At 40.1% G+C, this 123,609-nt stretch overlaps 4 protein-coding genes across 7 annotated transcripts; 2 read left to right on the forward strand and 2 right to left on the reverse strand.

Annotated features, from left to right (window-relative positions):
* Window positions 1–21,448: 21,448 nt before the first annotated feature.
* Window positions 21,449–34,643, reverse strand: dhrs7cb (dehydrogenase/reductase (SDR family) member 7Cb). The gene is made up of 7 exons (XM_033984828.2): window positions 34,487–34,643; window positions 31,824–31,977; window positions 30,003–30,115; window positions 26,378–26,588; window positions 25,828–25,920; window positions 24,992–25,150; window positions 21,449–23,383 (listed from the first exon to the last, which is right to left on the reverse strand). Exons 2-7 carry the CDS (start codon window positions 31,972–31,974, stop codon window positions 23,175–23,177), a joined length of 936 nt encoding a protein of 311 aa, XP_033840719.1. The 5' UTR covers window positions 31,975–31,977; window positions 34,487–34,643; the 3' UTR covers window positions 21,449–23,174.
* A 3,386-nt stretch (window positions 34,644–38,029) lies between these two features.
* Window positions 38,030–90,428, forward strand: mprip (myosin phosphatase Rho interacting protein). Of its 4 annotated transcripts, XM_033985411.2 has the most exons (25): window positions 38,046–38,938; window positions 51,791–51,868; window positions 52,581–52,646; window positions 60,373–60,524; window positions 61,156–61,240; window positions 61,643–61,796; window positions 63,453–63,882; window positions 67,930–68,056; window positions 69,422–69,514; window positions 70,699–70,755; window positions 71,002–71,070; window positions 71,145–71,234; window positions 71,312–71,421; window positions 72,572–73,106; window positions 73,308–73,445; window positions 74,864–77,347; window positions 80,106–80,253; window positions 80,966–81,083; window positions 82,889–83,048; window positions 83,535–83,645; window positions 84,666–84,752; window positions 84,834–84,996; window positions 86,410–86,495; window positions 88,079–88,142; window positions 89,216–90,428. In XM_033985411.2, exons 1-24 carry the CDS (start codon window positions 38,816–38,818, stop codon window positions 88,109–88,111), a joined length of 5,697 nt encoding a protein of 1,898 aa, XP_033841302.1. In that variant the 5' UTR covers window positions 38,046–38,815; the 3' UTR covers window positions 88,112–88,142; window positions 89,216–90,428. The 4 variants fall into 4 exon arrangements, with proteins under 4 accessions (XP_033841301.1, XP_033841302.1, XP_033841303.1 ...); XM_033985410.2 differs by lacking the exon at window positions 88,079–88,142 and having other exon boundaries at window positions 38,030–38,938; XM_033985412.2 differs by lacking the exon at window positions 88,079–88,142 and having other exon boundaries at window positions 74,864–74,923.
* A 1,499-nt stretch (window positions 90,429–91,927) lies between these two features.
* si:dkey-94l16.4 (uncharacterized) lies at window positions 91,928–101,681 on the forward strand. The gene is made up of 6 exons (XM_033985415.2): window positions 91,928–92,139; window positions 93,273–95,938; window positions 97,100–97,193; window positions 97,297–97,346; window positions 97,427–97,496; window positions 98,464–101,681. The coding sequence occupies exons 2-5, from the start codon at window positions 93,278–93,280 to the stop codon at window positions 97,472–97,474; spliced, it is 2,853 nt and encodes a 950-aa protein (XP_033841306.2). The 5' UTR covers window positions 91,928–92,139; window positions 93,273–93,277; the 3' UTR covers window positions 97,475–97,496; window positions 98,464–101,681.
* Window positions 101,682–105,857: 4,176 nt separating this feature from the next.
* bsk146 (brain specific kinase 146) lies at window positions 105,858–120,212 on the reverse strand. Its single transcript, XM_033985414.2, has 5 exons — window positions 119,932–120,212; window positions 110,711–110,968; window positions 108,641–108,843; window positions 107,585–107,776; window positions 105,858–107,274 (listed from the first exon to the last, which is right to left on the reverse strand). Exons 2-5 carry the CDS (start codon window positions 110,898–110,900, stop codon window positions 106,549–106,551), a joined length of 1,311 nt encoding a protein of 436 aa, XP_033841305.1. The 5' UTR covers window positions 110,901–110,968; window positions 119,932–120,212; the 3' UTR covers window positions 105,858–106,548.
* Between the last annotated feature and the right edge of the window lie 3,397 nt (window positions 120,213–123,609).

Below are 123,609 nucleotides of genomic sequence, written 5' to 3' on the forward strand. Positions count from 1 at the left end.
AAACATCTTGATTCTATAGATGCCATTTAACTTTTAATACTTTTGTAGAGTAACCCCCCCAAAAAAACAAAAGCCTTACTTCTACATAAAAACATAACAAATTCTGAAAAATATTGAGGGTATACAGAGAAAGTTTCCAAATTGTATCCTGTTTTTGTTTGTTTGTTTTTTTGGTGCAGATTTATGCACGAATACTATTTTTTGAACAAAGGGACATTTTATGTATTTATTTATTTATTTATTTATTTATTTATTTATTTATTTATTTATTTAGACATTTAATTACTTATTTATTTAATATAGACACATAGCATTACATTGGATGAACCAGATACATTGTTTGTGTCAATTTCCAGTTTAATGAGGTTTTCACCCAATAATCTAAAAGGCTTTAAGATATAAGACATAAAACATATTCAACTATTCACATATTATGAATATTTTTGCAGATAAATACAGCAATTTAGATTTTCTTCCACATAAAATGCCTTATTTCTACATGAAAACATTCAGTGATGAAAAACATTTAAACTGCGAAAGTTTCCAATTGATATCACTAAAATCCTATTTCTTTTTAAAATTTTGTGCAGATTTCATTCAGAAAAACATGAAACTGAAGAAAACTGAACAATAATAATAGAAATAATATATTTTAACAATGAACATACATTGATCAAAACTACATAGCTTACTTGTAAACTTAGCCTAATGTGCCCAATAACTTCATCTTATACAAATAATGGAATATATAATGCAGAAATGTCATAAATGTTTTGATTTGACAGCTGCATTTTTTTCCAGCATTGAGACAATACCAAAATACTATGGCCTTATGGATAATATATGAGCTTTAGCTGTGAAGTGAATCAGCAGCAGCTCTGTCCATGGTCCTGAAGTACTTCTCTGCCAAATGTATGTAGTTATAACTATAAATTCATTATAGAAGGACCTTTCATTCTCATTAAAATGCATTTGACAGGCTTTCATATAGTTTCAATCGCATTACACCAGTGAAGTAGAAGTTTATGAAGAAAAATATAGGAAGTATCAGGATACCATTCACACAGAAAAGAATTGAATTTATAAGTTGAGAGACATTATGCACAAATGTCTATGTAGAAACTGGGGTTGAGATGGGATTAGTGTCATTCATCTGTCGGACCTGAAATCACACCACATACTATTTTTTTATTTACTTACGCACTTATTTACTTAATTACTGACATAGCCGTCACAGTGGATGAACCAGATATGTTGTTTGTATCTACTTCCAAACAAAATAACATAGAAAGACAGTTAAGATTTCCAAAAATGATCCGAAAATATCTAGCCATATTTTTTTACTGCGTTCTGTGAGAGTGTAAAGAATGAGAGGCCCGTATGTGTGTGAGAGAGTGGCCCCGGGGCCCTCTGTAGCTTTAATGAGAAGGGGCCCCCATATACTGACCTCTAATGTCAAAGGTGTGTGCACTTTAATGAGGGAAGTCCACTGAGCTTTTCAATAATGCAAAATGGAACCGCACTAACATGTGCGCTAGGAAAATCCAATTTAAATTTCTTTCATCGAAGTAGCATAACCGGAGAACGCAGATTATACTGTGAAAAGTGTTGGGAGGCGTTCAACTGCACTGGGTAAGAAACTGACAAGATGAAAATGATGTGTTTGCACTGGCTTATGTTGATATTGTTTTGGGTAACTACATTAAAAGGGGAAAAAAAATATCTAGATCTCCCTTGTGAAGAGAAAATTACTTGTGTTCTATGCTTTAAAAAAATAAAATAAAATAAAGAGCATATATTGTGCTATTTTCTTATCTATGTTATAATGTTGTTTCCTCATCACAAACAGACCTGGAGTTTTGTTTCATTCACACATTTTTAAATGACAGACCCTGCATATTTAGGCTGAGTTCTTCTCTCAAATGGAAAACACTCTGTTCCACCTTGTGATGTCATCATGTGGTGATACAGGAAGTGCTCCACTGTGTTTTAAACTCCACACACCTTCCCTAGAATCGTTTGGAGAATTTTAGCCCTGGAAATCCCAAGCACTGCTAAACAAAAGCTAAAAAGTAGCTGTTAACTTGAAAACTACCACTTCATGACATCACAAGGTGCAACAGAGCATTTTGAGCTTTGGCGATGTAGACAGACTAATAATAAAGTGTTACTCAAACATGTGTGAATGAAACAAAAGACAACTCCAGGTCTGTTTTTGAGGAGGTAACAGCATCATAACATGGCTTAAAGTCCATTTTGTGTAATATAGGACCTTATAAGTAATTTTTGGTGTTAAAAAGTTTCCATGGAGATATACACTTTTAAAGGTACAGTATGTTACTTTTCGTGTGTGTATATGTGTGTGTGTGTGTGTGTGTGTGCGTGTAGGGGTGTGTGTGTGTGTGTGTGTGTGTCGGGGGAGGGGGTGAAACAACAAGCATTATTGCTGTGACTGGGCTTGCCTCTCCATAGATCTGACATATAACTAACCTGGTGGTGTCATCTGCACATCTCCATGGAGACAGATACATTTAGTGCCATACTGTGCTACATCACAAGCAATTCAGTAACATCTCCATAGAGACAAGTAGGTGACAGACCATCGACCATAAGAGTTGCATTAAGGGACATTTTGTTATGCCTTGCCGCTCTACTCTACACAGTATGGCTTTATAGGAAACTGTGTTAGCATGTGTTAGCTAGCATGTGTGAACACTATAACCCTAATCCGTGCTAATACCCTGCTGTTAGCATCAACACATCTCCATCGAGAGAAGAGAGAGCGAGGCTAATCACACACACCTTTGACCCGGGACAGACTGGATTAGCACAGTTACACCGCACAGGACAGGAGAGGATGAATGAGTGACTGTGACTGTGTGACTGGTGCTGGGGAGAAGGAGAAGACAGGAAGCCACAGTTTCATCTACTGGAGGTTAATCTCATGTTTTAAAACTTCAAATAACAATAAGGAGTGTAACTTGCCTGAGACGTTATGGTTTTGCCTAGAATATTCCACAGTATAGCATTAACCCTATCTATCTCAATGGAGCCCATTCACAGTAAGAATGCAATTTTTTTAGCAATACAATCAACAAAATTGGATAAGATATACGTTTAATGACATACTATGGAACATTGCAGACAAAGCATTGACAGGAATAGCTTATCCTTGCATGTAAGACGGGTTGACAGGTTTTATTGTTCATGTTTCTGTCTCGGGTTGTTTTGTTGTGTTATATTGTAAACAGCACTTTGGCCAACTCTGTTCTTTTAAAAACACCACATAAATAACTTTGCATTGGAAGTAATTTATGAAAAAAACATTGTCTAAGGATTATTTGACAGACATATTAAATTGCAGGAAACAGGCAAATTTAAGAAAAGTAAAAATTCAAAAAGTGTGAATTATTTTTGGTAAATTTACCACAAATTATCAGTGTGTCATTTTTTCCTATTCATCCTCAAATAAATAAAATTGTGTTTGAGCTCAAACCATAGAAACCAGGGAAGCACAAAGTGCTCCCTTTAAAGGTGCTGTATGTAACTTCTGGTGGAGGGAGCCTCCATGGAAATGTTATTTCTTTGCTTGAAATGGTCCACATTATGGCATTAAACTTACCTCTCTACGTGGAAGTGACACCACCAGGAAGAGTTACAGGTCAGATCTGTGAAGAGATGTTTCTACTCTCAGTATGAATGCATCTTTAACAGTGTTTGTTTTTGACAATAAATGACATGAGATTGAATAAATGCAGAGTATAAGTTTAATGTCATACTGTAAAAGATTTGAGGCAAAACAATGACATGTCTATGGAGCTCACAGGTGACAGACCCCTACATAAAAGTTACATAATCTTTATGTTGTGCCCAGCCGCTACTTTACTGCCTGTTAGCTGTTAGCCACATTAGCACGTACACAGGCTAGTGCGTGCGTGTTAGTTTGTGGATCACCTGCTCTGGCCTGCCCTGCTTTACAGACACAGCTGTCAGTATTGTTGTACCGGGATTATGGTCCAGGACTCAAGAGCCATCCCGGAACAAATCCCCAACATGGATACTCTCAGAGGGATTAAAACAAACTACAACCGTACAGCACTAATCTGCTCCTGCTCTACCTGCTAACAGTTAACCTCTGCGCACTGGACACCACTGTGATACGTCTATGTGCAGTGTTCATTTGACAAGAAATTTAAATTTACTTTTAGTCTTTAGGCTAAAGTTTTAGCGAAGATTTTGTGAAATAATTATTTTTGGTGGGAACCACAGGATTTCATCTCTGCTCTTTGCGGATGATGTTGTCCTGATGGCTTCTTCGAGCCAGGACCTGCAGCAGGCACTGGGGTGGTTTGCAGCCGAGTGTGAAGTGGCTGGGATGAGAATCAGCTCCTCCAAATCCGAGGCCATGGTTCTCGACCGGAAAAAGGTGGTTTGCTCTCTCCGGGTGGGTGGTGAGTCTCTGCCCCAAGTGGAGGAGTTCAAGTATCTCGGGGTCTTGTTCACGAGTGAGGGAAGGATGGAGCGTGAGATTGACAGGCGGATCGATGCAGCGTCTGCAGTGATGCGGTCACTGTATCGGTCCATTGTGGTGAAGAAGGAGCTGAGCCCAAAGGCGAAGCTCTCGATTTACCGGTCAATCTACGTTCCTACCCTCACCTATGGTCATGAGCGCTGGGTAATGACCGAAAGGACAAGATCGCGGATACAAGCGGCTGAAATGGGCTTCCTCCGCAGAGTGGCTGGGTGCACCCTTAGGGATAGGGTGAGGAGCTCAGTCACACGGGAGGAGCTCGGAGTAGAGCCGCTGTTCCTACACGTTGAGAGGAGCCAGCTTAGGTGGCTCAGGTATCTGTTCAGGATGCCTCCTGGACGCCTCGCTAGGGAGGTGTTCTGGGCATGTCCCACCGGGAGGAGGCCCAGGGGAAGACTCAGGACACGCTGGAGGGACTATGTCTCTCGTCTGGCCTGGGAACGCCTTGGGATCCCACCGGAGGAGCTGGAGGACGTGTCTGGGGTGAGGGAAGTTTGGGAGTCCCTGCTTAGACTGCTGCCCCCGCGACCTGGCCCCGGATAAGCGGAAGAAAATGGATGGAATTATTTTTGGTTGTAGTCTAGTTTTAGTCAACAAAAAAGTCTATGCTACTGAATCCATAGTTTTAAATTTTAAACATGCATTTGGTCCACTTGGAATAAGGATTTCACATTTTATAGCTAAAAATAAGTTATAAAATCTATTTGAAAAATGCACTTAATGAACTACACCTGTTTCCTGTGGGGCACTGGAGCTCCCTCTGCTGTCAGCAACAGGAACTCCAGGTGGTTTTACCTATGACACAGCAAAATGGGCAAAATGCAGACTGAGCATTTTTGAGTTCACATGGACAGCATTGGATGAAAGGATTAAGGAGTGATTAAAGTGTGAATGAAGCAAATTACAACTAGTATGTTTTTGATGAGGGGACGACAGTATAACATGGTTTGAACCTCAAAAAAATACATTTTACATAATATGTGTTCTTTAAAGAGGGGGTATTGTACTTCTATCAGGTAACATATTTAGATCACCATATTAACATGTCCAATAAGTTTCACTTTTGTTTTTGATGCTCTGAGTCTCCCCTCTTTTTGCGTTCTTGGACAGTGACTTTGTTTATGGTCTGGTTTGGGGCTCTGGGATTGAAAAGTGGAAGTTGGACCTAGTCATTAATTTATGCTTTTATTATTTGACAAAAACAGCAGAACCATTAGCCTCCTCAGCCTCTCCATGATGATCACAACTACTGCTACTTACTCAATTCTTTGTGGTCACTATAAGTCTATTTGGAAAACCTTTTGTGTGGATCAGTAAATGAAATATTAATTCCTAGTGGTGTGTTTATATTGTATCTTATGATCTTAGTACTAGGGATATAGAGATGATTTATTAATTGCAGTAAAATAGTCGGTCATGACGAAGGCTTGCATTTAAAGAAGAAACAGGACCAGTGATCATACAAGATATTTACACATAGAACTTAAACCAAAACTAGACCAGGACTAAACCAGGTCAAAACAATGCAGTCTAAATAGATACTGACCCCCGCAGAGTTACACGAAATCAAGACTACACCAGGACTAAACCAGATCTAAACCAGGACTAAAATAAATTTAAATGCAGCATATGGGCTGCTAGAAGTCAGGAACACTACAAACAGCACTACACCATTTTTTATTTTTTTTTACCAGAACTAAACCAGGACTTAACCCGGTTTAAACTGTGTCTGAATCACCTCTGAAAATACTGACCAATGATAAGTAAGAAAACCCCACAACAGCACAAAACCAGGACTAAAACAGGTCTAAGTAAGGTCTAAGCCAGGTCTTATCCCTAAAACTAAACCTGTCTGCCCTGTGTTTTGTACTGTTTCCCTCTTCCTTCTGTGTCTGAAGTAGAGCTGTGCGGAGATTCGGGCTCCTCCCATGCACACCTGCAACTAACCCATAATCAACCTGCACCTGGGGAGGACAAAGGGACCGAGGGCCTGACACTCAGCGCCAGATCGTCCACGTATCCTCAGCGGAACTGCTCTGCTTGGCTCAGTCTCGTTTTTTGCATTTATGCGTTTTTTCACTCAGTTGGACATCTTTGTTCTCTACCAGATCCCCATCTCTGACCCAGCTCTCCACGACCGGTACGAAACTCTTACCCTCCGTCTCAGTTCATCTCGACCGGTACGGACACCCTCGTCTCTGACCCCGCTGCACACGACCCTGCTCTCAACTGTCTGCTCCGTCGACCTTCATTTGCTTAACCTTATCTGTACATTCTTAAACTTTTCACCCGAGTTCTGAATCTTTGGTCCCCCTGTCAGACGTTACGACAAAACCAGGTCTAAATCAAGTCTAAAACAAGACTAAACTGGGTCTAAAATCACCTTTGATAAACAGATCGCTGGACTAAACCAAGCCTGAACGAGGGCTCAAGCACCTGTGATGTATAACCACCACTGTAGACTGGGGATGCTACAAAGGAGCTGGACGAAACCAGGTCTAATCAAGGATAAACCAGATCTATCCAAGGATTAACCTAGGACTAATCCAGGTCTAAACTAGGACTAAACTCGATCTAACCCAGGACAAAACAAAAAAATAAATAAAAGGGCTCCAAAAGAAAAGGTCCAAAAGTCTTTCCGATCTTGAGAAAATGGAAAACCAAGTACATTTGATCATTTGTTTGACCCACTTTGTTCCAAATATTTCCAAAAATCCTGTTGAAATCTTCAGTTTTCAGTTTCGCGCGCTTGATCTTTACATAAACCCATTACTGTGGCTCACTACATGGGGGTTACCAAAGCACGCCACTAAAGCTAACATTTTCAAACCCTGCCATCATGATTTGGATAATACTTTCTCTCCTCATATTTCTCTTATATCAAAATAACAGATTAGTCCATTTGAACTTCTCATGTCACAGAGCAGGACTTTAAAGCGGGGGTCCAATCCGCGGTGCATGAGAGGAGGGATTACACGGACATGATTCCTCTGGATTACAGCGCTTTTCCTCATCTCAAACTGGATTAGAGCGATGGGACAAATTTAGAAAACCTTAAATACATGAAGAGAAGGCAAAATAATCCCACTTAGAGAGATAGCCCACGGGTGTATGAGGACACATGGGGCTGAGATATGATTCAAGTAGATTTGTAAAGTCCTTAGATGTCTGATGCAGTAGAAGTTAGTTTCAAGTCAGTACAGGACCTGGAGACACGAGACTCAACACACTGTGGCGGCATGTCCATATGAACACGCTCGACTCGTCATGGTGCCTGGTCTTTTGTCATTCGTACGGATCCTGTACCAGTTGTCGTCAGAAATATTTTTTATCAAAAATTCTGCGTTCCAAAAGTTTCCACCAAAAAAAAGGTCACACACTCTAATATTTCATTGTTCCGCCTTTAGCTTTGATTACTGCATTCACTGTTGCATTGTTTTGATTTCGCTTCTGCAATGTCACAAGATTTATTTCCATCCAGTATTGCATTAATTCTTCACCAAGATGTCGCACTGATGATGGTCGAGTCTGACGCTGCACAAAGCTTCTCCAGCACATCCCAAAGATTCTCAATGGGGTTAAGGTCTGGACTCTGTGGTGGACAATCCATGTGTGAAAATGATGTCTCATGCTCCTGAACCACTCTGTCACAATTTGAGCTCGATGAATCCTGGCATTGTCATCTTGGAATATGCCCGTGCCATCAGGGAAGATAAAAATCCATTGATGGAATAACCTGGTCATTCAGTATATTCAGGTGTCAGCTGACATTATTCTTTGGCCACAGACTGTTGCTGAACCAAGACCTGACCGACTGCAGGAGGCTCTGACCTATTTGCTTAGTTAAATCCAGGTGATGACTTTTTTTTTTTTTTTGGCCAGGCAGTGAATTTATTTTTTAAATGTATTTATCTTTACTTATACAGGGGGACCCAATGAGAGCACTTGGGCTCTCTTTTTCATGGGTGCCCTGTTTAAAATACAACACAAACCGAAAAAACTATCAAAACAAATAAGTCCATAAAAAACATCAATAACAAGTTCAGGTGTGTGTATAAAAGTTTGTTATCAGATTATTAAATTGCAATTGTCTCACCAACGTGTCCAGTTTTGCTTTTCCTTGGAGCATATTCCATTTTTGTGAAGCAAAACAGCTAAAAGCCTCTTTCCCATCTCATTTCTGGTGTGGCTCGTCCTTAGCCTTATGCATCATGTGATCTGGTGTTAAATGTTCCGGTATCAATAATTAACAAGCAGGTGAGGTATTCTGACAGTTTTTGAAGTAATCCCTTATAGATAAACTTAATGCAGTGCTGTTCTCTTCTAACAGACAGTGATGGCCAACCCACTTTTTCATAGAGCGTACAGTGATGAGTTACAAATCCATCACATGTAACAAAACGAAGGGCCGAGTGAAATAGTGGATCCAATGGTTTCAAAGCAGAGGCTGAAGTCTGCCCATACACCACATCCCCATAATCCAGTACGGAAGGTTGCTTGCACTATTTCTTTTCTGTAACTCGTTGGGATACAATATTTGTTTCTGTAATAAAATGATAATTTAGATTTTAAACTATTACATAATTCTGAGATATGTTTTTTAAAGGACAAGTTTTCATCAAGCCAAAATCCAAGATATTTATAAGTGTCAACTCTTTCAATGAATGTACCATTTAGTGTGTAAAGGTTTGTAGCTTGCATGTTACTGAAATGTTTTTTAGAAAAAATCACATACTTACTGGTAGTTTTACTTGCATTCAAAAACAGCTTAAGATTTATGAGGGAGTTTGGATTTCATTAAAATCTTGCTGCCTGATCAGCAGAAGGATGGCATAGCTAACCCACTAGCTGCAGTGTTCCAAATGGGAAGTGAGCATGGGGCAAATCTAGCTCCAATTCACTTTATATCGTAAAACTGTCCTTCCTCTCTCTGTAACTGGTGCTGTCAGGCTCGCCATCTTGATCTTAAAATGTCCGCATTAGGTTTGATTGACAGGTTTAATTGACAGTATTGCTAAGGGCCCGTCCCTGCTAAACCAGCAGTGCAGGCGGGAAGAGGTGTTACCTTCAACAAACTCGCTCCAGATTGGCACTTTGGTTGCAATGATACTCGAGGTCGGAATTCCAAATATGGAACTTGGCTCCAAATTCACCCCTATAACTGTTAGAAAATATTGTCAGTCCCTCTCTGCCTCTCTCTCGCCAACTCCGTCTGTTGTCCAGCCTGGGGCTCTCTGATCAGCAGCTGGAGCAGACATTAGCTCTCAGAAGTGCTATGGTTACTACACTCTGGTCTCTGACAAGAAGGCGCTATGTGAAGACCACAGACCACAGAAAACCACAAGACACTTATTGGTTTATAACTGGACAACACAGGCTAATGACAAATGGTTCTGCACACTATTTTTGATATATTAAAATGGACAAACGTGCTTTCCCTATGGCACTGCAGTTTGACAAAACCGTTTTTACTCTATCGTGCAGACAGCCCATTTGACCCCCGTGGTGTTCCCCAGTCCTAGTCCTTCCCCTCCCCAGACGCTTCATTGTTCCCTCACCATAATCCCATCATGTAAAGAGGTTAACATACAGGCGCTTGCTCTTAGTGAGTGAGGGGTCAAGCAGAGGGGAGGGGGTTAAGCAGGACATATGTTACTCTAACTCAAAGCTAAGGAAGAATGGGTCAGATATTAAGGACGGAAAATACAGTATTAAGGTCTAGAAAACAATCACATTTAAAACATCCCAAATCATATTATAAATTTAATAAAACACATAATTTGGATATACAATATAAATATCATCAGCTATATTGTTGTAATGTACAATCTGTCAGTGTTTGTAACGTAATATATTTTGCACATTATGGGATTAAAATAGAACTAACCCACGACTGAACCTCTATAAGTTTTCTTACCCAGATAAACTAATCCAGACTCAATGCCAGATATTCACAATGAAGCTGTGCACATTTCAGAACCGAGGGCAGGGTCATTCAAGATCATAAAATATATGAAGAATTAAAATAATAAAGAACAAGGAAACACAGTCAGTGAGCTCATGTGAAGTCATCACTTAGTGACCAATTATGCCCACACACATGACGCCATAGAGAAAGAGCCTATCTCCTATTTGAATATCATTCATCGATACAGAAGAAGCATCAGTGTGCTGAAGTCATGAAAGAGACTATAACATCATCATACATCGCCTTGGACTGAATGAACAGCACTTATGTCAGTGCCAAGCAGTGCTTAAAGACGTACGCCTCATACACATCTGCACCATTACATTTTAGTTGTTAAACCTTCACATATAATAAGAGATTGTATTTAGTGTAATGCAGTGAATGAGTATATACTCCAGGCATAACCTTCATAAACTGAATACTTTAAGTACCTTTCCTCTTTATAAATCAGTGCCTTTATCCATTTATTTATCCATTTCCTCATCTCTCCACTCTCTCCGGCCGCTCGCTCGTCTCACAGCTGGATTCTTGTCTCTGATTGGTCAAAAAGTCATCATCTTATCCTATTTGGAAACTTTACCTGGTCCAAAGCAGGTTATAAGTTCAGTGCAGTATCTAGGACTAAACCAGGACTATCAGTGATTCCTGTAGAATTTTTAGCAAATGTCAAATCCTCCAAGACACATAACAGCGCAGTGAAACATTTATATATATATATATATATATATATATATATATATATATATATATATATATATATATATATATATATATATATATATATATATATTTTTTTTTTTTTTTTTTTTTTTTAATAAAGCTAATAACAATAGCTGTTAACAGTACATGCAATTTGGGCTCAACAAGCCCCGTGACAGCTTTTGGAGTTTAAAAGTCTTTTGCATCTCAGAATATATTTTTTATAAATTTGTAATGCGATATAGCTAAACATCTAGATTTTAAAAGTTGTAAGTAAATCCGAGCTTCTTAGTTTGTCGACAGTGCACACGGTCAGTACTGTCCAATTTGCATTTTGGACAAAACCCGTCTAGACACATCAGGTCAGATTTTACCCTAAAAATGTAAATAACTTTAAAATATTCCACTAAGCACCTTTGTGAATCGCTATCAAACAATGGAGAGGACTATCTTAAGCCTGGCTAACCTACTCACTAATCCAAAACACTCCACAGCCGACCAATCAGAACGCAGCATTCACGGGCCTGTCCAGCCTTAACCAATCAGAGCACAGGATGGTACAGGCAGCGCTATAGAGGAGCACTGATGCGAGACCTGTTAGCGCGGACAACACAATAGCTAGGATTTTGAAAACACTATTAAGACCGTGTTTCGGTTCTTGTTGAAAAATCCTCTGGGTTATAGCCGAATGTCAGGTCACAGCTGTCAAAGCATGTATTAAGAATGAAAGAAGGGTTTAAAAGTGAATGAAGCAAAACACGCCTCTAAATAGTTTTTTTATTATTTTATTTTACCTTTATTTTACCAGGAAAAACATTAAGAACAATTGTTATTTATAATGTTTGCTTGGAATGTGAAATGTTTTTGATGAGATTACATTATCGCATGGTTATAATGGACACCACAGTTTCATTATTGTTTATCTCTTACTTTATCTCTGTACAAGATTTTTCCTCACTTACCGTCTGCATTCAGAGCATCCTATTAATCACCGTGGAGTATAGTTGCCATGGTAAAACTAACAAAAACTAGCATGCTAACCGCTTACTTTCTTTTCCCCAGAGAATAAAACACTACATAATCAGCAGCAGACAGTAGACAGCACACAGCGGTCTCATTTTCATCCTTAACAGGGCCAGTCGAGCCAATAAGCAGTTGCTTAGGGCCCCGAGGCCACCAGAGGGCCCCCAAGAGCCCATACATTAATACTGAAAACAATGTAATATATCAGTTTTTATGGCAAACTGGGCTTGTGTGTTTACAGCAGCCTAAATATCCCTCTAAAACAATTACATTTGTTTTATATCTATAGTAGCAAAACATCTACTGCTGCTACATTTGTTTTTTAATCAGGCAGAGGCGAGGGCAGCTACGTGTTTAAATCGATACAAGGATAATATAAATGTAAGCCACTGTCGCCAACTGGAACACATTAAAATCCACCTGAAACAAAGAAAAAATATCTAAAATTTAAAAAATCTTGACCCTCCCCTTATATGTTTGTCTGCTGTTATTATGATTATAGTATTTGTGACGATCTGGATGTTTTCAGTCTGATGCTGGTCATATAAACACAAATACAGTTGGTCAAGGTGATGAGAGCGGAGTCATACCCAGGATACATCCACTGTCAGGGGCCCCAGAGACAAATTCAGTTTAGGGCCCCCTGAAAGCTAGGGCTGTGTCAAAATAAACTTCAGACGCCCTTTCAAAATAAGTCTCTAAAATCAGTCACGCAAACAATGTCCGTCACATCCAGGAGCTCGGGGAATGACTCGGGATGGACTAAGAAAAGTTTATAGCCGTGGGGGATAAACATGATACACATATAATAGACAACAAGAAGCATCGTCCCTCTGATAAACTTTGATATAGTTTTAAGGTGTTAATAATCCGATCAACAATGAGTACAATGTGTAAGTAATATGAAATAGTTTGGTGTTTAAACAAGAGAATATACAGGAGCAGCGCTAATGCCTCTAGTGTAAATAGAAACTTTTACACGTGGGCATATGCAGCTTTTTTACTTAATTATACACAAAAAATGTAAGACAAAATAGGTCTGTGGGGACCTTTGTTACTCGAACACTACATCCTAAACATGCAGTCTTCATCCACCCTGCCTAGTGCACCGGAGAGGGTCAAGGCGCCGCTCCTGCTCTACAAAACTTCCACAAGTATGTCTCTGGAGGTTTATTAAGGGGACGGAAGACGATGGGACAGAAATGGACACTAGGAGGACAGGGGAACATGTCTCAGAGGGGGGCTGTAGACGTTTTTTGGGTGTGATGTAACTCTAACTGTTTCTCTCTCTCCTTGGTGCTTTGAGGCTGCACGGAGCTAACGACCCCGCTCTAATTGCACAAATGTGTCAATACAGTTGCATTAGAGACACACACACCCCTTCTTCCCTTCCTTCCTCACACACACACACACACACACAGACGCACACACACACATGCAGGGCTCATACAAAATGCAGAGGCCCTCACCACCACCACCCTTGGACCCCCGTGCTCTCAGCTTACCTCTGTCACCTTCAAGACACCAGACGCTTTCACAAAAAAAATCAAACCCAGTCTCTCCATCAAAACGTGCTATTTCAAAATGTTATTATTTAGAAACTACTCATTCATAAACTTAAAAAAATACATTGAAACTATATGAGCTGAAAAAATATGAAAGCAAAATTAGAAACGTAATATAAGTCTAATTAAGAAATAAAATAAAACGTTTTGGGAAGAGCCAAGCCAAATGTTTTATCCTTTATATTTTTAACAGAGTATTCCATCAACCAACTGCCTTTTTACCTTTTTTTAAATTTATCAGTGACAAGTTATGACAGTTTTTTTATGTATTAAACAAAAGAAACTATAGTCAAATTCTAGTTAATTCAATCTATACACACAGGAATCAAATAAGGCGCACACGAATCCAGTTACACACATGGATCTAGTTAAGCGTGCGTCTTACCGCAGACAAATCAAATTACAGATGTACAAATATTCTTGCAGCATAATAATAATAATACGTCCGTACACAAATGTGCCGAATAATACAACGTAACAGTCTGGTGGTGCCATGATTCAGATTCCTTCGTTTGGGAATCTTTTTGTCGGACAGCGGAGCACACAGGTTGACTGAAGGAGCATCACCCTCAGAGAAATCTCCCATCCCGACTGCCCCATATGAAAGCAGCATGAGTGTCACAGCACAACAAAACTGTAAACAAAACCGTCCAGCTCTTCATTTGCAGCAGCTGGACAGACAAAAGCCTCTTGCAGGTTAAAGTCTGTGAGAATCTATAACTTATGAGAAAGCCGATCGATGCACCGGAGAGCGTTTAGCACTTCTGGCAGCACACAGTGTCACTGCCAGTGCTGACACATCTCTTTGAATAGAAAACCTTCTTCCTCTTCCTCTTCCTCGAGGCATGAGACAAGCATGTACTTGTCATAGGCCTTTTTCTTTGTTTTCAGGGGAACCAGATGCTGCATGTTAAAATAAAAGTGATTTGACGGTGTGGTGAATGCAAAATGAAATCAAACAGATGGAAAATATATCGCCCAAAGCCATACAGGACAGTCTTATAACAGCACTAAATGTTGTAATGTTGAATGGCTTTATTCATATTTTTTAGTTTGGGGTTTTGGTTCCAATGTATTTCTCTGCCTTGCTTCTTTCTGTGAACAAACAGAAAAAAAGATATCATGCTTATAGATTTGAATGTAAGCTTGTACAAAATGTTAAATAGTAGTTTCTTGTATGATCAAAAAAGGTGTACAGTTGTGTATATAAAAACATATACCTTGGAATATCTGTCAGACCGGCATTTTATAAGGCAATGCTTGGTCTACTGCCGCCGTACATCTGTTCCTTACTGTCACAGAGAAGGGCTGATTCTTATTCTCTTCGTTCTCAAGATCATGTGTTGCTCTCTGCTCCATTTGCTCGCAGTGAACTGGACAAAATGGCTTTTGTCCACTCAGCACCTTCTGCATGGAACATGTTGCAGAAAGACTGAAACTTGACACAGTTGATTTCCTTGAATGCTTTTAAATCTAAACTGAGAGGTCTCGAGGCTGACTCCATAACATGCACTTGTTTTTTTATAATCTCAATCAATCAAACTGTATGTGTATAGCACTTTACAACAGCAAAAACTGAACCAAAGTGCTTTCCAAGTGCATTAAAATGTAAAAACAACAACACCAAAAATTCTATATACAAAACAACTTGTCTTTTTAATTATGTAACTGTATTTTTTATTTGCTGCTGCCGCTTCCCCAGGACTCCCTTGAAAAAGAGGTTTTTAATCTCAATGGGACCTTCCTGGTTAAATAAAAGTTAAATAAATACAAAAAAAAAATGTGGAGATTGTTCCTTTTTCTCAGATTCCATCATATAAAGAAGGTGCTTAGCGGATAATTTTGTGAAGCCAGGTGTGTTGGAGAGGATGTGAGTTTTTCTACTTGTCATGCTCCACCCCTGGCATGTTCAGTAATCACGTCTGTGCATGTTGTAAATAATGGGAGTGCGTAGGATTAGTATTGGTAGGTAGTCATGCACATCTGATTAAAAAAAAAAAAAGTTCCAACTGAGTGCCGGGAACAAAACAGCAGAAAAAAAAAAGAACAGATCCCAATTTTGTATTATTTTAAGAGCACCACAATGTGACTTTTCATTGTGCTTTATCTGCCTCTTTGTGTGTGACAGTGTCCCCGTAGTGGTGCCCATGAAAATCCCATTACCCTGCGGTCTGTGTGTATTGGCGAGTGGTCATGAGGTCAGACAGCAGCTGTAAAGTTTACGACGGACGCACACATCATCAATACTTCATCAGCATGCAGTACACTTCATTTACAAGTGTTAAGAGACAGGTCATGTGATCGGGGACTGGCCATGTGATCACTGCGTATGGCGTCATTTCGGATGGAGGGCAGGGGACTATAAAACTCTATGGGAGATTCAATGTTTTTGAAAGAAATATCTAAATTTACGATCCACAAGTGTTGAGTCTTATCTTTATTTGTTTGGGATTGGCTTCTGAAACTTGTCATATTAATCTTATGGTTTAAAATCTTTTCAATTGACAACAATCACATCTTTGGGGTTCAGTAGTGGCACCAATTTCTGAAGCTATTGTGAAAAAAATATTTAGCTTTTTTATTTATACTGACCATAGACTGTGTAAAGAAGTGAACTAAGTGAGTGTGGCGTCATTCATAGCGTTCGTCTCCAGTCAAATGAAGCTCATCGTGGCTAGCAGTTATAGCGACCAATGTGGAGCCAAGTTGCATATTAGGAATTCCGACTGTGAGTATCATAGCAACCGAAGAGCCAATCCAGAGCGAGGCTGTTGAAGGTAACTCCGCTTGAAGTCACTTTACTGAGATTTATTCTGTTTATATGCTGCACTGTTACTCTTATTGTACATAATAAGAAACAGTGTGTTACATTAGAGTCTATTTTTAGTTTATTTTTAAATTATTTTAAGCTATTATCTATTATCTTGTTATTGCATGTTACCATTTTCCTTCTGTTCTTGAATTGTGCGGTGCAATACTGGAATTTCCCCTCCGTGGGACTAATAAAGGCAGATCTTATCTTATATCTTATCTCCCCACCCGCACATCTGGTTTAGAAGGGAGCGAGCGCTTAGCAACGCTGTCAATCAAACCTGTTGCTAACGCTAGCTGGAGCGACTTCGGGGAAAGAAGGCGCCTGATTTGTCTGTTATTAATGTTCATATATTGAGTTACGGACACAATAGTGAAGTAAAAACACCAGGATCATGTAGAGCGGGTTAATACGAACATTGTAAGACCAAAATGACGAGTCTGACAGCAGCAGTTACAGAGAGAGGAGCCACAGTTATTCAATGTAAAGTGAATTGGGGCCAGAGTCGATGGAGCAGGAAGTGCACCGATATTCACTTCTTATTTGAAACGCAGCGGCTAGCAGGTTAGCTATGTCCATTTATATATACAGTCTATGATACTGACAGAAGGCACTGAACTTTGTGTTTTTGCCCCATGTGGACAGACCCAGTAATTACAGAGATATTAACCATAAACCAGGTCAACAAATCTGCAATCCGACAGTTAAACAACAAATTCCACCATAGAATTCTTTGCCTGGAATGTTCCACAATATCCATCTCCATGGAAACAAGCACAAGACACCACTGGGCCAAGTTACTGGTCAAATCTGTGGAGAGCCGACCCCACTCACAGTAAGAGCGCATGTTTTTCAAGAGATCGTTTAGAAATAAAACATAGAAGACAGATGACCTCAATGCCATACTGTAGGACATCCAAGGCGAGCAGTAACATCTCGATTAAAAGATACAATAGTTCCAACTGAAGTCGTCACATCTGCAGATTACCCGTGCCCCGCTGTGCCCCAGGACTCCGGGCGGTGCTGGGGGGGATAGAGGGGCCTGGAGGAGCAGGTGTGAGAGGAGCACAGGGTCAGGATTAAACACTAGACTCTTCCACACCACATAAATATGAGTGTAATCTGATGGGATTAGGAGACTTCTACAGGACAACAACGCAGATTAGGGAAAGTACTATGGGGTAACAACGTGTAATAAGGGTTTATGATATGTTTACCTTTATCTAGGCCTAGTGGTGGAAGGTAACGAAGTACAAGTAGTAAAATAATGTACTTAAGTAGAATTTCTAGATGTTTGTACTCAAGGGCAGTACAGTAATCAATACATGTAAAGACAATAGCGTGAGTGACCTTCTCGAGATTAAAGTCCGACATGAATGACTTTTGATAATGTTACGTACTTGAAGAAAACAAGACTAAACAACCTTAGAAACATGAACGTCAAAACTAAAACTAGACTCCAACGTCACTCCCTGATGTCGAGCCAAGTCCTTCAGGAGTGATGTCATGTTCCCAAGTCTGTCCTGCAAATCATTTCTTAAATTTAAATCTCTTAAAAACTCATGTCAGAGCTTCTGGATCATTTGCTCCGGCTGCTGTGTAAATCTGCATGTCGTCAGTGTAGAAATGAAACTTTTAAAAAATACTATTACTGAAGTACAAGTACAACGTGAGACAGTTACACTTAGGTTTACAATTTACACAAAAAGTCACTTGTTTCTTCTGTCTTAAAGGGCTCGTACTGAGGTATTTCCTCATCAGAATTGTACCTGAAGTTGTGATTTGTTTCATTCACACAAACTAAATATTTAGGCTGAGTTCTTCTCTCAAACTGAAAACACTCAATTCCACCTTGTGATGTCATACAGGAAGTGCGCCGTTATGTTTTTAAACTCCATAAACCTTCACCAGAATCATTTGGATCCTTTCAGCCCTGGAATTCTCAGTCTCTATTGAACAAATGTAAAAAGTGGATGTTAACTTAAAAACTACCGCTTCATGACATCACAAGGTGGAACAGAGCATTTTGAGCTTTACAGATGTAGACAGACTAATAATAAAGAGTTACTCAAACATGTGTAAATGAAACAAAACACAATTCCAAGTCTGTTTTTGAGGAGGTAACACGATCCAAGTCAATTTATCGTAATATAGGATCTTTAAGTGAACCGTACCGACACGTTTTGAGGAGTTGCTTTACCTGAAAAGTTTCAAAGAGTGGCATTAAATGTGATCTATCTTGCATTATTCAGTAGTAGGCCTCTCCTTGTCGCCATGGAAACAGATATGCTTAATGTTTCTATACTGTGGAACACTGTCAATAACTTCTTCAAGAGAACAAGCAGGTGGCAGACTATGAGAAAAGTGACAAAATCTGGTACAGGAGGATGGGAGGGCATCTGACACACGGGGGATACCGAAGGCTAGGAGGATATTTTTAATAAACCCATGTTGCTATGACAGTATTTCACCACCTTATTGCTAATGGTCAGAAGCGGTAGTTGGGTTTGAGAGGAGCCTACTGACGACAGACCAGTGGCATTAATAATAATTACTGCAGTTTTAACGACCCGCGTGACTATATTTCAAAATAAGAGCAGTCCCCAGTGCATGGTTAGCATTAGCATTAGCCTAACCTCCGCATCACCTCCATAACTCAGCACAACGTCAATAACCTCCCCTTTAAACACGTGTGCTAACCTGCATGTACCAATTATGATTATGAATACTGGGCCCGTGATGGTGATGGCACAAAATGGAGAAAGGGAGGTGTAATTTCCTCAGATTTTTGCAGATTTGGGTTGGGTTAATTAAGCACATCCAATCGACATTATTCTGTAAGCTACATGAATGCGTTTTACCATAGTTGCCAGCAGAGGGTGCAAAACAGCGTACATAACGATAAAACAATGGGCAAGAGATTGTTTTTGTTTCGTTTTTTTTAAGAAAGAGCGAAACATCGACTCATTGATCCACACCACCAGGATCTACAGCACAGACACTGGAATGTCGTTCGGGCTTGAGAAGTGTAGCCGGATGGTGACAAAGAGAGGGAAGGTAGTCCACACAGAAGGGGTCTCACTGCCTGAAGGGACATTAGCAGAGCAAGCAAATGTCAACCTTGATGAGGAAACAAGGAAAGCAGCCACGGCCAAATACCTCAGACGAGTAAGGCAAGTCCTAAGGAGTCAGCTCAAAGTCAAGAACAAGACCCAGGCAGTAAACAGCTACACCCTGACAGTAATCAGGGTGTAGCTGTTGTAGCTGTAATGCAGGAATCATGCACTGACCAAAGGAGGAGATACAGACCACAGACGTTAAGACCCGAAAGCTCCTGACCATGCAAGGAGGGTTCCAGCCCAAATCCAGCACCCTGAGACTGTACATGAGCCGTAAGGAAGGAGGCCGAGGACTAGTGAGTGTGAGAGCCACAGTCCAGGATGAAACATCCAAGATCCCTAAGTACATCAAGGACAAGGCCCCAACAGATGACGTGCTCAGCGAATGTCTCAGACAGTGGAGCGCAGAGGAAGAGGTGCTGGAGGAACTGTCATGGAAGGACAAGCCCCTGCACGGGATGTACCACCGGAACATAACTGAAGTGCCTGATATCAAGAAATCCTACCAATGGCTTGAGAGATCTGGACTGAAGGACAGCACAGAGGCTCATCCTGTCTGCACAGGAGCAGGCCTTGAGCACCAGAGCAACAGAGGCCCAGATCTACCACACCAGACTCAAGACCCAAGGTGTAGGCTGTGCAAAGAGACAATCCAGCACATAACTGCAGGGTGTAAGATGCTGCAGGTAAAGTATACATGGATCGGCATAACCAAGTGGAGCCATAGTGTACAGAAACATCTGTGCAGAAACATCTCCACATCCAGAAAAGTGCAAAAGGTGTATGTGATTTTATGTTTATATATGTACTATATTCTTGTTGTATTTCCTTCCCATCCTCCCTCCTATTACATACCTCTTTTTTGTCTAGATTGTAAATGCCAGATATTTTTGACATGTCTCGTCCCCGTCCCTCTGCTGACCACCCCTACCCCCCCCCCAACACACACACAAACATATCTTACCCCTCCTGTGTGTGTGTGCTCATGTGTGTATGTGTTTCCATGCTCGTGTGTGTGCATGTGTGTTTCTTTGTTCATATGTCCCATGCTCATGTGTGTCTGTGTGTTTCTGTGCAGTGTGTGTGCGTATGAGGACCTATGAAGGCCCGCGAGGGACAGCAGGGGTGATGACCCACAGTAGAGCGGGGCCCATATACCAGCTGACAGGGGCCTATCACAGCATACTGCTCATAATGGTGGAAAATGAGACGTGTGAATGGAGAGTACTAGAATTTTAAGATCACTGGTATTGATTTCAAACTAAATGTGTATAGTATTCTTAAAGTATAAAGTATTAGTATCCCTTTCAAATGTGTGGTTTTCATATGGGAACAGATTTTAGGTGTAAAAAAATCCAGAATTTCCAGAAATTCCAGAATAATGGAATGAAGCAAATAAAAATAAATACATAAAAATTTAATAAAATAAAATAATAATAATAATAATAATAATAATAATAATAATAATAATAATAATAATAATAATAATAATAAAGGGTTACCAATATGATTTAAAGGTTTTGCAGGTAGAATCTCATTTTATGGACAAAAATAGATAATCATATTCAACTATATTTGTAATGTTTTGTAGTTGATACTTTGCACTATGGCAAATGCTAAACATTCCACCATAGACATACATACAGAACACCCCCAGCATGATGTCACTCCAAAGTATCAATGGGGGCACTTTTCCCACTACTCATAATACACTCCACAAGACCATCCCCTCATAGAATATTGTCAATTTAATTTATTTATTTTTATGACAATTCAACAACAACAATGTAACTTAAACTGGGCAAAACTGTAATCACTGAAGAACATATTATACTTTACAACACGTTAAAAAATGTCACAGTGTTTTTGGAGTATCTGTTTGGTGCGACAGTGCTGCCCTCTAGTGGACATCTCATTAAGACACGCATAACCTAACCCATAAGAAAAGTATCAGAAGTGTGGACTTGGGGTTGAACATTTGTAATAAGTTTATCAAAATAATGTCTCAAATAGTATAATATGGTTTATGAATGCAAAACCCTCACAGAGCTCACATTGTTTTTAAGTTAAACCTGACATTCATTTTTTCTACAAACTTTTCAACTATAACACTATATTAAAACATTTTGCATAGCTCTACACTAACTACAAAAAATCTCCTTCTAGTGCTAAAAGATATGAATAGCAATTGAACCAGAATTTGAATGGTTACAAATTGCCAAAGGTGCAGTCTAAGGCACTACAATGTCTAGTCTGCAGAGAACTAAATCTCCTAATCTTTCCTTGCTTCTCCTTCTCATTTATCGTCTAAAAGTTGAGTGATTCATGCAGGTTTGGGTGACATAAACATCATTGGCTGAGGGGTCAGATCCACTGACCCACAGGTTGGCGGTGCGATTCTAGCTTCCATAGATGACTACTGCTGTTGTGTCCTTGGGCAAGACACTAGACCCACCCCAGTGTCTGCATACACCGGTATATGAGTGTGTGTGTGACTGGGTAAGTGGTTCCTTTGAAGTGCTATATAAAAGTCACACACACACTGCTCTGTGCTGACTAATCGGTGATACATTTTGGATTCAGTAGTGTCTTGTAGTAATTTTGGCACAGAAAAAAAAAAAAAAAAAAAGGTTAATGTTCGCTAGTGTGATCTGCAGTTGTCCATATAAGGGGCTGACAGCAGTGATTTGTTGTGATGATCTTTACAGTTATGTATTAGGGCAAAAGAGTAGGTGGGAATCGGCATCTCAAATCTCATTGGTCACCGCAATTTTCCAGCCGGGAAGTTTATTTTATTAAGTCGTTTTAGATCAATATTGCGATTGTAAATTATGATTCATGTACGAGTGTCATATATTATAACTATATAGCAAACAAAAGCAAAGAAGAGGATGTATGTGTAACTGCTAACACATAACATATTTAGATCACCATGTTACCTGTTATTGTTTTGAAAATGCTATATCCACCAAATACAATGTAATAACTTGTTAAATAAGTTTCACTTTCATTTGTAACATTCTGAGTCTCTCTTCCCTTTGCTCTCCTTGCTAAATCACTCCCACTTCAGAGCGCTATCACAACACAGTCAGTGTGCATCCTGCTAATGAAACTACTGCACATTACATCAGGTTTGTGAAGTTATAGTGTGCTGTTATGTGTCATGCTTTTGTATATTTATGAAAAATGCCCGTGTGTGATTATGGATGACATGGGCTTGTGGGCTGAGTCTTGTACAGACTTGTATCGCTAACTGTAAGGAGGGAGACGTCTAAAACCTATTCAGGCATGTTTTTGATGAGGGAACATTAACATCAGAGAAATCTCCAAAAAGTAAATTTTGCGTAATACCCCCTCTGTAATCCTCCAGAAGATCTAACTTGTGCGACCTCCATCTTTTTCCCTATTTTTCCAATTTTCCCTGCTGTACAAGTGTCCGAGCCTCGTAAAACAGGGTCTACGCTACGTTCTCGGCGAGGGCGGAGTCCCGTACCCCTGCAGACAGCACAGAGAAGAGTACGGGGGGCAGCAGAGAGCGCAGGTACAGGGCCAGTCGGGGCAGGGGGTGTGACAGGAGCACCTCCTTCTTCTTCCGGTTCACCGTCAGGAGGACTTCATAGGCGAGCACAGAGGGCCGGACCCCGTGGCTCAGCTGACTGGAGATGTCTGCACAGAAGAATATAGAGAATGTTAAAGAAGTCATACTGTGCAGCTGATGTCATCAACAATGTGCCTGTGGGTGTGACGCTAAACAGAGGCACTGCTCTATCTGAGGCTTTGTTGGAAGATGAGATGATTTGTGATGTAAAATAAGTCTCTCAAACAGCATGACAGTCGCCTAAACGAGACCATGAACGCTCGTATTAATCACAGCCTCCTGAAAATGTGTTGCTTAAATCCATTTTGTATTTTTTCTTGAGTTTTCTGACAATCAAAAAAAAACAACAACAAAAAAAACAAAACATTGACAGTGTTTGCTAATGCATGCATAGTGATACCATGGAAACTGCTGAACATTCTGCCATAGACACACACGCATGATATCACTACAAAGTATCACTCTATAAGCTGTGTTCAGGAATGTGATGCTCTCATAGTTTCAGATGGAGCATATATAACTCTATGGGAGAGTCACTGTTTTTAAATAGCAGTCTCCACATATGTTGAATCTTATTATTTGTTTGGGATTGGCTCAACAAAACTGTCATATTAATTAAGGATTTTCCCTTTTGTTTCTTTACTGAACACTGTGCCAGTTTTGATTTGCTGTAGATGGGCCCTGTAATGTTGTACTGAAAGGCATTTTTGGCTCAACATATAATTATCTCAAGTCTGTGTCTGGTGAGAAATGTTTCTATTTATATTTGCTTATATGAGTCTATGTCCAATCATCTCGCTGCAGTGTGTACCTCCTTCTTAGCTAAAGCAGACCAGGCATAATACTTATCTCCATAGAGAATGTTCCAAAGTATAGTTTTAACTTTATATTTCTATGGAATCATGCATGGTATCAATAGAAAGTTACGCTGTGTTGCTTTATTTAGCGGATCATCTAATTGTGTATATCTATCTTCTTCAACAAACGAGCACAGATGCAGTACATTCAGAACGCTGCTGTTTGGGTCCTGACTAGAACCAGGAAGTACTTCACACATGTGTCCTGTGCTCAGGTCTCTGGCTCCTGTGGGTCAGAGACTTTTAAGCAGCTCTGTGTGAACAAGTCTCTCCATGGCCTAGAACCAAAGTACATCTCCCACATGTTAGTGCCATATGAACCATCTCACACTCTGAGGACTTCAGGGACAGGCCTCCTGCTGGTGCCTGAGTCAGGACTAAACATGGGAAATCCACGTTTCAGTTTTATGAAGCTAAAACCTGGAACAGTCTTCCTGAAGATGTGAGACAGGCCTCTACTTTGACAAGGTTTAAATCCATGCTCAGTACAGTTCTGTTTAGCTGTGCATATGACTGAAAGGTTTTTATTCTGCACTTTTCTCCTTTAATGTTAATTTTATGATGTGTACGAATTGTGCTATACAAATAAACTTGCCTTGCCTGTCTAATATGAGGTAATACTGTATAATCCCACTTTTATTAGCGGCATCATCAAAAGTCGACTTAGAAATGCAGATGACAACATGACAGCACCAGTCTCTTTCATACAGTACCTGTGTGTGATTATGCCTTGTGGTGTCAGTGTGGAAGTATTTGCAGTACTTGTACTTACAGGCCCAGAGGCGGCTGTGTAACAGTATTTGAGGTACTTGTACTCACAGGCCTTGAGGCGGTTGTGCTGTGGGTCGGGCTCAGGGGCAAGGGGCTCGGAGGAGTTGATGAAGGTGTGAGAGATGGTGCTGACAGAGATGCCATACTCCTCCACCTCGGCCCGCAGGCAGTCAAAGAAGGCCTGCGCCGCGTGCTTAGAGGCAGCATCTACAGTCACAAAAGAAATAAGTGTGTTAGAAGAAACATCACAGTTTATGATTATAAACACCATGACCAAACAACAGTGACTAACCCCCCCCCCCCCCCCATTTGTCTCCATGGAAATATTATTGCCTTGAGCAAGTCTTGGTCAGGACTACCTTAGCTGGAGGATTGGGTTAACGGGGGAAACTGGAGTGACTGGAGAGAAACATGCAAACACCACACAAAAAAAGTCACAGGCAACCCCAGAATTGAACCCAGAACCTTCTGGCTGTGAGGCGAGGTGTCATGTTATGTCTCTTATCTATGTGTACAACTACACTTATTGGCATCCTTCCAAATACAGGAACACACAATATCCAATCCAACTTTATTTATAGAGCACTTCAAAAACACAGTCGACCAAAGTGTTTTACACAAGTAAGTCAGACACAACAGCGACCAAATATGTGGCTGTAAACCCCCTGCTCCTGTGTATGACAGGAATGACACTCTCCCACATGACTGTTGTGCCGCTAACTTATGTGTGTCATTTGTGTGTTTCAGCTGTGGCCTGGGGCCCAAACACAGCCCTGAAAACAGTTTTACAGGTCCCCTGGTTTCTTTCACAATAAACACTTAAGCCATGCAAGTCAAGAAAATGCAGTTGTGTGAAGGTTTTTGAAATGATTCAGAAAACTCACATGAACTTCTAAAAGGGACCGCAAGTTTTCCATGGATACTGTTGACCAGCACGATCTGCCCGCCCCTCCTGGACATCATGGAGGGAAGGACGCCTATAGGACATGAGAACTTTTATGAAATACATTCTCTATCGACCCATTCACACATAAACCCCGGGTTGAGAATTTACCTGCATTTGGAGCAAAGGTCAAAATACATTTATTAATGTTTTCTAACCATGATGATGTCATACTCCCAGATGGAGCTAAGAGCCAGATTTTTCATATTAATTACATTGTACTTTGCCATGAAATATCCAAAAAGTAAATTCACAAGTGATGAACCTGCTCATTTCTATTAGTGACTAGACCCAAGAACTCACTGTAGTACAACAAAAATCTGCATTTTAACAATATTCATTTAGCTGGCCTCTTCTATATTAAAAATGGTTGGCCTATAGAATGTTGTCTTGTCATCAAAACCCAGCAACTCAGATGTCATTATGTTCAAGTCGCCTCCAGTTCTGGGATCTAGGATGCGTTTAAGCACGAAGTACTAGTGTTTGTGCACCTTTGGCCAGTGTGCAGGGTCCAAAGTAGTTGATGTCCATGACGTTGCGGTCCACGTCCAGGGAGATGCTCTGCACAGGACCTTTGACCTTGATGCTGCTGTTACAGATGAGCACGTCCACATAGCCATAGCAGTCCACCACCTCAACCACCACCTCCTCCAGGCTGTCCGGGTCACTGAAGTCCACCAGCACCAGCTTAGGAGCAAACGTCTGAGAAGCAGAAAAGCACCATTCTGATCAAATACGTTCTGAACAATCCCATTTCTCTCCTGCTGTAACTTTATTCCAGTACAGTTACTTTTTCAGTTACTTTTTTTGTGTGGTTCAGTTCACAGTTTTGCTTCTTAAGAAAGTCGCCAGCACTTAACCGTTTTTTGTCCAATCCAAACGTAAACACATGGAAAAAATCTCACAAGATCATTTTTCTCTCATGTGCTCAACCTTTTGGCAGTTATGTTTTGCAAGATTATGTGGCACAAGATCTTGTCCCAGCCCTACGATTTTAGTAAAACCGCAATATGAAGATTTCTTATTTTTGAATGCAACTCTATACTCAAACAAAGACACTTTTTCTACCCGCCCTTCCGGTTGGTCAGCTGAAAGAGTGAGTGACAGGCGGATTTAACCAATTTGACCAACATCGCCCGGCATCTTCACTGTTAGCGTCAATACTTCCTGTCCAGTTTGATCTCTATGGGTTTTTCTGGGTCATGCTAAAATGATTAAATAATGAAAGAGGTGAGAGAGGTAAAGAGGTAGAGAGGTAGAGAGGTAGAGAAGTAGAGAGGTAGAGAAGTAGAGAGGTAGAGAGGTAGAGAGGTAGAGAGGTAGAGAAGTAGAGAGGTAGAGAAGTAGAGAGGTAGAGAGGTAGAGAGGTAGAGAAGTAGAGAGGTAGAGAAGTAGAGAGGTAGAGAGGTAGAGAAGTAGAGAGGTAGAGAAGTAGAGAGGTAGAGAAGTAGAGAGGTAGAGAAGTAGAGAAGTAGAGAGGTAGAGAGGTAGAGAGGTAGAGAGGTAGAGAGGTAGAGAGGTAGAGAAGTAGAGAGGTAGAGAAGTAGAGAGGTAGAGAAGTAGAGAGGTAGAGAGGTAGCGAGGTAGAGAGGTAGAGAAGTAGAGAGCGATGAGAGGGATGCTTGTCAATGGTTGTGTCGGTCCCTGCATTGGCTCCCTGTGTGTTTCAGGATCGATTTTAAAGTTCTCTTACTGGTTTTTAAATGTCTTAATGGTCTTGGGCCTTCTTATCTTACAGAACTGCTTTTATCCTATGAACCCTCGCGGCCCCTGCGCTCCTCCGGCAGCAGGCTCCTAGTCATTCCCAAAGTCAGGACACACACGCATGGAGAGGCCTCTTTCCAGTTTTATGGCCCCCGTCTATGGAACAGTCTGCCGGAGGACCTCAGGGCCGCAGAGAACATTCAGGTTTTTAAAAGCAGGCTCAAGACCCATCTTTTTAGCATAGCTTTTGATTAGTATTTATCATTTTAGTTTACTTCTCTATTTATTTAGTCTTATTTAGGCTGGCTAGTGTGTTTATGTTTTACTTATGTTTTATTTACTTGTTTAGTTTTGACTTATTTTATTATTTATTGATTATTTTATTATTTATTGGTTATTTATTTTATTATTTATTGACTTATTTATTAGTTTTGACTTATTTTATTATTTTTAATCATTTTAGATTTGCCAGTGTTTCCTCTGAGGAGCCCTCTGCACCGGGAGCTGTGGTTGGCTGTGGCTGCTGGGCCCCGGCTCGTGGGCCCTGGAGGTTTGGTCTTGACCTCATCTCTTCTCTGGGCCCTGGGCTGGTGTCCTGTGGCTGTGGGTGACCCTGTTCCTGGTGCAGATGGTTCCTCTGGTGGCGCTCTCTCATCTGGTTCATCTTTATCCAGCCTGTTCTACTTAAACATATTTTAAATGAAACTGAGGTATTTTAACATGTGTTGAGGTGGGGGGTGGGAGTGTGTGTTGGGGTGGGGGGTTGTTTGGTTATGATTATTGATGTGTTGGGGTTGGGTTGTTGGGCTGTCGGGTGGCTGGGTGGGTTTGGTGGGTGGGACTGATTTTAATGCTTTGTAAAGCACTTTGTGTTACTTTTTTTTTGTATGAAAAGTGCTATATAAATAAAGTTTGATTTGATTTGAATGCTAATGCTAATGCTAACGGTAATTTTGAGCCATAAAAAATATTAAAACAAAGGCACAAATTGTATTATACATATAAAAATAATAAGGTAAACTTTATATTACGTAATTGGAATTTTAAAAAGTTGTTTATTTTATGTTTTCTAATTTTAATACATTCCCTGGGGGTGTGACGCTAACTGTAAGCACTGCTCTGTCTGAGACATTTCAAGCCCGGTCAAATGTGACGTGTGCAATCAGATCCATTTTTTTTTTTTTTTTTTTCAGTGAAATGTGTGAAACGAAGGAGCGCAGTTATGATTTACAAATAAAATCTAATTTATCTCACCTAATAGATTTTAGTACATTCTCATTGATTCTGTAGAAATCCATGATGTTTTTCAGCCCCTTGTGATGTATTTTTTTCTTCTTTCTTCTTTTTTTCTTATTTCCAGTTCAGACGGACCATGCGTGTTCCCGATTGGCTAATCCACCTGTCAATCATGCTCTTTTGTAAATGAGGAGAGCTTTTTGTGGCAGAACATTCCACCATAGAAATGCATGTATAACACACCCAGAACCGGGGTGACAAAAAGTGAAAGAAGAAAGATGTATAGATATGAGAGAAAGAAGAGTGAAAGAGAAAAAAATTGAAAAAAGGAAGAGGGATAGATAAATAGAAAAAGAGAGAAGGAGAAGAAAAGAGAGGAAAATTATATATAACTTGAATATGACAAAGTAGATAGACAGATAAAGAAATACAACAGAGAAAAAAGATGAAGGGAAAGAGAAGAAAAGTAAAAAAGAGAAGAGAAGAAAGACAGATTGATAGATAGACAGAATAGAGAAAAAGAGTGAAAGTAGAAAAGTGAAAAAGGAAGACAGATAAAAGAGAGAAAGAGGAGTGAAACACTTGAAAAATAAAAAGGAAGAGATAGATAACAGAGGAAGAGTGAAAGAGAAGAAAAGTGAGAAAAAAGGAAGAGAAGACAGATAGGGAGATACAGAGAGAAAGGAGAGCGAAAGAGAAGAAAAGTGAGAAAAAAGAAGAGCGACAACTAGCGGGATAAGAGAAACAAGATAGGAAGACAAGAAAAGTGGGAAAAAGAAAAGAAAATGAGAGATAGATAAAAAGTGAAAAGGAAGAGAAGTGAGAAAAAGAAAGAAAGATACATAGAAAGATAGACAGACAGACAGATAGATAGACAGATAGATAGATAGATAGATAGATAGATAGATAGATAGATAGATAGATAGATAGATAGATAGATAGATAGATAGATAGATAGATAGAAAAGTGACATTACAAACACAGCTCTTGTCATATATGAGATTTGTCCTTCCTTAATCAGTAAAAATAAAAAGTGACACAAATATAAATCTGTTTTATGTTTTGGTTGTGTCGGTTTCTTGCTCCTTCAGATTGTGTGTGTCATTTTTGTGGTGTGTCCTTAGACGTTGTGCGTTGTTTCGTGTTTTGCCCTCAGGAGGGGGGGGCTCTTCTTACCTCTCTCGGGTCGGCGTCTGTGCACAGTGTGTCGTACAGAGACTCCAGTTTGTCCCAGCTGGTCCCACACAGGATCAGACGAGCCCCGCCCCGATGGAACAGACGCGCCAGCTCTGTGGAAGGAGGAGCACCGTTTATATCAGCCATGAGTGTGTCACAGGAGGGAGGGAAGAGATGGAGAGAGAGAAAGAAGAGTGAAAGAGAAGAAATGTGAGGGGAGAGACACAGATACTGAAAGAAGAGTGAAAGAGATGAAAAGGATGAAAAGTGAGAACAAAGGAAGAAACAGATAGATTAATAGAAAGACAGAGAGAGAGAGAAGCCTGAGAGATGAATAGTTAGAAAAAAGGAAGAGAGATAGACAAAAGAGAGAAAGAAGAGTGAAAGAAGAAATTTGACAAAAAGGCAAATAGGTAAGAGAGAACGAGTCAAAGAAAAAAAGTGAAGAAAGAAGAAAGATGTATAGATATGAGAGAAAGAAGAGTGAAAGAGAAGAAATGTGAGGGAAAATGAAGAGACACAGATACAGAAAGAAGAGTGAAAGATGAAAAGGATGAAAAGTGAGAAAAAAAGGAAGAAACAGATAGTTTAAAAGAAAGATGGAGAGAGAGAAGAGTAAGACATGAATAGTTAGAAAAAAGGAAGAGAGATAGACAAAAGAGAGAAAGAAGAGTGAAAGAAGAAATTGGACAAAAAGGCAAATAGATGAGAGAACGAGTCAAAGAAAAAAGTGAACAAAGAAGAAAGATGTATAGATATGAGAGAAAGAAGAGTGAAAGAGAAAAAAATAGAAAAAAGGAAGACAGATAGATAAATAGAAAAAGAGAGAAGGAGAAGAAAAGAGAGGAAAATGATATATAACTTGAATATGACAAGTAGATAGACAGATAAAGAAATACAACAGAGAAAAAAGATGAAGGGAAAGAGAAGGAAAGTAAAAAAAGAGAAGAGAAGAAAGACAGATTGATAGATAGACAGAATAGATAGAAGAGAAAAAGAGTGAAAGTAGAAAAGTGAAAAAGGAAGACAGATAAAAGAGAGAAAGAGGAGTGAAACACTTGAAAAATAAAAAGGAAAAGATAGATAACAGAGGAAGAAAGGAAGAAAAGTAAGAAAAAAGGAAGAGAAGACAGATAGGGAGATACAGAGAGAAAGGAGAGCGAAAGAGAAAAAAGTGAGAAAAAAGAAGAGCGACAACAAGTGAGATAAGAGAAACAAGATAGAAAGACAAGGAAAGTGAGAAAAAGAAAAGAAAATGAGAGATAGATAAAAAGTGAAAAAGAAGACAACAGACAGACAAACAGAGAACAGAGAAAAATAAGAAAAGGAAGACAAAAGGAAGAGAGGGCAGATAGATAGAAAGATAGAGTAAAAAGAGTGAAAGAGAAGAAAAGGGAGAAAAAAGGAAGATAGACAAAAAAGAAAGATGAGTGACAGAGATGGAAAGGAAAAATAGGTAAAGGAGAAACAGGAGAGAAGAAAACTCAGAAAAAGAAAAGACAGACAAAGAAAAGAGAAGAAAAGCAAGAAAAAAGCGAGAAGACAGATAGATAGAGAGGTGGAGAGAGAAAAGAAGAGTGAAAGGGAAGAAAAGAAAATTAGAAAGAAGAGAAGAAAAGTATGAAAAAGGAAGAGAAGACACACTGATAGAGAGGTAGAGAGAGAGAAGAGTGAGAAAAGAAGAAAGAAAGAGAAGAAAGGTGAGAGAAAAAATATATACTGTATATAGAGAGAGACACAGATAAAGAAAAAAACAGAAAGAGAGCAAAAATAAAGAAATGAAAGAGAGAAATAGATGCAGATAAAGAGAAAGATGTTTACCTGAGCCCACTCCGGACACAGCGTCAGTCAGGACCACCACTTTGTTGCGCACTTGAGCGTTGGACATGAACAGCAGGAACTCATTGTACACGTAGTACACACCTGCTGCTACTACTATGAGAACAGGTAAGAGTACTACGAACGGAAGCATGGTCTGAGGATGAGAGGAGAGAGGGAGGGAGGGGGGAGGAGAGAGGACAGGACAGGGAAAGACAAGAGGAGTGGAAGGAAAGAGGATGGATGAGAGGGTTGGGGAGAGAGTGAGAAGAAAGAGAAGCGAGAGCGAGAGGACAGGGGAGAAAGAGAGAGGAGAGAAAGAGAGGAGAAAGTGAGAGAGGGCAGAGAGAGGGAGAGAGAGTTGAAAGAGAAGAACAGAGGGAGAGAGGGGAGAAATAGAGGGGAGGGAGGGCATGAGAGGAAGGAGAGAGAAGAAAGTGAGCAAGGGTGGGGGAACAGAGTGAGGAGCGGGAGAGCAAAGGAGAAAGGAGCAGGAGAGGGAAAAGAGTTAAAGGGGAGAGTGGGGAAAGAGATTGAGGGGGAGGGAGAGAGGTATGAGAGAGAAGAGTGAGAGGAGGGAGTGAGAGAGGAGGGAGTGAGGGAGAGCCAAGAGGGAGGGAAAGCAGAGAGAAGAGAGGAGGGGGAGAGAGGAAAGAGAGAGGAGAGGGAGAGAGCAGAGAGGAGAGGGAACAGGAAAGAGATGAGAGGAAGAGTAAAAGAGAGCGGGGTGGAGAGGGGGGAGAGAGGGATAGATATAAAGAGGAGAGGTGAGATGAGGAGAGGGAGAGAGCAGAGAGTCGGTAAACACAGTCCAAACACAGCCCTACTGACCTGGTTAGAGGAGCAGATCATGTGTAACTCTGCTGAGGTGTGGTGAGTTCACACTATCAATGTCATGTGCTGCACAGTCTTAAAGGGACGGTCCTTTTTTACTCTCAGCTCTGTGCTCGATACTCAAGATCAGCAGTGGTGGAAGAAGTGTTCACTTTTGTTATTTAAGTAAAAGTATCACAGAAAAAGATCTACTTAAGTAAAAGTATTAAAGCGCTGGTTAAAAAGTACTTCATTACGTTCCACCAATGAAGATCAAGTGCAGTTATTTAGGACTTTGGTATGGGGTAAAAACTAAATGGCACCATACACTAAACAAGAATTCTGATTTGCAGGTTCAAATCATTCAAACATAAATGTCAAAATAACACCACAAACTGAAATAATCTACACATTGAAATAATCAGGTCATATTTTCTTTACATTTTAATTGGCTGTTTATTTTATGTTTCCCTATGATCATGATGAGATTTTGTCACACACACACGCACACACGCGCACACACACTCACTTGTCCTTCGGGTGATTTTCCAAATCATCATTTGTTTGTGTTTATTACACTGGATGTGGTCCTGTTGCTGCTTGTTATAATGAGAATACTGCTGGGTTTAGATGACATCATATCATAGGCCTGTAATGGTAATAGTTTGAATCTGTCTGTCTGTTGTTGACCAGTAATTGTTTCACAGTTTGATTGTCTAACTTTCTGTTGGTTAAATCAAGGTTAGGACGTGTTTATCACAAACAACCCATAGTTTATAGCCTTTTTATATTTATTTATATTTTTTTTAATGGTGCATGGAGAGATTTTCAAAAAACACAACTGATGAAACTAAACATAACCTTTTAACAACACAAGCCCAATACCTTTAGACTCGTTAGCAAGACTCGACGACAATCTTGTCTCTATAATAATGATAATAATAATGCTTTTGGAGCCTAACAGAGATCAAAATAATGTCACAAACTGGAATAATCTACACATCAAAACGATCAAGTCATCTTTTTTTTTTACACTTTAATTGTCTGTTTATTTAATGTTTTACACTTAATAAATGTTAGCATTAGCTTTGAGATGCCTCTGAAGTATTCACTGCACCTCAATGTCCAGTGAGTCATCTTCAGGTATTTATTGGTTTTAGTGCGACTTGGCAAAACCCCTATAGTATACAGTGGTGGAAGGTAACAAAGTACACGTAGCAAAGTACTATACTTAAGTAAAGTACAGATACCTAAAAATTCTACTTAAGTACATTTTACATCAGACTCTTTTTACTTTTACTTCACTACATTTCAGAGCTGTACTTTCTACTACACTACATTTTTGAACAGAACTGGATAGTAAAGTATGTTTTTAATTATTTGAGACCTGCTGAAAAGGCAAAAAGACATTTTCAAACAGGCACTTTAATACTTTTACTTATTTCAATTTTTTCATTTGATACTTTTACTTTATTTTTTGCTCCAGTATCTGTACTTTTACTTAAGTAATAAAACAGAGTACATCATCCACTACTGAATAAATGTAAACACGATTATTTCCATGTCTATTACCATGCCTTTAAGCTCATTGTGTTGCCATGTAAGGAATGACTTTACAGAGAACAGCTAAATATACACACTGCACTTAAGAATACCGTCACAAGACACCACCAGGGTCAAGAGGAACACGGCTGCACTTTGACTTTGAACTTGAAAACATGCTAAATCAAACCATCATTTAATTATTATTTTTTTAAATATATATCCTGTTTTAACCTGACCTCTGCCCCTGTTTTGGCCCTTGTTTGCGGTGAGTGAAAGCTGCATCGTGTGTGTTATTGCTGGGGACTTACGGGCGCGTGCAGAGGGGATAATCCTCCCGGAGCACTACGGTACAATCCCCCGGCTGTGGTTAGGTAACAGGGCCAGAGTCCATTCACCAAGTCGTAGGCTGTGTGTCCACTGTCCAGCCGCTCTGACCCACTGAGGAGGAGGAGGAGGAGGAAGAGGAGGGGGGTAACCTGCGACCAGAATAGACAGAGCAGAGTCAGCAGCTAGAGCGCGTGGAGGGTAGTGTCACTGCTATGTACCAGGCTGCCAAGAGGGAGAAGGAGAGCAGGGTGGAGATGTCGTCTGAACAGGAAGATGCATGTGTGGTGGAAACTGGAAAACAATGATAGTTATTGTAACATTCTGGCCAGTTCAGGTCATTCTAAGAAAATTTAATTATTGGTTAAAGGGTTTGTAACACAGGCCTATGCCACACTGCCAAGCCCAGACCCCTCTCTCACTTATAAATACATTTCTACAGAACGAGGACACAAGGACAGCATGATGTCAAGAATTCAGCAACGTGACTGCAGCGGGTTACTTACTGTTTTTAATAAGAGAAGCTTTGCCTTTGCTGGGCGAGTGAATGACCATGAATAATTAAGTTTGTTGAGTTGAGTTTTGCGCCAATGCAGGCTATGCGCAAATGTGTGTGCATATTATACGTATATGAAAACTTTAATCAGCCGTTATTTAGTCATTCATCTGTGTCCATGTATTTATTGAAAGCAAATAACAGGATCATGAAGTAATGCCAGTGTATAGGCGTCTCACATTATGATGATGAGCATAACATTTGTAAGAATAATATTTATAATAAGTACGGCTAAATCAAAGTGTTATGTTGAGAGCATCCTTTTTGTCCTTGCATCCTTGCCTCATTGCGTCCTTCCTTCTTTACATCCTTGTGTCCTTGCTTCTTTGCTTCCTTGGATCCTTTGTCTTTCCGTCCTTGCTTCCTTCCGTGCTTCCTTCCGTTCTTCCTTCCTTGCTTCCTTGCATCCTTGTGTTCTTCCTTCCTTACGTCCTTGCCTTGCTGGCCGTTTAAAGCTGCCACAATCATTTCTGTTCCTAAGCAGACCAATGTCACATGCGTCAGTGACTACAGGCCTACGTTCCTTCATTCCTTCCTTCCTTGCATCCTCGCTTCGTTACTTCCATGCTTTTCTTGCTGGCCTTTTAAAGCTGATTATAAAGCATTTTATTGTCAGAAAATCGGGAAAATCAAATCATTGTCTGTTAGCATGCTATTGATGTTAGCTTTACTGTTTCTCCATTCCACTCCCCTGTTGTGAAAAGTGCTTACAAACTCATCGTGGGGTAAGTGCATAAGGTAAGTGAGGGATAACTTTGGATCACTGCAAACTGTTTAAAACTAGTTCTGCTTTTCATGTTTTTAAGACAGTAAAAATCAGGTACAGTGCCTTAGCATTGTAGTTACTTTTGTATGTTTTTAAAGGTTGTTTTTATGGATGATTTTAATGTATATATAAACATTTGTTCATGAGTGCTTTCTTGTTTCTTACCTGTTGAAACCAATATAATTTCCAAAACAGTGAATAAAGAGAAATGCAAATATGAATTTAAGTAAGAAATCAAATAATATGTAAAGAAGTGCGTTTGTAAATGAGAATTTACAAATTTCTGCATTTTGTATTCCACTGTGGAAATAAAATTAAAATGTTGAGATCCAAAAACATTAATTTTGTCATCTTTTTAACATAAACAACTTGGGTTATTCTTTAAGATGAGTGGAGTAGGATATATATTTACCTTGTTAGACATTTCTGAGGAGATTGCAGCTAGAGCCGGTAAACACACGTCCTACTGCACTGTCTTCAAAAAGTTGTTATAATAACCTAAAATGTGTACAACAAGCCTTTCACTAACTATTGGCAGGCTTCAACTAGCCTTCAACTTTTAATGGTTTAAAGACTTAATTACTGTAGAATAACTATAATGTCACAATAACTTTAGATTAGATAGATCTACCTGCGGCGCCATCTTGACAAACAGGTTTACTGACAAGGGTCATTAGAAGTCATTTACAAATGATTGTAATAGGGCCTGACATGTCATAATAAAGACTTGGCAATAAATCATGAATATGTAATCTTTATTTAATTAGAGCATTTATTAGTGTTAACAGACCGTAAAAATGTCATAGCTTTAAATGTCTTTTTCTTTCATGTGTTGTCACAACTGTTACAATCACATTTTGTTAAATACTTTTTTACCCCGAGCTGAATGGCATAACATTATCGGGACTGTAGAATATCACTGTTAAACCTAATGCCATTACAGTTTTATTTCCAAGTGAACTGATGAATAGATATATTTGCATTTCTTAATAGGCTAATTAAAATAACTGTATGCAAACGCCACTCTAACAACTAAACCGGTGTTGCCAGTGCCTTAACCCGCAGATAGAGAACGCATACAAGTTTTCCTCCTTCTCAATATATAGACAGGCCTCATGTGAAAACTCAGAACCTCCAGAATTCACTCACTGAGCGGCAGAGGCTGCACTAGCACTGATCAATGATTGGCAGGGGTTTATAGTGACCATTCAGATCAGAGAGTCTTTTTAGATTTAAACCAACTGGATTTCAGCACTGAAACTGGCAACACGTGTGAGGCTCGTTCTGCATTCTTGAGAACCAAAACACCAAATTATATGGATTTACGTTAAGACGATGATTAGGCCTGTAACATAAATCACTTGACGAGCATGTCCAAATAATAAATCAGCATTACGATTACAAGATATATTTGATTTAAAACTGTTTACCTCATATCTGAAGACACAATTTGTGAAAGGTTGTGAAAGTCTGTGAAATTTAAAATAAAAATCTTACATATAGTTCCTTCCTTTAAAACAGGGGTGTCGAATTAATTTTCACAGGGGGCCACATCAACAAAATTATTGCTCTCAAAGGACCAGATATAACTGTAAATGTAACTAAATGTAACCAAATGTAATATAAAATAAAGGCAACTGCTTTTTAATCTTGTTAATAATAATAATAATAATAATAATAATAATAATAATAATAATAATAATAATAATAATAATAACATTATTATTATTATTATTATTAACATGATTATATATTTATTACTTATTCAAGTTACAAATATTGCATATGAATTTGCACAGATATGAAAAAATGGCTGTGTAACTGTGTAATTCCTGATAAACTGATATTTTAAGACCTTTTCATACCTTTTAATTTACCTTGTTGCGGGCCACATAAAATGACGAGGCGGGCCACATTTGGCCCATGGGCCTTGAGTTTGACACATGCTTTAAAAGATCAAATAATGGATCTGCGTTAAATAAAAACCTACCACATAGCCTTCATAAAAAAGTATTTAACAACAGCGAAGAGAAAGCATGCATTTGAGCAATATTAACGACACAAATCTTTGAACAAACCCCAGTGGTAGTTGATCCATTGAGGTCGTGTAGCCTAAGCACCCGCGGATGGCGCCACAGAGCCGGGGCAGCTCTCTCTCTCCTCCTCCCTGTGCTCTCCCCGCGGTCCGCTCCCTCCGCTCCGTGTGGAGAGAAGAAAATAAACCCCTCCACCACCAACACCGCCGCCACCGCTGCTGCTCCTGCTCTGCTTACGGGGCTAGTTATGGAAGCACAGCCCAAACACTGACTCCTCTGCGGAACACTGAGCCGAGACTGCCCCCTCCGCCTGCACTGCACACTCCGGGGGGACTATACACGGGACTATTTTGGGATTTCGGGACCATTTGTGCTTTTAAAAACGTTAAGGGGCGTTTTTTTTCTGTCGCTACTCCCGGGCTAGCTAAGCGTGCTAACCGTAGCCTAGCAGCGAGGAGCAGCGCTGGACGGACTTCGCATGGGTTGACCGCGGCGATAAAACGTTGTATCGCGGCTCGTTTGTCCCCCTTTCGCCTGTGTTCGGGCTCGGTTCCCTCACATTTGGGAGTCTGTTACTCGATGGAGGCTTTCCCTTTGGATTTGAAAGCCTTTACAACGTGCACATGCTGTTTTTTTTTGTTTTTACGCCATCACCTTATTGATTTGGGAAGCCCACTGGCGGAGGAGCTAACAGGATATTAGCCACTTTTTCGCTTTGTGGTCGCAGGCCATCATGGAAGGCTGGTCTAATGGCAGCTAATATTTATTGCAAAGTGTTACCGAAATGCAGATGAATTGATGCAAATGAACATTGATTTTCCAGACGATCTTTTGGCCTGAAATGCATTGAGCGGTTGCCAGGTTGGGATAGCAGGAGCAGCGCAGGAAAGCAACGGGGTCGCTTTATCTGTTCCGTGGGTAAAAGTGCTCCTCCGATCGGATCTGAACCGCACAAATGTCTGCCGCCAAGGAGAACCCATGTCGGAAATTCCAGGCGAACTTCTTCAACAAAAGCAAGTGTCAAAACTGCTTCAAACCCCGAGAGCTGCATCTGCTCACGGACCAGGACCTCAACCAGGTATAACCCCACTCCTATTATGTAAATGAGCAGTCAAAACAATGCATCCTTAATGTGCATATCTTATCTTTTTTTGTAGTTTCCTTTCTTACTCGTGGATTTAATGTGGAATATATTGAAATTTATCCTCTTAAAGGGCCCATCCATATAACGTTTTTTCAGGTCTATGTTATAATGTTGTGTCCTCATTAAAAACATACCTGGAGTTGTGTTTTGTTTTATAAGCACGTGGTTAATACACATACCCTGCATATTTAGGTTGTGGTCTTCTCTTAGAAACACTCTTCTCTCAGAAAACACTCTGTTCCACCTTGTGATGTCATGTGGTACTTCTTCACTAGAATCATTTGGATGATTTCAGCTCTGGAATTGCCAATCTTTACTAAACAAAGGGTAAAAGGTAGCTGTTAAATTCCAAACTACCACTTCATGACATCACAAGGTGGAACAGATGATTTTGACCTTTGGGGGTGTAGACAGACTGATAATAATGGGTTTCTCAAACAAGAAAACACAACTCCGGGTATGTTTTTGATGAGGTAGCAACATTATTACATGGCTTAAAGACCATAAAAGTAATTTTTGCTTAATATAGGACCTGCTGGGAAGGGGGCACATCACTTGCTTGACCAGTACTTGGAGATGTTATTACTGTGGCTGAAATGTTCCACAGCATGGCATTAAATATATCTGTAGCATTTATTTAATTATGATTGTTGTTCTTGCTAAATAAATACCTTGGAAAACATACATTCTTATATATTTTTATTATGAGCGGCTTGCATCTCCACAGATTTAGCCTGTAACTTGCCCTGGAGGGGTCATCTATTTGACCAGCGTCATCTGTTTGCCCATAGAGACAAATGACTATGGACAAAGAAGTTTAATGCCGTTCTGTGGAATAAAAAATGAGTTACAGTGCACCATTAACTATTACATAACAAAACTGAGTGCTAGCCATTGGTTGGTATGGTTTGTAAGGCTGTATATCATGATGTGTGTCGAAGTTAAATATTAACTATGGGGTAACACCTGCTTCCTAATAGAAAATGTGTAGGTTTAAGGTGTATGTACAGTCCAATCATTTTGACACTAGAGATGGAGATTAATTTCTGCATTTTGTATTCCAGTAATGACAACCCTCCACTGCAAGATGACTTACACATATATTAAACTAAAGCAGGAATCCCATGCATTTCAGAACATGTCTGCAGAGGTGTAAGTACATGGTTAGCAAGGTTAGGTATTTACTTCTATCCTTTGTTTGCAGACAATACTAGGCTATCTAGAAAATGCAGTCATTGCACTTTACTGCTATGATGGCTATCTCAGTGTTTCGGATTTGCTTGCAGTTAATTTTGTGTTTTAACTATCACAATTTACTATTATATGAGTTTGAAGTGTTTTGAAATATTTTGCATTTGGGATTGTGATTAAGGTAGTCCTCAGATCTTTTTTTTTGTTTTGTTAATGTGATGAAGAGAGAGGGCTGTGCAATGAATGGGACTTTTTATTGTGTTGTGAAGTTGTTTGCTTGGGACAGGGTCTATCAAAAGGACTTTAAACTGAGGTTCATTTCAAAAGTGCATCTTGTCTAACTTGTTGCCTGTTGTTACCTACTTCAATTATTATGGGTCAGGAACATGAGTGATTAATCACAGCTAACCAATTATTGAAATAACCATCAACTAATCGAATAATTCGAATAATCAAATAATTGTGATCTGGTCTAAAGGATCCAAAGTATGCCATGCACTGAGAGGGAAAACTTGAGAGAGGTTTTGACTCAGAAATTTGTAAATCAAGTGTTTTGGATGAAAACTCTTCTGTCTGTAAATACTCCATCAGGAAGTGGCTTCACGTTAGATTTATCTGTTTACATTTTTGTAAAAATCCCAGTCATGAATGTTGAGTTATTATCAAAACAATGAATTAATTGATTAATTGAAAAGATAATCACTAGAGCAGTCAATAATAAAATTTTAAAACATGTTTTGTAAGTTTCACATTTGTTTTTCACACTCCCTGTGCTCCCCGCGTTAAGTACAACCCCCTTCGGAGTGCAATCAGCGTGTGTAATGAAACTGCTGCACTTTGTGTCAGGCTTATCAAGTTGCAGGGTACAATTTTGTATCATGTTTTTGTTTACGAATTGTCGTGTGGGAGCATGGATGACGTAGGCTTGTGGCCTGAGCGTTGGACAGAATCTTACAGCTAACCCTAAGGAGGGTTCAAATAGGGCCCAGGAGAGATCACTGAATTATGCATGGATGACATATAAAGCCTCTTCAGGCATGTTTTTGTTGAGGAAACAAAGTTGTAGCATAGTGGTAAGCTAAAAAAATAATTTTGCATAATACTGCCTCTTTAAAAAGTTGTTCTGAACTAAAGACATGACCTGTGTATTGATTAATCTCAATGATTAGGATCTCGTGCAAAAATAACTAGAACATCTCTGTACACAATTAACACTTTCTTGATAAGTGAGTCAGATTCAACTGTCCAGTCACATCTGAAAGTCCTGCTCTGTACTTCCTCCTTTCTGTTGCTGTACTGATTGATAGTTTGCAGCTGATGTCATCAACATTCTCTGGGGTTGTGATGCTAACTGTAGGCATTCTCTATCTGAGCCTTTGTTAGACTTAATTCTGAGCTTTATTTTAACACAATCTGACCAGAAAGAACTGCCTTGGATGGAATTACGTCAGGTGAGCCGACAAGCTAGCTAGCATCAGTCACTCTCATCTTTTTTGGCTTCGAAAAATGTATTGTGTAAATCCATTTTGTTTTGCATGGTATTTGTAACTACTGAACATTCCGCCATACACACGCATTAAGAGCATCCCCCAGCCGATGCCTCTGCAAAGTATCAATAAATCCCTTTTAAAATCCGAATAAAATTATAAGTAGACTAGTACAGTTTGATTGACTAAGACACCATCAACTGACTAACCGGCTAAGGCCTACAGGCGTACAAAGCCGCTTGTTGTGGTATGGTGCTTTCTGTTCCATCCCCATCAGTTTAGTCTGTGTTGTGTCCTGTAATTGATCCCAGACTGAGCCCCAGAATGAACAGAGGACCAAACAGCAGACGTCAGCAGACCGCTCCCTCTCTCTCTCTCATGCCTCTTTTTCTCTCCTCTCTCACCTCTGTTCTGACTTTGTGTTGAGTTGATTGCGTGTTAACCCTTCCCTGCCCAGATCCCTGAGTCAGGATAGGCTGTGGGCGGTTACATCACTTCCTCTAATCCCACGCTGACCTGGTACACACACTCATTGCTGCTGCCATCTCCGTGACGACACAAGACGCCGAAGTAGCTTATACGACCGGGCTACTACAGACTAGCCTTGTGTCAACTTGAGTAGGACTGCAACAGATGCGCATTACTAGTATTTTATTAGATATTTTGTATAGTAAATCTAATCTAATGTCAATATTTACAAAACATAATAATGTCTGATTCTGTTAAGAACAATCCTAAAAAAAATTAATCCAGATTGTCTTTGCAATTGTTTGAACCTGAACCAAAACATCTTCACATTTCTTCAAAGCCCCAATATGTAACTTTTTAGCCAAAACGTAGACTAAAATAAAAGCATATTTATTCACTTTTCATTGTTTTTTATTGCACAAAACCCACCTAAACAAACAAAAAAAGAAACCATATTAGCTTAAAACTTATCTAGCTCCCGAGTGTCTGTGATTCCATGGAAAACATTTCTATTTCCATGGAATCATAGTTTATGTGTCTCCTCCCAGAAAGCTGTTACTAAAAAATTGAAGCACAGTTTTTCTTGTACATCTCCTATTATAATGTTGTAATTCACTACGTTTACATCTCAAAGATCCCAATAACACATCTGGAGAAGTCTGCACTATTACACGCAGCAGACGTCTAAGTACGTACAGTCTGATTTACATGACGCACAGAGCAGGAGAGGCATTCAACTGCATAAGGTAAGAAACAGCCAGGAAAATATTAGACATGTGTTTGGATGTGCACTCCCTCATTTTAGATCAGTGATGACAAACTACAGCCTCTCCACCGCCTCTCTCACATCTGAAATAGTTTTGGTCCACGACGTTAAAGTGTAAATGAAACTTGCTGGAGTGGTGAGCAGCGAGTTTGTTGTATGTCTGAAAATCAAATGCTCAACGTAAATGATGAGACGTCGCTGATGTATTTCTGCCAAAAGTGTTGTTATATGTAATTATAGCTGGAAAATTTAGTGCTAATGCTAACTTACGACAAGCACCTGAACGCCTCGTAGCCCCCTGCTCGCACCTATTGAGTTCTTTGACTTGCTGTAGACTGGGACAAGAGTGGTCTGACAGGTTTTGGGGCAAAGACGATTTGAATTTGGTTGTTTTGCACACTCGGATTTCTCTGTGCATGTAAACATAGTGACTGTAACCCATTTCATTATCATACTTCAGTGCCCTCCCGATAAGTTTTCCAGACCTTCACCGGTTTGTAGAAATTGTACACTGCCCTATTTGTTCCAACAGTGCCACGATACAAATTATGTATTGGATCCCACAAGAATGTTGAGTCCAGATATAGTGTGTAAATGAATGTTTACTCCACACTGCTGTCATTCTGTCAACCAACAACTGACAATTAGCTTTATTTATCAAGCCATGTTGACAATAAAACTCTGTAACAAGACATAGACTGTATATATATATATAAATGGTCGTAGCTAACCTGCTAGCCGCTTGTTCCAAATAGGAAGCGATCATGGACACGCTTCAGGCTCCATCAATTCTGTCTGTAATTGTTGCAGTGAGCCTCGTCATTTTGGTCTTAAAATGTTCGTATTAACCCGCTCTGTATGATCCTGGTATTACTTTTTGGTATTGTGTTCGTAAATCAAGATATGAATGTTAATAACAGACGAATCAGGCACCTTCTTTTCCCGAAGTCATTCCCGCTAGCGACTGACAGTGTTGCTAAGTGCTTGCTCCACGTGAAACCAGCACTGCAGACAGGAAGGGGGCGTTACCTTTATCCATCTCTTTGGTTACTATGATACTCGCAGTCAGAATTCCATATATGGGACTCTCCTTGATTAGCTTCATTTGACTGGAGCCGAACGCTATGGGTGACGTCACAGTCCTTTAGTCCACTTCTTTATGCAGTCTATGAACGTTACCCAAATCTTAAGCTGTTTTTTTATTGCAGTGTTATTGATACAGGAGCCCAGGATATTTGTCGATATCCAAAACATCAACAGGGCAGATCTAAACTACAGAGTTAAGTTTTTATGTCGAATATTTTGGGAGAAATATGGCACTTTAGAAATTGCAGCCTTTGAGATATGTATCTGTTTAAATAGCGATTTTATTGCGATTAATCTTGGTGTCTTTTTCTGCTGTAAAACCAATCGTTTCACATCCTTTCACTAAATATTTCCTGAAGATGGCCTCTACCCTGCACGCTTGCTTTGAGCAGGTCGACCCTTTGCTGTTGTTAGCCTTACTAGCATAGCATCCCCCGCTTCTTTATCCATCCTGTATCAGTGCCGCGCCAGCTATCCAAACACTCAGCAGGGAGTTCTGTTGCACAAGGAGATTTTGTAAGTTCCATTCTTCAAACCCAGTAGGGCTGCAGTTCTTTAATCGCTTATTCAATTAATTGGTTGCTGTTTTAGTTAACCAATTATTGATTTAGTCGACTCGGGCTGCAAGATTTAATCACAATCGAAATTTGAATGGGCGCAATTGGCAAATCACAAAGTACGACAATTTCCTCCACAAACAACAAAATATTATGCCTTAATCTGCAAAAAAAACTGTTAACCCTGTAGTTAAGCTCTGTATGAACATGCTCTGAAATGCATAGTTCAGTCTTTCTGCTGTTGTAAATATAGTTCCTTATAATTCCAATAAATTATCCAGCTATTGAAAGATGAACATACGAAATGAGTTGGCTGGAGTTTTGATCTTCCTTTTCACTTATGAAGATGCTATATACCAGTACTTGTTCTGCAAGATTCTGATAACTTTGACAGATTTTGCTATTGCCACACCATCCCCCCTTTTAGCTGATAAAAGGCCCTGTATCCAAAAATGTTCCCATGCCTTTGCGCAAAATTTGTCTTGGCCCAGTACAGATATTTTGTAAGCAATGGTTGTCAGTTGCGTGCTGTCTGGATCTGATTAGAAAAGCCCTTTTTTTTATAATTAGGAAGTCTATATTAGCATGCTAGTTGTTGTTGTTAGCTCTAGCGTGATAGCAAAAGTTCACCCTGGTCTCAGAGTTGTGAAAAATGCTTATAAACTCATGCATTCTGAGCATCCTAATTATTCACAGTGATGAGGTAAGTGAGGAACAACTTTGAACTATTTCATTTTAATAGGTTTGCACTGGTTCAGTTTTTCACGTTTTTTTAAGGCGTAAAAATCTGATACAGGGCATGTACAGGATTTATTTAGCCGACTACAGACCTACAAACCAGTCTGCTCTCCACACCACAATACCACCATCATGAGGCCTAAAGCTCTCTTATGTAACTCATTAGAAACAGTGCTAACTTCAGAGCCCCGGTTAACAAGCACAAGGTGAGTGCAGTGTTTTTCCAATGTTCCTCCTTACTGAACTGGCACTGCTTTAAGTAGATAATACTCTTGTGAATGGAAAGCTTGAGTAGCTCTGAGTAATGGTGTTAGAAAGATTGCAGAGAGGTTAAGGGAATTAGGGTTGGGAATAAAACGTTATTAAGAATAGAAAGGGCGAGGAATGCGACTGCACCAACACATGGCCTGCGTGGAATCAACATGGAAGAGTGTCTAGTGTAAACAGTGTGGTTGTTTTGGTGAGTTGTGCGCAGGTATGCCGCTCAGAATAATGGGTGGGATTAGAAGGCTTTGGATGCTTTTCACATAACTTTATGAGTCTGCACGATTTTCTTTATGTCTTAACTGTGATTTATCTCTTTAAAATCAGGATTCAGCTCAAAGCGCACATTTTGCACACCACCAGAAGTATTCACATTTGGGATGAGACTGGAATCTGAACTGCTAAACTAATCCAAGAATCCCATGCATTTCAGAACATGTTTGTTGAACCTTTACTCATATTAAAAAAAGGGTGAAGAGGACATTCTATTATCTAAATGACTGCAGTCTTTGTGATAATTGTGCTCTAATTCAAAAAGCGTAAGTATGTCATAAAAAGTAATGGCTAATGTGTTTAGTTCAGTAACATTCAAAAGGATTTAAGAGAAGGGACGGGCAATACATTGGTTCTAAGTATCGAGTATCGACATTGACTGATAAAAGTGAAAAGTTTAAGTAACGACTACAAATTAACTGCAGATAAATTTGTGGGCCTTACTATGGATTTTAAAAGCTAAATATCAGTATCGGCAAATATCTGTTATCGGCCAATCAGTGCTTAAGAGAAGACGCCAGAGTACTTCCAAATTCAGTAACGTGGTAAAAACAAATACAAAATACATATTTCTGAATTTGATTGTGTCGTGGTGGTATTGACTAATGGCCATAGAAAAGTTTGAGAATCCCTTTTTCCCGTTTTATTAATATATTGCAACCACTATTTTCTTAACAGTATTATACATTTGTGTCATAAATGGCTAATCAATTGCATTATCACTTAGCCTTTAAAAACAGTGGGATATCTTTGGTCATCCTTCCTCAGAATTTGACAGTCTGAGAAATGACTTCCTGACTTTTGCTTTGCTGTGACTATCCCAGGTCACAGTGACGGGGCTTAAGCTGTCACATGTTTGTTTCTGATGGATACATTTTCTTCGGAGGGATCAAAATAGCCAACAACAGTCACTCCGTCATAGCGGTTCCTCTGCAGCTCTGATTGTCCACTTCTTGAGAAATCTGTCTTGAATGTCGCCGGGGCAATCTGTCAGAAGTACAACTCCTGGGGCCTGAAGGCTTATGTAGAAGGTTATGTGTATTTTTAGGTTGCACATAAAGATAAAAATGTTATTGTGATATTGTCCTGTGACGATATTGATTAGCAGGTCCAGTTTGATATCTCTCTGTATTTTTATACAGAGCTATATCAGTCTGATCGCCACTCCTTCTGTCGTGTCTCATGCCAGGCTCAAACACGGCCATCCATCAGGGTTTATTTTATTTTTTCTGTGACACATGTGAAACGAAGGAGCTCACCTGTCATTTGAACATGTATTTCTCTCATCTCTGACTGGTTTTTCCACCTGTCAATCACTCCCATCTGAACTCGAGGAAATTCACTGGTGACCAGACTCACATCTTGCTAAAGTATTGGAGTTTGTGTTCTGGATCCCAGGCAAGTGATGATATACTTTTTTGATGAGATCTTCAATAATTTGAGCACAGAGTTTTATTTAAACACAGCAACACAGACACAGACCAATAGGAGGGGAGGGTGGGGAAAGGCGTCTGAGTTGATTTAACTAAACACATGTAAGTGTGAACTCTCAGAGAATGATTAGTTGGATGAATCATGATAAAATCAAAATCGTAAGTTTGGCAATAAAGAATTTTTGCCTACCCCTCGGGTAAATGTTTATTTTTTATTTTTTTCCTTAAAGGGTATTCTGCAAAATCAAATTTTGGAGCTATGGAGCTTTTTTCTATGATGTTATTACTTCGTTCCCTCATAAAAGACATGCCTGAAGACGTTTTTGATGGCATCCATATATGTTTAAGTAATTTCGCGCTCTCACCAGGGCACTATTCAAACTCTCCTTATTGTTAGCAGTAAGATTTGTCCAGTGCTCAGACCACAGCCCTACATCACCCATGCTCCCACACAACTATTCTCTATAAATATACACAAGCATGATACAAGACTGACAAACCTGATGTGATGTAGTTTCATCAGCAGGTGCATGCTGATTGTGTAGTGATGTCAGTCTGAAGGGAGAGTCACTTTGTGTGGAGAGCAAAAGGAAGAGAGACTTGATAGTGAAACTTCTAAAATAGAATAATATGTTGTTTTAGTGAATATAACATCTTCAAAAACGATAACCAGTAATGTGGCAATCTAAATATGTTGTGTTAGCAATTAATACTCCAAAGAAATACTCCCTCTAATAAACCGCATTGTGTATTGACGTACAATAAAAGGGAGATAATATTGTCATTAGTGTTTATATGACCCCATAAAGCTCTCACTGATGACAGTACAGTAGATGCGCTGACTGTGCGTTCTGCTTTGGGAGTTTCCCTTGTTCCCTTGATCCCCGCAGGCTCAGAAACGTTGTCTCGTCCATTCTAGTTTTTCTGCTCTTACACTGTTTACACAACACACAATGCTGCTGTATATGCTGCAATGGAAATGTTGTTTGTTTGTGTTGCAGTTTGTGGTTTTGCGGTTGTGCAGTGTCCTGTGGTAGTTAAATTGCCTTAATGTTTAATTTGGAATCACTGACGCTCAAGTATTGCTCAGAAATTGAATTGACTGTAAAATGGATGTTTTAATTACCAAAGTGGAGAAATATCACATTAACCAAGCAAGTTCTTCTTCTAGACAGTATTTGCATTTTGTCAAAACAAGAGATTTCTTTCTTGTCCAGAACTGTACTTGTGCTTATCTAAAATACTCACAATTATCAAAGGGTGACTTATTTCAGAAATATTTTATGCAGTGCTTTTATCTTTATGGTTACAGTTTCAGAAAAGGAGATGATTTGCTAGGCCTGTCGCAATAACACATTTTTAAGTATGATATATTTCTACAAGATGTGCGATAATATTTAAACTATATTATGCCACTGATGCAATGCAAGAAAATCCCAGTAAACCATTTTGAAATAGACAGTATCATTAAAAGGACTGAGCTTCAACAAATAAATGGCAGAATGAACCAATAATTATCCATAGAAGTTAGTTGTTCAACCCTGTGTATAGCTGTATAGTTTTGTATTTAACAGCAGTGTGATGACTGTAGCTGTCACAGATGATCAAAATATTCATAAATAAAATATGAAAAAAACTTTGATTGAAACTTCTAGGGCTGTAGACCTTTAGTCATTTAGTCGATTAATCAGTCGATGGAGTCTTAGTCGGCCAATATTTGTCCACTCATTATTTTAGTTTAGTTATAAGGATTTACATTGGACAACAGAAGAAGAATTAAGTGAGTTAGCTAAAGATGTGGTATTTTTTGTATTTAAATTTAAAAAGGCAGAATAAACTTATGTTTCACAGACTGAACCTGTCTTTATACATTCAATACATTACTTCCTAGTACTTTTTTCTGAGTGTTTGTCCACTGATCTGAAGGTTCTTAAACATTGAGCGATCAGATTCACTGTGTGACTTCAGCTTTCACAGATGAACGTTGTGTTCAAGGCGCTTAACCCACCTTGCCCCCATTGTCTATGTACACTGGAGTATATGGGTGTGAATGGGTGAGTGGCTCCTTGATGTAAAGCACTTTGAGTGCTTGAGTTACTATTTTGACTTTTGATTTTAGTTTGGGCAGATACATAGCTATGCAATAGTTTTGAGAGTATTTATCACACTTCCTTTTTATTCGACTAATCGATCCGCAGGACATGTCTTTAGTGGGCCAAGAATCTCTTTCGTCGACTACATCCTACAGACTATTTTTGCACTTTTGTATGTAATTTTTACAGTCATTTCACATTTGTCTCATGCAACTCAATACATTTGGATTGGTTGGATTGACATAATGTCTGAATATTGTTATCAAGATATTCATTTTTGTCAATATCATCCACACCTGACAGTCGCTAATGTTTTTTGAATTTAGTTTTAGGCACCACACTGCATTTTTTTTCTCGCCCTATGTCCTTGAGCGTTAACCGTTGATGCGTTAGATTAATACATGTATGTGTGTCATAGATGCTGCCTGTGTGAAGCTAACCTTTTGAATGTGTCATGCTCCGCGTCCATAGGCACGCCATGCAAGTTGAAACAAGGCACGTATAGAATTGAGAGAGGCGTGCAGTGACTTGGAGCGCGCAGGACCAGTATTAGAAGAAAGAACTGGCTAATGGTTAACAACACTGAGAAGAGAGAGAGGTTTAAAGAGTCACAGCACAGCAGGACAGCACCGTGTTTATGTTTCCACTGTTTTTTCTACTTTTCCTCTCTCTATCACAACTAAGCACAATAAAGGACTTATCTGAAGGACTGGGCTTTAGGGTAAGCTGGGGTCAAAACTAGTGATGCACAATAATCACATTTTTAATTGATACAATAACCGATAATTTGAAGATGTTTGTCATTGAAAACTGATATAAAGTACATTTTAAATTAACATGATTTTTTAATTGTAACATTTTATTATTTTTGTTTGTTTATAAACCTAAATGTGATTAAAGCAGACCATATAATACATAAAAATCCTTATAAATATGACATTTACCAATATAATGTAACAGTGTTGGGTTGTAGCATTGAAGCTCATTATGGAAAAATTACCAGGACAAAGGAAGCCTATAATTTATACAGGCTTACATTAATTCTTCTTGACATATTGTAAATGCAGTTGTTTTTTTTTTTCCTTATTTTCCTTAGCCTTAGAATATGACTTTCCTGAGGCATATTGTTATCTGTGGGTTTTATGCTCTGTGCAACACAGAGGGCAAAGGCCCGTAGCACCGTGGCTGCTCTTTTAACACGGTGGATTCTGAGTGACACAAGCTCAAAGCAGCCACTGTTCATTGAAAACAGACTGTGCACAGGACTGTCTGTGTCTTCCTTTTATTCACTGTCCATATTCACATTGTGTTGTTAGTGGACTGTCACAGTCTTGGCTGCCTCATCTTGGTGGTGAAAACTTTTAGATGACTTCTTAGAATGTCTAATGTGAGAATCTTATATCCTCTCTCCTGTGTCGTAGGACTGGTACAAAGCGGTTTAGCTGAAATATATTTCCTTCAAACATAAAAGAAGCCCGTATATCTAAACATGTGTCCTGCTGTCTACCTCTGACCTGGGGCAGCTGTCTGTGCGTACGGCTGGAGCAGGGGTGGATGAATCCGTGAATTTGGGGCTTCTAATTATAAACTCAAAACGCATATTAATTAAGCATATTCATTACATTTTTATACATTTGAGTTTCTGCCTATAACTCAAACTAACTGATAATGGTGAAACAATTATTACACCATCCAGCCATAGTCTACCACTGGGCCAAGTGTAGAGTAAGTTGTCCAAACTGGGACCCCCTGATCTCCTTTACCCCACACACTCAAACTTCTCCAGACAGATCTTTTGTGACCTGGGCCATGGAGAGACAGTCCCTCTAGTGTACCTCACACTTGAGGGAACTCCCCAAAGAACATCCATAGGGCAGCAACTCAACTCCAAGGTTCTCATAGATATCTTGTTGTTGAGCTTGTAACAGAGATCAGTAAATTAATTAACCAGTTTGATTAATTAGATGTATTAAATGTAGTAATAGGCCTATTCATTAACTAATACCTGCATGTTTATCATTTCATTCATCATTCATTTATTTATTAGAAATGGTCAATCTATTCAATTTGGAACATATTCCGTGATCACATTGTGATGGTAACATTGCTAGTATTGTGTTATGAACCAAACATGTGCCTTAGACTAGACCTAGTTGTTGCACTCCTGAGGTTATACTTGACTGTTGTCAGTGACAAACCCTCTCTCTCTCTGGTCCCACCTGACCTGTTTGTAGTTGTCAGTCTGCACATGGCCCCTCTGCACAGGGCCCTCTACACTGGGGAGAGGGGAGCATGTCATCACAGCAGTTAATGAGCTGTTAAAGGCTGGCACTGGTTTGGACACAAACACACTGAAACATCTGGAGTGGTATCTGTAGCCCTCCCCCACCTTCTAATCACTGCCTCACCCACCTCCTCCTTCTTTTGCAGGCCAAACCCATCTATGGAGGTTGGCTGTGCCTGGCCCCCGAGGGAACAGACTTCGACAACCCTATGCAGCGATCTCGGGTAAGGACATGCACCTTCATAATTCATATGGAGTTAAATACTGTTGTGTGCAAACATGATTTCTAACTTAACGCAAGCGTACACTGATAAAAATGTTGTTTGGGCCAATAGACAGACTTCTGGTTAGTGGGTTTTCATCTCATGGAGCCTCACTTAAACAAATACTGCATCTTTAAGTGAACAGTGTATAGTATGTAACATTTCTGGTGGAAGGGACAGCCCCCGCTTACAGGAATCTGACCAGTAACAGGAATCTGACCAGTAACTTGTCTGGTGGCATCACTTGCTTGTCTCTTTGGAGACTGATAACTTTACTGTGGAACATTCCAAGCATCTCCATGGTGACGAGCAGGTGACCGAGTCTCCACCAGAAAAGTTCCTTAATTACTGAACACTTACTTACTTACTTTAGGAATTCATCATTAAGCAGTATTGCATGAGCATGACTGAACCAAAATAGAACCCAGACACACCGCAAACTGTGAACGTCCGAAAGGCCAGAGTGCGCCTGGTGTTTAATATACTTCAGTGTACAGCTCATCAGTAACATAAGCAGCCTGCAGCAGTGGTCGGGCCAGCTTCCTGTTTTCCTCTCAATCTACTCTTGCGTGCGTTAACTGACATCATTTTATTACTCAGGCACAATGGCTACTCTTAAACATAAGGTGTTTGTTTTGACTCCAGTCTGATCGTTGCCCTTCTATCTTTGCAGAAATGGCAGAGGAGGTTCTTTGTGCTCTACGAACATGGCTGCCTGCGCTTTGCACTGGATGAATCAGTAAGTTTCTGTTTACAGAATTGTTAAAAGGAAAGCAAACGCTAAGCCACAATGGCCCAACTACTGTGACCGGTTTACCACAATTTTGACACATGAATCTATTCATTATGAATTATTTTCAATTGGTCAACCAACCTTTTATGTATAGAGTCCCTTACAACATTCAAGGTGACCAAAGTGCATTCCTATGATATCAAAGCAATAGAAACGATAAAACAACTGCATTACTGAGTGTTAAAAGCCTTATGAAGGTAATATATTTTAAGTCAAATATTTTCACTAAAAGCTGCACAGTTAGCTTGTAAAATTAATATTAAGCAGCCAGTTTAATGCCATTTTCTGTTTTCTCTTTATATTTTTATAAGAACCATGTAGAAACAACTGCCTGTGACTATCCTAGACCCTTGTGTGCTGTTCCTTATGATTCAAAATCATGTACATGCACTTTAAAGGCACTGTTCCTGATTTTTACTGTCTTAAAAACTTGAAAAATGGGACTAGTTAACTTTGACCACTGTAAACTGTTTGAAATGCATATGGCAAGTGAGAAATAATTTTCAACATCCTAATTATTCCCTGCAATGAGTTTATAAGCTCTTTTCACAACTTACAGAAAAAACTCTACTCTGTAATTGTACACGCACTTCCTGGTTAGCGGACAATGAAACGGTTTATAATTAGATGCAGACAGTACACTACTGACTTATATTGACCTTAAGAGCCACTTATATTGTATATCTGTACCGGGGCAAGACAAATGTTGCCCAAATACTACATGCTACAATGCTACATGGCCTGTAGCATAGATACAGAAGTGAAGAAGTTTAAATGTGTCCACAAGTGGTGCTCAGAACGCTGTGAGGAGCTCCAGCTGGTGCCAGTGTACCCGTGCCAGCTGTTTGAAGTGAATCTCTAGTGTTCCCGAGCACAATAGGAGGAAGCCCAGTGCGTGTGAGTGCGTATGTGTGTGTGTACGGGTTTCTGTCACACTGTGGGCACTAAAACCTGTACACAGTCACGTGATGGGGAGCTGACTGCTTTATGGGGACAAAAATCAGGTCCTCAATGATTAAATTGAGGGTTTAGGTTAAAGTTTGGCATGTAGTGACTATAGTTAAGCTTAGGATCAGTCTCCGGGAAATGTGTAAGATGTAACGATAATATTGAAGACTACTTAAGGCCACTGATAATTTAACTTTTTTCTGAAAGAACGTATACTTTTAAAATATCATATGAAATAAAAAAAAAAAATGTATATAGAAACACAACGCAAAATGTGTTGGTATTTATAATAATTTGATCCAATACAGCTCAGATGTTAGTGTACCACAAAAAAAAGCCAGTCGTCCACTGCATGGTTTTGGCCGTTAGATCAAACTTGGAACCGTCTTATAACCAAAGACGAGCTGCGACTGATAACTGGTAATCCTGGTGGTAGAGTGAGCCTTTCTCTTGCTAACTGGTGGTTTTCTTAAACAGACAAGAACCTGATATTCAACAAACTTTGATCATTTGCACCATCGCACAGTGTGTATACGTGCGGTCTTTACATTTAAACTCATCCGGTTGTGCAGTGTGACATCCAACAATCTTACGAAAAAAAATTATGCAGTGGACCTCAGGCTCAAGAAATAATAATTACTTTTATTGATCCATAAAAAAAGTAATTAATTAAATGTTAAGTATTAATTATTGGATATTAATTAGTCAATATAGTAATTAAAAGTAATGTCCCCACAAAGTTTGTAAACATGACCTGTGTGTGCGCGCGTGCACGAGTCTCCATCGGGCTGTGTTTCCAGTGACACCCTCTGCCTCCTTTCCTCTCATTGTGAGGCTGCTTCCAAAACGGGCCGCTCCATTGTGCTGCGGCCTTTTCATGTGCAGCTGAGCCAAGGAGAAGTGGGTCAGGCAAGGAGCCTCCAGGGAGTAACTGCACTCGCCCCACACTCACACTTTGTCATTTCACTGTTTATTAATATTCATGATTTAAACCACCAAAACAAAAATGGCATACCAACATAAAACTAAAGAACGGAATCAGTGAGGGTACAAAAGAACAGCTCAAAAACAAAGAGCGGAGGATTTTACTTCATGTATTAACCGCTAGCACAAAACATATTTAGATCACCAGGTTTGCCTTTTATTCTTTTGAAAATGTTATATTTAGCTAAAACAATATACTAACATGCTGTATAAGTTTCACTCCCGTTTTGATGCTCCAAGTCCCCCCCTCCATTTCCTCTCCATGCTAAGTCACTCCCCTGTCAGAGCGCTATCACAGCTCAATTGACTTGCATTTTGCTAATGAAACTACTGCACATCAGGTTTGTGAAGTTGTTGTATCTAAGGAAAATCGCTGTGCTTGAGCATGGATGGACTTGTGAGTCTTGTACGAGAGGGGTGGGACTGCTAATCATAAAAAGGGTTCGAATAGGGCCCGGGAGAGATGGAAAGAATACACAAACATGCATGGATGATATCTAAGACCTCTACAGGAATGTTTTTAATGAGGGAACGTTATAGCATGGTAGAAAGCTCCAAATGGTCAGATATGTCCTCTTTAAACACCAAAACTAACAGTTGATGCTGCTTCTCAACCCCCTCCTCGCGACTCTCTGGAAGGATAATGGAGAGACCTCTGTTTCATTGTTGGCATGTGAGGGTCTTTTCACATGGTCAGAATCAGTATCACACAGGTCACCAGTGCCGTATTTGCTAGAAGGGACAGGGACAAGTCTGCTCAGAGCCAGACGATGTACTTCAATACTTTTGCCCATATCAGAGAGAGAGACAGTCCCACAGAGCTTGTATCAATGTACCTGTGGCATTCTGACACTTACAACATGGGTCTGACAGGATATTTTTATTGTGTAAATGTGTGGGGTAAATATGTTCACATTACAACTCGGCATGGGACGATATTGAAAGTTGGTGTTGCAATTATCATGGCCAACATAATCACGCTTAACGATTATATCATTATTAAATTTGCTTACAGTTTAGATATGGAACTTATTGATGAGATGAAAATTATAATTATTCAGATCCATAACATTTTTTAACAACTGTTATAGAATTATACATTGTTATAAGTGAAAACAACAGTGATCCAGAAGAGATCATCATGGAGAAGTAGCTTTTTGTGCACATTTTGGTGACGCATATCATTGTAGGACATTTTATATAATTGTGAGAATTACCAACTGATTATTGTCTACACTTTTCATCACGATGAACATATTATTGTTTATTGTCCCATCCCTAATTACAGCAGCATTGGAATACTGGCATTCATCTAGGTCTTTTGCATGGAGACGCAAGCACTCATCCCGTCATTAGTTCCTTTTCTCATTATTCAGGATATAATAACTTGTAATTATGTAATTTTGAAAATACCTGTAGGGCCTAGTTGTACCAAAATGTGTTTATAGCATTGTGGAAAGAATCATCTGAATCACCGTTAAACAATACCAGATACGTAAAACTTTATAAGCTTTAATTTGAAGACAATTTAAGTGTTTAGAATCCTCTTTTCTCCATCCTCTGCTCCATCTTACCCTCTGCTCTGCATCCTCTGCTCCATCTTACCCTCTGCTCTGCATCCTCTGCTCCATCTTACCCTCTGCTCTCCATCCTCTGCTCCATCTTACCCTCTGCTCTGCATCCTCTGCTCCATCTTACCCTCTGCGCTGCATCCTCTGCTCCATCTTACCCTCTGCTCTGCGTCCTCTGCTTCATCTGATTCTCTCCTCTGCATCCTCTGCTCTGTCTGTCCCTCTCCTCTGCTCCGCATGACCTTCTCCTTGGCATCCCTTGGTCCATCTGACCCTCCCCTCTCCTCCCTTTGACCGTCTCTGCATTCTCTGCTCCATCAGACCCTCTCCTCTGGACTCATGTCTGGTTGCTGGTAAATGCTAAATATTGATCTGTGGATTTTAGCTAAACGAAATGACATTTACTTTGCCCAAATATAGAAAGGAAACTGGTAGATTTAAAAGAATGAGCGGCATTTCAAAGTCTGCTCATTTGAGTGCATTTTATCAGCTGATGGAACCAGTTTACAAGGCTGACGTCAAGTCCTTTCTTACCCAAAAGGCAGCGGGATGCTATCTGTCCTCTGTAGAACCTCCTAATGCACAACTATTCAGCAGCAGCAGCAGTGAGGGAAGAGACTATCCACATGCCCTTATTTGGTGAACTGCAGCACCAGAGACCCGGCACCGCACGGACTCCCAGAACCAAGCTCCAAAAAAACCCATGGAGCCAGACATTCCAGAGACAACCAGAGCTCCCGATGCTGGCCACTAATGGATCGTACAATTCAACAGCAGTTCAACAGCACTACAGCAGCCGCCAAGGTTTAAAGCTAGACTAATTAAAAAGACATGGTGAAACAGGAAGTAACAGAAGAGTGATGGAGAGCGAGACCACCATGGAAGTAGCCAAAGGGGCTGTGGCCTTGAGCACACTGACTTCACTTGGAAATGGGACAAAAAAATATGCTGTTTTTTGCCCTGATCAATCATGATTTTCTGTTCAGTTTTGTTTTGTCTAATTTGAAAACATAAAATAATTGCGATATAAATTTCCTGTACATGATCAGTACTTTTAATCACCACTTTTTTAAAGAAACTACATGTACTCTGCCTTTTTTAAAAATGGTACTACAATCACAATTGAACCTGGGTTGCCAGTGCCTTAACCTGCAGATAGAGGACACATACGAGTTTTTCTAATTCTCAGTATATGGACAGGTAGAGCTGCAGCGGCTGCACTGGCACTTAATGCTAGATCAATGATTGACTGCAGGTGCTGGGGCTTAGATAGTGATGATTCAGATCAGAGACAGTTCTTTTAGGATTAAGCCAACTAGATTTCAGCATTGAGACTGGCAATCCAAATGAGACTCATGTGAGGCTCATTCTGCTTTTTGATTGGATAATAGTCTTGAGAACCAAAGCGGCAAATTATAATGTGAACAGCTTGGCCATCATGTCCAATGTTTTTGTAATTGAGAATAAATCAGCATTACAATTGTGATCAGGAAAAGCTTTATATGATTTGAAATTTTAATTCAAAATCTTACATATGGTTCGTTTAACACAAAAAAAATAAATGTCCTCCTCCAAAGTCGTCCATCTGCTCCAAACCACATGCTTTTAGTGACAGAAGATTGGCTGTAGACCTCCTACATTAAAAGACTCAGCTGATCATTTCCAATTACAAATATCTGAATCTCTATTAAAACTTGATTAATTGCACAGACCTACCCCCATAACCACCACTGTCCCACAGCAAACGAAGGTCCTATTTATAGTTCTGGGAATGGTGGAAAACTTGTGTCATCAAGCATTTATCACATTTTGCATCATTCTTTTCAAAGAGGCCAGAGATATTCCATCAAACCCAGGATTCCAGTCATCTAAAATAGTTAATTCCACCACTTTTCTGGGTTAGCTCAGGAGTTAAAAAAATATATAAAGGTTATAGCTCTAGTCTGACCTTACAGAGTCCCCCCTCAATATAAGAATAACTAATTGTATATCTTTTGTTTGTCATATTGCCCAGTTTTACCTAATTGAATAAATACAAGATGCATACATTCAAGGCAAAGCAAGGAGTCATGCAGAGGACGTAGCCCACATCAGAAAAGTTATTTATTTAATTTATTTGATTAGATTTTTATTTTATGCATTTTAGGCTAACAAACAAACTTAAATTCCCCAAACTCAAAGTCCTGTAGTTCAAAATGCTGAATAATGCATGGCATATATAGACTTTTAAGATCTTTTCATTTGTGTGTAGTTGCAGGAAGCCTACTGTTACCATGGAGCTTATAAAACAGCACTTTGTTAGGGCAGACTCGGTTTGCCTGTGCCTTTTAGCTTAAATTCACGCTGCTTTATTTGGTCACATGCTGAAATGTGTCAAACTTTCTACTGTAATAAAAGTAGTGTAAAGATTTGCACATGCGGTGAATGAATACCATGCAGACACTGTACGTTTAATAGGCGCCTTGAGTGGTGTCAGCCCTAGACGGAGCGATCTCTGGAGCTGTGTGAGAAAATAGTCCCTTTTAATAATATCCCAGAGCACAACTATAAATAGCTTGATCGTGGAAAGCACACAATGGGAGGATATGGAACTGTGCTAGGCTTTCAGGGTTAGCCTTGGTCAGAATCTCGCTATTGTTTTGGTGCTAATCACGGTTAATAAGGTAGCAGCAACTAGCCTTTTTTGTAAATGGCACACCCAAAATGCCTGCTTTATGTGGTCTTTTACAAACATGGCAACCAGCTGAGCTCAATAGTACTCAATAAATCAACTTGAGTAACTTTAAATACAATTTAATAATAATAAAGCCTCTCAAAGCACTCATTATTTGCTTAATTAATTAATTCTATTCATTGGCTGACTTGGGGTTAAAAATATCTTTAATAATAATAATCTACTTCTGAGAGTTTACATTTCACTATGGTTGAATCCACCTGTCACTGAGAGTATGACAGAATGTGGGTGGAGAAAAAATACTGTTTGAGCATAGAGCTACATTAAAATACTATATTGTCACAGAGCTCAGATCACAATTATTATTTTTTAATTGTGTATTAATTTTAATTGTGTATTGTGTTTAATAATTTTGTCTATATACCTGTATTCTTAAATTCGTTTACAGAGGTGTATTATAAGGACATTTTTGTATGTATTTTTTTTGATAAGAAATATGTTGTAAAGATGCTACTTTTACAAGGCCACAATTTTGAGACTTGTAACTCCTTCTACCCAGACACTCAAATGCTTCAAACTATGACGGTTGGTTCATTAGAAATAGTGGTTTGCTGTAGTCCTCCTGTGCGGAGTCTGTAAAAGTCCATATTAGGCCCGGTCTGGAGGGGTTCAGACAGGCCTTAGAAGGAGTGGGGAGCACCTGGGTGACATGTGCACTCACTCCTCTCTCTCTCAGTCGCTCTGATCTGACAGGAAGATCCAGCTCTATTGTATGTTAACGGATTAGACCAGCTTCCTAGTACTCCTTATATTTGCGACCTATGTGGAGTGGTGAAGGCATGCAAAAGGAACACAACTTTCCAAACTATTTCAAATTCCCTATTCTGTCATGAAGAGTAACCTTAGTTGATGTGCACCATAGGGGTATAAAACTAGGATTCTGGTCCGTCATATCGACACCATATGAAACATTTACAGAAGACACACTTTGCTTGTGATCAATGGGGGTTGATCGGCAAAACGGTGTCTCGGAAATGCACAAATCACTTCAAATAGAGCTTCAAGAGGGGAAATTTTGAGGGGAAACAACTATAACATGGACATATTATGCAAAATTGACTTTTCAGAGCTTTCAACCACTTTCCTTTCCTTTTTTTCCCCCCTTTTCCCTTCTGCTGCTCTCATATTGTACCAACACTCAGAAACGACCATCTCATGCAGTTGTTTCCACATGGTTCTCACCGATCTCTGCTCAGTTTTACAAAAGTTTACACTTTTTATAATGACATATCTGGGAATAGTGTCAGGCATTTTATTACATGGGTCTTCCATCAAAAGTTTTAGAAAAGGTGTTCTTCTTCCAGATATTGAGACATCTGACCATCTTCTTTTTTTCTTATTATAGACAATATTTGCATTTTGAAATTTTGCATACCTTTTATCTTCAAAATCCGACTCTCTTGTAATGTTTCTGTGTTGTGTTTGTTCCATACAGCCCAGTACACTGCCCCAGGGCACAGTGAATATGAACCAGTGCACAGATGTGATTGACGCAGAGCCCAAGACCGGGCAGAAGAACTCTCTGTGTATCATCACACCTGAGCAGGAGTACTTCATCAGAGGGGAGAACAAGGAGATCATCAACGGGTACACGCAACCACACACATACATACACACACCATGCTTTTGGATCTCAAGTTGTGATTTAGTTTTGTTCTGATTCAGTAGCTTCATCAAATGGTGACTAAATCTAGATTCAATACTCTGTCCAGAATGGAGAGGGTCATATCAAGCTTTGATTTCGTATTACGCCCACCTCTTATAGACATGCACAACACATTAAGGGCAAGGTCTACTTAACTAAACCTTTGTTTTTGTGTTTTGTGATACTTTCACAGAATCTAAAACCTCATCGTGTAATTTTTTAGTAAAAAACTCACTATCAAATAAAAGCTTTTTTAAATTTTTAAATTTTTAAAATTTTTTATTTTTTTTTTTGTCTTACTGGGAGTGGGCTCGCATCCCCACAAACTGGTTCGTGCATCTGTGCCAATGGATAATGCTCAAAAGTATGGTTTTAAATCTTTTGTCATGGAATCAGACAGGTGACATACCCCCTCCTGATGTTGCTTTAAAAATCAAAGTCTGTACAGTGATATTTTTAGTCATTTGAAAGTGATCAAATTAAATTGGATATGACCATGAGACAGTAGTTAATTCCTTTCACTTTTTATACTACTTTATAAAATTGTTTTTTTCTCTTGTTGGATTATTGCAGATGGAGTGAGCAGCTATCGGTGTATCCTCGCACCAACAAACAGAACCAGAAGAAGAAACGCAAGGTGGAGCCTGCAACCTCACAGGTGAGTCTCTTGTCTCTCTCCAGTCTCTCTGGTGTTTTCTCTGGCCCCTGAGGTTTGCCGTGGTGCTGAAATTTGAATGTTACGTGACTGAGGAATGAGGGAGCTGGGCTTCTCAAATATTATCTGGCCACATTAATGTTATATTGCAGTGGTTCATCTTACATATGTATTTGTCAAAGTTGGAAATCATAACTATTTTGTAATGAATTTAATAGCCTATTTACAGTGACTCTGAACAAGTTATGGCTGTAGTAGAAGGCATAAGTCTTCTCTGTGCGTGTGTGTGTGTGCCAATACTTTTAGACAGCCCTCCTCCTCCTTGCTGTTTTGCATACACATTACAAGCAATGTTCCTTCTGTGTGAGAACATTGTTGTAATGTAATTTTGTATGTTGTTTTTAGGAGCCTGGCCCAGCGAAGGTGGCAGTGACGGGCTCAGGGATCCCAGAGACGGAGAAGGGCCCAGACTCCAGCTCCATCATCTGGCAAGAAGAGCTGAGCCAGAGGGAGGCTGATGGAACACCTCTGTGGGCCACTGCTGATCTGCCCCCCACAGGTCTGGAGGAACACAACACAACCACTCCGCTAAGCTCAATACACACAATCTCATAAGAGCAATCCAGCAACAGACATGTGACCCATATGTTGAAGAAGTTGAATAAATGACTGCAATTCACATACATATTCATTTAGCCTGTGAGGAAAATTTTAAATGTAATATTTAGTTTCAATGATGAAACCGCATCCTTAATATTTTCTACAGGAGCTATTTCTGTTTCAGGGCACGTCCAAGCTCTTGGTTTTTTTGCTTAATGTATTCACTTTCATGCATACTTAAAGGACAAGCCATTATGGGGGAAATCTCCGGTCTTAATCTGGCCACTTCCTGGTCCTGACCTTGTTTGGACCAGTAAACAAAATGTATTTTGCAAATCAGCCAAAGAGAGATTTTAAGATGATTCATTCTGGTGGATCTGTTGCTTCCTGTGTGCATGTTACTGCAGGTTGTAACTAATTTGGATATTAGTTGACCAAGACTGTTTTTCTTGTTATTGATGTTCACTAGACTGTGTAAACAATGTCACTACTTGTCTCAGTTAAAACAGACCTATTCTGCAAAATCGACTTTTCAGAGCTTTCAACCATGTTATAGTTGTTTCCCCACACCACTTGTACAATTTGTGCATGTTTGCAGATCAATCCTCGTTTTCACCACCACCGGCATACGCCCACTGCTCAGTACTTGCGTTGTTCTCCAAGTTTATTTTCTTAATCAGTGATGCCTGTAGGATTCAACAGTGTGGCGTAGGCATTTTGGTACAAATGGGGGAAAAATATCTCCCACTTGCTAGCATGATCCGCAGTTATTCATTGGAGGTGCCAACTCTTTGTTACTATCATGTTTACTGTGTCATCAGCTCCCATTAGACACTGCAGTTTTTAATGCGGTGCCACAGTACTTGTTTCTTTTAAAAGTAATTTTAGGTGAATATTGCAGTTTAAAATTAGCAAATTATAACATAATGATTCACAGATGTCATAGATTACAGCTATATAACAGACACAAGCACAATAGGTTGTCTTTAACAGTCAAGTCAGTTCAACTACTAAAAGTTTGTATTAAATTGCTGGAGCTTTAGAGTGTCGCTAACAGAATATTAAACTAATTAACAATAAAATTAACAATGTTACTGGTGCTCTGCCAACTGCTTGTCTCCATATTGCTTTTCTGGAAAGTTACATCATAGCATTAAACTTAAACAATGGATTTTAGCACCTGCAAGTGAATAAATGCAAGAGATAAGGTAAACGTCATACTGTGGAACATTCCAAGTAAAACAATAATCACGTAGACCAGACCAGAAAAGTTCCTTAAAGCCCCACCATATAACTTTTTAGGCTAAAAATAGACTAAAATTATTTTTAAAATTTCGATATTTTTATAGTACTGGAACTCTACAAACCTGACTCTTTTTGGAGGAGGCAGACCTCCCCCTGCTTGTTTCCATGGCATACATGTTCCTTTGGTTATAATATCTCAGAATATGACGTCAAACTAATCTGTGTAGTATATTTTTTACTCTCTAGTACGATGGTGACGTTACACCTCCAGAAATTTACATGGTGCCACTTTAAATGAGGATAATATAAGGAGACTCATTAGAAATTGTGGTCACAGTTTATCTAAAGTCTTTGTCCCTGTTTGCTCCAGGTGCTGTTACTGTATCCTCAGACCTCAGCTCTTTGAACGGTGATGAAGTGGACCGCAGCTCCAGCCACGTCCTCCACGCCTCTGCTCCTCAGTCCTCCAGCGACCCGCTCTCCCCCACGGGCTCCTGCTCCAGCCTGGGAGGGGTACCCCGCTGCCTGTCCCCGGCCCCCAGCGACCCCTTCCCCTCGGGGAGCTCCCTGCTGTCCAACGGCTCCCACATCAGCGGCTCGCTCAGCTCCCTGGACTCAGACGCCAGCGGCAGCACAGTGACCAGCGGGGAGGGCCACAGCCAGGCCTCGCACCGGGGCTATCACCACGACACGCCCAGAGCCCGCAGGCTAGAGGCAGAGGCCCGCAAGGCTGAGAAGAGGAGCCGACACAAGAGCCCTGACAGGAAGGATAGAGAGGCGCTCATCAGCCCCGAGAGGAGGTCTGATATCTCACATACACACTAACAACATATCCAATCAACCAAAACATTGAACATGGCAGCTGAATTGGAGTGGGTGATATATGTAGTCTACTCTCCTTTTATAAAAGGGGCAGAATGTAAGATTCACATGTAGCTTATACTGATAACAGTAAAAAACTGTAATGGTGATTTATTTTGATTTACAAAAACATTGTACATGATGACCAAATTGGTATAATTTGGTGTTTTGGTTCTCAAGATTATTATTCAATCACAAAGGAGAAAGAGGCTCACATGAGTCTCTTATCTGTGTTGCCAGTTTCAATGCTAAAATCCAGTTGGCTTAAACCTAAAAGAACATTCTCTGATCTGAATCGTCACTACGTAAACCCCAACACCTGCAGGCAATCATAAATGTGTGCTAGGGGAGGCTCTGCAGCTCAGTGAGGTTCTGAGCTTTAACATGAGACATGACCTGCCCATACACTGAGAATGAGAAAAAGTGGTATGTGTCCTCTATCTGCAGGTTAAGGCACTGGGAACCCAAGTTCAGTTTGATTGTACCTTTTCTTTTTACCTCTGCATACACTTCCTAGTAATAGAAAAGCAGCTTTCAACAACATACTAGTACTTTTGCTTTTTTACTTTTGGTAATCTTAGCCTAGTAGTAATATAAAGTTTCTGAAATTATTTAATAATGCTTTACGAGGTAACCATACCAGGTTAAATGGTTTTCCTCATCAGAATTGGCTTGATAAAGAAAGTTAAATCCCTGTCTTGGTATGTGGACCACTCTCTCTCACTTTTTGAACTAGAAAGCCTCCAGCAACCCTCTCCTTTTAAAGTCAGGGCCACTATCAGGGCACTATCTCGTGACGTACGCTGCCTCCAAACTGTTTGAACCACTGTGGATGGACCTCCTCTAATAATTTTGGCCTCTTTGGTATCAGTTCCCAGAGCCACTGTAAGCAGAGTCTGTTTAAACACAAACCACTGGAGTTTCCATGGACTAATCTGGCTTTACTGTCGGAGGGCACAGGTCTCCCTCTCCATCGGAGGGTGGAGGGGTTGGGGAGGGGTCATCTCTTTCCCCTCACAGGAAGCTACGGGCCCCCTGTCCACTGCGGGATGGCCCATAAACATGTTACTGCCCCACTGTGGTGCGTTCTTTATGGGCCAACTATGGAGTGGCTACAAGTGCAATGGAAATGAACATTATAGAAGGCAGAATGCTTCAGGATCAACTTGGGGCTTGGGTTATACTTCTACTTTCTACAAATAATATTTTGCAACAACATAAATTCATTCTAACTTTCAGAGTTATACATTAATTAACCTGCAAACAACTGCATGAATAATGAATCTGCTGTGGTGGAGTTATTCATAAAAGAATTATGAGGGCATTGTGAACATGAAATTCCATTGCATTTAGTTCTTCTGCATAATCAAAACATCGATTTAGTAAACTTTTAACCTCAGTTTTAAGGGATATCCATGGACATGGATCATATCGTGGACTACATATTGTATCGTGAGTACTTGGTATTGGCATTTGCACATTTGTCATTACGTTTACAAGCAGGAAACCGAGTACAATTTGAACACTTTGAATTTCTCTCAAATTAGGCCTGTCTTGTCGTGATAAATACTATATCTTATCATTCTACTACTTGAACAGTATATTTTTGGCTTTATCTTGTGCGTGTTCTTTGCAATATTGGGGAGATTTTTTGTTATTTTTGATTTGATAAGATAAGCTGTAATTTGAGCTGTAAAGGGTTGAGTAAGTAACTTCTATGGATAAACATTCTTTAATTCTGCTATTAATTTCTGCTATTTTGACCTCAAGAGCTGCTTATACAATATATCTCTACTAAAGCAACATAAATTTTGCTCAGATGCATGGGGAAAGAATTGGGTACAGGACCTTTAATATCAATATGTCGCTTTCTAATAGAGCTCTTTTAAAAAGCCCTATCTTTTCTATGTGTTGTTGAAGATGCTTTGATCCCCTCTCTGGTCCCATGATGTCTGTGCCGGCTCCTCTCCTCTGTTCCCTTTTAAGGAGCGGGGCTTTGGCTGAACTCTCCCCAAATAAGGCCAGAGTTTGGGCCAGAGTAATGTAATATTTGCCTGCTCTGTGTGCTCCCTCCGCGCACTGCTGCTCTTCTGTGCCCGAACAAAAGGCTTGTGTGGTGGGCCGGTGTTTGGTGTCACTGCAGGGGAACACACACAGCTCTGCAGATGAGCTTAGATTCACTACAGAGAGGGGAGATTTCAAATGAGAAGTGTAGTTTGAGCCAGGAGAGAAGCATGTGGTATCTGGATCAGTGCTGTTGTAATGGAGCAGGGTTTTTGAAAAAGGCATAAATGACTAAATAGAAACTAATGCTAAAATTATTACAGATACTCTTTCATTTTTCAGCAGTATTCTACATTGTACTTCAATGTTTGCTGTTAATTTGAAGTTGTTGTTTTTTTTTCTCCTGTGCTATGATTTCATACCACTTTCTTAATAAGCTTAAAACAAAATAAGCACAGTGAACTCTTTTCTAACTGAATCATATCAAGCATAATGTAGGCAGCAATATATACATAATGCAATGAAACTCTAAAGTGGCTTGGTCCATAACTTACATGACATGATAGATACTAGAACATCTACAACCAGACATGGGATGATATTAAAATTTTGTGTGATGATTATAATGGCCAAAGTAATTGTGATTAATGTTTATACCATGATAATGCTTAAAGTTGTTATAGATATGAATTATTATAGCCTAACAAAGAATATTATGAATAAGCAGGGCCAATATTTGGAGGCCCGGGGCAATAAGCCTCACATGGCGCCCCCCCTCGTACTACAAATTAATTGAAAGTGGGTACAATAAGACCCTGAGACCCTGGGGCCCCGGGCAACAGACCCCTTTGTCCTCCCCCATTGACTCCCTTGTGGATAAGTCTTTTTTTTTTCTTTTTTTTTTTTTTTCCCTGCACATTCTGGTGATATAATGGCGATTATCATGATTATATAAAATATCCCACTAATGATTATTGTGAACTCTTTTTATCACGAAGAACGATATTATTGTTTGTTATTGTTCCCATCCCTATCTACAACTTGGATGTCGTCATATAGGCCTAATGCTACATACAATTACATGAAGTTCCCCAATAGTGCAGAGAAAGGGTACAAGTATTGTTAATCTCATATATTGAAAGATAAGTCGATATAGTAATTGTGGTATCTTCAGTATCAAGATTTTCCTATATGAGAACTGAGTTTGCAATTTTAGCATTGTGACATTATTATGGAACCACAGCAAGCACAAGCATGCACATTTACCTATTGTGCTATCAATACAATTTTGAATTTTAATTAGTCTTTTTTGTATTACTTTTTATGTTAGAGTATATACTAAATATTGCTATTCTTCATATATCAAAAAAGAAAAACAACAGTTGTATTTCACTATTTAACTCCTACAATTTTCTTGTCAAATACTAGTTGTTGGAGAGAAAATATTGTTTTGACAATTTTCTTATCTGATGATCGACCCATTACCAAAATAGCATATTATCACATGAAAGAGATTACGGTTCGTTTATCATATTGCTCCGCCCCAAAATCCTAAGTCACATACAGGGAGTGTGCAGGGTTTACTGTTCACTAGTTATTTATATTTTTCTTTGAACTAGGGTAGTGTGTATTAACCAATGTGTCAGAAAGCAGTTTGCAACATAAATATGCCAGAGTTAGCACAATAGCTATGACTGAGGGACAGACACAATAACTACATCTGTTGTCATAAGTCAGGTAAGAACATTAAACATTCAATTAGACAACAACAGACTCAGGACAAAACATTGCACATTAATCCTAATAAACACAGACATAACATAACGACACATCTGAAATATTACATAGAAAACAGACTATTTACAGTAAAACCAGCAGTCAGTCCTCTGTATGTTGCAGTCTCCTCTAGCTAATAAAGTGTTTGCATCATTGCATGTTTATGAAAAGTGAAATAACAGTACACTTGTCCCTCGGTGTTGTAGTCGCTCCGGTGTGATCGAGAAGCTGGAGGCCCTGGAACTGGAGAACCAGGAGAAGATGGAGGTGGACGAGTGTGGAAGGAGTGAGGAGAGACAGGGCCGCAGCCAGCACAGACGTTTCCATAGAGAGGTACTGACAGCGCTCTGCTCTTCCCCCTCTCTCTTTCACCCCTGCCGCATTCCCTCCATCCTGCTTTTGTTCCCGATGAGGTCAGGGGTCATCTGCATGGGCCATGTTCATATCCAGTTTCCCTTCAGTGGTGGGATTCCCCTTAGGCTCCAAACTTCCTTTTCCCACCCGCTGCTCCACACTGTGCAATAATAATGTTTTATTGTTTTTTTTTAAATAACACAATAAGTTTTCAGTTCACAGTGAACATTAACACTTCAGAGGTCTCTTAAAGGTGCACTATGTAACTTTTCCAGTTGAGTCTGCCACCTGCTTGTCTCCATGATACCTGGAATGTTCCACAGTATTGAATTGAACTTTTTGTTTTGCATTTTGTTCAATTACAGGTATTTGTATTGCTGAAAAATAATAAAATATTAAAACTAGGGGTGGACGATATTCTTTATATCATTATCAGTGATACCATTATTTGATACTGATCTGTTAACAATATTGCTGCCTCATTCTCTTCAGTGTCAGTCCCAGTTTGCCCTCAGTGCATCAGATTTGTCTTTTTGAACAGACTCATGAGGAAATGGAAGTGTTATATGGCTGCATGTTTACACAGAGATGTAATAAATTACTTTATATTCCAGAAAAAAATTTAAATGATAATTTATGATCTTGAATTCAACCTAAGATACATTTGTTGGCTATGAAATGTAAAAGCTTAACCCTATAGCGTCGAATAGCGTCCGCAACCAGTCGTGCTCTCAAGTAAATTCAAACGGCGTCTCAAAGCGGAGGCACGGGGCTATTTAAATATTTTTCCGTCAGTTACGGTAATCTGCCTCTGTTGCTCCGCGAAGGTGACGAATGAGAGCGCGGGTGCTGCGGGGATTTTCCCAGTCATTTATTCGTTGCGTAAAAGAAAACATATGGATGGATGTGTAAAATAGAAGTAGATGTGTGAAAAAATGCAGTAAATTCTGATACTTCCTTTAATATAATTTTTATGGCTAACAAAAATATAAAAGTCTAGGTGACCTATACTGGCCCATAGTGTGCTCAGTCCTTAAAGGGTTAATAGCGATATCGGCAAATATTGATAACGGCTTAAAAAAAAAAAAAAAATCTATGTCTACCCATCTCAATTTAAAGCTTGCATTACTATAAGTGGGGTTGGTAAAATCTCCATGGGAATACATACCCTCCACCAGAAATGTTACATGTTTCACTTTTATGTATGAATCTCACACCCATTTCAGAATGTTTATAAATGCTTTTGGACATGAAATTTTGCCACATGTATATTTTCAAAAAGAATATTGTATTGCTATAAATCATGGTGGTGTGTGAATGAAATTTGTTCTTTGTCAACTCCAGGAGCAAGGGCAGGACCCGGACTTCCCCTCCACTCTGCCTCCACTGAGGAGAGCCAAGTCCCTGGACAGAAGGACTACAGAGTCTGTCATGACTGTAAGACACTGCTCTTCTTCTGACTATCATCAGAACACCCGTGTACAGCAAACAGGCAGAAAATGAAGACACTTTGGGCAAATCGGCTACAACAACCTTAGGATTTAGGATTTTCTTCACATTTTCCATTACAGTCTTAGAAATGAACTGTTCAGACCTTCCTGTACTTAAGGATCAGTTGTAGTGGAGTTACACGTCTACTCCTTCATAAGTCTATCAAAGAATCTGGTGGAGTGGCTGAGTGTGCCCTGTGTAGTGCAGTGTGCCAAAGTCTGTGCTGTTTTGGTCTGATCCTGGGTCTGATCTCAGGTCAGCCGTGTTGTTAAGGCTGGATGTGGTTTGGTAACACACTTAAGATAATTAAAGGTGAACAGAGGTCTCTGTGGCTTTCCACTTACCTCATGTACAATTATGTAATGAGGAATTAGATTTTACTTCATTTGAGTCTTTAACTTGGTCACACAGTAAAATGAAAAAAGTCCTGAGCTAAAGCCTTTTTTAAAAATACATGAAAACTACAGCATTATGATCTGACGGAACACAAATGTTATATCATTGGATACAGGATGAAGCGACTGTGTTTCTTGGTGTGAATGTAGTACACCAGCCCTCCATGCTGCAGGGGACAATAGTTGTGCCCCTCTCCCTCTACTGTGCAGGTTAACTCGTGTTGTGATTGTTTGTTTTGAATGCACTGTTTATTGTGAAGTCACAGTCAGGCACTGAGTGATGTGAGTCTGAGCACCTACAGGACACAAGCGGTACATCTCTGCTCTTCAGGCTGACCTGCCAAAGCCTCAGCTCTTCCTTTCAGCCCTGACCACTCTAAAGGGAGGCCATATGCATGACCTCCTCTTCTGTGGTGGAAGGAGGAGGTAAGGCTTGAGGAGGCAGAAGCGTTGAGATGCACCATGGTCACCACAGTGTGGAGGAGTTGTCTTGACCCTGTGATCCATTACTCCATTATTATTCTCCTCATTCTACAGAGGTCAGGCCAACTCTCTTCAGAGTGGGCATGTTGGCTTTTTCACTGTACTCAGAAGTGGTCAGACCCTCTGCCCAAGCTAACGTGATAAAGAAGAGAACAGCTAACAGCATTCTGTGCTGCATGGCAGTATGAAAACAAAGATAGAATGAACAATTGAAACCTGCATTTCTAACATTGATATAACTGTTTATTGCAGCCTGACCTGCTGAACTTCAAGAAGGGCTGGATGGTGAAACTGGATGAACAAGGCCAGGTACATTTTCAGTTTGACTTTCTTAGTAGTCTTTTTTTTTTTTTTGTCTACAGACCAGATCTGCCCCTTTCACATAAATGATGATAAAGAAAGATTTCAGCATTGTTCTTTGTACATTTTTGTACATGAATTGTGCTTCTGTCCTGTGTCTATGGCATTGCAAATATATACTTTACCATAGTCTTGATTGAAGAACAGTGAAAGGCCTGTGTATCCTGTGGTTTACTCTTACCATGTGCTCTGCAGTGGAAAAAGTACTGGTTTGTGCTGACGGACCACAGCCTGCGCTACTACAAGGACTCCATCGCTGAGGAGGTGAGTGGACCTTCTCACTTTTTGCCTGTATCATATCTCTCAGTCTGACTTCAGGCTTTTGTTGTTGTCACCAGGCTTCTGACCTAGATGGGGAGATTGATCTATCCACTTGCTACAACGTTACAGAATATCAGGCTCAACGCAATTACGGTTTTCAAATTCATGTAAGATTGTAGAGTATCTCAAATTATTCCATTATTTCGTCTTATAAAACTGACATTGCCAATCCTTTCCTGTTTAGACGCAGGAAGGGGTGCACACTCTGTCGGCCATGACGGCAGGTATTCGTAGGAACTGGATCCAGGCGGTCATGAAGAACGTCAGACCCTCCACTGCCCCGGATGTTGCAAGGTTGGTTCCATTATGGGTTAAATGCAAAGGATCATTAAGTATACCTTTACTTAACTAATCTATCTTTAAAGGCGCTATACCTGATTTTTATGGCCTTTAACACATAAACAGAAGTAGTTTATTTGCAGCAGTCCAAAGTTCCTCACTTACATTATGCATTCTAAGCGTCCTAGAACTTTGACATAATGGTAAAGCTAACAACAACTAGCATGCTAACATGTACTTCCTCATTACTGGGGAAAAACGCTAATTAGATGCAGATAGTACACATTCAGTTTATTTTTATTAGATTTTTCATTTACCTTTATTTATACAGGGAGCACTCAATGAGAGTAAGAGACTTTTTGATGAGCTCCCTGTTAAAATACGGACAATACAAACAAAATGAATAACTGCATAGGTCCATTTAAAACAGATGCAGATGTGTTTATAAATGTTTGTCACCAGATTATTAAAGTGCATAAGTGGCATCAATGTATTCAGTCTTGCATGTCCTTAAAATGTATTCAATTTTTGGGAAGCAAAATAACCAAAAGCCTTTTTTTCCCCCCATTTCATTTCTAGCGCAGACAGTTTTTAGAAGTAGACAATCATGGCATCTTGTATTAAAAGTTCTTTTGTCAAAGTTCAACTTATAAAAAACATTTTATCCAATGTTGTTCTCTTCTGACAGATGGCAGTGGCCGAGCTACTTTTTCATAGACTGTTCAGTGATGGATTTTAAATTCATCACCTGTTATGAAATGAAGGGCTGAGTGAAAGAGTGGATCTAAAGGTTTCAAAGTAGAGGCTGTAGTACATCATATCCCGTTTATTCAGTACAGAAAAAGGTTGTTTGAACAATTTAGTTTCTGTATTTAAATGGGATACAAAATTTGTTTTCTATAATAAAATGATCATTTAGATTTTAAACTGTTACATAATTCCGAGATATGCATTTTAAAGGATACGTTTCTGTCAAGCCAAAATCCAAGATATTTATAGGTGGTGACACTGTCAGTAACAGTAAACCATTATAACCATCTCGCTCAAATGTTTTTTTTAGAAAATCATATACTTAGTTTTATTTGCATTCAATGATAATTTTGATTGATTTTTTTTCTCAAGAGCTGCTTATACAATATATCTTGACTGTAGTTGTATGTTCCAGCTCTACTGAGGACCACAGCTCGTTCTCTCCTCTGGAAGGTTTGGTGCGACCAGATGTGACCCAGGACTCCCCTTCCTCTGAGACATCCTCTGTAGACTCCCCATCTGTGGCCAAAAGCAGGGCCAGGGAGCGGAGACGAGAGGGCAGGTCCAAGACGTTTGACTGGGCAGAGTTTAGACCCATCGCCCAGGCTCTAGCTCAGCAGAGGGCTCAGGAAGCCGAGAGTCTACAGGCTGACCTGGGAGAGCTGGAGAAGAGCCGCCGCAGAGAAGAGAGACGCAAGAGGTATGAGTCCATGACCAGCTCTGTAGTGGACTCCGCAGAGGAAGTGAGGACTGAGCCAGGGAGCACAGGGGACAATGGAGGGTCTGGCTCTTTGGAGAGGCAGCAGAGAGTGGAAGAGGTGATCGAACAACACTGGAGACAGGTGGAGAAGACACCCATCAGGGAGGAGAGGAGGGTGCCCCTAGCCCCAGCACAGCAGCACCGGCAGGCCTCGGAGCTGGAGCATTTGCTGGACACCTACAAGCAAGGGGTAAGTTTATAGACAGGCTTTAAGGATGCTATGGGAAATCTTCTGCTTTGCAGTGATATGATTCCATACACAGATTTTAAGGGTTTATTATATTGTTATCAGCCTATTCAAATAGCATAATGATAGAGTGGAACTAGCTGTTTATGCCCATCAGTCGACATGGAACATGTCCAAATAAAAGCTGGTGTTTGGTTTGGTCAGATGGAGGAGCTCAAGGCTCAGCTGGAGAGCTGTCATCAGCAGCTCCTGGAGTCCAACAGGCACAAGGAGCAGCTGGAGCAGCAGCTGAGGAGTGCTCTGGAGAGGGAGCAGGACATCCGCCCAGGCTACATCTCTCCTGTGAGTACACCCACTGTACTGTACCATATCAAACCTCTGCCATACTCTGTCCATCTCATAACATCTGCTGCATGTCATATTTCATGTAAGAAAACGTAAACAAACTGACCCAAAAACCAGCTGACTCTGTGGAGTCTTTGCATGAGTTCAGTGCATGTTTCAAATAATAAAATCCTCATACTAAATTGTCTTTAACTGGTTAATCTTTCTGATCATAAATCTGAACTCATGCTAGCCTTAGCATTTCCATCAAATCTTTATTTGTTATAATTATAAAGAGTATTATTCCCCTTGTTTGAGATGAGAATGTGTCCCTATTTATAATGCAGTAATTTTATGCCTGAACTATTTCATGTTTATCTGATAGTAAGAAATATGCAGATATAGCTGATTAGATATTTCGGTGCCCATCCCACATGTATCTCTTACACCACATTTGCTTCTAAACATGTATGAAGTTTCTTCGCTTGACTTATAATGAAGTGCATGAATATCATACTCTCATCTTTTAACTTCTGTTCAGTCCATCATACCTTCTTAACATACTTTGGCAACCTTTTGACAAAATGCCTTTCTTGTGTAGTGCAGTGTCATTTTATATGTAATACTTTTTATGTTGGTTTATGTATGACCTAAACTTGCATAAAATGAAATGGTAGATTATATTGTCTTGACCGTCACAGCTCAGGGGATGGTCAGGTTGAAGACGTGAAGGAGATATAATAAGTGTTTGTAGAATGTGTTTTCCTTCCATCCTAAAGAACTCATGCAGCTGCAACTAATATTACATGACTTACTCCAATGTATAACCATCTAATGCGCATGCTGTTTGATCCACTAACAACTGGCCATTTAACTCTTTGCTTTCACACCACACCATTAACAGGAGAGAGCAGTGTTTTTAATTGCAGTTCAAATAAGAAATGCGTATACTGGATTATACAAGTAATCAGAAAGCAGGTTTATTTGTGTGTATTTTGGGCTAAGTGCTGGGCAAAGGGCATCCCAAGTCTCAATACGGTACATATTTATTTGTTAATGCATTTGTACCAAAGTACCATGTTGGTTAATGCAATCACAAACTATTGAAATATATAGAAAATAAATAAATAATACAAATAAATATGAAAATCACTTTTGCGCTTCTCCAAACTAGAAGTGCTATGGCTGTCGTCTGATGGATTATCCGACTGATACCATTTTACAAAATACTGCTCTCCCCATTCCAACTTTGTTTTACCACTATGTAATCACTGTTATTTTCAGAGTTTTTATTTAAGATTGTGAATGCTAACAGTAATGTCACCTTTTTTATTAGAAAGTAGCTGTAAATGATTGCTAGTTTAAACAGATAATAATTAGCAAGCTTGTGTCTCCCCTGCTGTGTGTTAACCAACTGTCTGGTCCCCTTTTCCAAGCTGGAGCCCCCTTTGGGTCTGGAGGCCGATGTGACGCCCCAGATGAAGAAGAGCGAGCTGGTTAGTTCTCAGGCACAGAGCTTAACCAGGAAGTACCAGGAGACCAAAGAACTCCTGAAGCTGCAAGAGCTGAAAAAGCGCAGTATGCAGGCACAGCTTGGCCTCACGCTTTCTCACCTGCCCATTAAGGACACTTACTTTTCTGACACTCCTCCCCCTGAACCTGTTTTAAAATCAATTAGTCTCTTGCTACATGATAGCTCCGAGGCCATTCAGGAACTGGAAGACATGATAACTGACAAAACTATCACCACCAAGGAGCTGTCTTCCTTGCTCAAATCGCATAGCTGCAATCGTGACATACCCGACAGACTACAGCTCCAGAAGATTTTGGAAAGCTGGAAATGCCAACAGGAAATCACAAACGAGACTATCAGGAAGAATTTAGCCAAGGCAGGAGAAAGCATCCGACAGTACGAAGCGCGTCTTTTAACCATGGAGGAAGCGGTTGGCAAAGTCCAGAGGCAAAGCTTTGAAGGCCTCAAACACCCTTTCAGTCCTTGCGTTAAGATCGAGAACCACTCTGAAAAAAGTGATATGACCATCGGAATGCTGTCTCAAAAGGTCGAACTGTTGACCTGTGAGAATGGAGCCTTGAAACAGCGATGCCAGGAGATAGTCAACCAGCTGACAGAAGCCGACCGAGAAATCGACCGCCTCAAAGCAGAACTGATCTGCCAGCAAGGCGGCAAGCAGCACCATCTCATCATGGAGGAGCTCAAGATGCTAAAGACAGAGCTAGCGGAGAATCAGGCTAACGCTATTGACAGAGAGTACTATGAGAGGGAGCTCAATGAGAAGTCTCTAAGACTCCATGAAGCTCTTGTTACCCTGGAAGAGCTTGGGACTACCCTCAAAGACACTGAAAAGAAACTCCAGCTGAAGGAGGCTACCTTAAAAGGTCTGGGCTTCACCGCGGACATGGAAGGCGAAGACTTACAACCTGAAAAAGACCAACTCCAAGAGCTCCTAGAAACTTCACATACCAAACTGCAGGAGACCGAAGCGCAGCTAGAGTCTACAGAACAGAGGTGTAAAGAATTTGAGAATAGGAACAAAGAACTTACAAGACTAAACCAGGAGTCAGAGGCTGTTTTAAAGGAGAGACTAACACAGATGGAAGAGGAAATCCAGATGCTACGAGGCAAGTTAGAAACACAGAGTAGATTAGAAAAGCCTGAGTATGTTCAGACAAGAGATGTGCAGGTCGCTGATAAAGAAGAACAAATGGTAGAAGAGTTTGAGAGGAAATCAGAGGCACTTAGGCAAGTTTTAGACATGGTAGATCAGGCAGAAGTTAACGTAGAAAGAATGCTGTTGGATCTGAGAAGCACTTTATTTGAGGCACCACAAGATGGACCGTTGGTGGTTAGCCGAGCAGACTGGAGAGTAGCTGTGGAAGGGGAATTCTGGAGCCAGATGAGTCAAATACACCCAAGTGTAGATAGGTCTCGCATCGAGTTTACAAGTTTGGTCGGAGAAATAATTGCACAAGAACAGGCGAATTTAAAAATACGGAGGATATGTCACCATGCAAAAAGTGATGAGGCCTCAGAAGATTTCGCAGCAATATATAGTTGGTTTGACATTGACACATACAGTTTAATTCTTCAAGAGTTGAGAAATGCTTTGCAAGAAAAGTTGGATTTGTCAGTAGAAATGGTCTCAGGTTTAAAGCAAAAAGATGAGAGGTTTATATCTTTGGCTCAAGATAGCAAAGCCTTAGAGGGGCGACAGAAACACTTGTCGGATTATCTGCATAATGCTTTTAAGGAGGCTAGCTGGGCATATGTGATGATAAGGATGAATGTTGAGCATGCCAGAAAGCAGTCTGAGATGCTGGCAGGTAATCTAGAGTGTACAAACTGTCTAACATTAAAAGAATTGGCAAGTAATCTCCAATCGAAAGTTGATGACCTACAAAGTCAAATATCTGAGGTAGACCTAAAGATACAAATTGAAGGCAAGGCTATAGATTCAGTGGATAAGACAATAGAACTTCAGGACATGTTAGCAAAGCACAAAAAGGAACTGAGGGAGCTTAAAGAATCCTATGAACAGGAAAATCACAACTTACAGCAGGACTTGGCAAAAGTCAGTGAGGCGTTACACCTCCGTTCTGAGGAAAATGTCAAAGAGATTGACTCCCTGACTAACTGCATGGAGAACCTCCAGAAGAAGCACGAAGCCGAACGGAAACACCTCACTGAGAAGTTTAATCAGGAGACCGAGGAGCTTTGGAATTTAGCCAATCAAGCAAATCTGGTTGACAATATAGCTTTTTCTCCCCAAACGCTAAAAGAGCACATCCAAGAGCTGGTCCGCCAAGTGTCAGCTATGAGCGAGGAGAAGAGGCAGCGCGAGGAGCAGGACGACCCCAGTACGCTGCAGCGGAAATACGAGCAGGAGCTGGAGAACCTCAAGGTGGAAGCGCTACTTGTCCTTGCCGTTCCTCGTCTGTGATGCCTTGTGTTCCTTTGTGGCATACCCAAATCCCCATCCCCTCCCCCCATCCCCCGTGTGCCCCCTAACCCGGCTCACACTCCTGTCGCTAGATCCTTCCGTGTTGCATGATAAACTAACTCCCTCAGGTTAACCACTCTCATCGCTGTAGTGTTTGAAGAGGAACCCATTTTAGCATCAGGTGTATAAGATGTATTCAACCTGATGAAGTTATGCTGGAACAAACTTCTCGTTTTCAAGTAAAATGTGTTCCTCTTGTGCTAGTTCAGTGTGATCCCATGTCTAATCCAGATTTCTAGCAGTTTATAATTAAGTAATGTATTATTTTAAAGATTTACCACTGAATTAGTGAGTTATTCAACACCTTTAATTTCAAAACTTTTCTGATGGTTATAGAATTGTGATCAAAGGCATTTGAAAATTAATTTCAAATGCTCAAATTTTTTGGATTGGGGTAAGGTATTAATTATACTACCACCACTACACACTCAATGTGTTATCTGAAGATCCTGGCCAATTACTTGCTATTATACCTGCTGGAAATGATTTTTACTATCTAAATTAAAGAAGCATACATTGATAGCCCATGCTTGTATAGTAAATGCATATTTTGTGAAGTGTGGACTTCATTTTATATATCATCGTCGTTATATCTGAATGCACATATTAAATGGTAAATGGGAATAGTTCATATGCTGTTGCCAAGTTGCGTTCACATTCTTGAATTTGATTGATAATCTCAGATGGAGGACAGGGGCCTGAGTAACTCTATGGGTGATTCACTGTTTTTGAAAGAAATTATTATCCACAAATGTTGAGCCTAGAGAAGACAATGAGCTTTGTGCCAGTAATTACGGAACTATTATCCATGAACCAGGGCAACAAATTCCACTATAGATTTCTGACCTGACTCCCCTCAGCTCAAAGTTAAACTAGGTGTCCTAGAATATTGTGATGTCACGTGAGTATGATGATTTCATACTCCTAGATGGGTGGCAAAAGCTAGATTTTTCATATTGAAAATTGTATTTTGCCTTGAAATATCCAAAAGTTAAATGCACAAGTGCTGAATGTGATAATTTCTCTTACTGACTAGAGATGAACTCACTGCATTACAACAAAGATCTGCATTTTGCCAATATAAATTTTAGCTGCCCCCCATCTGTATTAAACAATATTGGCCTGTAGAAGGCCATGATGTCATTTGAAACCCATCAATAACATGCTTCATTGGAAACTCTTGTCTGAAAAAAATTACATTCCCACAGCAGTTACAGAGCTGTGATGTCAGAGCAGGAAGTTTACATTAGCTGAGTGGGGCCATACTGCGCTCCCAGGCCCTGATCCCTGTAAAAACACTTCCTCCTCCACTTGGTTCCACTGTTACAGAGAGGGCTAGGGCTGGCCTCAGCTTTACACCCAGATTAAGACCAATGAATAGGCCACGGAAGCAGCACCAGCCTCTCTGCTGCTAAGGCTACGCTTGTTCCATTATGACTCTTGGCCCTCTCTCCATGGTGTTACCAGTGATGCAGGGCTGCACGATTTTGGAAAAAAAATCCCATTGCAATTAGAAAATAATCCTACTTTCTGAAACTTGCAAAATTTCAGAGTGCACAATGTAAAGAACTCTAGGAGCGCTATCATTTGAGGGAAAACTATAAAAAAAATAAAATAAAATAAAAAGTAAAAGTTTTTTTTTTTTGTTTTTTTTTTCATTTTGATTTTGTTAATTGCACTGAATCATTATAAGAATGTGTCTTTACTGTGAGGAGGCTTGAATCTCCACAAACCTGACTCTTACTTTCCATGGAAATGTTGTTCCACTGTATGGCAAAAAAAACAAAAAAACTCGCCTGTCTCCATGGAAAATGTTCCCAAGTATGGCTTTAACTTTCTATTTCCATGGAATCAAGCAGATGGTGTGTCGCTTCCAGAAAGTTATATAATAGGACCTGATGTACTGATGAAGATTTTTCTGTTAAAAAAAAAAAAAGTCTCTTCTATAGAACAAAATCTATTTAAATAATTTCAGCTTTTGCGATTTAATAATTGGTCTAACTCTAATTGCCATCTTTTATTTTATTTTAATATATTATGTGGCTGTAGATGGGATATAGGACGCCATAGTATGGAATTGCAATGTGATCCCGGCTTGGGCGAATTGCCAACTGGGGCTTTCTGTTGAATGCAGCTCTAAGCACAAGTACAGACACATGCTGTCTACTTTTCTCCACCAACATGTTTCAGTTTCTGTACATGAGTGACAGTTGGACTCAACCAATTACAGTGAAGTATTGACCTTTAGATGACTCGGTTGCCCCCCTAGAAGCAGTACAAAGTTACCCATGTGACTATATGAATTGTCGTTATTTTTTCTCAAATACAACAGTAGTATTGGCACATTGTTAAATAGTACATTTTATCCAAGAATTTCGATAGTGATTGGCACACAATTGTAGCTAGCATTTAGCTTAAAATGGCATAAATTGGAGTTAGTTTAGGGACCCTTTTGCTTGGGTCAGTGATACTTCTGAGCCAACTCTTTCCTCTGCCCGTTACTGTCTGTCCTGTCCTCCTGCGTGTCCGTCCCTCTTTAACCCTCTTCTACTCACACAGGCTGGACTTGCTCGTGGCTAACCGACTCTAGCTTGCTGTAAATGTAGCTTTGCGTTTGTGTGAATGCCAGTCTTGACAGTGTCCCTTGCTGCCCTCCTAGGCCACGTGTGAGCGGGGGTTTGCTGCCATGGAGGAGTCCCATCAGAAGGTGATCGATGAGCTGCAGAAGAAACACCAGAGGGAGCTAGAGAACCTGCAGGAGGAGAAGGAGAGGCTGCTGGCAGAGGAGACGGCGGCTACTATAGCGGGTAAAGCTAACACACCACCAAAACATAACATTGATTTGGGTTTTGATCACATGCTAAATAACATGACTGATAACTGATATGCAAAATATTGTTAAACATGAACTGCAATAAATAAATAGCGGAATGAATCCTAGTACGTTAGTTTCTATGAGTAACAGACATTAGTTATTCAACCCTCTACAGCTAAAATCTTATTGTAGTACATAAAAATGACAAAACAAACTGCTGCTCTCAGTCCCCCCCCGTGCCCCCGCGCCTTCAGCCACTTCACTGCTGTTTGGCTATTTGTTTGCATACCCAGATTTGCAAACATGAAACTCCGCTCCAAATTTGTCACTGCTTTTTAACTGCTTGCTTTCAATTGGCTTTGTTTGGCTGGAGCTGAAAGCTATGGGTGACGTCACACTCCCTCAGTGCACTTCTATGTACAATCTATGATCCACATTAGTGCAAAGAAAAAGTACCCAGGATATTGACCCTCCAAAAAATAAAAATTACATCTATAATTTAATGAATAGTAAGTCGAGGCAGGACTATTTCTAATGTAGGTTAACAGTAGGAATATGTATTATTACAGTGGTATTGGCAAAGGTACCTTTTGATACTTCATCTGAGCCAATCTATAAACCGCGAGCATAGAGAAGACTGACACAACTAAATGTATCTGACCATGCTATGTTCTTTTAATAATAGTTTTTACTGTGCTCTGCAGCTATTGAAGCGATGAAGAACGCCCACCGGACTGAGCTGGAGAAGGAGCTGGACAAGGCTCGGAAAGCCAACAATAATGCTGAGAACGCAGACATGGAAGAGGTCCGCAGGCAACACGAGTACGTATGCACCACTCAGATGGGAAGTAGTCTTGGGATATGCAGATTATGGAACCGTCATAAATTGGTTGTTGCTTTAGGACTAAGCTCTTCTTGCTTTCTGTTTGAATGCAAGAATATCTGGGATCTTCTATCTGTCAAGTTTTTTGTGACTTTTTTGTGTTCTCTTATACCACATTTAGCCCTCTACATTTAAAATGATAATAAATATACAGTTGAAACCTGAAGTTTACATACACTATATAAAAAGACACATGCTTTTGTCTGATTTGGAATCAGACTAAACTTTTCCTGTTTTAGGTCAGCTAGGATTACCGGAATTATTTTTATTTGCTAAAATTTTACAGTTTGGACATAATGAGCATTGTTACATTTGGATGAAAAAGGACAAAGCTTGCAAGCCTGAGAACACCATCCAAACAGGGGTGGCAGCATCATGCTGTGGGGTTGTTTTGCTGCAGGAGGGACTGGTGCAATTCTCAAAATAGATGGCACCATGAGAAAAGAATATTATGCGGGGATATAATAATAATAACAACAACATTTCAAGACATCCGTAAGGAAGTCATAGCTTGGTTGCACATGTGTCTTTCACATAGACAATGACCTGAGGCATACTCCTAAACTGGTTACAAAGTTGCTTAAGGATAACAAAGTCGATGTTTTGGAGTGGTCATCACAAAGCCCTGATCTCATTCTTATTGAAAATATATGTGCAGACCTGAAAAGGCATGTGCAAGCAAGGCAGGTTACAAACTTTCCTCAGTTACGCCAGTTCTGCCAAAATTCCTGCCAACTATTGTAAGAAGCTTGTGGAAGGATATCAAAAACATCTGGCCCAAGTTATAAAGTTTAAAGGCAAAGGTACCAAATTCTAATAAAATGTATGTAAACTTCTGACTTTGAAGAAAGTAATGAAATATTGTTTAAAAAAATCCTTCTCTCATTATTCTGGAATTTAGAAAATACAAATAATTTTGGTAATCCTAATTGACCTAAAACAGGAAAAGTTTAGTCAGACAGTGAGGGGGTGGGGGGGGGGGGGGGGGGGGGGGGGAAGCAGAAGCATATGTGTCTTTTTATATAGTGTATGTAAACTTCTGGTTTCAACTGTAGGTACATAGTTATGTACAAAGGTACTGTCTGAATTGAAAAGCCTGTTGTGGAGCAGCCCAGATGATAACACATGTGAGTGATGCTCTCCAAAAACATGTCATTTGGCATTCCTGTCCCACACGCGTAACCAGCCTCACAGACCTGCGCCGACATGTCCACACGCCTCACCTGCTGTTTGAGCCCCCAGCTGCACATGTTCATTTAATCTAATATCATCTGGAGCCCGGGGATTTCAACACTTTAGGCTTGTTGGCTCCTTACATAAGGTTATAGCTGCAATATGCACTCGTACATGTTTTAAAACCTGCAAAAAAGCAATATCATAATTCCATTTTCTGTGATGTACTTAGTGAGGACACATCATCTCATAGAGGGCACTCTTGGACTCATTACCAACAGTTTTAGTCATAAGAGCTTTCTAATCACTTGAATGTGAGACTGCTGGGAATACCAGGTGCCACAGTAAGATTGTTGTGTCCTTTGGCTCCAGCTGTGGCTACAGTAGCAGTGTTGGGTAAATGAATAATGCAAGAAATTGTGCATTAAGTTTGGGCATCTGGAGAAGCGCTAAAAAAGACCGATGCATTATTTTAGTTCTTAATTTGTCCACATTATTCCAGTAGTTAAATGCCTGCATAATGCACATAGGACCTTTCAAGAGTGAACTCATAGTGCGATGTGTGTTGCAGAGAGGAGCTGGGGTCGTTCCAGAGGGAGATCGAGGTGCTGTCGGAGCAGTACTCTCAGAAGTGTCTGGAGAATGCTCACCTGGCCCAGGCCCTGGAGGCTGAGAGGCAGGCTCTGAGGCAGTGCCAACGGGAGAACCAGGAGCTCAATGCACATAACCAGGTAACAGGCTGCACCTTGCACCTGCTAGCATACGTATGAGAGTCAGGTTTGTGGACATGCAAGCCCATGAAAAAAAACCAAAAAACCAAAAAAAACATCTAAACATGTTATAGTTGTTGCCGTTCTTATCTACTCCCTTGAAGTTGAATTTACAGTGATTTGTGCATGTTGAGTAATCTTTAATCACTTATTTTCAAGACTCCCAGTTTCACCACTTGATACGTGCAGGATTTGGTTGCGTTGCAGTCATTTTGGTACAAATGAAAAAAAATTAGCTTGTGTGATCTGCAGCCATCCATGGGAGGTGCTAATGGCATCATGATGTCAATTTTCCAACACAGAGTCAGCAGACCTGTTGCTTTCATTAAGTCATTTTATATGAATATTGCGATTTTAAAATGTGCAAATTATAACAGTAACAAATGATAGTCAATTTAATGTCCTCAAAAAACATAAATGCCCACATTTGTGCGTATGTGTGTGCAGGAGCTGAACAACCGTTTGGCAGCAGAGATCACCAGGATGCGCTCCATGGTGTCCGAGGAGGGCTCTGGGGAGGGCACCACAATACAGGGCAAAGAACTCTACGAGCTAGAGGTGAGACTGTACTACTGACACTAAAGTCCTACTGTGCAAATTTGCTTAAATGCAGCAATTACATTTATGCACGTGTTCCTTCTGATTTGTGTGTAAAGCTTTTTGCACATGAGGTGCAGGGAAAACGCAACAGAATTTTTATTGTCTCATTTTGCAGCTCAGTGACTGAATTCTGGAGGTTCTGAGCTTTGACATGAGGCATGGCCTGTTCATATACTGAGAATGACACCGGTTCACTTATGATTGTAATACTTTTTTTAAACCATCAATAGTGCCGGCCAGGCCTGTCCCGATAACAAATTTTGAAGCACGTTATGTTGCCATAGAGAACAATTTTATGCCACTAATACAATTAATATAAAGCAAGATAATCTGAATAAAAACATTTTTAAATGGACAGTATCATTAAAAGGCATGAGCTGCAACAAATAACCAAATGAAGCAATAATTAGCCTTAGAAGTAACTTATTCAACCCTCTACAACTCAAATATTATCGTATTACAAACAAAAATCTCCCGTATTTTGCAAAGAAAAAGTACTCACGATACATATTGATCCACAAAATATATTGTTCCTCGATATAGTAATTCTTGTGACAGGCGTAGCACCAGCTACATTAACCTGTCTCATGCCTGATTGATATGTGTACTATGAAGTGAGTGCTACACATTTATCAATCTTGAACCGGCTCTCTCTGAAAGCAATTGGAAAACATGGAGTTCATGTTGTTTATTTGAATCTGATTGGTCCAACTGTCACAACAGTGGAACAAGATGGACTCTCGTGAGTTTGTGATGTTACAAATATCACGAGAATCCTTCTTGCTGTGCAAGGTTACAGCTACATACCCTATCTTAAAATCAAAACGCAAACAAGAGTTTAACAGTCTCTTTGAAACAAAGATGTAGCTAGTTCCCTCTATTTTCTTGCTACAAAACAATATACAGTTTAATATTTGCTTCTACACACTTTCTACAGCTTAAATGAACTGATAATGACTCTTTTTCCTCCCTGTTAAGGTGATGCTGAGGGTGAAGGAGTCTGAAGTGCAGTACCTCAAACAGGAGATCAACTCTCTGAAAGACGAGCTCCAGGCAGCGCAGCGAGTACGTGGTCCTTCTGTCCACTCCCCCTCTCTTCTTTTAGCTTGCTCCCCTCTCAGTCACTGTCTTGTTTTGTGTGTATAGGACAAGAAGTATGCTACGGACAAATACAAGGACATCTACACAGAGCTGAGCATCGTGAAGGCCAAAGCTGAGCGAGACCTTGGGCGTCTCCGGGAACAGTTACAGCTGGCCCATGAGGCACTGGGGGAGGCGGAGCTGGAGGAGGTGGACCGCGGAGGATACGGTACATGATAACTTTGGAGTGTTATAGTTATGGTAGAGTACTGGTTTATCTATTCCTGGTTATCTAGTCCTGGTTTCCTGTTCCTGGTGGTGCATAGAAAGTAACAACAAAACATGTTGGGAAAATGTCGTGATTGCATCTAGGAGAATTGCCGTTTGGGATGGGACTGAAACAACCATGGATACTACAGGGTTGGCTGTAAATTGGCAGGTTTAAGACATAAGACCCCATGGAGACAAAAGTACATTTAGTTACTTTGGAGAGCACATGTATTAAGACGGTGCGTACGGTCGTTGTTTCCTTGGGAAAGACACGTCACCTACTTTGTGCTGTATGAATGAGGTGTGTTTGAAGTGATTAGTGGTGGTGCAGATTGGCAGGAAAGTTGTTGCTACAGGGAATGAATAATGCACTGCAAATTGCTTTAGTTATTTTGATAGACACTTGATAAACCCATGGTAACATTGTTATTACTTGAACAAATAAGGCCTTGGTGGTTTGAAAATAATAAACATTTTATATCACATTTGATTGCTTTAAAGACGCATCCTGAGCTTCCATTTGATGACGTTCTAGTCTCTACAACCACTTTTCATAACTTAACTACCGGTAAATACATCTAGCATGCTAACGGTGCACTTCCTCATTCAGACAGTAAAATGCCATATAATTAGATGCAGGCAGCACACAGCAGACTTATTTTAACATTATACAATATAACTACTGGGGCAAGACAAATGTTGCTCAAATACATGGGTACATTCCCTTTCATGTGATCAAACAGAAGTTAAACTGTAAAAACAAGGGAAAAGAAGAAAATCTGAGTCTTGCTGTAAGAATTCATTTTTTTCTCATGATTTCTTTTTAAAGGGGGGATCCTCATCAAAAACATGCCTGAAGAGGTTTTAGATTTCATCCATGCATGTTTGTAAAAAGAGTTCGAGCAGGGCCCAAGAGATCGCTAGATTATGCAGTTAGCAGTACGACCCTGTAGTGCTCAACCGACAAGCTTACACCATCCATGTTCCCACATTTTCCATAAAGATACAAAAGCATGATACAAAACTGTACACAACGACTTGACAAACCTGATGTGATGTGCAGTAGTTTCATTAGCGAAACGCACACCGATTGTAATATGATATCACCCTTAAGGGGCAGAGAGGGGAGACTCGGAGCGTCAAAAAGGCAAGTGAAACTTATAAAACATGTTCATACGTTGTTTTTGTCAAATATAGCTGAACAATAAAAGGCAACATGGTGATCTAAATATGTTATGTGAGCAGTTAATACCCCATAGAAGTAAAATACCCCGTCTTTAACAACCTTTTCTTCTCCTAGTAGTTCCAACCATAAAGTTTGTCCTTCTGTATCCTGGATCAGCTCAGACTCATCATGATGTTCTGCTTTCAGACATCATGAAGTCCAAAAGCAACCCAGACATTCTGAAGATGGCAGCTGCCGCTGCCAAACGCTCGGAGCGCACTATGAGGTCAAAGGTGAGTACTGTGAACCTGTTTGATGGTGTCTAAGCTGCTCCGTCCACTCGCTTCCCCAGGTTTGAACTGACAAATGTGGTCATAAACACTCCTGGCATGTTTCTACAGGGAAGCTTTGATGCTTTCCATGTTTCATGAGTCTGTGGCTGAAACTTTATAACTAATTTTCTACTGTTTGTTTTCCACCATCACCAAAATCAAGTCATGAAACTATCCATAAAGCAGTGTGAGCTTTTCAGTCACCCCCAGTTCTATTAAAGAAGACCCACTGTACTTGTGTCTGCTATAAAGCTACCTGTGACACCTGTGGATCATTGTTATAATTTGCACATTTAAATCACAATATTCATCTAAAACCACTTAATAAAAGAAACAAGTCAGCTGACTTCTGCGTTAGAAGACTGCGGTGCTGACATCACAGTAAACGTCATCACAAAGAGCTGTGCAGCCGTCAGCACCTGCTATGGACAATTGCACATCACGCTAGGAAGAAGGGTAATTTTTTGACTACGCAATGCTGCCGAGTTCTATGCGCATCACCGCTTACTAAAATAAAATTATTGAACAAAGTACAGAGCAGTGGGCGTATGCCGTTGGTTTTGAAAACGAGTTTAATCACTTATTTTCATAACGCCGTTTTAACGTTAGTGATTGCTCAAACATCCACGAATCACTCCAAATACAACTTTGGGTAAATGAGAAGGGGAAACGACTACAACATGGTTAAAAGCTCTGAAAGTAGATTTTGCAGAATGGGTCTGCTTTAACAATCACATGGTCTAAAGATGAGGTGGGCAGTCTTTAAATCTACACAATGTGACTTTTTAGCCCAAAAAAGACTAAACTAACACAAAAACAAAAAAATGTTTGGTTGTCTTCATGGCATTGAAAACTTACTGTGAGCGGGCTTGAATCTCTACTTTTTTCCATGGAAATTTATAATATTCCAAAGTATGGCTTTTATCTACAGATTTATCTATCATCAATGAGAATATTCCAAAGTATGGTTTTAACTTTGTATTTGATACAGGTGATGTGCCACCTCCAGAAAGTTAGATACTGTACCTTTATATGTTAAATGTATTGACAAAATAAATATTGTAATAAGGTGACATTTTTAAACTTTAGCCATTACGTTTACAATTCATTCATTTTTTTGTGTTACTTGAATCTGACCGAGATATTTTAGGCACATTGTAACAACAATTGTATTTAAACATTGCAAATTCCAATCTAATCATATTATAAATTATGCAAATATGATATTATACAAACCTCTTCAAGCAACAAATCTAAACATTACTAACTGACCTGTTTCATTCCTCCCTCTGGAAACATGGACTGTCAAATGAAACTCCCTTTGTTCCATTTTTATGAGTGCTATCATCACATCACAGGATTTTAAAATAATCATGGAAAAAACCCTGCCTGCTCACTCCCTCAGGCTGTGTTCATAAAGTCAGTGTCGCCTCCTGCAGGTTTTGGAAATGCTGTGCAGTGTGTAGTGTGTAGTGTTGTGTTGTGTTGTGACGTAGGCTGTAGCAGTAGTCTAACACACAGCTCCTGCTTGTGTGTTTCCTCAGTCTGTGAGTCGAGACATGCCCTGGGACAGTTAGGGCCGCAGCAGAGAGCGCCTCTGCTCCTGAGGTAAAGCCACGCCCCCACGCATGCACCGCCTTTAAACAGGGCCGGCTCTGCACTATGGGACCACTCTGGGGTTTCTCTCAGACCGCACAAATGGACATACTCTGGACACTTTAGAGCATTGTTTCGTAGTTTTTAGTACAGTATTGCACACTCACTGCAGAGTTTCACTGCAAGTGAAGTTGGTCTCACTGTAATGTACAAATCACTCACATTTTTTATAAAAAAAAAAGAAAAAAAAAATCCTATTTATTGTTATTCAGTTGCATAGATTGAATGTTACACATTATGGCATTAAGCTTATATCTTTTGCATCTATTTGGTTACGGGTGTTTTTATGGTTTATACCTTAAAGGGCTTATATTGCACTATTTTCTGATCTGTTATAATGTAATGTAGAATAATCAACACTGGGATTGCCTGTCTCTTATAAATGAAAGGTAAAAGGAAACTGTTAACTTGAAAACTACCGCTACCTGACACCACACGGTGGAACAGAGCATTTTGAGCTTGAGCTCAGAGTATGTTTCTGATGAGGTAGCAATGTTCTAACGTAGCTTAAAGCTCACAAGAGTCAATTTTCCATAATATAGGACCTTTAAAAATATCTATTCTTAATGTGAGACACGGATAGGATCTGTAACTTGGCCTGGTGATGTCAGCTTTCAGTGTTCATGGAAATGGATAGTAATGCCTGAGGAACATTCCAGGCAAATGTATAATATCTCCATGGAGACAAGCAGGTGGCGGACCCTCAATCAGAAAAGTTATATTGTATAACTTTTTAATAAGCATGTGCAAACCCATTATAGCCTCACTGATGAATCTGTTGGAAATGTTACTGATTCTGAGCCCTTGTCGACTCTTAAGTTTAATCTTTAAAACCATGCAGGTCCATATACATTTGTGCTGTCTGAGAGGTATTAGCTGATAGACTAATGTGGTGACACACCTCACTGTGGGCTATGGTGATCACTTAGTTCAGCTGCACTTTACCTGGTGGATGTTGTTGACAGAAGACCTCATCTCTTACTCACTGCTCATTTACTAAGATGTGCATTTTGTTTTTGTTCCAGAGTCTAAAGGAGGGCCTGACCGCAGAACAGCGCCTCCACCTGTTCGACAACAAGGACCCGAAAGAGTTCTGAGCGCTGCATGTTCAAACGCCCACTGCATTTTAGCTCCTATCGTACCACACTACACTGGCCACACCCCTTCCTATGTTATTCGGAATATGGTATGAAGTTTGAGTTTATAGTCGGCATTCCCTGCACTTCAGTTAACTGTGACTTTTTTGTAATTTTTTTTTTTTTTTTTTTTTGCTGCCATGTCTTACTGTAAATACTGTTTTTAATAATGAACATCCGTCAACACTAAAAAAAAAAAAAAATCTGTGTAAGCTACTGTTTTAACTCCCCGGACTGTTGCTAGCCACAAATGTGACGGTGAATGGCTAAACTATGGCAGCCTGAGAAGGTCAAAACTACTTAACAACTTTGTGTAAGAATGTAGAAATGGAATTGATATTTTTCTGATATTTTAAGACTTTGCAAATGACCAGTTTTAAAATACTTGAGCAAAAATAGTTTTAATTTATGCCCAAATTATAGAATTTCAAGATGAACTAATTTTTAAAGGCAGTTTGGAGCTAGCTTTGTGTGATTGCATAATTTTCTGCTCAGTACACACTTTTGTGCACTGGGAGGCACTGTCCCACTGTTCATTATGATTTCCCAAGCTTTGTCTCATTAGTGAAAACATATTACATAGTTTAAACATTTATAAAAGTCACCATTTGGGGAAAAAAACAAACAAATATTCTCAGTTTGTTTCTTACGTTGTGAATTAGTTTTGTCCTTCTCAGCCTTCCGTACCTAACAGCTCCATTTTGATGAGCGAGTATTACTTGCATAACAAATATTTATGAATGAATAGTGTGCATGTTTTTGTTTTCACCTCCTCCTCTATCATTCCTGCTCGCTAAAAGCACAAGCTCACCACAGCACTACCGAACAACAATCTTCCAGATGGCTGCGATATCTACAACTAACTTCACCCACGTTTCACACAGCTCAAGCATATGAATGATCCTTTGAGTAGATACTTTTATAGAGTTTCCCTCACTACAATCATTGCAGTTTGTCTTTTTCAGTGGCAGTCCCTTTGTATTTATTTAAATGGCTGGGGTATTCACATTCCCACGCCTCTGTACTCTTATTGTAAATATAAAGCAAATATACACCAACTGACAACAGGTTTATTAGCAATAAATATTTTTGCACCCTTTGACTGGTCTTTTATTTGTTTGGTTCTGTTATATTTTCTGCAATATTTTCATAACTACTGTGGTATTTATTGTACAATTCTATAATGGGATGTATTCATAATGCAATGACATCTTGGGGGTGCACTACATGCATCTCTATGGTGGAATGTTTCTGCAGTTTCCATAGGGACGCAATGCACACATTTGCAAATACTGTCAAAAAGGTTTTTAGGCTTAAAACTCAAGAAAAAAACACAAAATGGATTTAAACAACACATTTTCCTGTGATCAATGTGAGCGTCCATGGCTCTGTTTAGTTTAAAAACTGATAGTGACTCACTGAAAAACTATTAATTCTAGCTAGCTTGTGAATAATGTTATTTGAGTGAAACTTGTTAAACAGAACAAATCAGCTCTCCTGTTGTAGATTCACTTAAATCATTTCTTTCTGGTCATATTATGTTAGAACAGACATGTGCAAACTAGGGCCCGGGGGCCACACACGGCCCTTCAGGCTTATTAATCCAGCCCGCCGAACGTGGCTAAATTATATTAAAATAGGTAGGGGTAAACCTTGTTCAACTGACCTTTTCAACAAGTTGGTGTTCTTTTGGCACTTGATAAAGCTGAATGTGAGTTTTTCTGCTGTGTTTATTTAACTGAAATTTATTAAATTAACAATGAATTTAATTAATGTATTTGGGGTGGAAAATATGTACAATGAGCCTTGCATATTCGTGCTTTGCTACATGTTACAGGCAAAATCTCTAATGTAATATACATATTCTGGCCCCTCTGTCACATTTTAGAACCCATTGTGGCCCGTGTGTCAAAATATTTGCCTACCCCTGTGTTAGAACAAAGCTCAGTACTTGGGTAACTTGAGTAACAAAGCTTCAGACAGAGCAGTGTCTACAGTTAGCTTTACTTTCCCAGGAATGTTGATGACATCATCTGCATAGTATCAAGTTAGAATAGTTTTACAGGATTATATTATGGGTAATTATTTTTTGTCACACATGGACGTGCATATTGAACCTATTAGTGTGACTGGAAAATAAAAACTGTTGTCCATTTTGCTTTTTTTTTTTTTTTTTTTTAAACCAATGAGAAAGTGTTTCAATTTTATCACATTAAGCACACGTGTTAAGGAGGTCAGCTCCACTGGTCCACAGGTTGGCAGTTCTTTTCCAGCTCCCACAGAGTGTGAACTGTGCACAGGGGCAGGGGGCTCCTCATGTCTTTATGTGATCTTGGCACTTGCCTCCTGTGCATGGATTGGGTCCTACCATACTGGGGCACTGCTGATTTATACTGGGGCCTATGCCCCAGAAAAAGGGTCTAGTGACGTCCCTGGAAAAGCGCTTCATAAAATGTGCCTCTTTACCATTGAATACATAAGCATAGGAGCATATGACTGAGCTGACACTTTTACAGTTTGTCAACCCTTTCAAATGTGAATGCGTCTTTTATTTTGTCACTTTCCAACAGGAAGTACGGCGCATGTTACAGTACCGCTTTTACTGTGGAAGGTAAACCGGAAGTGCGAGTTAAAATCTAATCTTGACGCCGCAGCAACTGGAGAGTGTTCCTGTAAAGTGCGCTTCTTTTATTAAATGCGGCTGTCTCAGTTCGTACTTTTGTTGGGATTCACAGAAAAAGAAGAAGTGTTGTAAGAAATGAAGACTGGTGTGATTTAAAGCGGATCAGAAGCGGCTTCGTGTGTCTGTCCCGGTAAGTTTACCTCTGCCTTTGTTTGACGCACCGGGCCTGGCCCTGGCGCCGCTCAGACAGAACGTGCTGCCGCACTTCATTAGCAAAAAGTTTCATTAAAAGCACACGGAACTTTTCTCTGCTGATTTAAACTAGTTTATCACAAATCTGAAGTTCTGGATCGGATTCTTTGTCCTCTTCGATTCGGGACAAGTTTATAAAACACTAAAGATGATTTTACAGTCATCATTTATATTTGAGCCCACGCTCCTGCCGTTGGTCGTTTTATAAAGTTCCTCGGGGTAGTTTGCAGCGATAACCAAGGTCTAATAATTAAATCTATTTTTAAATTGTACGGAGGATTTAGTGAAGTTTTTGTAAAAACCGAATTAAAGATTTTCCTCTATCTGTACGACCCGATAGTGAATACTGTATCGACGATGCTTAATTTAGTATCAAAAGTAAAAGTTGTAAAGTTGAGGGGATGTGGACGGGGTTTGACATGAGACAGACGTAACCGGAGCTAGCCGAGGCCTAGCATTAGCCACCGCTAAGCTATCTGTTAGCCCTGTTGTCAACGAATGTTGGCTCTTGTCACTGAATCTGGTGGTTCTTGTAAAACAAAATGTTTTTGTTATAATCCTATATTTTCCTATGTTCAGATGTGGTGTTTTTTAGCGCAGGCTCAGTTTAATGATCTGTGTCTGTGTGACATGTGTCTGATCACTAATTACATTCAACAAGACGTCCGATTATAATGTCACCTTCATCATGCTCAGCTCTGCACTATCTCTCTCGGGCTGTTTTGCCTATTATTTAATAAATAATTAATTAATGATGATTGCTAAATACACTGTAGCTCCAAGTATAAATATATTGTAGATTTTGCCTTGTAAATAATATTATTTTAATATTTTATTTATGATTGTTTTCACTCTGATGCATGAGGGCAAAATGTTACAAACATGTATTAGTTTAATTTACTGCTTAAAGTCATAATCATTCTATTGTATATTGCACAATATTTATCATTGACATTCCCAAAGAACTCTCTTGACTTAGAAGCCAAATCCCATTTTGCAAATAACCATCTCGATGGTGTCAGTTGCTTCCATGGAAACCCATCATACCCCTGTTTTGTTTGTCCTCTGCAGTTGTTATGGAGCAGCCTCCTGGGACAGCAGACGACCTCCAGACACCCCAGGACCTGTCCACTTCCAGCCTGCCTGCTGTGGTAGACCTGACCAAGAGAGGAGGAGAATGTCCCATGATCAGGAGGACCTCCAGCTGGTACCAGACCACAGACCCGGGCAACACTGGACCCTCATATCCAGACATTGCCCCATGCACTGTCCAGTCAGGAGGCCAGATCCAGCCTGATAATGCCTTCTCCCACACCACAGTCACATTGTCCTACGTGAGCCGGTCTCATGTCTTCTCCACTCAAGACTCCCTGTCTGGGACATCTTCTGTGTATGGTGTCCCCACATTCAGCAAATACTCGCTTCAGCCTCCATGTGAGATTGGAGAGAAGAACATGACATTAACTCAGCCTTATCTGGAGAACATGGATGGACCTGGTGATCTAGCTGCACACACACATCTTCTCCAGTCGCTCTCTCAGGAGCAGTTGGAGGTTGATGTGGGGACAAATATGAAACAGACTTCAGAGTTGAATGGGACATCACAGATGGACACTTCAGAGCAACACAGTGTTGACAGCTGTGAACGTTTACAAAATGGTGGGGACATTTGGTTTAGTGAATCCTTACAAGATGGTTCCACACCCTTACCTGAGTGCCCTACAGCCTTACAAGAATCAGAGAGCTCCAATTCTTCAAGCAAAAACATGGAACATTTCGGAGACAATCATTCCTTACAAAATTGTCCCACCTTCACAACAGAATTCCATCAGTCTGTACATTGTTCGGATTCCATACAAGATAGTTCTACATTAGCATCGGACTGTTTACAAGAACATCCAAAATTCTTGCCTGGGTTTTCGGAGTTGATGTCGAAGCAGGTTTTTGAAAAATCACCTCAAACGTATGAGGAGTCCTCTGCACCCTTGGGAGAGGGCAATGACTCCTTACAAGTGTGCCAAGAAACGGAAAACCTTGTGGATTCTTTACAAAAAGACAAAGAGAATGTTTTGGACGGGGACAGTCCAGAGCTAGGTACTGTATCATCTCTACATCATAAGGCAGTGAATACACAACTGGGTGATGTCATCAGCCCTTCGGAAGACCTTGTGTCCCCTTCTGCTACCTCATTGAATGAAATAGATGATGTCTTCATACTTCCGGAAGCCTCCTGTTCACCAAGCAGAGACAATTCATTTCTAGAGACAACGGACGATCTTTCAAGTACTCAAGACACCATCCAACCAGGTTCCGAGGACAGCTTTCTTTCAAATGACGTAAGCGATCACTCAATTAATAGAAGGGTTTCTGTTTTGGAACCACTCATCGACTTGCCAGATGATGTTTGTATGGCAGATGTTTTGGAGGGAAATCTTAAGAGTGCCAAAGTCTTAAATGGCAATGTTAAAGCACTACAAAATACTGTATGTGAAAGAAAACTACCTGTCCGATCCAGCAGAGGGATGCGCTTAGAATCTGTTGTCATGGACATCAATTCCAGTCAGTACAATGTGTCCGGATGCATGCGTGCTGGCAAGAAAAGTCCCCAAACCAAGGAGGACAAGTTAACGCTGCGTAAGAGCAATAGGCTTTTGACAAGTAACAAAAAATGTGACGATAAAAAGGAGATGCCCAAAGTCTCACCTAAAAAGGGTCACACTAAAGCAATTCCGGAAAACTGCAAAAACTCTACCTCAGATCCGCACCGCCAAAGCACCGCAAATTCACTACAAGCCAGTCCGGTAAAGTTAAAACGGAAATCATCAGAGCAAACTTCGCCACCAGCAAACTTCGAAGAATTGTTTTCCCAAACAGATAGCGATGTTACTGTTGGAAGTGTTATGTCGACTCTAGAATCATCCACATTGCAGACGAAAAGTCCAGGCAAAACCAACAGTGAGGTGCCCGCGAAGAAGACCTGCCCAAGGGCAAAATCAAAATCTACGCCTAAGAAAAAACGAAAAAAACCTGAGCTCAGAAACGCTTCAAGCATGTTTTCCCCCAAGGAGCCAGAAATCAAGCTGCGATACCTAAATTATAAAGAGGAGAAACGGGACTCAAAAACGCATAGCTTTTCACCGTTCATCCGGGTACAGCGCAAGGATCAGGCGTCCTCAGTGTGTACTGTGGTCAACTACCCCGAAGAGGTTAAAGCTCAGCGGAAAACCAACCAACAGCATGGATCTTCTGCGGAGTATGTGCCCGCTGCTGTGCCCACTACTTCCTGTCTGCAGCTGGGGCGCGCGTCCATGCAGTCGGAGCAGCAGGGGGCGCTAGTGTGCTGCCTGTGCGGTCAGTCTGCCAACGCCATGGACCTGGGCGATCTCCACGGACCCTATTACTCCGAAGGGCACCAACCTTCAGCAAAAAGGTCAAATCTGGGGTCGGAGCTAAAGGAAGAGTCCAGTGAATCAGATTCATCGACATGCAGCAGCGGGAGGAAGTGGACGTCCACAAAGGGGCAGCAGCGGCGGCGGTGGGGGGGCAAGGAGGGGAGGAGTCTGGCAGCAAAGCGTGTCCGAGCGGATACAGAAGATTGGTATAGCCCCCCCATGGTGCCTCTGGGTCCCTGCGAGTACTGGCTCCACGAGGACTGTGGGGTGTGGGCCGCCGGGGTGTTCCTGGTCAGGGGGAAGGTCTATGGGCTGGAGGAGGCCGTCAGAGCAGCGCACAGTACGGTAAAAGCACATTCAAACAATTAGAAAGTGTTGAATTTGATGTTCTAACATGTTAAAGTATTAAAAAAGCATGTTTGTAGTTGAGGAAGCTTTATAAATGTAATACTATACAATGAAACATTTTAGGGTCTAGGTAAAGCAATAACCTCTTCATAGAGACAAGCAAGATTCATAGTATTAATGTGATGAAATTGACAAGATGAATATTCCAAAACCTTTATAGTTCACCTTTTAACATGTCAGAATAGATGTTGGTTATGAAAGCCTTGCCGTTTGTCAGCAGTATAGGGTCTCTGTAACAATGGTGCCTCCTTTGCTCCTGTAACGGTGCAGATGACCTGAAGCTCTCTGTCTGCTGGGAAAGCGATTCAGTTAAAGAATGTTGTAATTGATTCTTCAGCTCGATACTTCCTTAATTAACTGTCGGGAGCTGTCAGGGGATGTCACTCTGCCCTCAAAGGACTTGAAGGAACCACCTCACCAGGCACCACAAATGTGAACAGAGAATGCTAAGACTTTGAGTTTGAATATGATGTTAATAATAATATTTTTAGAATTCCATATAATAATAATAATACAGTAATATTTAAATAATATGAATATGTGAATCTTAATTTTTAAAGTAAAATCATTTTTAAGGTGCATAGTTTTTTTTCTAATTATGACTTGGTTTGGAGGGATAGTAACTGTGGTGAATATTTATCATAGCTTTACATCAGTTAAGTGGCAGTTTGTGGAGAAAAGTTGAAAAGTACAGTACAGGAAGCAGCGGTGTGTTCTACAACGGAAAAAAATCTAGAGATAATTTGCGCACCAGGAAGTGTTTTCCTTTATTTTCATCAGTCTAATCCTACATAACTTGTGCAATTTAGACAGTTTTGCTCTAGTTATAATTTTCCTTCTTGATTACACACGGACAACAATAATTTCATAAACTCCACAAAAAATGAACAACCCCCAAAGCTCTAGGCCATATTTTAGTAAATCTTTGTGGATATCTGAGCTGGACGTGTCCTTGGTAATGTGGAAATTATTCTAGATGGTACAGTTGTGCAAAGACTTTTTTCCTGTCGAAATGAATCGTTGCATATGCTGTGCTGCAGTTTGATGGCTCTCTTTCCTGTCTCTCTCACTCACTCTCTCTCTGTTTCTGTGTTGCAGAGGTGCTCATCGTGTGGGGACAAAGGGGCGTCTCTGGGCTGTCTGTTCAAAGGGTGTCCCAACAAGTACCACTACAGGTGTGCGCTCCACTCAGGTGAGCACTGTCTCTGGGGAATAGAGACAAACATTTACAATCGATATACAGCTCATACATCAGACCCTGTCCTCAAACTAACTCCTGTGTGTATGTGTTCCAGACTGTGTTCTGGAGGAGGACAACTTCTCCATGAAGTGTAGGAAGCACAAGGTGAGATCTTCAGGTGCTCTTTGACTATGGGATTCACTGGTGATGTTTCATATAACCTGGTCCCATCATGTCTCCTTTAGAACAAGTCCATCAAGGCCCCTCCGAGCAGCCGGCCGGAGCCCAGCTGACCACAGCAGAGGGTGCTCCTGGGTATGTAAAGAGCTCTGGGGTCATGGGAGAGATAAGAGTTTGAAAATGAAGATGGAGGACAGGGCAGAATTGTAAGGGATTACAATCACCACTGAACCTTGAAGCTCCTTAAAGAACTGTATGTAAGATTTTAATTTTTTTAATGTCATAAATGTGACTTATCGATGTCCCCAGATATGAGGTAAACATCAACTCAAAATCAAATCAAATATAACCTTTACTGATTTACTGAATTGTAGTACTGATTTATTATTTATTATTTTATTAATTACAAAATATTTCACATGATGCTCAAGTTGCTTATGTTATAATTTAATGTTTTGATAGTCAAGATGATTATCCAATCAGAAGGCAGAACGAGCCTCATGAGTCTCATTTGAGTTGCCAGTTTCAGTGCTGAAATCCAGTTGGTTTAAACCTAAAATCCCTCTCTGATCTGAATGGTCACTACCTAAACTCCAGCACCTGCAGCCAATGATGACTCAGTGCTAGTGCAGCCTCTGCAGCTCAGTGAGTGACTTCTGAAGGTTCATGGCCTTTCTATAGAGTGAATAAAGGCACTGGCAACCCAGTTTCACTTGTGATTATTGTACGTTTATTAAAACGGTAAGAGCACGTACTGTTCCTTTTAAATTCAAGAAACAGTATTTTTTTTGTTGAAAATTATGTTCTATTGTATGACAGAATTTCACTGTATAGGCTTCAACCTTTATCTTAGTAAAATTTCAAATTCAAATGTTACCGAGTTTGCATTTGATTGCATCCATGTTTTGGTGTATTTTTTGTAGAATTTGTACACTATTTTGACCTACTGATCAAAATAAAAATCTCTTTTTATTGACTTGTCAAATGGCTAAAATTTGAATTTGGCAATATTCAAACAAAGGCTGTAATAGTGTGGGATTCATTATATCACACAATTTGCCATATTTTCTGTGTCTTATTTATTTTGTTTCTTCCTCTTTAGAGTTGCCCCCTCCGGTCTGCTGTGGTTGACCCCACCTCTTCATGTGGTAACCACGGCAATGTGGACCAACATCCTTCTGGCTGCAAGCGAGGACCTTAACTTCCCTCATCACAGGGACCCTCCGCTCCACTCAGTCTGATCTATTTATACAATATTTACGTTTTTGGATTAAATAACAATCAAAGATATTTAATTTTATATCAATTTTGTATGATTATTTTAGTTTTTATTTATTCTGGAATTCTTAATGTGTTTTTAAGTTATTCTCAAAGCCATCAAAGGAGAGAATTTTACCTTAAAGGGACATCAGAGGGTCTAGATTTAAAATCAGATGGACACAAACATTTGATCACTTTGGATCATCACAGCATTAAGTTTTCTACGTTGGTTTGTTTACGGGGGAAGTGAATGTATTCCGTAATATTAGCGTTTTCGTTTCTCTGGAAGCACTTTGGAGTGACATGTGGTCCTGGATACGTTTTTATGAAGTTTTTTTTTTTAAACGTTTTTCCGAAGTTTACATTTTTTTAAAACTTGGACAAGCGTCTTGGAAATGTTGATTTTGGATGGAAGCACTTTGTCCGCCATCTTGGGCCTCCATATGTTTGTGTTAACAGGGTTTACCTTTTATTAAAGTGAAACGAGGAAACCACATTTCAAATTTAAAATACAAAATGTCATTCTTTTAATACAGTGAAATTTGGACAGTAGATTGCTCATCCACTCGTGCCAAGGTTGGTAGTTCTATGCCTGCTGGCCACATTGACAGTACGGGTTAACTGTCTTGCTCATGGGCACAATACCAGTATGTAAAGTATTAATTAATGAATTTATTAATTTATTGCATGGTCGTACTTGAGCCATAGACGCTCAGTTGGTATTGTAAAGGTTGCTGTTTGATCCCTGCTACCTATATTTCTTACTGCCACTGTGTCTCTGGGCATGACACTTCCCCAAACTAACATCTATGAATTTGTCAGTTTTTTTTTTTTTTTTTTTAATTGAAAACAAAAACAAAACTAATTTGGCTCATTTGGTAGCCATAGTCATCACTAATCCCAAAGCTGCAACACGGGGAGCAGGAATCAAACCTACACGCCTCCTCCACTTTACCCACGTAATACATTTGTTTCTTTGAAATCAGGACTGCAAAAAGTCTCCGTTGGTAGCAACAGTCACCCACTAACCTGAAGGATGCTGGTTTGATCCCTTACCATCCATAGTATCCATATTACATACTGCCACTGTGTCCTTGAGCTCGACACTTCAGCCACCCCACTGGAGTGAGTTTTCTAGTATATCACATTTGAATAAAACAAATGATGACTCATGAATTTTCAAATATGTAAAGACTTCATTAAATGTGTTGTAGATTCTGCAAGTGTTGTTCATAAAGTTGTTTAAAGCTGCACTATAACTTTTCTAGTAGGGGGGGTAAGGGCTTTTGCTTGACAGTGTTTGACAGTATGGCATTAAATGTATTTATCTCCATGGAAACGAGCGCTACTAAACCAAGTTACAGGTCAGATCTGTAGTTGGGTGACTTGCTTTTCAATGTATTTTTGTTTGTTTTATTTTGAGCACTTAAAACCTACATAATGAAATAAAATGTTATCCATAGCAGAATGATGGAAAATCAGGGTGGTTGTGATGGCAATTGGCAATTTTTAAAAATGAAATACCATGGAACAGGAATCTGAACCCATGAATAAGATCATTTTAATACCATACTGTGCAACATTTTAAGCAAAGTGATGATACCTCCATGAAGACGAGCAGCTAGTGGACCCCCCCATCAGAAAAGTTACACAGTGCATCTCTAATTTGAGTATGGTTTTCCTCCTCTTGCTTTAACACACTTTTGCCTGACCTTGCCGTTGTTTGCGTGAATCACAGACGGACCCTTCTCTTGCATTTTCAGTGTTAAAGACCTGACTTAAGTTTACATGAGCGAACGCCGCACTGGCTTTGGACAAATCAGACTGCTACTTTTATATCTCCTCTCCAAGTGGTGCTTCTCAAAATATGCAAGTATGCGACTAATAGGTTGGGTTCACGTGACTTCACAACATCCCAGAATCTCTGTAGTTTAAAAGTGCATATGACAAGCTCGACCACTCATTTTACTAAAACATTGTTAACATCAGTATATTTACGATTTTACTAAAAACCTTGCCTTTTTTGTGATTTTTTTAAATTTTATTTTACTTCCTGGTTGGATGCAGATATGACATAATTGGCTTCCATCACTGTTACCTAGCAACCAAGGGCAAAAGCCTGATTTATTTACAAAAAAGTTATGATTTGACAACACTTGTATTTTGTTAAAAGGTTTAAACTTACACAAAATGCCTTCCTTACATGTAAATTGTCTCTGTGCTACTTCCTGTATTTGTGTACTTTTCGTTTCATCGTTTACCCACAAACTGACACAAAAAGTTTCAGTAAAGTTTGTTACTTCCTGGTTGGACATGAGCAGCAGCTGTGACGTGCGTAGAACTAATTCCACAGCTGTTACCTAGGAAAATGTTAACAAGAGCTCATTTAATTTACACCTTGGCTATTATTTGAGTAGGAAAAAGCAGATTTGTTTTGGTAAATGTCATGTTTAGCGCAGGTACTATCCCACCTAACCAAGTGATAATTACAAAAAACATGAAACCCAGTCATATGCACTTTTAAACAGGCTCTGCCCTATGATTCTTGTATGTTGTGAACGCAGACGATTCATTTCAGCCAAGACAAATCATTGAAAAGACTTGGATTTGAAGGCAGCTTGCACGCACTTTTTCCTACTTCATGAAAGTTCCTCCTTCCAAGTGTAAAAATGTTTGTAGTTTTCCATCTCGCCTACAGGGGGAGTAATGTACCAGTTTGTTTTTTTTTATTCTACGGGCAGCTCTATATGCCAAGTCACCAGCAACCAATGTGCCATCTATAATTCCTTTGCAATCAATCCTTTCACCTGGATTTTGTGTTGTACCAAATACAGCTGTTTTATAATCTTTTCTCAGGGCTGAATGTCACATGTTAGAATTTGACTTGCCGTTGTTTTAAAAAATGTTCCTGTTTGTTCTGTTTTTTGACATGTAGCAGCGGTGATATTTCTGATCCCACACGTTTCATGTTTGTGTGCCATGGTGAATGATCGTCTTTGTTTTTACAGAAGCTTTAGTACAACTCCCTCATCTGTCAAACGAAATAAATGATTTTGTTCCATGAGAAATGCCTTTGTCCTGGATATATATATATATATATATATATATATATATATATATATATATATATATATATATATATATATAAGATTAAATATGATATAATCTTAAAAATACTTTATGGGCACTGAGTCATACGAAGGGCGACCAGTTTGAGACGCTCTTCTGAAATAACACATTTTCTCAGTTTGCCTTTAGTTATACATTATTAATAATGATAAATGATAATCATCTATGTGAACACACTGATCACATTAATGATTTCTCAAAATAATTATCAACAATGAGCAAGGAGGGAAACAGATATCAGTATTCAGCACTTTAACTTTACTAATCTTAGTAATTGTTAAATTTCCAGATGACACTTATATCACTACATCTCATAGGAGAAGTGTCCCATTTTCACTATCCATTGACAAACCTTTTTAACAAAACATAAATAATATACATTGCACCATGTTTCATAAAGTTATCAATTATGTAATGTTAAAGAAAAATAAGCTTACATATTTTTAAAGCCTGTTGTTTACCCAAAGCTGCGTTTAGCTCTGGGCTTGTTCTGCCCCTGCTCGTCCCCGTGGGTAGTTAGTGTGGGGTTTTGTGAGACGTAGTGAGGTGTCCCTCCACATTGTGTCTTTGCCGTCACCACAGTCGCTCCACAGATGAGATACACGCAGGTTTCTTTTACAGTCTTAAATCGTTGTGAAAGTGATCTCTTTATTTTCTACCATGTTTTGGAGTAAGAAACTGCATTCAGCGCATCCTCACAGCGCTCGCGAGCGGAGCATTGGTTTTGTCACGTGCACAATACTGACCTTTGAAGTGAGTAGGTCAAAGTTCACCTTAACTTATCTAAACTTCACGTATAATACACATATGTTTAAGATATTGTCATTTTTAAATCTATATAAACGTGTGTGGGTATATATTATAAATTAGACTGATAAATGAGAGGAAACAGACTTGCCTTTCCACAGATCTAATGTGTAACTTGGCCTAGTGATGTCATCTGCCTCTCTGACACAGTTATCAATCCATTTATTATAACTTCTATTGTAAACAGAATATGGTAGTGTAATGTTCAAATGCAAAAAGACGTTAATATAAACGAGTCCATCAAGAACAAGTGGGTTTTATTGACCAAAGGCAGATGTACAGGAAGACAGTTTGTATGGACTGGAGCTCTACTCACTACAAGTGCACCTGGGCTAGGAGGACATACACCGGGACTGTCCACAATGTCCACTAGTCCACAAGTCAGGGAGGACAGGACAGGACATGAGAGGAGAGGATGTGCTGCTCTGGCTCAAAACTGCTGAGAGACAATGAGTATTTTAGAACGACTTTGCTTAGAATTGCAAAGTTTGAAAAGTTGGTCTTGGTTTGATGCTGGTTCAGACCTGATGTAGACGTGGTTTGGTCCTGTTCTAGTCCTAGTTTTGCTCTGGGTTTTATGTAATTTGCACATTTCTGAAGCGGTTCAATATCATGTTTGTAAAAGCACACTATGTAACGTTTCGGGTGGAGACTCTACCACTTTCTCATCGCCGTGTAGATGTTATCGCTTTACCTATAATCCTCAACAGACATTAAACTTTATTACCTTGGAGAGAAGCACCATGCCGGGTTACACGTCAGATCTGTGGAGCAGCAAGTCCACTCCCAAGAGTAAGAAGGCATGTTTTCCCAATGTCTTTCTTAGCAATAAAACACAAACAATCTATTCAAAATGTAATCTCATACTGCAGAATAGACTATATGTCAAGATCCCAGTCTGTCCTGCCTTTTGCCTTTTGTTGTACTGTTTTCCCCGTCCCTTCTGTGTCAAAGCCTGGACCTGGGCGGAGATTCGGGCTCCTCCCATTCACACCTGCATCTAATCATTAATGAACCTGCACCTGGGGAGGACAAAAGGAGCCAAGACCTGACATTCAGTGCCAGATTGTTCACGTATCCACAGTGGTACAACTCTGCTCTGCTCGGCTTGGTCTCGTGTCATTGCATTTCGTTACTTGTTCTAAGTTGAATGTTTTTGCTCCTCGTCAGATCCCGCTCCCTGGACCCGCTCAGCTCCTCTGTCTCTGACCCAGCTCTCCACGACCAGTACGAAACTCACCTCTTCTGACCCGGCTGCTCTCGATCTACTCCTGGACTACGACAAATAACTCCGCTCTCAACTCCCTGATCGATCTACTAAAAAGTCACATAGTGCACCTTTTTAAACAAGTTATATACACATCTTGAAATTTAGTTGACACCAAAACTACACAAATTAAGCGTATTTATTTGAATTTGAAGTCAGTTTAACTCCTAAATCATTCAGTCATTAGCATGTGGTACGTTTACGCTCGCTCCACTGTCCCACCTCCAGCGGTTGGTTTAGGACAAGCCGTACATTGACACAGACTGGACGATGAGACGGAGGACATCAGGGCTGACGTGGTGTCCTCCCGGTGGACGTGTGAGTGCTTTTGTCCCATTGTTCAAGGACAATGGGGACACAATGAGGACATGAGCTCAGAGCGTGGCACCACCAGCCCCTCTCCTCCGGTCCCACCCACCTGACCCAGGCACGAGGACTCCCCCAGCGAAGAGCAGCTACAGCGGCCTGGGAGGGACAATACACAAGAGCTGCACATACACAGATCATGCAGATGGGACAAAGCAATAATGCTATAGTCTGGGTTCACGTGATGATTTAACCATTGTTGACTGTTAACCATTTATGGAAGAATGAACAAATCCACTTCATTTTAGTAAGGAATTGCCGTCTTAACTTGCCATATTAACCTCATTGCTTAAAGAGGAGGTATTAACAGTTAACACAAAACATATTTAGATCACCATGTTATATTTTATTATTGAAAATGCTATATTTGCTGAAAAAGTATTGACATGTTTAGTTTTACTTTCATTTTTGATTCTCTGAGTCACTCCCCACAATCACCATGCGTCCCACTAATGACACTGAAGTTGTGCCGTTGTAGTATATCAGTTTGTATCATGTTTTTGCATAGTTATGGAAAATTGCCGTATAGTTGCCGTAGAGTTGTGGGATGAGCATTGCACAAAATCTTCGAGCTAACAGTAAAGAGGGTTCAAATAGGGCTTGGGAAAGATCACTAGATTACTCAAACATGCATGGATTAAACCTACTTCAGGCATGTTTCTGATTAGGGAACAACATTATAACAAGGTCGAAAGCTCCAAAAAATATATATAGTTTGCATAATACCCCCTCTTTAAAGGTACAGTATGTAACTTTCTGTTGGTGGGTCTTTCACCTGCTTGTCTCTGCCATATGTGAGACGTTTCCAGCAAAGCAAAATGTTCCATATATGTCATTAAACTTATTTGTTTCTTTGAGACAGACAGGTGGCGCCACCGGGAAGTAATTATTGACAGTAAATACACCTGTAATAATGAATGGATCATCACATGAACACAACCCATAGACCTACTCGCATTTGCATTTATTTATTTTTTGTATTTTTTGTTTAATTTGGACAATAACTCTGATGTCAAAGAAACGTGCCACACTACTTAAAGTGGCAGTTTTCTTAGCTCTCTCTAAAATGATGTCAGATGACGCTTCATGCTGGACTCTCTGGACTCAAATGTGACATCACAAATACTTTACAATGGAGGGGAACTTCAGCTGGAGGCACAACCAGGTTTACCACGGTGTAATCTGTCAGTCCACATCAGCTGCATCAGGCCAGACAAAAAGAATCAGCCACAACGCCTTTAAATTAGTAATGATTTGAAGGCATAATTTAAAACGATATGATCTCATTTAGTAAACCCGATGATATCTTAAACTTTCTTATTTTCTAAAAACATGATACAGCTGAAATGTCGTTCCACTGTCATGTTTGTACCACTGGCTGCATATTTTTACAGCAGCGTTCTGTAAATACATGGTTAAACCTCGCTGTGCAGTCAGGCAAAAAGTTTTCTAGCTCTAGTCCCCAAAATTTGAGAGATTCATGAAGCAAAAGTCACTGGGGAAATGAGGCAGAAGAGCTGTGCTATGCTAACAAGGACACATCACTACTGCTAACACATTCTGCCAAATTTGAAGGATTTCACGTCTCAATTTAAATCGAATTTCATGCAATAAAAAAAAAAAAAAAAAAAAAAATGAAAAAGGGTTTTGCGTTTTTCCTTTTTTTTCCTTTCAAAGTGTAAATGGATTTTCAGATGAAGATGGCAAATTAACTGTGCAACTAAATCTGTTAGAAAATAGATCTGTTTGTGGAATGAAAAATTTAAATAGTAAAAATATTGAAAATACAAAACACTAATGTTAATCAAAATTGAAAAGGTTAAAGGAGAATCTACACAACAAAAACACACGGTGGAGAATTGTAGAGTCACATAAACATTTGGATGAAGTTAAAAATGAGGAACAGAATCTTGTCTTTGTGCCGTGGCATAAACTCAAAACTCTTGGGTCAACCGTTATTTTTTGCTGGAAGTATTGCTTTAAGAAAAAAAGGAAACATTTGGTCTTCTTTTCATGGTTGAACTTCTCTGGAAGCATCAGTTCTTAGTCCACAGGCTCTAAATGATATTTGGATAAAGTCCTCCTGTGTCCTCAGGCCATCGGAGATATGACCGAGGACTGATTATGTACATGTCTTTAGTCTAAGCTTCTTTGTTTGGACACAGAGCAGAGGTATTCTTTTGTGGTAGAACTTTTCGAGAGCTAAAATCCAAAGAGCACAAATAACAATTTTCAGGACAGTCACGGAAAAGACAAAATTTAAAGTCAGTGTCACTCGTGTCCTTTTGTCTCTGCCCTTCATTTGAACTACAAAGGAACAGATTTGTAGCTCCACCCCCTCCCCACTGCAAGCGCCGCTCAGACGCAGATCTCGATAGGCGTGGCCACGAGCATGCGCCCCCCCGGAGACCCACCTTCCCTGGGCACCCTCTCGTAGCTGGTGGTGGATGACACTGAGCTATTTGTGGACACTGACACAAAATGGCCGCTCGCGGGTGGATCCATCATGGCTCCTTTAGCTCCACCACTTCCTGCACTTCTGTCCACAGCCACAGGGGACATAGGGGACAGTGGGGACATGGGAGACAGAGTCTGCTGCTTCATCCTCTCCACCAGCAGCTCCTCATCCTCCTCAACTGAGGATGAAGAGGACACATGGTTCTGGTTGGTTCCGTTGTTGACAGTATTGCTGTTGGCGTTCCCATTGGCGTTCCCATTAGCGTTCCCATTGTTGTTGTTTTCTGTATCTAACATCCATGTGTGGCTGAAGTAGACAAAGACCTCTTTGACAGAGCAACGACGCTCCTGCTCCACAAACAGGAGGCGTCGGAACATTCTCAGGGCCTGCTCAGTGAACCTCCTCCACTGGGACGGCACCGTCGTGCTCCTCCTCCTCTGCCAGCGCACAAACTCTTGGTAGAAGGTGTCCCCGGGCAGGGCCTTCTCCCAGGGGAAGTTCCCCGTGAGCATGCAGAAGAGCAGAACTCCAAAGGCCCACACGTCCGTACTGTAGTCCACACAGAAGCCCTCATGACGGGACGCGTCACACAGCTCTGGGGCCGTGTACGGGATAGTGCCACTCACCTGGGACACAGCAGGGACAGTGTACTTTAATAGTTAAACGTCTTTAAGTAAACAATATTAAATAAAGCCTGTAAACTGTGTCCAAAACCTGAACCAGTTTAAATGACTTAAGTGAATGAGTGTATTGTATTGCTTTTTTTGTACTGATTATTATTTAGTATAGTATTTATATAATTTCCCTCTCCATGAAACTATTCCTCACATCATGCTATTTTAAATGTATAAGATAGACTGTCCATTGTTTCAACTGTGTTTTTTATTGTCTTAAGTAAATATCAGAGGTCCACAGACACCAGTGTAGGGTACATACCCGTTTGACCGGAGAGCCGGCGCGCCTCGTCATCCCAAAGTCGGAGAGTTTGACCTTCCTGCACTCGCGGTCGAAGATGAGGATGTTCTCGGGCTTGATGTCTCTGTGAACCAGTTTTTTACAGTGCAGATAGTCTAGCGCCATGGTAACCTGGTGCACACAGCGCTTAGCCACCACCTCAGGGAGACCAATCTGGAAGAAGACACATGTGAGGACAGCAGTGTGAGTCTCACAGTGACACGGGGACAGAGATTAAACTCTGGTGTATGACCAAAGGCGAGGCGCAACTGATATCTAACTATTTGATATTTTGGAACGCCAACTACAATGGCATTGGTACATGGAGCCTAGAGCCCGATGGTAAGAACCATGTGAATGTGTTTGCTGTTATACAATTTTAAATTCCTGACGTCTTGTAGTGTGTCCAAAAATCTCTCAAGACAAAAATAACTGTGCACTGCAGTGGACACCTGGCTTTAAATTCCACAGGTTTTGATAACACTGAAAAATACCTGTCTTCCATAAACAAACCTTTACTGGGGCCAGTCTCCAGCACACACACAAACACCCACACACACACGGCTGCACACACACCAGCACACACGTCCACACACACCAGCACATACTTCGCGGGGACCTCACATTGAGTTCCAGTCATTTCGTGGAGACTGATCTTTGCCTTAAACTCGGGGCATTACTCTTCTCTGAGGTATTAATCGTTAATTAATAATTTAGATTGGAAATGCAATATTCCCCGAAAACAATGTATTAACATGTTTAATAAGTTCGACTTTTGTTTTTGATGATCTGAGTCTCTACTCCCTTTGCTCACTGTCCTAAGTCACTCCCCCTTCAGAGCGATATCACAAACACAATCAGCTGCATTCCACTAATGAAAGTACTGCACATCACATCAGGTTTGTCAGGTTGTAGTGTTGATTTGTATCATACTTTTGTATATGAAAAAAAGACTGTGTGGGAGCGTGGCATAACACTGATGTTATGTTCCAGGCGTAACATGAGTGTGGCCGAATGTAAATCTGCACAAAGTGATACCTGTGGGGGGATGATGTCAAAGAGGTCTCCCGCCAGAGCGTACTCCTGGGCGAAGACGTAGGCGTCGTCGGTCTGGAAGGCGATCCCAAACATGTTGATGATGAAGGGGCAGGGCGACAGGTACAAGGAGATGCTGTACTCGCGCAGGAACGAGCGCAGCTTTGTGCTCTTCTTCTTCAGGAACTTCAGAGCCATCTTTGTGCCTTTGCAAAACACAACACTGAGTGTCAGTGTGGAGGTGTGAGAGATGGGTTATGTTTGAGAACTACAAGGAAATAATGTTGTCACGATACTAAAATTTCTCAATTTTGATACTAAAGAATAGACTCAGTACTTGATACTGATTTTGATATCAAAATTATTATTTTAAAAGTTCTATTTTTAGCAATATTGTAAATTTTAACACAGAACAATAGTATTTGTTTATTATAATATGTGGTCTTACATTAGTTCTGATAAAACTCAAGATGAAACTGTTCAGGAAAGGTCAAATTTTATCTGGCTATGCATTTCTTTTTTTTCTTTTCCAGAATTGATACTTACTTAAATAAATTAGTATCAGATTTTCAATACTTTTGATGACTCTAGGAGAAAATACCAAAACGTTTTAACTGGACACACAACGTTCAATATATTTATAGGAATATATGCAATATACAATTATTTCAGTGCACCTTTGTTTTGTGAATGAATTTATAAACTGTTATAGAAATGCATCTCTTGGGCATACATTTTCCCTGACTATGGGTAGAATTGTATTTTAGAGCCAAGCACTACGTCATGCTTTCTTTTTTATTACTTTCTTCTACAGACTTCCTGGTATAAAAATATGACAACTATTTACCACAGATATTATGCCACCAAACTAAGTCATAACTAGAAAAACATAAACCATGAGCCATGATCACCATTACTCTCTTCTGAGAGTCCACACTTCACTGTGTGTCGAGTCAAACCCTCACCTCGCTGTGATGTGCTGAGCTGTGTGGCCTGTAAGTCACTCAGAGCATGGCAGAGCCTGACCAAAGGGTTTTTATGTCACACAGTGCAGTCAGTGCAGATAATAGCACATGGGTGTCAGGGAAATCTGCGTCATACTGGTTCTGTGTAAAAACGTATCCATGGCTTTACATTGATTTGTACGGGACAATTATTAAGAACTAAAAGCTCAAAATCACCTAAAAACTAGGGATGGGACAAGACCTTGTGTGACACAAAATTGCCACAAGGCTGAGCACACATGAGAAAAATCATGAGATTTTTTTTCCCCCCATATGTTTTCATTTTCATTTAAGACTGATAATCTAGGCAGATATTGTATGTTTCTTTGGATCTTATATTGGCTTAGATTAGCAACTAGAACCAATATGGGAGCAGGCGACAAAAAACAAAATATGGGTGGTGAGATTGTCTGACTTTGAGCATAGACTGCACTGACTCATCAAAATTGCACTAGGATTGTCAGAGGAATCACAAATTAGATACTAACTGATACTAAAACTCTTACAGAAAGTAGATTGTCTTTCCTATAAAAAGTAGATACTTATTTGAGCAGGTATTGATACTAAAAAGTCACATTCACGGGACAGAAATGAACCTTTCCTGAATAGATGTAGAATAATCTTGAGTTGCATCAGAACATGTTTAATGGACCACTATGTAAACTAACTGGACGACTGAGGGGTTTCACAGATACGTATAAGGCCACGTGGGAATATAAAAGAAAGTACTATGAGTTAATGTAGAAAATCACATTGTATTGTTAAAGAAAGTGATTTTATTATCAGTGTGGTTTCAGAATTGGTATTGTGTATCGAGCCTAATCCTTGGTATCACAAAGATTAAGGTTGAAATTTTAGCATCATAACAACACTAAACACTAATCATCGCAGGATTCTATCACAATTTGATTTAATTTTTATCGCCATATGTCCCAGCTTTAGTTTAAGTGTTGCACAACTGTAAATACACTTGAGAAGAAGAGCAGAAATATCACTTTATACACTTGTTTAGAAGATCACGCAGCACGTTTCTATCCTTTTTGACCCTCTTTTCATACTGGTCTCTCACCTCTGATCTTGTGGATGACGAGGTCGACGCGGCCGTACGTGCCCTTGCCCAGCTCTCCTATCACCTCGTAGTACTTGTTCACCTCCAGTCGCTCCAGGTTCTGCGCTGCCATCAGCTGCAGCTCCTCGAGGATGTCCATGCGCTCCACACGCTCCACGCGGTCCCGGGAGCCCAGTGGAGAGGAGCTCATGGCGGCGGCGGGAGGAGGGAGGGGAGCCAGGAGAGGAGCGGAGATGTGGAGGCTACACGCTCAAATCACTGGGGAAAGAGCGGCACAAGTTTGGTTTAAAGTGCACATAATACTCAGCTGGTTTTTACAATGTTCATCAAGTTTATAATTGTACTTCTGTATCTGTTACCCAGCAAATATACTGTAAACAAGGGCCAAGATGTGATTAAATTGCACAAAAGTTCAGATTAAACTAATAAATATAAATAACATAAAGAGAAATGACAACACCTTTTGTTAAATAAAGGTTAAAAAAGCCGGAAAAATGCCTTCCTCACTGTTACCGTCACTACTTCCTGTCCAATTGTATCTCTATGAGGTTTTGCAGAGTCACGATAAAATAAATAAATGTTTAAAGATCAGGCAGTAGACAGGGAGCTGCAGGTGGATGTTGCTGAAAAAATAAAAATCAATAGTTCTGTGTTTAGAAAGAGGGATGTTTGTGTCTCAATGCTCACACTTTTGCTACATTTGGGGTATAAAAAAGTATTAAAACAGTGCCACAAACTCCAGTATTTGACATATAAATGTAATTTGATGGTCTTTGCTTTATTTTAATTCATTTATCATTGTAATAGGTTGTTTATTTTATCTTTGAGACACACTGAGCTTTTCCCTGATACTGGTATTAGTCCGATATTGAACATTTTGCAGATGTTTAGAAACAAACTTTCAACAAATTATTTATATTTTTTAAAATTGTGAACTATATCTCAATAGGTTACACATTTGTGGGCCTTGCTATTAATTCTAAAAGTAATATTAGTACTGGACACAGCAGCAAGCTAAATATTGGATATTGAAAAAAAACAACAAAAAAACAAAAACAAATCCACATCAGACCGAAGACAGATGATGAATCAGTGCATCAGATTTGACTCTTGGATCAGACTAATGAGTAAAAATACATGTTCTTTTCAGCTTTTTTTTCCCATAAACTGCAGCTTAACTGATGTAAAACTATGATGAATATTTACCACAGCGACTATCCCACTAAACCCTGTCAGAAATAAAAACAAAACATTAAAACCTGTCATAAACACTTGGGGCAGGTAGAATCACTGATCTGACATTTGGAGCCCACAGCACCAGATGGAAAACAGGATTCATTTCTCACAGTGTTTGTTTAAAGGGACAAAACTGTTGATCACAGAAGAAAATTCATTATTAAAAGAATCAATAATTTAACTCTTTTTCCACAGACGTGCTGCACAGGCAGCTCTGTAATTTATAGAATAAAACAGAACTAAACCAAGACTGAATAAGGACTAAACCAGAACTAAACCAGAACTAAACCAAGACGGAATTAGGACTAAACTAGGACTAAACTAGGACTAAACCAGAACTAAACCAAGACTGAATTAGGACTAAACCAGAACTAAACCAGGACTGAACTAGGACTAAACCAGAACTAAACCAGGACTGAACTAGGACTAAACCAGGACTAAACCAGGACGAAACCAGAACTAAAACAGGACTAAACCAGGACTAAACCAGAACTAAACCAAGACTGAATCAGGAATGAACCAAGACTATCAGTAACACAAAACCAAAAATGAACCAGGACCATAAATGATTCATGAAGTAGGACCATCAGTGAAACATGGACTAAACCAGTAATGAACCAGGACAGAACCAGGATTAAACCAGGACTAAACCAGGACTGCACGGGGACTATCACGGACTTGAACAAAATACCTTAATGGATTTCTAAATAAAGTTTGCTTAAAATCATCATTGAGTGAGTTTAGGTCCAACCCTGCTTTTCTGCACAGTGTGACCAGCTCCTCTTGTTAGCAGCTTATCCGTTCTTTGCTGTGGCGATTTAAACGTCAGCTGGTGAAATGTGGCGTGACGGTGGCTGCTAATGCTAATGTTCTACAGAGCAGCCTGGAGGACAGTCTAACACACACGCACACACACGCACGCTTCCATTCATTTCCTGGAGACTGATCCTAACGTTAACCTTACTCACTACTTGTCTGCAGCAGTGAGTACAAGGAAGAAGGTTACACAGTTAAACCCTATAGTTATAATCTTTGACACCCGTGGGTCATTATGTTATAATTTGGACAGGTTAAATCGCAATAATCATCTAAAACGACTTAAAAAAATGGAACAAATATGCTGATTTCCCGGTTAAAAAACTGCGATGCCCAACATATAGCTGTAGATCACGTTTTTTTTTTTCATTTGTACCAAAATTACAACGCGATACTGTCGAATCACATGTGCGTCACCGTTTAAGAACAAAAATAATTGGAAAACAAAGAAACTAGAGAGCATTGGGTGTAAAGGTGGAGGTAAAATGGTGGTTGACTGTCAAAATGGCGTCTTGAAAATAAGTCCAAATGCAAATTCAGGTGAGTAAATAGTGAAGGGAAACAACTGTTACATGATTAAACGCTCTGACAAGTCGATTTTGCAGAATATGTCTGCTTTAAAGGTGGAGGAGGGTCCATCACCTGCCTGATTCATGGTTATTAAATGTATTTATCTCCATGGAAACAAGCAGATGACACAACCAAGCTAAGTCACAGATCAGGTTTATGGCAAAGTGAGGTGACCCCGCGATACAAATCCATCTATTTTTATTTTTCTTCCGCTTATCCATGGCCGGATCGCGGGGGCAGCAGTCTAAGCAGGGACTCCCAGACTTCCCTCACCCCAGACACATCCTCCAACTCCTCCTCAGGCGATACACAATATTTTTCAAGGTATTTTTGAACTATAACAACATCTGGGAGATCAAAACCATCTCCAAAAGACAAGCACATGGTAGACCTCTTACTCCTTTGACCTATTTTAACCCATATCTGAACTTTAAACCATGTTATTGATCTAAAAATAACAGATATACGTCATGAGCACCTGACTTTAGTCCCCATAAGAGAGACAGATCCCTACGATGCGGGTGTGTATACAGATTTTAGTCCCCACAAGTGTCGTCTCTCAGCGGCTAATCCAGTGTCATTTTTCTCACTGACGAGCTTGTGTCTCATCTCAAATGTTCTGCGAGGAGGGAGAGGGGTGGATGGATGGTGATAGGAGGCACAGGGTGGTTACATAACAGGCAGAGAAAGAGCATCATTTTGGGCTTAACTGTCTGCCACACAGCCCCCTGCACCTCCAGGCTCCATCTGACATTTAGGAACGAGTCTGTAGAAAAATGTGACAGAAAATACTGTACCAGCGGATTTCAATCTCTAAGAAAAGGCTTCTAACCATCAATGACCGCAGCCACAGGAGAGAAATGCCCATGAACACAGCAATATAATGAAATGCTAGTAGTAAGAGTGTTAAAGCACGTTATGCATAATGATATCTACACACCCTCACTTGATATTAATCGCTATAAGCTTCACGCTCAAACAGCCCCGCGTGCAGCTTCAAAGCTCTTTTCAAACGGTTTCACTCTTCAGAAAATCAGCAGATGGACTCCTTGCGTTTTGGTTTTTTCATGTCAGAACAGAGTAGCCATTTCTACTCCTGTTGGGCATTTTTAACAACTCTTTCAAATTCAAAGCACTTGATATTAAAGAAATGGTGCTTTAACTGCTAAAACATATCATATTTAGAGCACCATGTTACTGTTTATGCCAAAAATTATGTATTAACATTCTGCTCTAAGTCACTCCCCCTTCAGAGCGCTATTACAACACAATCAGTGTGCGTCCCGCTAACAAAGATACTGTACATCACATCAGGTTTGTGAAGGTGTAGTGTGCTGTTTTGTATCACACGTTTGTGTATTTATGGAGCATGGGGGACGTGGGGGCTTTTGGGTTGAGCGTTGGACAAATCTCACAGCGAACCATAAGGAGGGTTCAAACAGGGCCTGGGAGAGATCGCTGCTCAAAAATACTCAAAAATGCATGGATGACAACTAAAACTTCTTCAGGTATGGTTTGATGAGAGAACAATGTTATAACGTGGTAGAAAGCTAAAAAAAAAACACAACTATTTTAAATAATGTTCCCTCTTTAATAACTTCAAAAAGCAAGAACTATTTGAGAATTTCTGGTAGGATGTTCTCCACCTGCTCGTCTCCATAGAGATGTTTAGTTGTATATTCAATTATAGCTTAAAAAATACCTTGTAAGACATGAGCCTGATGGCATCACCTGCTTGTCTCCAAGGCAGTAAACAAGTTAAATGTCATAGTATGGGACATTCTAGGCAAAGCAATAGCATCTCCATGGGAAACAGCAGAGTAATGTTACACAGTGCACTAGGAATGTCAGAATCAAAGTCCTGGTTTAGTTCTGGTTTAGCCCTGGTTTAGTCCTGGTTTAGTCCTTGTTTAGTCCTGGTTTAGTCCTAGTTTAGCCCTGGTTTAGTCCCGGTTTAGTCCTGGTTTAGTCCTAGTTTAGTCCTAGTTTAGCCCTGGTTTACTCCTGGTTTAGTCCTGGTTTAGTCCTAGTTTAGCCCCGGTTTAGTCCTGGTTTAGTCCTAGTTTATTCCTGGTTTAGTCCTGGTTTAGTCCTAGTTTAGCCCCGGTTTATTCCTGGTTTAGTCCTTTAGTCCTGGTCTAGTCCTTGTTTATTCCTGGTTTAGTCCATGAATTACAGATTTTCAATTCCTTTTGTCAAAAGGAATTGAAAATCAGATTATAATTCAACATTAAAATTAGTACTGAATCTAGATACTCATTTGAGCAGGTATCAATACAAAAGAAAATCACATTCACGAGACAAAAATGAACCTTTCCTGAATAAGGTTAGAATGATCTTGACCAGTGAGTATAAGACCAGATGGACAAGTAAACGCCCATGGACCACGATGCAACCCACCAGGTCGACTGAAGGGAATATAAAAGAAAATACTACTATTTTATGTTGAAAATGACATTCTATTGTCTAAATAGACTGTGTTTTTTTATTATTATCATCGTGGTATTGGAATCAGTATTGAGTCTCAAGTCAATTCCTTAGTATCGATGTAGAGTTTGAAATTGTAGTATCGTGACAACTCTAAAACAGTCGACAGGTCCAAACCTCTCAGCGCCTCCACCACCAGTGTAATGTGTGGCTCTAAAGTGTTTGACCTGATATAAACATGTAATCCTCTCCACTCCATTAGACTGCAGTGTTAAAGCATTAGTCTGCACTGATGAAACACCTTCACACACACACACACACACACACCCCCACACACACCCACACACACACACACACACACACACACACACACACACACTGCTGACACCAGGGCATCTGGAGCATTTAGGACAAGTGTCTGCTGGACCACTCTGTGTATGTGAGGAGAGCACTTCAGACAGACACGAGGGCGGAGAGAGACGAATGAAAGGAAGAGAGACAAAAGGGGGATGAGAGAAAAAGAGAGACAGAAAGAGGGAGAGAGTGAGAGGGGGGAGGGAGGAACAGTGAGTCATTCTCCCAAGTCTGACGTACAAAAGAGGGCTGCAAAGTGTAACTGAATCGAATCAAAATTGCTATTTAAATGGGAATTATCATATTGAACAGACAGTTTTCACATCCACTAACACCTGAGAAAATATTTGGCTTTCCGAGTTTATTTAGCTCAAAGGTTAAACTATTCCTGGTCTAAAATAGGAACAAACCATAATCTAAGTCAAAATGGTGTGCCGAAAACCTTCAGGAGACCAAACCCTTTCTATTCTCCTACATAGTACAATAATTAACGACAATTTAATCATAAATGTCTGCAGACTTTTTCTTAACCTGCAAAATATATTAACAGGTTTGGCCCTTGGCACGCTAAAACATTGAATTTGGTCCCTCAAGGAAAAAAGTTTGAGCGTCCCTGTAGTAGTCTTAAACAAGGACCAGCCCAAAAAAAGGACAAAATATGAATAAAATGAGCTCAAAATTAAACAACAAGACCTGAAGAGATCTTATGTACCATGATAAAGAACGTGCGTACCAGAAATACTGCTTTAGATCATTAATTGTCGTCAGCAAACAAGAAAATATCATGTCTTTTTACGGAAATGTGTTAACTCTGTAGTTTAGCCCTCTACAGACATGTTCTGAAATGCATGGGAAGATAAAATAAATGCCCTTTCTTTATGTTTGCAATTGAAAACCTAGTCGAATGATCCCTGTTCTTGCTTTAATTGCTTTTAGTCACCAGATTGTTGCATATTTTAGATAAGTCTTCAGCCTCAAAGCTCCAGCAGAGGTCGCTGTTTTGTTTGGGCTGACCACCTGATTGAAGGAAACACATGAAGGTAAGTTTGGGCATTCGCTTCACTCTACCAGAAGGGGGCACTGGAGTAAACGTGGTACAAAAGGGGCAAAGTCAGTCGGACTCTGTGGCCCTTTTGCAAACCGGTTCCTCCTTCCTTTTGCTCCGCACGTTCACTGAAGAGCAGTCAGAGCTGTAGCCGTGGAACGCTCCAGTGGAAAAGACACGGCTCTTTACCACAAACGTCGCCAATATCAAAGTTTCATATTAAATTCATCTTTTTAATCGTACTGGGGCATTTCAGCAGTGGTTGACTTGTTAATACGTGTCATTCTGTGCATTCTGTGGCTGCATTCGTGTCTATAACAAGGGTGAACGCTATTATTTATGAGTAAAGTGAAGTGTTTTCCTGAACCAACAAAGACATTTAATCAGAGCCATTTTATTTTCTTTTACAATGCTGCAGGTTCAGTTGAGGCTGTAGTCTCTTAAAACTGCGAGAGTAACAACAGCGATGAAATGTTGATGATCCCCAAGACAAATTTTGCTTAGGGTCGTCCTGAAAACTTGAGCCAGATCGATATCAAAGGCATAGCTTAGTATTTTGCTGAAAAACATTGAGATATTGACATTATCGTGACATTTGATATTTGACATTTAAGTAACTGTATGTAACTTGTGCTCTTACAGCTTCAGAATACGGTCCTATACCCACACTGTGCTCCTCTGTGACTCCCGGGACAGTAGATGTCACCGGAGCTTAGAGCAGCTTTGATCTGAGCCAGTCGGGACTTCAGCCCTAAATCTTCTGCGTTCATACTGCAGACTACTGTCACAATATGTCACCACTGTTTAGCGTGGGACTGGTACACGGTTTAATCCTGGTTTGTTTCATCCTAGTGTTTAGATGTGCAATACTTTAGTCCTGGTGTAGTCCTGATTTAGACCTGTTAGTTCAGCTGTAGTCCTGGTTTATGGTCCTCGTCCTGGTTTAGACGTGGTGCGGTCTATCGACTCTGCATGTTCTCTCTGTCTCTGGGAGAACATGCAGAGTACGTAAAATCCCAAAGGCTAAGACAGTCCTGACCAAGACCAGCTCAAGAGACACTGACGGATGGGTCAAATGCAGAAGACACGTTTCTCTACGAGGGCAATAAAATGTACATTAACCTTGGTGCTGTTTTAGACCATAATCCTGCAACTGTAGGCCTAGTTTAGCCCTGGTTTAGACCTGTTACAATTTAAGAACTGGATTTAGTCCTGGTATAGTACTCGTGTAGTCCTGATTTAGTCCTACTGCAGTCCTGGTTTAGCCCTAGAATAGTCCTACTGTAGTCCTGATTTAGTCCTAATATAGCGTTACTGTAGACCTGGTATGGTCCTAGTGTGGTCCTGATGTAGTCCTACTGTAGTGCTGGTTTAGCCCTAGTATAGTCCTACTATAGTCCTGGTTTGGACCTAGTACAGTCCTACTGTAGTCCTGGTTTAGCCCTAGTATAATCCTACTATAGTCCTGGTTTGGACTTAGTATAGTCCTACTGTAGTCCTGGTTTCGCCCTAGTATAGTCCTACTGTAGTCCTGATTTAGACCTGGTATAGCCCTGATATAATCCTACTGTAGTGCTGGTTTAGCCCTAGTATAGTCGTACTGTAGTCCTGGTTTGGACCTAGTATAGTCCTACTGTAGTCCTGGTTTAGCCCTAGTATAGTCCTACTGTAGTCCTGGTTTGGACCTAGTATAGTCCTACTGTAGTCCTGGTTTAGCCCTAGTATAGTCCTACTGTAGTCCTGGTTTAGCCCTAGTATAGTCCTACTGTAGTCCTGGTTTAGCCCTAGTATAGTCCTACTGTAGTCCTGGTTTAGCCCTAGTATAGTCGTACTGTAGTCCTGGTTTGGACCTAGTATAGTCCTACTGTAGTCCTGGTTTAGCCCTAGTATAGTCCTACTGTAGTCCTGGTTTAGCCCTAGTATAGTCCTACTGTGGTCCTGATTTAGACCTGGTATAGCCCTGATATAATCCTACTGTAGTGCTGGTTTAGCCCTAGTATAGTCCTACTGTAGTCCTGGTTTGGACCTGGTATAATCCTACTAATAGTCCTAATATAGTCCTACTGTAGTCCCGGTTTAACCCAAGTTCAGTTCTAGAGTTACTGTCCTGGTCCGTTTAGACCTGGTTGAGACCTGCTTGTTCACTGATGTAGGTCTATGTAGTTTTGGTAATTCTCAGTCCGGGATTGTCCAACTTTAACCTGGCTTATAAAGTAAATAAATTAAAGTCTAAAGTCTTAGTCCAGCTTTAGCCTACATCCACAACTGCACCAAAACCATGACTTAACTTAGAATTAACCCAGAACTAAACCTGGACATGAACCTAGTGTTTTACCAACTAGTTCACCCTGGTTTAGTTCAGTTCAGTCCATGTTTGTTCTCACAGTTCAGCCTTCACATCCACAGTAACATACAGACAATATTTGAACCTTTGGCCCACTTTGGCCCACTTCCACATTGCAAAGTCCCTGGGCCTTATGTAGTGTAAACAGCGCGTCTACGTCACGTCACCTGCATTGTACCCTGACTGCAACAGTGACACACACATTGCACCAGCCTCGGACCAACAAAAACATGCAACTAAAATATAAATTATGGAAGTGTCCAAGCTGCAAAACATATGGCCACAGCGCATTCATTACGCATAAAGAAAACGCACATGAAACTGCTGTCCAGATTAAACTGCACGTCTCAAAATGAAGCATAAGGTAAGAAAACAAAGTGGAATGATGGGAAAATGCTGGTAAATACACGAGGAACCCGCTGGACTCACCATTCGCTTTGGTTCCATATGATAGAGCTGTGGTCCGGCCCGGGGAACCGAAGGAGGAACGCGCCTGCTGTAAACACACCCTGCGGCACCAGCGCATGCCAGGAGCGCGGAGAGGAAGGAGGAGAAGCCCGGTGCAGAGAGGAGAGACAAGGGGCAAGACGTGTCCAAGCGCCCGTGGTCTGCTGCAGCTGCTGGTGGTGGTGGTGCTGCTGCTGGTGGTGCTGGACAAGCGCTGGAAGCAGAGCAGAGCATCCCCGAGTCCTTCCTACTGCAGCCGCATCGCTCTGTCCGCGGGGGGGAGAGAGGAGGGTGACAGAGGGGGGAGAGAAGAGGAGAGCACGAGGCACGCCTGTTTCTGCAGCACGGGCCAATCACAGAGCGCAGAGAGGAGACAGGTCCGCCCCCTGAACAGGTTACAGCCAATCAGAGCGCGGATGAGCCCGGAGCCTGAGCGCAGAGGCACGGTAACAACGGCGCACACAGGCCCAGTATAGGCCGGGTTCAAGCTGTCAGAGTCGGATTCTGACATGAGGAACACGGGAGAATTATGAACCAGGGATATGTATGTGTATATGATGAGGCAGTGTTTAGGAATCTGAAAAGGAAAGGAATAAAGACAGATACTCTGCACTGGAGATGGGATTTAAAGGGCACATATTAGTTTATTTTCAGATCTATGTTATAATAATGTTTCCTCATTAAAAAAAAATGATGAGGGAGCATTTCATTCACACAGAAACACAGAAATCCTGCATATTTAGGCTTCTCTCAAACTGAAAATGCTCTTTTCCACCTTGTGATGTCATCATGTGGTAATACAGGAAGTGCTCCACTGTGTTTTTAAACTCCATACACCTTCACTAGAATATTTTGGATCATTTCAGACCTGACCCTTCAGACCTTTTGTACAGTGGCGCAAAACATCACACTTAGATTATCTGCTCTAAAATGTTTCAGATCTGTTCATGGATGTGTGCATCTTTCACTGATCAAATATTACACTATGAATAAAAACCATGATCTGCTGAGATGGTTTTACTGGTGCATAAATGATCAGGCTGTAAGAGAAAGTGAGCACATAAAGACCAACAAAGACCAAAGTATATTATTGAAAAAATAGTGCAATTTTCAATGTGCCCTGATGAATAAATACAGAGATAAAGGAGTTTTCCTGCAGTAACAGTAAAATCACTGCAGGAAAAATATCATTTTTACAGTAACACATGTTCTTATCATGTTTTTTTCAGTACCATATACACTACTGTAATATTAGAGTAGTGTACTATACCAACTAATTGTTTCCCAGAATCCTTTACCAATTACAATAACCTACTGTAAAAAACTTACAGTATGATACTGTTCATATTACAGTAAAGTACCATCTTTTACAATCAAACTAAATAGACTGAACAGATGATACAGGCCTGGAAAGATCACACAACAGGAAATGAGCTTTTTCAGAAGAGCTTCATAAAGTTCTGTAGCCAAACTAATAAAATCACTATATGGATTTTTTTAAGACAATGAATCTATGAGGGCGCGTTTACATTTTATATAATCAATCTGATGAGTTCAACCATCTCTTTTATGTGACAGACCTTATGTCCTCTACGGAGCAGAGAAATCCCCTGTGTCTCCATTGGGTCTTTGTGTGTAAACATCTGCATGTACATGATTGAGAGTAAATAAGCCTAAATATTATTATTAAAGAGGGAGCATTATGCAAAATATTTTTTCTTTTAACTTTCTACCATGTTATAACCCTGTTCCTTCATGCATGTTTGAGTAATTTAACAATCTGTTCTGGGCCCGGGACCCTCCCATGATCCACATGACAAATCTATATAAACATACAAAAGCATGACACAACACACTACAACTCGACAAACCTGATGTGATGTGCAGTAGTTTCATTAGCGGGAAGAACACTGACTGTATTGTGATAGCGCTCTGAAGGGAGAGCGACTTAACATAGAGAGCAAAGAGAGGGAAGAGCGTCAAAAATGAAGTGAAGCATTTTCAATATAATAAAAGGTAATATGGTGAATAAATATGTTACATGTTAGCAGTTAATACCTCATAGAAGTAAAATATCCCCCCTTAAAAATGTCACCTGCTCATCTCCATGGTGATGCTACTGCTTTGCCTGGAATGTTCCACAGTATGGCATTTGACAGTATTTTGCATTTATAAAACTGCAGCTGTTTTCATTGATCAATACCAATCAAATACCTTGAAAAACATAGATTCTTACTGTAACTTAAGCGTGGTGGCTCATGAGCTTGTCTCTACGGAGTTAGATCAGTTTAATGTCATACTGTGGAACATCTCTCCAAAGAAACAAGCAGGTCCACAGAAAAGTTACACTAATGTGCCTTTAAAATGTACTTTCTAAACAAACTATGGGTAACTCCAGTTCGACCCTGCTCTATATTTATCCCAGGGCACAGACGCATAAACACTTCATCATAACACTATTCTTCATGATACTATCTTTGGACCGTCCCGCAGCTAATGTCCTTATCTAACAATTGTGCTGTTGTGGTGGCGGCCATTTTGTTTTATCTCCTCTTGCCCCATGACCAAATGCCTGAGAACAACACTGGACTTATACACAATTTCACACAGAGTTTAGTTACATAAAAGAGGGAAATGCCACAATCATACACATGGGTTTGAGAACGATGAGTAATTAGGACCGTTGCCGTAGTGATTAACAATATAAAGATATAAGGGGTATTACACTTCTATATTAACTGCTAACACATATTTAGATCATTTTATTCTTTTGTAAAAACGTAATATTCACTGAAAACAACATATTGAGTGTTTAATTAGTTTCACTTGTTCTTGACGGTTCGAGTCCCCCTTCCTGACGCTCTCTGTGCTAAGTCACTTCCCCTTCAGAGCATTCACAACACATTCACAGCACATCGCATCAGGTTTGTCATGTTGTTGTGTGTCGATTTTTATCCATGGGAGCATGGGTGACGTAGACTTATGGGCTGAGTCTTGTAAAAAAGAGGTGTGGGCGTGTACTGCTAACCGCAAGAGGGGTTTGAGGCTCTGAGAGAGATCGCTAGATTACTCAAACATGCATGGATAACATATAAAACCACTTAAGGTAACAATATTCACCACAGGTACTATCCCATCAAACCAAATCATAATTAGACCTGTCACACTTTGCACTTTAACACAATCTCCTGGTGTTGTGTGAGGTTGTTTTTCAGGATGCAGAGTCTTGCACAAAAGGCTTCTGGTTGCGGGGCAGTTGCGGGGTGGTTGCGTCACCGGTCCCTCAAGCTTGTCTCTCCACAAAGGGTCACATGACGCAGGGGAACAGCGAGGGAGTCTGTGTTCAACGTAGAAATGTTGCTTTGAACGCTCTGGCTCTGAAGGACTATGGAAAAATGTATGTCAACACATCACCAAATGTGAACTTATCCTATAGATTTTCTTTGTTGGTGCAATTAAGATGAATTATTTTACCATTTCAAATAGTTAAGTGGTACTGTAGCTAGAAAAACAGTGTGTGCTTTTCATAAATCTACTATAAATAGGGGTCATTTGTGAACATGTGCATTCATCTTTGTGTTAGGTCCACTATCTTATGACTTGGAGAGGTCATTGCTTTGCCTGGTATGCTCCACAGTATGGCATTAATCCACTTATATC

Source organism: Periophthalmus magnuspinnatus, chromosome 19 (genome assembly GCF_009829125.3).
Source record: "Periophthalmus magnuspinnatus isolate fPerMag1 chromosome 19, fPerMag1.2.pri, whole genome shotgun sequence".
NCBI classification, from domain to species: Eukaryota; Metazoa; Chordata; class Actinopteri; order Gobiiformes; family Gobiidae; genus Periophthalmus; species Periophthalmus magnuspinnatus.

Coding starts and splice junctions, on each gene's coding strand:
- si:dkey-94l16.4 (XM_033985415.2), top strand. CDS start 93,278: ATGGAGCAGCCTCCTGGGACAGCAGACGACCTCCAGACACCCCAGGAC. Junction 95,939..97,099: donor TCAGAGCAGCGCACAGTACG/GTAAAAGCACAT, acceptor TCTGTGTTGCAG/AGGTGCTCATCGTGTGGGGA. Junction 97,194..97,296: donor CAGGTGTGCGCTCCACTCAG/GTGAGCACTGTC, acceptor TATGTGTTCCAG/ACTGTGTTCTGGAGGAGGAC.
- dhrs7cb (XM_033984828.2), bottom strand. CDS start 31,974: ATGCTTCCGTTCGTAGTACTCTTACCTGTTCTCATAGTAGTAGCAGCA. Junction 25,921..26,377: donor ACCCTGCACACTGGCCAAAG/GTGCACAAACAC, acceptor CATGTCCTATAG/GCGTCCTTCCCTCCATGATG. Junction 23,384..24,991: donor GCACAACCGCCTCAAGGCCT/GTGAGTACAAGT, acceptor TCTTCTGTGCAG/ACATCTCCAGTCAGCTGAGC.
- bsk146 (XM_033985414.2), bottom strand. CDS start 110,900: ATGAGCTCCTCTCCACTGGGCTCCCGGGACCGCGTGGAGCGTGTGGAG. Junction 108,844..110,710: donor CGTCATCCACAAGATCAGAG/GTGAGAGACCAG, acceptor TGTTTTGCAAAG/GCACAAAGATGGCTCTGAAG. Junction 107,275..107,584: donor CCGGCTCTCCGGTCAAACGG/GTATGTACCCTA, acceptor GCTGTGTCCCAG/GTGAGTGGCACTATCCCGTA.
- mprip (XM_033985410.2), top strand. CDS start 38,816: ATGTCTGCCGCCAAGGAGAACCCATGTCGGAAATTCCAGGCGAACTTC. Junction 52,647..60,372: donor GCTTTGCACTGGATGAATCA/GTAAGTTTCTGT, acceptor TGTTCCATACAG/CCCAGTACACTGCCCCAGGG. Junction 68,057..69,421: donor ACAGACGTTTCCATAGAGAG/GTACTGACAGCG, acceptor TGTCAACTCCAG/GAGCAAGGGCAGGACCCGGA.